Source organism: Schistosoma haematobium, chromosome 7, assembly GCF_000699445.3.
Source record: "Schistosoma haematobium chromosome 7, whole genome shotgun sequence".
In the NCBI taxonomy this organism is placed as follows: domain Eukaryota; kingdom Metazoa; phylum Platyhelminthes; class Trematoda; order Strigeidida; family Schistosomatidae; genus Schistosoma; species Schistosoma haematobium.
The window spans coordinates 7477821-7621999 of record NC_067202.1 but is presented as its reverse complement, the minus strand read 5'-3'; the positions used below and the strand labels follow the sequence as shown (position 1 = coordinate 7621999).

Below are 144179 nucleotides of genomic sequence, written 5' to 3'. Positions count from 1 at the left end.
TTTCTATTCAATCAAAAACTGACGAGGTCTTCTTGAATATTAACGCTGCACGTTACACTTAGAAAGTAGCTTAATGTGTTTTCTTACCGATTGGCTGAATTATAGTAACGCTATTTCTAACGCTAATATCTAAAAGTACCTATGATTTTCTGTACATTTTTAGTTCCTACCGAACAATCAGTTTTCCTGCTTCTTTTGTCTTCTGATCTGAGACTGCAGGACTTTACATACATTCGAGTACCATTGGTTATATATCGTATTATGCGTTAATCAGGTAGCGAACGTAACAAAGACATATGGCGTTTTTTTTGTCTGCGTTCAAATTTTTGGTTCTATCATTTGTCTCTCTAATCACCAAACATCGTAATATTATGAGTGTAATGTCAAGTTAACTGGAATAGTGTCCATGTCGCAACTAAATGAATTAGAATTAATCAGTCCTAAGAGCAAGACAACAGGATTGATAAGTTTATCAGTTTTTCTGCCTAAGGTTATTAGGAAAATTTTCTGAAAACAAGATTTAACAATATATACATTCACATCCTACATTTTATTTGATAAAAACAGTAGCCCATTCAAAATTGTTTCATGCGTACTTAGTACTGTTTGTGATGTGAATTCATTAGGTGAAAGTGAAATGTTTTCTACTTCTTAGATTTCAACTTGAATCCACGCAACATTATTTGAAACGAATTCACTATTGAGTTGACCAATGGTTGTGTTCTTTTGCAAAGTCGGGCTCAGTGATTTGCCTCCAAATGCCCTGGTATGGCTGAGAGTGTGGCGGGTCCGCCTTCCCTCTTGAAATACTGTCACACGACCACGCATATGCAGCCTCTGTCAGGGAAGTCCTACTCACTGCCTTCTCGCACGATGGGTGTTGTTTACGAAAATAAGACGTTGAAAAGCGAATGTCCGGCGCTTTAACTGGATCCTAAATCAGTAGTGAACACGGGCTCCAGTATCCTGCGAGAACAAATGGCGCATGGAACAATTGTTGGTCACCGGCTACCATGGGACTGCATCTCCTCACGATGCTCTACTGCCTTGTGGATCAAACCTTCAGGTCGAAGGCTCCGGGCGTGGCCCCCCAAGAAAACCACCTGCCTCGGTCTGGGCTCCCGGGCAGTATCTCAGCCTGCACACAAAAGCATGATAAAGTGTCTATTTATGATAAATATTCCTCTCGCTCCAAATAACAATCAAGTGACTAGCATTATTATTATTACTATTATTATTATTATTTACTGCGTCATTATTCACCCTCTTTTATTCCTACTGTGTCTACACTTATTTTTTCGACTTATACAGCAGCTCGTCTTTGGTGGAAATTCGACTGTATCTAAATGTTCTCGAGTCACTGTCCGGTTGAAAATTGTATGTTACCACCGAGTATGAGTTCTGAAGCAGTTTTTCTGAAACCACGTACACCATTCAAACTGGCTGCCTTCAACGTTCGCACACTTATGCAGGTTGGACAACAAATAGGACTGGCTATGTCTTTAGAAAGTCTTAATATTGATGTTTACTGTCAATCCGAGACCCGTATTTAAGACTCTGGTGAAGTACTACAAATTCGCTCTCCATTAGGCGTGATGATGTCACAGGTATTCAGTGTTTGACAACGCTTCTACCAGTAACACCTTCTAATATATTTCGTTCCCACCCAGAGAAATCAAAAGACAGAGTCAAGGAGATCGGAAGAGTATATTTGGAGATGACCAATATATCGGAATTCTCTGATCTAATCTGGCTAGCGATTGCGGTTGATGTTGAGCACGGCGTTACCACACGTGATCTGGTGCGGATGCCTGACCGAGCGCCTTCAGCTAGATGAGTCCACTAAAACATATGGTCAGCATCCAATGTCGAAAACTTACAGAGCTATTTATTTTGGGGATTTATTTACCGCTACAGATCACTCCCCCCTAGTGAGGCAGTGACGACCCTAAGACGTGGCCAGCCAGAAGTTTAAACCCAACGAGTTTGTCGTTGGTAAACACTCTTCTGATAGCTTACTAAGTGTAGCAGCGTCTGGTCGTCTTTCCTTACTATATGGGACCGAGGTACAACATAGTAAAAAAAAAATTACAACGAAAAATTTCGATTCCTCGTAAACGTCATCGTTCTTTTCCAGCCGTCCTGGAAAAGAAAAAAGAAAATGTAAGTGCATGTCGAAATACACTCGTATGTGCGTAAAAACACAATGTCGGCGGAAAAAAATGGAAAATAAACTCATGAACACGTAATAGCGTTAAAAAAATTTGTTTTTTTTGTTTTGTTTTTTTTAAATAGAAATAAAAATATATAAGCATATTAAAATTGTTTTTTTAAAAAAAATAATATAAAATGTCGAGAAGTGCCTTACGTGCAATAGTCGTTTAAATGTTCTGGAAATCTCACACTTCTTCCAGAACGCGTCGTTTTAAGTTTATTTTCGGATACTGTCGAAGTATCTTCATGTGTGTTGGTTGTCGGATGAGGTATTATAAGTGTCAGAGTCGTGTCGTTCGATTGTACCGAAGGAAAATCCACGTAGATAGGATTTCCTTCTAAATACGCTGCTTTTAAGCGATCGATGCTGATGCTATCGTTGGTCCCGTTCTTATCGACTATATAGTACTTAGATTCACGTTGAAGAACTTTGAAGGGTCCTTCGTATGCTGATTCGAATGGTCGTCGATGCGAGTCTCGACGAACGAAAACGTGTGTACTATATCGTAAGTCAGGTTGAACGAAAACATCAGTTGATTGAGGTCGAGTGAAAGCAGGTTTAACTGAACGCATTGCGTTTGTAAGCCTGTTCGTGTAGGAGGTTAGATCCATGTTCATTGAAGAGGATGAAGGATCCACGAATTCTCCTGGAAGTCGAAGTGTCGTTCCATAAACGAGTTGAGACGCAGTGTATCCAATGTCAGCTTTCACTGCATTGCGGATACCTAGTAAGACGAGTGGAAGAGCGTCGGTCCACTGTGAAACGTTTGCTGCTGATAGCGAAGCTTTCAGTTGTCGGTGAAAACGTTCTACCAACCCATTTGCTTGTGGATGGTAGGCGGTCGTTCGGAAGCGAGTGATTCCTAAAAGTGTGGTCAGACGACGGAAAAGATCGGATTCAAACTGACGTCCGCGGTCTGTAGTGATGGTTGAAGGGCAGCCGAAGTTTGTTACCCATCGTTCGACGAAGGTGCGGGCCACTGTTTCAGCAGTGATGTCCTTGATAGGTACTGCTTCTGGCCATCGAGTGAAACGGTCTACGCAGGTTAAGAGATAAGAGTATCCATTTGAATCTGGTAAAGGTCCTACCAAATCCAGATGGACATGGTCGAAACGGGCATCGGGAGTTTTAAACGAGCCTAAGGGACATTTATTGTGTCTGATAACCTTAGATTTTTGGCAGCTTACACAGGAGCGTGCCCACTCCCTCACGTCTTTATTCATTCCAGGCCAGCAAAACCTTTCTGCCATAAGCTTGATGGTTGCACGAACACCTGGATGCGAAAGTTTGTGCAATGTGTTGAAGACATTGCGTCGATAATGTTTCGGCACGATTGGGCGATCCCTACCTGTAGATGTGTCACAAAGTAGAATTTCTTTACCTGTTCCCATCTGTTTGATGCGTAGTTTAAGTGTTGTGGACGATAACTCGTGCTGAAGATCACTGTCTTCTTTTTGAAGCTCGGCGAGTTTAAGAAGGTCGATTCCTTGGAAACTGTTCAAATAAGTTATGCGAGATAAAGCTTCTGCAACTACATTGTTTGCTCCAGAGATGAGTTGAATGTCTGAAGTAAACTGCGAAATGTAGTCCAGTTGTCGTGACTCACGAGGAGAGTACTTGTCAGAAGGAGAGCTTAACGAGAAAGTGAGCGGTTTATGGTCCGTGAAAAGAGTGAATTCACGGCCTTCGATATAGTGTTGGAAATGCCGTACAGCACAATACATAGCTAGGAGTTCCCTACCGAATGTGCTGTATCTCGATTCGGTGCCTAGCAACCTTCTAGAGAAAAATGCCAAGGGTTGCCAGGAGTTGTTAACCCATTGTTGTAAGACTCCTCCGATTGCCGAGTCGGATGCGTCTACTGCGATGCTAATGGGTGCTTCGGTGTCCTGGTGTGCAAGCATTGTTGCTTTAGCGATCAGTTCCTTAACTGTGGAGAATGCTTTTCGTGCGGTGTCGTCTAAATTAATGGATTTCGCATTTCCACGAAGTTGGTCTGTCAGAGGTTTCATAAGTAATGCGCATTTCGGTATAAAACGTCTATAGAAACTTACGAGGCCGTTAAACGTGCGTAATTGCTTGACGGTGGTCGGTTCTGGGTAATCCAGAATGGCCGCCACTTTTGTTCTAAGGGATCGGATACCTTGAGCATCGATAGTGTGTCCCAGAAAGTCTAACGAGTCGGTTCCGAATTGGCATTTCTGAACGTTTACAGTTATGCCATGTTTTTGTAGTCGTTCGAAAACAAGATCCAGATGCTTGAGATGTGTTTCTCTGTCCGGACTTGCGATTAGACAGTCGTCAACATACGCATGTACGAAGTTGAGACCTCGAAAAACGTCGTCTATGAATCTTTGGAATGTTTGAGCAGCATTTCGTAGACCGAAAGGCATTCGCAAAAATTCATAGAGTCCGAAGGGAGTTATGATAGCTGTTTTCGGAATGTCGTCAGTAGCCATAGGTATTTGGTTATACGCTTTAACCAAGTCGATTTTCGAAAAAACAGTTGTACCTTTCAAGGTAGCTGTCAAATCGTGAATGTGAGGCAACGGGTAACGATCGGGAATGGTTTTCGCGTTCAATCGCCGATAGTCACCAGTTGGACGCCAATCGTTGCTGTCCTTTTTAGGGACCATGTGCAACGGAGATGCATATGGGCTACTTGACGGTCGTATGATTCCTAAGTCTATCATATGGTCGAATTCGTTTTTCGCTAACCTTAGCTTTTCAGGAGCTAGTCGTCGTGCTTTAGAGAATACAGGTGGTCCTGTAGTCGTGATGTGATGTGTAACATTGCTGGTTACACACGGTAATCTCGGTTGAGTTTGTTGTATCCCAGGGTACTTATCGAGTAGTGGTTGATAGAGTGGTTCGATCATATGCTTAACTGTGACTGGGGATAATCTGCAACCAGTAAAAGAAGTTACGCAAACGGACAAATTGGTGTTTCCGTCTACTAGCCTCCGTTTGCGCGTATCGATGATCAGATTATGGTGTTGTAGAAGATCCATACCAATGATTGGCATAGAAACATCAGCAACAACGAAGATCCAGTGAATGGGTTTGCGTAAACCCACGTTAAGGTAAACGTACCTTTTGCCATACGTAGCGATCGGTTTTCCGTTTGCCGCCTGTAAGTTTAGGGTCGATTCGTGTAGTCGGTCGTTAGGATTTGCTGGGAGAACGCTAACTTCTGCGCCAGTGTCGACGAGGTAGCGAACTCTCGTTGTCACATCTGTGACGAATAACAGACGGCTTTGTTCGCCGGCTACGGTTGCCGTTAACGCGTGCCGGCTTGGAAGTTTCCCGAGTTGTTTTTCGAGTCACTCGGTTTCGTGTTGGGAAAATTGCAGGGTTTTCTGCAATTTCTGGAAAACTTTCCATACTGATTATGATACCAGCACCAGTCAGGGTTATCTGTCTCTCGTGGTCTAGAGACAGATCGCTTACGAGAAATGCTTCTACGTGGTGTGCGCGATCTCTTACGGTCAGTACGAAGACTAAGATAACGCGTGAGTGTGTGGCATAAGTCGGTTATATCATTCTGAGTCGTGTGAGGCTTTTCTTTGACTGAAAATACCTCGGTAGTAGGTTTCGTAATTTCTAAAATGCGGTCGGCAGATGCAGCTAGCTCGTCTAAGGCGTTGTTCTGGAACGAGACCAGAACTGCTTGCACCTGTTGGGGAAGTTTTGACAAGAAGAGTTGTTTGAATAGACCTTCGTCGAAAGTTCTTAGGCCTATTACCTCTCTCATCCGTTGCAACATGTCCGTCGCAGAACCATGTTGCAGGTCGATGTTATTGAAGAGTTGATCTAACCTTTGTCGATCGGTTAGGTCTCCTCGTTTAAGAATCGAGCGTTTTAAGATTTCGTAAGGATCGGAAACATCACTAGTAAACATACTAGGTGTTACGTACCTGTTGAATTCGCGCGGTAGTGCCTTGACTGCTGCGAGGAATTGTGCACGTGTGTCGATCACGCCGTGCTCGGAGAAGTCGGCTTCTGCGTAGCAAAACCAGGCTTCGATGTTGTCGGGCCAGAAAGGCATCAGTTGAAACGAAGGCGGGGACAAAGTCTTAAGCTTGAGTACTTTAGGTGTCTGTTCAGTCATGATGAAGTATGAAGTACGATAATGAACGAGGGGAAAATATATATATATCCAAGAAAAAACACGAAAAAAAATCACAATGTTTAAAAAAAAATAAAAAATAAGGCAATGATATATAAAAATCCCAAAAAGGAACAGACTCACAGTTGCAATTAGGTGTACCAGATTACGTCGGTCTCACCAATGATGATGTCACAGGTATTCAGTGTTTGACAACGCTTCTACCAGTAACACCTTCTAATATATTTCGTTCCCACCCAGAGAAATCAAAAGACAGAGTCAAGGAGATCGGAAGAGTATATTTGGAGATGACCAATATATCGGAATTCTCTGATCTAATCTGGCTAGCGATTGCGGTTGATGTTGAGCACGGCGTTACCACACGTGATCTGGTGCGGATGCCTGACCGAGCGCCTTCAGCTAGATGAGTCCACTAAAACATATGGTCAGCATCCAATGTCGAAAACTTACAGAGCTATTTATTTTGGGGATTTATTTACCGCTACAGGCGCTTCGAAAAGCTTGTTTTATGTGCGCCTACCCGAGGGCCCTGTGGCATCTCCGTCTGGTCTTGCTGGCGTTGGTGTCGCACTAAGCGCTAGAGCTAAGGCAGCACTAATCGATTGGATCCCCATTAACAGCCGGTTATGTGCTGTTAGATTAGAGAGTTCCATCAAAGTGAGAAGAAGTCGGCGTGATTAACGATGTCTTTTCATCATCTACACATATGCTCTGACAAATTGCAGCCCGGATGCAATCGAAGATGAGTTTTACCACCAGTTATCTGTCCTTCTCCAGAGAGTGCGTTCGGCTGATGTTGTAGTACTAGCCGGAGACTTGAATGCTCAGGTCGGGCGTCCAGGCACAGAAGAGAGTCGTTTAGGTGGCCGATGGGGACTTTCTGACTAAGGAACTGACGACGTTATTCACAAAGGTCTAGGAGCTAGAAAGTGTACCAACGTCACGGGATGAATCGATAGTTTTCCCTATCTTTAAAAAGGGTTAACGTCTTTCTTGTAACAAATGTCGGGGGATACGTCTACTTCCGACTGCGTCCAAGCTATATTCTTCCGTCATACTTCGTAGGTTGTTCAAAACACGAGAAAGATTGCTGACATCCAGTGGCAACACCATGTTAGTAATGCAGAGGTTCCGCATCGTGTGTCCGGGCACAGAGACGATAATGTAATCTGTGTCACCATTTTGAGATTCAAACTAAGGTTTGGACTGATGAACAGCTGACCAGGTGGGTTAGATACGCGCCCTTGCCCGTTTGAAACCAAAACAAAGTAATTGGGTAAAATGACGGTTCTAAAATCCATCAGAAACTTAAATGTACATTATTGTATAAACAAATATGACCACTCAGTTATCCAATCAATAATTGTTCAATTGATCAAATCTAAATTACAATAAATAAGGAAATTAAAAAAGGATGCAAGAAAATTACCAATCACAACAAATAGATGTCATTCTAGCAGTGGAATTCAGGACGCGCGTTTCGTCCTACTTAGGACTCACCAGCTGGATGTACCTGCATCTCAGAGTTGTTGTTCACTCTGGGACTCAAACACATGCTTTCCGATGGTTTAATTCACCTAACAACCACCATGTGAAAAGTAAAGTTACACTGGTTCTAGCTTGTTATTTCTATTATAAATTTGTTTTCTAGCACAAATCTTATTCATTTTTAAAGTTAACCACTCAAAAAATAAGTGTAACTCACAAGATAACAAAGCAAGAAATTTATTAAAATCAATAGATTCAACACTGTCTAATTATCATTATCATCATCTTCGCGATCAATAATCCTGTTGTCTTGTAATATAATCCTTTTATTTACATAAAATGTTTGCTTGGTATTCCAAATTGAATGTAATTAGGTTAAATACATGCGTGTACACAAAAAGAGCCCCGGTTAAAGTAAGATCATTTTATCATTAGAAATATTTTATTATATCAGACAGGTTATTAACTTTAAAGAAGATCATTCTTGAAAATCAACGTTGTCTTTGTTGTTGTTCTTATTGGTAAGTTCGCTGCAAAATATTTTAAACACATAAACCTGATATCCATATTGTATCATCATAAATGTAGAAATTTTTACTTGAAATAAGGAACTTACTTACCTACTTACGACTGTTACTCCCAATGGAGAATAGGCCACCGACCAGCATTCTCCAACCCACTCTGTCCTGGGCCTTCCTTTCTAGATCAATACAATTTTTGTTCATTCTTCTCATGCATGTCTCTATTTCTCGGAGAAGAATAAACAGCAATTTGACAGAACTAGAAAGGAAGGCCCAGGACAGAGTGGGTTGGGGAATGCTGATCGGCGGCCTATTCTCCATTAGGAGTAACAGGTGTAAGTAGATAAGTAAGTAAGTTCATCATATTAACTCGCTAAAAAACGCTAACCAGAAAAAAATTACTCAAAATGAACTTATAATTTGATATTTAAGTTTGTTATATTATATCTAACTACTATCGCATAAAGTTAATTATATGAATGATCTGGTCTTAGATATAAATTGGTTTTACAAAAAATTAAAGTAGAAAATCACCAGTTTTCTGTTGGTTTTTCTTTTTGTGTTTAAACTATAAATAATGAACGAGTTTAAAACAACCGCGACAAATTTACGGCCAGTTTCTAGTTAATCAGAATTGATAGGTCCTGGGTTCGGATCTCGTGGGGGACTGGATCATGTGTACGCACTACTGAGGAGTTCCATGCTAGGACGAAACGGTCGCCCAGTTATTCCTGGTTTCCCATGGTGGTCAAGTTTCAATTGAATCATGATTTCAACTACTGAAATCAGAAAAAAACGTTTTTGTGAATAGTTTATGGATAAGAAAACAATCATCTTACAAAATGCATACAGATTTTACTTAATAGATCTATTGAAGGTTTCAATAGGTTACTTCAACTGTAAATTGGAAAAAAATAATAACAAATGAACCTCTTCAAACTTAAGTACGTGTTTAGGAGTACCTGTATTATTCTTGATTGAAGTTACAATCAAAGAATAAAAGTTTAAGTTTTCATCACAAAATGTCTACAACTATAACAAACAAAAATACTCTGTATCCATATAGACCACCTAATTTTGTACAAAACTTCAAGAGGTAATAGCTGATTAGTTTATTCATGAAATGTAATAGATTATATCTTATATCAGGATAAAAGTTTCAGGGATAGGATTGTCTAGTTTCGCTTGTCATATATAATCTACAGAGAAACATTCAAGTAACTGGTTCATTTAACACTATCAAAGAAATAGATTTTTTGTTATTTTCAGTCTATTGAATATTAAACAGAGATATTTCTACTGCTCATCATACATGATATTTGAATGCTGAGCAAAAACTGAAAGGTTTCTTTTTTTGACACTGTTTGTTGGGTACTTAGGTTATACTTTTACCCATTCCGTACTGAAATTGAATGTGTCAGTTGAAGTTAGACATTAACACCGTTGGATGCCGGCTCAGTGGTCTAGTGGTTAAGTGCTCGCGCGCGAAGCCAGTAGGTCCTGGGTTCGAGCCCCGCGTGGTGCGGGATCGTGGATGCGCACTGCTGAGGAGTCCCATGCTAGGACGAAACGGCCGTCCAGTGCTTCCAGGTTTTCAATGGTGGTCTAGCTTCAACTGACTCATGATTTCAATCTGTGAAATTTCTAAAATCTCCACAAAACCCATTCTGATAATATGCTTTGTAAGTAGATCTTTTAGTATAGTCTGGTGCATCTTTATTTTACCAGGGTAATTACGTAACAACCATTAAACTTTTTCATTGAGAAAAAAATCCACATTTTTTATGCCGGACAAACAGGTAAATTTGTAGGTTGTTAGCATGGTGATGAATCTACTTATTACTTGATTCTTTAGACAAATATTTTAGCTATAAGCAGTACCGTAAATACAAGATTTATAAGTGATTTCATAAATTATTTACTCAAATCATTATGATGAGCTGAAATAATTTGAAGAAACATTGTAAACATTGGAACATTGGATAAATGTTTCCACATAATTTGTGATTTCTCAGTAAAGCCAGTGACTGCAATCAATAGAGTTTATTTTGTGGAGGCCCGTGGATCTGACTCCCATTTAGATCGTACGAATGTTTGTTATCGCCTATTCTCGTATATAATCGTCGACTTAAATCGCGTTAGTCAATAACGGAATTAAATAAGTCGAATAACGAGAATTGATTTGTGAATGCATATATTTTGTATATGAAGCGAATGAAACAGCAAAGCAAAATGACACGCAGGGAAGAGGGCTCGGAAGCCAACTCCATTTTAGTCAGGCGTTACTCAATATTTATAGTCAGACAAAAATAAACTACAAACATGTGATGAGTCATGGGATATGAAGTGTACACACTTATATGCTCATATAAAAACAGTCAAGACTGATAAGCGAATGATTGACAAGGTCAAAATATGACTCATGTAGAATGAATAGAATGGGATATCCGAAAGCTAGAATAAGATATATGGGCTTAAAATAATGACTGACACTACAATTTCACTTTAGAAGTGAGATGATTGCTACCCTTAGTAGTGATGGGAATATACTAGTTTGCATAAGGTTGGAAATGTAGAGTAAGAAATCCATTGCAAGTCGTAATTTCCGTCTTTACTTCATGGAACGTTTTGTTCTGAAACGTAGTGTGACGTTAATAATACACAGGATATGGTAAAATGAGTTTCATAATGAATGAAAGTCAACTAAGCAACTCTGAATCTAATACAAATCTGTTTCTAAGTAAATTACTTGATATTCACTAAGATTATGTTATCAGGAGGCTAGTAGTTTGAATTGGTTTTAAATTATTTCCGCTTAGTCAAATAACATGATAGAACAGTTTGAGTAACTTGAGATTGCCAATAAGATGTATTTGACATAGTGATTTTAATTACTGATACACATGATCGTTTGATATTTAGAACCTTACAAAACACTGGTGTTGGAAACGTTATCATGAGCTGATAAGTAAGAAATTATCTCTGTATCAGAAGATGGAATCAAGGACAATTCGATTTTGAACTAGCTTTATGTATTAGAAGTGAAATAGGGAGTACTACTTTGAATTAATTTCTACATGATATAATTTGTCATCATATCACATTGCAAATTAGATCATAGATCTCATAAACAACGTGTACCCAATTCACTTGGTATTGTTTGCTTGTATTTTCCGATTGTTGTTTAGGACTAAAATTGTTCAGTCTCTTGTTGGCATATGTGCATCATGTGCAGATTGCCTCGATATTGCCTTAAGTCACAAGTATTATAAGCTAAGATGGATAGTGGCTAGTATTGGAATCTAGTTTGACGCGCGTTTTGTCCTATTTGGGATTCGTCAACTCTGAAATATAGGTACATCCAATTGACGAGTCCCATATAGGACGAGACGTGCGTTCTGGATTCCACTTCTGGCAACCATCTATCTTTCTATTTGTTTACGAAAATATTTGAATTCAAAGATTATTATCTGATTCTCTTGTTAGTGTTTCCTCAAGATGGGCTAAAATATTAGTCTCATTCTTCTGAAGATAGACATACGACTTTTATACTAGAATAATTTACTTCGTTTTCTTCCCTTTGTTTGGTGTTCGTTTTAGACTTTATTTACGATAGTGTTCATAAACGTTTTAAGTTCAATATTTAGAGGCAGTTTAAAGTAAATTTAGATATGTTCACTCTACTGAAATCTAGGTATCTGTTAGAAGCTATTGAAAAGAAATGCTAAATATCAGTTTCATAATAGATTGGAGTGAGTGAGAATGATAACTTCGTATTGAAGGATAAACACAATGTTAATATCATATAACATCCATATAGGAGGGGATTTTCCCACTCTCAAAGATACACACACTTACAAAATATAAACAAAAAATCTTACTTCGAGGACTAGATATACATGGTGCTGTGGTGTGTGCTAATGGTGTCGATAGATATAAGTAGTATGTATCATCAATCGGAAGTGAAATGTCTGGTGGCAGAAGATTAAGATCAAAGAAAAGAGAACGAGAACAAAGAATGTTTGGTATGGAAACGAAAGAACAATCAAGTCCAAGACGACTGATGGACATTTTGCAAATGAATTATTTACTGGATGGTTATTTTATTAAGAAATTCTTTAATTTCGTATTCAAATATATTTGGTTGTTCCCACTGATGTTCTCATTCACTAAAGTACCACTTCTTTTCTATGCTAGATCAATTCATACACAAATAAGCTATGAAATTGTGGTTTGTCTGATGTTCGACCAATCATTACAACGCAATTAAATTTTTTAGTTGAAATCATGAACCGGTTGATTTTAGACCACCGTTGAAAACCTGGAAGCACTGGACAGCCGTTTCGCGCGAGACTGAAGGCCCTGGGTTCGAATCCCTCGAGCGGGGTCGTGGATGTGCACTGCTGAGGAGTCACACAGTAGGGCGAAACGGCCATCCAGTGCTTCCAGGTTTTCGATGGTGGTCTAACATCAATCGGTCCATGATCTCAATCAAAAACTTAATCTCCACAACCCCTAAACTGACAATTAAATTTCCTAAATTTGGAAAGCTGAACGCTAAATTTTGACATTGGAATCAAGTGATTTTCATGGGGTTTATGTTCTAATATTGTAATATATAATACTTATATTTCATTATTACATTTGAGAAACTTTTCAAAATGTGTTTTATATTATTAGTTTCAGAATTATCTATCACCATGTTCGTTGCAAAAAGTCATACATTATTATTCACAGTAAACTTTATAACATCGGTGAGTATCAATTGTTGTCATTGTTTTTTTAAAAACATTTTTGCAGTGATCTTTCTAAAACATTTAAAGCAAAATTACATACCTACTTATGCTTGTTGCTCCACATGAAGGAGCATAGGCCGCTAACCAGCTTTCGCCATCCAACCCTGTCCTGGGCAATCCTTTCCAGCTCCTTCCAGTTATTGTTCATCCTTCTTATATCTGATTCTATTTCCCGACCTTTTGTGTCCTTTGGCCTTCCACTTTTCCGTTTCCTTTCAGGATTACAAGTAAGGGCTTGCCTTGTGATGCAGTCTGATGATTTGCGTAATATAAATACTATCCATTTCCATCATCTTTTCCTAATTTCTTCTTCAGCTCGAAGCTGGTTTGTCCTCTCCTACATTAGGTTGTTACTGATGGTATCCGGCCAATGGATGTTGAGTATCTTGCATAGACAACTATTTATAAATACTTGTACCTTCTTGATGACTGTTGTAGTAGTTCTTCAAGTTTTAGCTCCGTACAGTAGAACTGCCTTGACGTTCGTATTGAAGATTCTCACTTTGATATTGGTTGAAAGTTGTTTTGAGTTCCATATGTTCTTCGACTGTAGGAATGCGACCCTTGGTTTTCCAATCCTTGCCTTTACGTCTGCATCTGATCCTCCTTGCTCATCGATGATTGAACAATAAAAACCATCAAAACACAACTTTACAATTAAATTAACGATTTCAGATTCAATAGTTAAGATTATGTGTTAATTGAAGCTAGACCATCATGGAAAACCTGGAAGCACTGAATGACCGTTTCGTGCTAGTATGGGACTCTTCAGTAGAGCTCATCCACGATCCTGCCCCCGTGGGATTCGAGCTTAGGACCTATCTGTCTCACGAGCTAACGCTTAAATTCCAGACCACTGAGCCGGCATCCAACGATGTTGATGTCCAACTTCAAGCAATCCATTTTTGTAAATAAAAATTTATATTTATATGCAAACATGCGATATGTTTGTAGGTATCATTACCAAGGTTTGATTTGATAATTTCGAATAAATTGAGCATTGGGTTGATTGTTATAAATAAATAATATATTTGTAATATCCCAATGAGTGGAAAATCTAATTTTCCACTCATTGGGATATTACAAATATATTATTTATTTATGCGATATGTTTGTTAAATTCATTTCATGCCATAAGGTTACAAAGTAATACGGTCAAGTAACTCATGATTTCAATCAAAAACGTAACAATCTTCACAACCCTATACTGATAACTACCATCTGCTTACTAGTGACTAGCTTTGTCGGTGAATTCTCGGAATTCTAGTGAGAAACCGTGACCAGTGGAGCTAAACTGTGTCAGGTAGAGATAGGTGTCTACCTCAGACAATGGAAGATGGTTGCGCAACTTTATGAATTAGTTGAAGTTAGACATTAACACCACTGGAAGCCGGCTCAGTGGTTTAGTGGTTAAGCGTTCGCGCACGATACTGAGGGTCCTAAGTTCGACTCCCACCTGCAGGATCCTGAATGAGAACCATTGAGGAGTCCCATACTAGGACTGTTATGACCTTGAATCGCTTTACCCCGTGATACTTGTTATGACTTCACCTTGATCTGTCTAGTCTAAATTATAACCTTGACGCGTTAGGCTGAGCGGCTTAACCTTGAGTCTAATACGCGTGAGTTCGAGATGGGGTAGAGAGAACTATTCTACCACTTGATTGGTTGGCAAGCACGCAAGTGAAAGAAGACAAGACAGTTGGAACACTGAACTCTGGATTCTCTGAATTCGGATTAGTACAAAAATGCACATGAATAAATAAGTGAATATCTTGATCACGACGTACGATAATTTGGAAAAATGCAGTTATGCCCGAAACAGGGAATTAGGGTAGAAAATACAGTGCAAAATATTATGTTTAAATTACAATATTTTCGGAACAAAAAAGGGTATGCTAGTGAATGATACATAGAACGAAAGCTCGTGTTATGTAGAATAAGATAGGGACAAAAATAAATATAAGTATTTTACAGGGTTTGAATGAAATGCAATAACGTCCCAAGAAAATAGCTTTCGTAATTGTCTGGGCTTCTTAATTCCCCGTTCACAACAAGGACGAAACGATCATATAGTACTTCCAGGTTTTCAGTGGTGATTTATCATCGATTGATTCATGATCTTAATGTAGAATGAAATAAATTGAAGATTAGGTGTACTGATCGATAAGATGTAGAAAATAGCCTACATAGTAAATAATAAAATCATACAACTTTTATAATGCGTTTAGAATTTGAGTGAGTATGAAGATGAACATTTTGTAGAAAAATGTTTGTTTCCATGCTCGTTTGTCTAATAGTGTCTCTGAAATGTATATAAATTGATTTGACTGTAGTTTTCAAGTTATTTCAGTGATATATCTTGACAGATAAATGATGTGGGTTGTTTGTTTGAACGTTTACACTATCTACACCAAGTAAAATTACATTGTTCGACAAGTAATTTTCTTGATTCTTGTTTAAAGATTAACTATTAGATGTAGTAAGAAAAGATATACTGATTGTATTAAGATGAGTACTAGTGGGTTAACTATAGTTTACATTGTTAAATAATGTTTTGTGTTGATAGTTCATTTAAGCTTTCATTTCCAAATGAAATTAGTCAGTTTTATTATAAATATTACCCTAAAACTCTTCCACCTCTCATTGATCCAACTCTTATTTCATTCAAAGAAACCCTATTTTCTTTATAAATCGTTCCCGTAACCAAAGTAAGTTCATTCGATACATCAGTTATGTAACAAAACTTGAAACCCCTCAAAATGATGAAAAAATCGTATGCAAACGAAATTTTCTTGTCGTTGATGTTAATTTCTCAAGTCGCAGGTAATTTTTTACATATAGTAGTCCGTAGTAAAATAAAAGGAATTTCACTATATTATCAAAGATAGTCAGACTCAGTCAAGCATCAAATATGTATTCAAGTACATATTACATGTTAATTCATATTCATTGGTTAATTGAATCTTTTCATGGCTATTTGAAGCTGAGAATGATCAGTTTCATTGAGCATTTGTGCGTGCTGTTCAGATTGCCCTGATTTTCCCATCAATTAGCAAACATTATAGGCAGTCATGGATGATGGCTAGCAGTAGAGATCAGAACATGCATTTCCTCGTATTTCGTACTTGTCAGCTTAATATATCTGCATCCCAAAGTTGATATTCACCCTGTAACTCGAACCCGGTATTATAAATTCGATTCGTGAACAAACTTCATTATATTTTGCAAAACTGTAGTACTTCACTATCTTAATATAGACCAAAAGTCATAAAAATCTATCTGTACAGCTTAAGAAATTGCTAGGATCGAACAGAAAACTTTCTTCACTGCAACGTCTTCATCCTCTTTAACGAAGCAATATGTTTCTTTCATTGTACACAACGAAATTGCCAGGTCTTTCAATGAATATTCCGTGAAACTTACTTACTTACTTACTTACACCTGTTATCCCTCATGGAGGAACATAGGCTACCCATCAGGATTGTTCATCGAACTATGTTCTAGGCAATCCTTTCTTGTTGCTATTCATTCTTTTGATGTCTGCTTCAATTCCCGACGTGATATATTCTTCGCTACTCCTCTTTTACTTTTGGCTTCAAGATTCCGCGTTAAGGCTTGCCTCGTGGCGCGAAATTCACTCATCCACTTGGCTAAATAGAGTTTTGGCATTATAGCTGATGTTAGTTCGTGATGTAAACTCTAAATCTAATTCCTAACTTTAACCATCATCTGTAAATCCTAATTTTAATTCCTCACACAGGTTTATAAACCTCATTTGGTCTTAGTTTTTTAGGTGGACACCCTCAAGGTCACTTTAACGTCGCTCAATAGTCGTCCATAAATTATAGTCTCACCACTTAATAATATAACCGATCACTATGAACTATGTGAATCTTCAGAAGACATTACCTAGGAAGTGATAATTAAAATCTTTTGATAAACAAATCCAAATTTTATAACAGTGTAACAATTCGATAACTTTGTACTGAAGGAATGAGTTCACCATAGACAAGTGTCATTGTATCAGGGACAAGTTAATGATCATTTAATTTGATCATAAAAATTGTATTTCAGGCAAATTATTTCAACACATCACTGATTAGTTTATTTTATGTTTTGCACTACAAGATTATTTGCATATTAATAATATCTGGATCTGGATTGTTTATGTTGTCAGAAGAAGCCAATTTTATGATATTACGTAGAACAATAAAATTATTTGTAAAACATGTTGTTCCATCAAGTTCAAATTATGGTAATGGTGTTGGAAAGTTGATTATGACAATTACACGTAAGTTGATTTGTAATGAATAAAATTTCTTTACAAGCTATATTGATTTTAAGCTGACGAGACTATAATTTATGGACGAAACAATTAGATATAGAATAATAGGTCATGGATTTTGGCTTGGAATTCATCCATCCATTTCTTCAAATAGCGTTTTGGTATTTTAACTGATGTTAGTTCATGATGAAAACCATAAATCAGAAATCCTAACCCTTACCACCAACTGTAAATAATAATTCTTATTCTTCACACTGCTTTACAACACTGATTTAGCCCTAACAAGTAGGTGGACATTCTCAAGGTCACTTCGGCGTCGCTCAAAGGTTGCCCACAAATTATAGTCTTAACTTTGATCTTCATTAAGACTTGAGATCAGAAGAATATCCTTTCATATTTGTTACTTTTGGTGCAGTAAATAACAATATATATATGTATAGAATCATATGGTAATGTTTTATTCGACTAATGAATATGGTTAATTAGTGTACGGATATTGTATAGTCACCTTCCTGTTATTGTTGAGACTAGTCGATCTGGCAGCTAGATAATAGGGAACTATTTATTTTAGAGTCCGCTCATAGCCCAGTGACCTTCTCTATATCAAAAACCTATTGGCAGTATACAAAGTTCGAAGAAAATAAATAACTAATGGAACACAAAGATTTTATAACCTAATGCTCAATCGGAATATGAAATAAACAATCAGATATCTTCTCTACTGTCTTATTTTCATATCAACTTAAAAGGTTATATGATAATATTCATCAAATACTTGATCATGCAATAAGACAAAAAAGAAATCATAATCTGTACATGTATAAGCCATATGTGACATAAAGTCAAAAGATCTCGGGTCACACACATATTCTTTGTCATTAATGAATTACTTATACCACAAAGCATAGAAGTATACCTTATAATTAAAGATAGAAGATTTCATTTTGATGATAGTGTAGTGAACAAGAACACCAGTGTGGACAATCCAATGTATTTAACACAAAATTACAGGACTTGTTATTAAAATCTAACAATCATAAAGTAAATGTTCAATTTGCAAAATGTCCATCGATTGTCTCATAATGACTCAGACTTCATTGTTCTTGCATTTTCATACAAATTGCATTCTGTTCCCATTCTTTACTGTTCGATCCTCTTGTCTCTCTGCTGCCAGACTTTCTGTTCACGACTAACGTCATATACTACTTATGTCAATATAAGTAGCGCACACCACAATAGTAGTATCAAAAAGTATTCCTAAATTTCATAAGCTTTATTAAATTTATTCTCAATTCTTATTCATTATAAACTACTTTTAAATAAAACTAATATTCAAAGATTAGATTACAAAGCAAGAAACAATCATCACCACATTTAATACGTTTTTTAACATAGAGACATGTTCTTTGTTTGCCATTGTTTATTTACTATGGTTTTATTCTCTTTTTTTTCTTTTTAGAAAATTTATGTATTGCAGTATTTACATTCAGTTTAGGTAATTTATTAATTTGTATTATTGGATTCATTGCTGTATGGAACCAAAAATTTTCTTTGTTAAGGATGGTAAGTGTTATAATTATATTGACTGACAATTTACTTCTAAATATAAAATAGAACAATGATTAGAATTAAATTTATTTGGTATTGTTTACTTGGATCTACTCATTGATGTTTAAGTCTCCAATTGATCAGTCTCTTATTAACATATGTGCATCATGTGAGTATTGTCTTAATATTGCCTTAATCCACAAGTATTATGAGCAAAGATGGATGATGGTTAACAGTGGAATCCAGGATATGCGTTTTTTCCTATTTGAAGCTCTTCAGCTGGACGTGCCCGCATTCCAGAGTTGATGTTCATTCCAGGACTCAAACCCAGTACCGCCATTACGGTATCCACTTAGTCTCAGGGTAAACATCAGCTCTGAAATGCAAGTACATCCACCTTACTAGTCTTAAATAAAACGTAAAACGAGTCCTGGATTCCGCTGTTAACCATCATCCATCTTTGCCTATACAGCTTGTGACTTAAAGCAATATCGAGGCCATACACTGAGGATATATATATTTAAATAAAGCTAGAACAAATATTGATGCAGCATCAATATTTGTTCTTGCTTTATTTGGATATATATATGCTAACCAGAGACCGATGACTTGTAGTCGTGAATAACAATGTGAAGATACAAGTAAACAATACAAAGTGATTTGATACTTCATCCCATTGCACAAGCAAGTGGCTATCAGGACTCAGTAAATGATTGTAATATTTTGAGTATCTTAAATAAATAGTGCCATAAAAGTAGTCGATGAGTTTAAACCAATCTGTTGTTTTCACGTAAATCCATGTCATTTGAATATTTACAAATAGTGACTTGAAATATCAAACTCTTTCTCATAATATGGAATTACTGTTTGTAGAAAATATTATAATTTACCAAATAATCATTTATCTTGTAACTATACATTTCTAGTTGTTTTGAATCAAAACGTATGATTTTCAGAGAGAAAATCAATTAGATAACACCAATAGATAAGAACAATTTATAGTCTGAATGTCCCAGGTCCGGTTGCAATCTGCGGGATCATAGGTGAGTACTACTGTGGAATCCCATATTAGGACAGTGCTTTAAGGTTATCAATGACAGTCTACCATTGATCAGTTCATGATTTCAATGAAACACAACAACATCAACAACCCTATACAGATAATGTTTCTTAAAGTTTTACTAATGAAGTTAATTTTAAGGTCTTACTTACTTACTTACTTACGCCTGTTACTCCTCGTGAAGGAGCATAGGCCGCTCACCAGCATTCTCCATCCAACCCTGTCCCGGGCAATCCTTTCTGGCTCCGTCCAGTTGTAATTCATCCTTTTCATATCTGCTTCTATTATCCGACGCAATGTGTTCTTTGGCCTTCCTCTTTTCCGCTTCCCTTCAGGATTCCAAGTTAGGGCTTGCCTCGTGATGCAGTTTGACGATTTGCGTAATGTATGTCCTATCCATTTCCATCGTCTTTTCCTAATTTCTTCTTCAGCTGGAAGTTGGTTTGTCCTCTCCTACATTAGGTTGTTACTGATGGTATCCGGCCAATGGATGTTGAGTATCTTGCATAGACAACTATTTATAAATACTTGTACCTTCTTGATGACTGTTGTAGTAGTTCTTCAAGTTTTAGCTCCGTACAGTAGAACTGCCTTGACGTTCGTATTGAAGATTCTCACTTTGATATTGGTTGAAAGTTGTTTTGAGTTCCATATGTTCTTCAATTGTAGGAATGCGACCCTTGCTTTGCCGATCCTCGCCTTTACGTCTGCATCGGATCCTCCTTGTTCATCGATGATGCTTCCCAGGTATGTGAAGGACTCTACATCTTCCAGAATTTCGCCATCAAGTGTGATTGGATTGCTGTTCTCCGCTTTGAATTTGAGGACCTTAGTTTTCCCTTTGTGTATGCTGAGGCCTACTGATGCAGAGACTGCTGCTACACTGGCTGTCTTCATCTGCATCTGTTCGTGTGTACGTGATAGGAGGGCTAGGTCATCTGCGAAGTCCAAATCGTCTAATTGGTTCTGAGCTGTCCATTGTATTCCGTGTTTTCCTTCAGATGTCGAGATCTTCATAATCCAGTCGACCACCAGAAGAAAGAGGAAGGGAGAGAGTAAACAGCCTTGTCTGACTCCGGTCCTTACTTGGAATGCATCTGTCAGCTGTCCTCCATGCACTACTTTGCACTGTGGTCCGTCGTATGAGTTCCGGATAATATTGACAATCTTCTCAGGAACTCCGTAGTGTCGAAGAAGTTTCCATAATGTCCTCCTATCTACACTGTCGAATGCCTTTTCATAATGGATGAAGTTGATGTATAGTGATGAGTTCCACTCAACTGATTGTTCTACGATGATCCGTAGTGTTGCAATTTGGTCTGCGCACGACCGATCCTTACGGAATCCAGCTTGTTGGTCTCGAAGTTGGGCGTCTACTGCATCCTTCATCCGGTTCAGCAACACTCTGTTGAAGACTTTCCCTGGTATTGACAGTAGTGTAATGCCTCTGTAGTTTTCACATTTGCTCAGATCTCCTTTCTTTGGAATCTTGATGAGGTGTCCTTCTTTCCAGTCCATTGGCACTTGTTCCTCCTCCCAAATCTTTTTGAATAGAAGATAAAGCATGCTTGTGGTTGTTTCGATGTCTGATTTCAGTGCTTCAGCTGGTATGTTGTCGGGTCCCGCTGCTTTCCCGTTCTTGATTTGTCATTCAATGGATATTCCACTTGTTTAAAGTTCAGCAGTCCCGTACTCAGAAGTACTCAGCAAATCAATACTTTGTGCTCTACAGAGGCGGTAGTATAGAGGTATAGAGGTTAAGTGCTCACATGAGAGACTGGTAGGTCCTATGTTCGAATCTTGCGGGGCGGGTTCATGGATGCGCACTGCTGAGAAGTCCCACAATAGGACGAGACGGCCATCCAGTGCTTCTAGGTCTTCCACTGTGGTATAGCTTCAATTGACTCATGATATCAGCTATTGAAATAATTTCATTGTCAATAAATCCTAACAATGTTTTTAATTTAAATTATCCTATTGCTTCCTTGATCCATCGACCCTACTAATATACATGACAAAATTATCTCAGTCTAGATTAAGGCATTGACCCGATAAGCTAGGTTCACTTGAACAAAAAACTGCTCTCTCTTCATTTACCAAAATTTTTGACCAATGTTCTGTGTCTTGTTTTGGCTTAATTATTGAACTGAGCCAAACGAAAAAAAATTGAGGACTACTTTTTCCAAAATACAAAGGATAACCGTTTGTAAAACAGAATGCAGATAATATAGCCAAATTTCAATGAACAGTAGAAGTGAAGATGAACATAGATTGTTGAAATGTATCAACTATCAAAATACATTTTCGTCCTAGTTTTCAGTCTACACATATACTACTATATAACTTAAGTAATATTATTCAACTGGAAAAAATTTTTGTGTTTCTGTAATTATTTTCCATTTCATTGTACCTATTTTAAAGTATCAAATCATGCTAGGATTCCTTCTTCTTGGACATTTAATGCTAATCGTTGGATACTATTTCAGTAAACAAACTGTAAGTTAAGAATGATATGTGTAGAAAATGTAACGTAATTTTGCAAATCAGTAAATGTATTCTATATGTAAAAATTATATTTGAAATAATCTCAGAGTTTGAAGTTTAAATGATTCCAAAGTTTCGTCCAGCAATCTTTTCTGGACTTACTTACTAATACCCGTTAACCCTCTTAGAGAGAGCATTGGCTACCCAAAAGATTCACCATCGAACACTGTCCTCTACAATTCTTTGCAGTTTTTTCCAGTTTTTATTCATTCTTTTTATGTCCGCTTCCAACTCTCGACGTAGTGTGTTCTTCGGCCATCCACTTTTCTGTTTACTTTCTGGATTCCAAGTTAGGGCTTGTCTCGTGATGCAGTTTTATGATTCCCAAAATGTATGTACTATCCACTTTCAACGTCTTTTCCTAATTTCCTCTTCAGTTGGAATCTGGTTTATTTTCACCAACAGTAGGCTATTGTTCATGGTATCCACTTAACGGATGTTGAGTATCTTGTGTACACAATTGTTCACAAATACTTGTACATTTTTGGTGATGGTTGTGGCAATTCTCGACGTTTCAGCTCCGTACAATAGATCTGTCTTGACGTTCGTATTGAAGATTATGACTTTCATATTGGCTGACAGTTGTTTTGAGTTCCATATGTTCTTCAACTGTAGAAAAGCGGCCCTTACTTTGCCAATTGTCGCCTTTACATCTGCATTAGATCCTCCTTGTTGATCAATGATGCTGACCAGGTACGTGAAAGATTCCGCATCTCCCAGAGTTTCTCCATGAAGTGTGATTGGGTTGGTGTTCTTTATGTTGTATATGAGAATGTTGCTATTTACATTGTGTATGTTGAGGCCTACTAATGCAGAGGTTGTTGCTACATTGGTTGTTTTGACCTGTATTTGTTCGTGAGTGTGAGATGGAAGAGCTGGGTCATCTGTAAAGCCGAGATCGTCTAGTCGCACTCATACCGTTCATTGTATTTCGTGTTTTCCTTCAGATGTGAAGGTCTTCATAATTCACTTGATCACCAGACGAATTAGAAAAGGAGATAGTATGAAACCTTGCCTGACACTTGTCCTCAATTGAAATTCATAAGACAGCTGTTCTTCATGCACGACTTTTCAGTGTAAACCGTCGTATGAATTCCGTGTGATGTTGACGGTTTTCCGAGATACTCCATAGTGTCGAAGAAGTTTCCATAATGTTCTCCTATCCACTCTCTCAAACGTCTTCCCATAACCAAGGAAGTTGATGTTTAGTGACGAGTTCCATTCAATTGATTGTTCAGCAATGATTCGTAGTAATGCAATTTGGGCTTTGTTCGACCGATCCTTAGGGAATCTGCTCTGTCTATCTCAAAGTTGAGCGTCTACTGAATCCGGTTTAGCAACGCTGTGTTGAAAATTTTCCCTGGTATCGACAGCAGTGTGATTTCTCTGTAGTTCTCGCATTTGCTCAGACCTTCTTTCCTTGGTATCTTGATGAGGTATCCTTCTTTCCAGTTTGTTGGCACTTGTTCTTCCTGCCAAATCTTCCTGAATAGAACGTGGAACATTTTTGAAGTTATAATATACATCAGAAGAATTGTCCATCTGTTACTTTTAACACTCACTTTCACTCTGTGATGGTAAACAAATAACTAATCCTGAATACTGTATGTTATATGGCTGCGGATGAGTGCATTCATGGGAAGTCCAAAACTATGGGTATACAATGAACAATTACGATCTTGTTCATGTGATAAATATTACTTGGTGGATCAAGACAATTGTTCTATTGTCCACGATAATCAGACATTTTCTGAGATACAGTAAAAATGAAAGCTGTCATTTTATCGAACTATATACATCATCAGTTTACTTGAATGCTAATGATGTATTTATCAACCTATCTTTTGATAAATCAGGACGAATAACGTCATGACTAGAAAAATGGTGTAGTTGATAGAATATCTATGTTGCTCAAATAAGTGTGACAAATATAATTCTTCAATTCTGTAATATCAGACAATGGATAAGGCTTCACCATTTTATATAGTTATTGTTATATCTCATATTAATTATCTTTTTTTAAAAATAACATTTAGATTGAAGATCATTTGAAAGATTTTATGAGAGGTTTAATGACAGAATATGTATCACTGAGAAGTGGAACTCCGGCAAGCTTATTTACTGCCAGTATAATGGTTATGGTAAGTAGAAATAAAGTTTAATGACTGTTAAGATGAGATGAATAAGTATCAGTGACAAACTATGAAAGTTATTTTAGCGATCAACATTTGGATTTTTTTATAATGCGTCGTGTGTCTGTAATTCATACTTATAACCATGTGGGATTTTCAGGTTATCAATATAAGCACATCAGCTGCCTTTTCTCGTATTCTGATTGAGGATAGAAGATTTCTACTTTGATTAATAAGCGTTAAGATATTAGTTCATTTACTCGCGACATAAATACTGTTGGCTTAAGCATAGCTGAACAAGATAATATCAGTAACATTCATATTGATGATGCCTAAAATTTGGACATTTTCTTTGTTATTTATTTATTTATTAAAACACGTAAACATTGGTAGAAGGAGGCACCAAATAGATAAGCATCACATAAATCATTCGATTTATATGGGGGCTGGGATACTGCCTGGATGCCCAAACCGAAGCAGGTAAAATGACGGGATAGCGAAGGAGGTCCTTCCGGCCAACTGGTTAGGCAGGTCACCCATTGAAACATGCGTAATTTAATGTAACGAAGTAACCACCTCGACTGCCCGACATTTTTATTAAAGCGTTATAGTGTCAATATGATACATTAATCATAAAGATATTTAGTAATTTGAATACTAATTCTTGCTAAATGAAAAAATTCATTCACACTATTGCCTGATGATTTATCTGAAAATATAACCGAGATTCAAGATCTGATGAAATAGAGTGAATATATACGAGGTATTGTGGAAAATGCTGAATTATGCTACCCAAGATCTTCAACACCGCAGACCACAGTTATGCTGCAGACTACAACCAGGCAGTTTGTACCTACCAAGATAGCTCAAAACTATAGTTAAAAAATTCATGACATAAAAAAATAAGTCCACTTAAAAATTATAAATTCATCAAATAAGCTAGGCATAAATAAATCACGAACCTAACTTAACATCATTATTAGGAAGGGTTTATATTATCACATTGTTGGTATTCGTGACTGAAGTTTATTCAGTATTTGTTGGTATGCCGGTTAAAAACAAGTAAGTGGTTGTCTGGAGTCAGTAGTTCAGCGGATTATACATTAAGAGTTTAGAGAGAGATATTAAGTTAAAGCATTAACACTGGACATAGGTACTTTCAACTGATGAGTCTTAAGTATAATGAAACTTGCATCCTAGATTTCACTGCCAGGAACAATTCACTTGAAAAATAGCTTGTTTTTGTAAATATTTAAGATTGTTTATAATGGTAATGTATACTGAGATTAAATAGGATTACAAATATTCTTTACATTGTTTAATGTTTCAGTTAAATTGTTGTGGAGCTACATATCGTCAGTTTGGTTGGAGATATGCAAAGTTTGATCCAAATGATACTTACGATAACATACTTTATAAAGGTGAGAACAAATGAAATGTATTTTATACTTCAAACTAAATGATCACTGCATAATTACTCGATGTCAATATTGACTACCTTTTAAGTTCATCGACAAACTTACCATGTAGCTACCAGTTTAGATAAATAGATATCTTTGTTCACTCTGTCTGATGTTAGGTATTTTAAAGTAACCAGTAGGCAGTTTTGCACTTAGAATATATTTAAGCTAACGGTAGCTAACATGATATATATATATATTATTCAGTTGCGATTTTATCAAAAGTAAAGTGCATTGAAGCTTGATGAAAACTGATCGTTAAAAGGAAGTATACTAGCCGCAATGTTATAGTGATTCGAACTATCAAACTTAAGTACCGTAAATTTAACTTTCGGTATTTTCATTTAGATATTTTAAAATATTGTATTTTGATGTGTGATATTCTCTCATGAGGTTACCCAACATTAAATAAACGTTTTAAAAAAAGTTTAGTGAAGATTTGTAGCTCAGGTTGATGATTTTGATGGAGTTTTGTTCTCTGAGCTGGATGGTTTAGTCGTGAAGCTTTCTTCGTTCTTCTGAACAACATCATCAACACAAACTTCAGATAAAAGTCGTTCAGAAGAACGATGAAAGCTCAAAGATTAAACCATCCAGCTCAGAGATCAAAACTCCATCAAAAAAGTTATAGCTAAACATATAAGGTAAGCAATCAGATTTATGAGCATACTAGTAAACTAGTTAAGCCTAATGATATTTCACACACAAATCTAAAACTTTCTTTCATTTCAATAGAGCGATGAGAAGACAGAATCGATCTGAAAAATGCGATGCGTTTCCGCTATACATTTTGAACAATCAGATCAACTCTGTATTCACATTGCTCTGACGTGATTTATAAAAGGCACTAATTGCTTTCAATTTCTTTCATTTATCGATAAACATATTGTCCTATTACATTCAGTTTAATTTTTACAGTAATGTACTGTTAAGAGGAAAATAACATGGAATTCTCTTCGAAGATGAAAATATGATTATAATGCTTTTCTAACTTCGAACACATTGCTCACAACAAGCTCCCCTCCTTAAAAAAAATCATACAGACTTAGTTGACATTAAAGTCCCATAACTCAGAATTTATGGTGAGTTATTAAATATATGCTGCAGAATTTTACTTTTTTCCTTAATCAAATCAAATCGATCATCATCAGCTAACTTGCATGTCATTTTATCCCATATATATACATGAGAAGATTATGTGTCGCAACGTGTTCTCATTCAGTCAGCTAGAACGCAGGATCAAGTATATGTATGCATCGGCCCAAGTTGCCATACCTCATAAGCACAACAAGATGAACATCGAATTCGTAGAAGTAGTCAATTCAGTGGTGGTAATATATATACAACAACGTATTCTACAATAGAATTACTTTTGACAAAGGTAATATGGTAAACCTGTATTTCGTCCATTAGACTGATCATTTGCAGCCCTAAATAACGATGAGAAGATGCAAATAAAACAACACGAATTGAATTTAAACTTCACCCTATTACACAAGCAGGTGGCTATCAGGACACAGTAGCTCAGTGGATAACGCAATAGCCTTCGAAGCGAACGGTACGGGGTGAAAGTCCCGGAGTGAACGTCAACTCTGGGACTCAGGTACATCCAGCGGTGGAGTCCCAAATAGGACAAAACGCCAGTCAAACTGTATTCCACTTCTATCCACTATCCATCTTTGCTTAAAAAGTTTGTGAATTAAGGCTATATCGAGGCAATCGGCATACTATGCACATAGCCAACATGAGACTGATCAATTACAGTCCTAAATAACAATAGGATGATACAAATAAAATAACACCAGGTGAATGTAAATTTCAACAATTGTCCAATGATTTTCTGCACATTTATTCGATAAATGTTTTCATTCAATTTGGCACATAACCTCAGAATTGTTAATCATTATACTTATCAGTCACTCATTGTGTTCTCTCAAATTCTAATCTTCTGAATTCTTCATGTCCCTTGTTTTATCTTCCAAAATTTATTTTACTGGATTACACTCCTTGAATAATATTTTCAAACCTTAATCTTTCCGATTACTGCCTATGCTTTTACTACCTCTACCACTATGAGATTTGAATCGATAATTGTATCTCTATGCTAATATGATATGGCAACTTGAACTGATGTACGTATGTATGAAGTTCTACGTTGTTTCCCATTGACTATCAGTTAATAATTGGGTCTATTTCAATGTCTATTATCGATTTTTGAATGATTCAAGTGAGAAACGTCTAGAAATGTTCTGCTTTGTAAGATTTTAATATTTTTTCCAACTAGATTTGAGTCCTGAATTATATACGTTAATTAAAACGAATAAAGATGTTTTGTAATATACAACAGTTAGTTACTTTTCATGAAGATGAAGATTCAAGTGATTACACCATTGATTTTGTCAGTATAACAGATCAGACAGTATTTATATTTTATATGATAATAATATTCTTATAATTTTTTATTGAACTAATACAAGATATTTCAGTAGTTGAAATCATGCGTCAATTGAAGCTAGACCACCATGCAAAACCTGGATTGGTTGAAGTCAAACAATAACACCGTTGGATGCAGGCTCAGTGGTCTATTGGCTAAGCGCTCACGCCCGAGACTGATAGGTCCTGTGTTCGAATCTCGTAGAGGGCGGGATCGTGAATGCGCATAGCTGAGGAGCCTAATACTAGGACGAAGCGGCCATCCAGTGATTCCAGGTTTTCCATGATGGTCTAACTTCAAATGACTCATCATTTCAACCATTAAAATTTCTAAAATCTACACATAACCCCATCTGATGATAATACAAGATATGTTATTACCTAGTACTTTCTTCTTATTTTGTTTCTAAGGAATAAATCAACCTATACCATGTTGTAAAATGAATGATCAGTTAGAAATAATCGACACGACATGTCCATTTGAATATACAAAATACAATAGTAATATTGGAATTGGTTGTGATAAACCATTTGCAGAAGAAATATCATTACATTTGAATACAATAGTACTTGGAAGTATTTCAGTTTTATTAATTAATGTAAGTTTATTTAGTTTCCATTGTTATTCATTATTTCATAAATAATTTATGCATTTTGAGAATGATATAAAGGGATGAGAAGATGACATTATATAGGTCCATGTTTTATTGTGTCAATTCATTATGAACTTTGTTCTGTATGAAGAGTGTGAACTCACGTTCAGTATGACAATTTTGTTCTGTGTATTAACTCAGGTTAACTATATTTATTATGTGTGTTTTTACAGCAACTATATATATATATATATATATATATATATATATATATATATATATATATATATATATATATATATATATATTCCCTTTATATGATACTATTATGTGTATCTAAAATTTGGCGAATAAATGATTGTATTAGTGGTCTAAGTATGATCTGATTTTGGATGTGCTTTGAAATTTATTTGTCATCGTGTTTTAAAGTCATTTCAGTCTTAAGTAAGTCTTCAGTAATAAGGATAGGAGAACTATCAATCTATATTAATCCTTGCAGTTTGTAACACTGTGAAGGTCCAATCTCGTTTTGAATATATCAACAGAAGGTGCTGATATTACGCGTTCCCGTAGAGCATTCCAGTAATTCACTATTCTGTGCGAGATATGGAACTCCACTTATAAATGATTCCATCTCGTTTATTGAACTTTCTTAGAATGTCCTCTCAAATGATCAGTCCTAGGTGGAAGGAAAAGATAAGACAGATTAAAGCCAAGGTCATCGTTCAGTATACGATATGTGATTTGGTACTCACTTGTTATCGTGCTTTGAAGTCAATAAGTTTTCGTTGTATCACTCTTTTGTGTTCTCACTTTGCATCGTGAGAATTTTAATGGTTCACGTTTCATAGTATAAGAGGTGGGATAAAGCATTTTGCAATGGTTTCTGATTATAAAGTAGAGCCAGTGGTACGACGGACTCAACAGAGTTGATACGCACATGACAACGATGACTTCTCACATATAAAAGTTGCCTACCCAGTTACAACAGTGCCGATGAAGCCAGTTTTCCAGTTATAACAGAGACATACTTCGGTAACTTACTTTGATGATTCGCGTTTTTACAAATGAATATTAGAATTATCAATTGCTATATTTTGAAAGATTTTATGGCGAAATTATTTCACCTGATTAAAATGCTATTAACCAGTGATGATTGGACAGTGTGAGGCATTTAACCACCGAAGATAATGGAAGATGGTCACACAGTACCGTAGATTGGTTGAAGTTAGATATAAACACCGTTAGATGTCGGATTAGTAGTCTAAAACTTAAGCATTCCTAAGAGACCGAAGGTCTTGCATTTGAGTCCCATGCGAAGGATCGTAGATGCACACTGCTAAAGAGTCCAACATTAGAAAAAAACGGTCGTCTGTCACTCGTATATTCTCATTGGTGGTCTAATATTGTTCAGTTCATGATCCCAATTAAAACTAAACAAACTCCAAAACCCTATACTGATAATGATTGGACAGCTGATTCATTTTGAATTCAAACTTCACAATATCATATGCCCACAACATTACCTAGGAATGGACTTAAGATGTACAGGGCCATGGAAAGTGAATTATTGTTCATCAAAATGTTGAAATTCATTCTTCTTAAATTTTACACTTAATCAATTCATAACAAAATACGACTATAAATCAGAATTGTCAATAAAGCCTGTGTTATGTCTTACAAGATTAACTTCTACAAATTACACTGTCTCTAGGAAAAGTCAAAACGTACCTCAGTAATTATTAGTAGTTTGTACAATAATCTCTATAATTAACCAGTTAGACACTTATTTCATTTATTTACACAGATAACTTTGCAATCAGTTTTTAATCAAAAGAAAATATTAAAAAAGTTAACTAATGTATTTTTCTAATTACATTCATTACATAGGTAATCATGTTATGTATTGGAGTGAAAGCAATTAAAGATTTCAATCCTATTAACTTATAAAAGGTTAACATACCATTTAATACTTTTAATCCATCAATGATTACATTCTAACAAGAAATTAAATTCAATATAAATTAGAACAATCTATAGTAAAATGATTCAACTAATTGAATTGTTTCTTTTTTCATAATAAATTATTTGAGTTCATGTGCTTTGATTGCTTTGTTTTAAACATTACACATTTAAAGTAAAAAGGGTATAGAATACTTAAAGTATCCTCAGGATAATTTAGTATATTTCACTAGTTGAAATCATGATTAAATTGAAGTTAGACCATCATGGAAAGCCTGGAAGCACGGGACGGTCGTTTCGTTCTAGTATAAGGCTCCTCAGCTGTGCGCATCCACGATCCCACCCCCACGAGATTCGAACCCAAGACCTATCAGCCTCGTACGCGAGCGCCTAATCATGAGACCACTCGATGTGCACTGCTGAGTAGTCCCATACTGGGATTAAACTGCCGTTCAGTGCTTCCAGGTTTTCCATGGTGGTCTAGCTTCAACTAACTAATGATTTCAACTATTGAAAATTCTAAGACCTCCACAAAACCCCTTCTGATATTTTAATATATCCTTGTGCATTTTTTTAGAAGATTTCGACAACCCAGCTAAATTGTAAAGAGAAAAATAACATTAAAGTACACAAAAACAATTTTGATTACCACTCTGTATAATAAGTTACTATTACCATGGTAGTTTGAGTCTAAAGAAAAATTGTTTTAGAACGTATAAAGACCTAGCATTTCCAACAAATCAATGATATAGCTATGGGTAGACTTTTAGGACCGTTGCTGGCTGATGTGTCCATGGGATATGTTGAAAATCTAGCTGAAGAATCAATTCGAAAGATATATCTGTATAAACGGTACGTTGATGATATCATAATCATAAATGATAAAGGTGAAGATGTTAACCGCTTGTTAAAAGAACTCAATACAAGTCAAAAGTCAAAAGAAGAACAATCAACTTCATTTCTAGACATCCTGATTAGTAGGAAAGATGATGGTTTCATCCAACGTTCTATATATAGAAAGCCAACATGAACAGGGCAATATCCTAATTTCGATAGTCACTGCCCAAACGTGGATTAATAAAGGGCTTATTCAATAGAATCAATCGTATATGTACTAATGATACTACTGAAGTAGAGACGAAGCTCATGACTGATACGTTAAGAAATAATGGTTATTCATTGAAGTTCATAAACCGCTGGAAGGGTTGCAATACGACTAGACCTATGACGCTTCTGGCACCCAAAAAGCGAGTTTACATTATGTTATTATTTAGAGGCGACACAAATAGACTCATGATGAAACGGAGACATAAACTGACTAGCAACCAAACATTCTATGCAGCCCAGCTTGTTATTATTGAAAAGACAAGGTCTATGTTTCACCAAAGGCCCAAACAGCTCGTAAGCGATTGTATCACATCCCACTGTGTCTACCAATTTGCACGAATGTGCGGAAACACGTACATAGGGAGGAGCAATCGTGATTTGCAATTAGGGGTGGGTAAACACATGCAAAAATGGTTATAGAAACAAATGGATTCCGATGGTCAAATAAGATCACAGGATAAACAGACATCATCCTCCATTACGAAACACTTAATTGAGACGGGTCATAAGGTTGATATCAAATCAGCATTTGTAGTGTTATACAAAAGCCTTTCATGACGTATATTCAGATTTATTGAAGCCTTGGCTATACGGAAATTGAAACCCTCTGTATGCGTTCTAAAACAATTTGTCCTTACACTTAAATTACCCTGGTAACACTGATTTATTATCCAGAGTGGTTATTACATTGTTTTTGTGTACTTTTTTCTTTGTCACGGCTTACCGTTAACCTGTCTAGCTGACCTTGGAATTTTCACATAAAAATGTCTCAACAAGTATATGTATGTGATCAGATTGTTCGAAATGTATTGCGCAAATATATCACATAATTATGATAATCTTCGTCTTCTCATTGCATTATCGAAATTTATCGAAGGGACTAATTGTTTTAACTTGTAAAGATAATAGACAATATCGATCGATAGGCCAAATTACAAATGTCTATAAATGCACTAGTTAAGTGGCTGACCAAAAGAATATACATATCACGAAACACTACGTAATATTCATCTATAAATTCGTTGATTGCACGTGGTGTGTGGTGCATACTACTTATGCTGACAGATATAAGTAGTATGTATCAACTAACGAAAGTGTAATGCTTGGCAGCAGAAGATTCAGTAGATTGAATTGACGAAAACAGAGAGTGATTGTAATAAAAACAGAATTGAAATAATCATGAAGCGTTTAGGGATAACTGATGAAAGATATTCAAATGATGTATTTAATATGTAGTTCTCATTTTTTACAAAGGCACTCTGTAATCTTGCATTAATCAGTAAATTAGTTTTTCTTCACCACAGTTATCGTTCAATATACTAGCATTTAATTAGTAATATATATGAATTGACATAAGGGATTAAATTTTCACATTATAGACTCAATAGGTCGATGTTAATAATGGAGAAAAGTAGTGGTTTCTCCTTGAACTGATAATCAACTATTATCTTCCATTTGTACGTATACTTCATAATAAAATACGCATTCATTGTAAATCTGAGTGATATATAATAAAGAAAGAGATAATTCATGAAAAATTCACTATAGTGTGACCTATCTATTGAGTGTCTGATAATGATTGCAAATTCAAGACACCAGATTCCATTGTTCAATAAAACATAAATGATTATGGTGAAACTCAAAATGTTCAAGTAACTCAAAGTTAAGATATAACTCAAGAACTTTCTATTAGTTAAGACAATCAGGTATATTTGTATGCATCAAGTATTTATATTTACTAGTATAGGGGTTGTGGAGATTATTAAGTTTTTGATTGAGATCATGAACCGATTGATGTTAGACCACCACAATTGAAAACCTGGAAGCACTGGACGGCCGTTTCATCCTATTGTGGGACTCCTCAGCAGTGCGCATCCACGATCCCTCTCGCGAGATTTCAACCCAGGGCCTTCAGTCTCACGCGCGAACGCCTAACCTACTGGACCACTGAGGCGGCATCCAGTGGTGATAGTGTCTAACATCAACCAATCCACGAAGTTGCGCGACCAACTTCCATTGTACTGAGGTAGATACCTGTCTCTACCCGACATGGATTAGCTCCACTGGTCACGGCTTCTCACTAGAACTCCGAGAATTCCCTCACGAAGCTAGTCACTAGTGAGCACATGTTGGTTACTAGTATAGGGATTGTGGAGATTATTAAGTTTTTGATTGAGATCAGTGACCTCTGAATGCATGTTACGAATGATGATTTTTCGTCAGAATAGGATTTAAAATAAGAAAAAGGACCGGATATATGATTAGCGTTTCGATGAATATTCGACTAATATGGGCAAAGTCAATGCAGATATTTATATGATCAGTATTTAAAAGAAGGTTAATTGTTTTAGTTTTGAGAATTGATGAATAAAGTGGAACAGTATTAACTCGGTAAGATAATAATCAATATTTTCATATTTGAAACAAGTAGTACATTGAGTGTTGTGTAGTACAACTATATTCACTTGGGTTCTAATATCTTCGTATACCAAAAAATGTCAAACATATTAACATAAAAAGCAGAAATCCTGATTAAGATGTATCTTTTATGTACGAGACAATATACAGCATTCATCAGTAAAAGCATTTTTAAATATAAGAGACTTTCCATTTAGATTATCCATAACCACATATCACTTTGTCAGTGATTAATTCATAGCCTGGTACCAATAACGAGTCTTACATTTTAAGACCATATAATGAATAAAAAAAGTTCATCAATGAAGTTTTAATTTGTTTTTTTTAATGATTGTTTGAGCCTTCTTATTGATGTTTAGAGCTGTTATTGATCAGTCTCTTATTGGCATATATGTATTACACTGCTAGACACCATCCAGTTTTACTTATAATATAATTTACTTACTTACCTACATCTCTTACTGCAATTAAAGAATAGACTGCCGATAAGTATTCCCCAACCCATTCTGTCCTAGGCCTTCCTTTCTAGTTCTATCCAACTGTTGTTCATTCTTCTCATATCTGTCTGCATTACTCGGCGTGATGTATTCTTTGATCTTCCCTGATTTTAAACCAATCGTGCATATGAGCTTCAGGATCCTGATGTAACAAATGATGTATGAACCTATTGTTGGTCTCCGACTACCATGGGATTGGCTCTATTAACATTGCTTTACCTACCTAGTGGATTAGACCTTTAGGTCAAAGTCTTGGGTAGTGTTCCTCTAATAAAACCAACTGCTTTAGTTTGTGCATCCAATCAGTATTTCAACCTTCACACAAATTGACCGATCACATTACCGCATATCCATTTGGTATCTCCTTGTACCAATGTTTACGTGTTTTTAATAAATAAATAAATAATGAAATTTTAGATTTCTAAATACTCATTTTTAGCTAACTATGTATAATGAAAATTCAATTTTTTTGCCAAAAATCGATGATGTTGATCAAATTGTGATTAGTGATTGGAAATATAATGACAAGTCATTCAAACACAGTGATCGCAGAATGATAAGAAGTCTTTGGATCAACAATAGCCAACACTTAAGTCTACATTTAATTAGTTGTTGTTGTTTCTTTCTTTAAAAATAAACAAAACCTACACAAATTCACTCGGTGTTCTTTTACATGTATCTTCCCATTGTTATTTAGAACTGCAATTGATGATCAGTCTCATGTTGGTTTATGTGCATCCTGTGCAGATTGCCTCAATATAGCGTTAAGTCCCGGAGTGAACATCAACTCTGAGGACAAAACGCTGGTCAAACTGGATTCCACTGATAAACACTATCCATCTTTGCCTAAAAAAACCTTACAGAAGTTTCAAATATGAGAGAACAATCAATAATATCGATAATTATAAATCGATATGTTTTTCTTCTTGTTTGTTTTGGTTGATAAACAAAACAAAATGTTGGCAATGATCACATGTATAATGATCAGGTAATATTATTTTTGATCAACATTTTGATTCTGTCATTTATAATGTAAGAAATATGAATCGTTTCAGTATGTTGATGATATTGAATAGGCTTGTTTTATGTGAGATGTTACACACTGTATTTGTTTGATAGTACTAAATATGATTAATTCATTGTTTGCCAATCCATACTAATCGAAACCACTCTATCATGCGTTTAAACAATAATCTAATCTGAAATTCATGTAAATTGATACTTAGATAAATGTATTTCAATGGAGGTGACTGATGAATTTCTTGTATAGAAACCTATGGCAATTGATTTCTGCTATCAAATTCATCTGCATTTATAGGTCACATATATGATAACTCATTGTTTTCAAAAAGAATGATGATATGAAAATGTTTAGAAAGATTACCGTAACATTTTCGAACATTATAAGCAAAGATGGATAGCGGCTAGAAGGGGAACCTGTGACGCATATTTCGTCCTATTTAGGACTCGTCAGCTGGATGTACATGTATCCTAGAGGTGATGTTCATTCCGGGACTCGAACCCATTAATGTTCGCTTCAAACGCCATCGCGTTATCCACTTAGCTACTGAGTTCAGATAGCCATCTGCTTGTGCAATGGGGTGAAGTTTAAATTCATTTAGTATCGTTTGCTTGAATCTTCCCATTGATGTTTAGGATGTTCAAGATAACGCGATGGCAATTGAAGCAAACGGTACTGAGTTCGAGTCCCAAAATGAACATCAACGTGCGTCAAACTGGACTTCACTGCTAGCCACTATCCATCTTTGCTTGAAAAGTTTGTGAATTAAGGCTATATAGAGGCAATCGGCACATTATGCACATATTCCAATAAGAGACTGATCAATCGCAGTTCTAAATAACAATGAGAAGATCCAAGTAAACAATATCAAGTGAATTTTTGAACACTTTAAATGTAAAATAACATTTATTATTACAGCAAGTAACCGATATAAAACATGAAACTATTTTCAACCGAAATTTACCTTCTATTTCTTCTCTTTTGGTCAAGAATCTGCTCTTTATCCATTCCTTTGTCATATTCTAGCCGTTGATCAATATTAATTATTATCATTTGTATTGGTAAACTAAGAATAACAATCCCGATTGCCGGGCAGTCTTAAATACCCATTAGTTATGTGTCATACACAGCTTGTAGACTACACAAAACTTTCATAATTACGAAGCGTATATGATGTATACTATAATGAAGCTAATCAAAACCATGAGTATATTCTCATCGACTGTCGAAAAATAATTGAAACTTCACTAAATTCACACGGTTAATCATTTGGGTTTTAAAATAGCCTAGGGTCACTTAATAAAAACAGCCCATTAATCAATCTTAAAACTCTATATTACACATTGAAAGACTTCATCAAAGTTGATAATACCAATGTTTTATCTGTTCTCTATGAGCAGTCCCAAACTAGAATGAAACAGTCACCCAAAGCTTACAGGTTTTAATAATTGTCTAATTTAGATTGGTTCATCTACGGAACATCAATATGTTAATGAAACAATTTCCTCAGAGTGTAAAAACTGATTTACCAGGATCTTATTTTGTATGAATAACCGTTAATAAGTTGATTATAAATACTTCAATCATCCATACAGATCACAAAAAAGACATATTTTTCTACGTACATTTGGAATACTTATAGTTAATAAATATTGCTAGACATCCTAATATTTATAACTACATTTATCAGATAGAGGTCACCAGCAAGTATAGGAAGTCAGTTTTATTCTAGATATAACGTTTCTATAATGTATATTTGTGATTTTAAAGGAACAGATAATTGTCGTGAGATTCAAAATGATGTCCAATATTGATGTCTTGTCGATGGAACGCTATATACGATTCCTAAGCTATCTGGTAACCCGTAGACTAGAACTACACAGAAACTTGAACACCAGAGAGAAGATACAAGTATGAGAGAAAATACTTTATCCCAAGGTTCATTTTTGTACAGAAAATCAAGGGTATTTATAGATGTTGGCGTCTGTTAAATCAACATCATATTTCAGCCAATCCGTTAACGTCATATTATGCTACCGACCAATAGTAGCACGCCACGCTGGAATTCTCGAACGTTCTGCCGTACTCTGATTGGCTAGGATCCTTCGGCTCCTTTTGGGCCTCTGGAGGCTCCGTTGAAGTTCTCCGAAAGCTGACTCAACAAATATATACACATAATTTATTACCCTCTTTAGAATGACCTTATACTGCAGCACAACATTTATTTTAAAACTTAATGTATTTTGATCATGGTATTCATTAGTTGCCATATTAGATGAATGAAAGCTCACCATTATTAATCACTTTAATCCATATTTTATTTCAATGTGTTGAGGATGTTAGATCCCTAGGACTCACTTAGAAAGACCTAATTTTGTAATTTTATTTAGAAAATTTGAATTTCATTATTTTCGCGCCAAAAGCGCACTTTTCGCCTTCATGTCGTATTTCCCGTTTGGGAGAATCTTAAACGCTATTGGTCCAATGTGTCTTTTAGTATGCTATTTTGTAACCCTTCCCAAGGACGGTTTGGTGCTGTATATATATATATATATATGTTTTGATTTGTGTCTGTTGTAATCGCTCATGCTTCTGGCCTTTTGTAGAATAAACTTCCCCGTTCAGAATTCGACTTCTCTCTCTAGTTAGCGGGGCTGGGACACAACAGAATAGCTAGTTTATTGGTCGTTGGTCAGAAGTCTTTGTTCCGTTCACAGACTAAGTGAACTCTTATCCGCTTCAAACCTAGCACAAAGATAACACTTAATGAATTGATGTACTATACTTGAATAAGCCTAAATGAATTCATCTCCTTAATTGTCCAATTTTAGTTGAAATACTGTGGATATATAGATCTATCATCCGTCATTTTCAACTGTAGACATTTATGATGGGATGATATATGATGTTGAGTTGATTTCAAATAGGATAACATTTAATTTTAATATTCAAGATGTTTGAATTTAACTTAAAACAAAATATGAACATTATAAGCCAAAGGAGGAAAATTCAAATAATCCTATGATTTCCTTGTTACAATGTTAAATACCTGTTATGATAACTAAATTTATAAAGCTTTTCTTAAATAAACAAGAGATTATAAACGTTTAACAACATTTGAACAGTTATTTGACAAGATATACCAATTTTGTTTGGTCTAAATAACTTTAATGAACTGGTAGAGTTCAATTTCATCGATTGTGAGATAGGTAATGACAAATAGTAATGAATGATGGTGTGTGTTAGAACGCTACAATGTAGAGTTATTTGATATAAAGTTAATATCGTACTTTTAATACTTTATTTACAAAATATCCAACAATTGTCTTGCCGGCTCAGTGGTCCAGTAGGTTAGGCGTTCGCGCGCGAGACTGAAGCCCTTGGGTTCTAATTCCACGAGCTGGATCGTGGATGCTCACCGCTGAGGAGTCCCACAATAGGACGAAACGGCCGTTCAGTGCTTCCAGGTTTTCAATGGTGGTCTAACATCAATCGGTTCATGATCTCGATCAAAAAATTGTCTTACGGTTTGTTGTTTTTTCATTTCTGTACTAGTTACTTTCTATTCTCGTTCTCCTCTATTCGATTTTCTCAACCTTCTCACAGGCATTTCATTTTCGATTGGTGTTACATACTACTTATATCTGTCGAGATAATTACCACACACCATAATATTATTACAAAGAAATTTCGTTACCTACCATGGTCAATGAAGTTAGGCTCAAGATAAATTACGAAAGAAAATGAAACTACATATTTGACATCGTATTCAAGATTGACTAGTATTTATATTTTGAAGATGAAATCAATAAAACGTTGAGGTAGTGAAGTTATAAGCGATAAAAACAGATTGTTAATAAATGGGCAATAACCAAAGCACCTATTTAACATAAAACTAACGTAGTTATTGAATATCAGTGAGATTTTTTACTATAATTTACAGAAAGAAATGAAGAGATAATGTAACTGACAACTGTTAAATTGATATATCTATGTTAACGTGGTAACAAGAGGTTTAACCACACTTTCTTTCTGTAAATAAATGTTAGGTCGAAAGCTCTTGATAGCAATGACATCTGCAAAACGTACTCAAAATGACATTTGGAAAACCTGGAAGCACTGGACAGCCATTTTGTCCTAGAATGTAACTCATCAGCAGTACTTTCAGGTTTTCAACAGTGGTCTGGCATCGATGGATTCATGATCTCAATCAAATATTTAACAATCTACACAACCCTACACTGATAATTACTATGTGCTCACTAGTAACAGGCTTCGTGAGGGAATTCTCGAAGTTCTAGTTATAACCCGTGATCAGTGGACTTAATCTGTGTCGGTTAGAAACTAGTATCTACCTCAGACAATAGAAGATGGTGTTGCAATTTCGTGGATTGGTTGATGCCCGGCTCTGTGATCTTAAGGTTAAGCGTTCACACACGGAACTGAATGTCCTGGGTTCGAATCTCGTGTGAGGGATCATGGTTACGCAATATTGAGGAGTTCCATACTAAGACGAAACGACCATCCAGTGATTCCAGGTTTTCAGTGGTGGTATATTTCTTTTATTATTTGTTTTAACACATAGATATTGGTACAAGGAGGCATCAGATACATATGCGCCACACAAATCTCATTTGATATGTGTGAGGGCTGTGACACTGCACGGGTGCCAAAACCGAAGCAGATGGTTTCCTTAGGAGGCCACACCCAGAGCCTTCGATCTGAAGGCAGTAGAGCATCGTAAGGAGATGCAGTCCAATGGTAGCCGGTGACCAACGATTGGTTCATACGCCATTTGTTCCTTCAGGATCCTGGAGTCCATGTGCATTATTGGTTTGGAATGAGCGTTTTCCAACTTCCCTAGGTGGACTCTCCATGTCCAACAAGCCGGGTGAGGTGCCGGAAATTCTCTTTCCGTCCTCTCAATTTCGTGAACAACACCCACGGGGTGCGAGAATACAGTGAGTAGGACTTCCCTGGCAGAGGCTATATACGCGTCGCCATGTGAGAGCATTTCGAGAGGGTGAGCGGACTCTCTCCACTCTCGACCGTACGAGGGCATTTGGAGATATTGATCCATTCATGATTTCAATCAATAGCTTAATAATCTCCACAACACTATACTGATAACAGAAGAACTGAATCACAGCAGCCGATTTTGTGCTAATTTGGGGTAAAATTTACATTTATGAAGATTGAATTTTTAGTTATTGCTAAGTCAAGTACTGTTATGATTCAAATGTGAAATTCCTTTCTTAAAATATACATAAAACATAGTTTTATAATGTAGCTTGATAAGTTCCAAAGCAATTTGTTAGTCACATACTATGAACTCATATTGATAGTCATATTTTGTCTTTTTAACTTAAGCCTGTTCGCTTGTAAGATGAAACATTCTTACTTACAGATTGCTGTCTAACAAGTTACGTAATAACAAAACAATATTTTTGTATCTATGATATATAGTGGTTATTTTGAAAACATCAATCTATAGATTTGTAACTGTACAGCTTTTTGTTTTGTTTTACAGAATAGTAATTTTGAATCTTAAATTTACGTTAGATACACATTACATATACTTGTCATTCATAAAGCTATCATGAATAATTTATCACTATGCTATATACCTTTGGATATTGATCTCTATTTTTTTTAAAGAAACCTTTGAAACAGAAAGTGAATTAGTTACCAACATACCGATTTCTACAATATTTCGTTCCATTTTTAAATCTATCATTAATGCAATATAAATTTATAAAACAACGTAGAAGTTAATAAAAGGGTTAGTTCATTTTATCACTTAAAAATGAATATTAAGGAGAATATTGGAATGTTATTTTAACACAGACCATCTCGAATGATATATATATATATATATATATATATATATATATATATATATATATATATATATATATATATATATATATATATACCAAAAACATCTTCAACGTTTATGAATGACCGCCGATGCTGTGTTTTCTATGAAGATTCGATGACAATTGTGTATTATTAAAGGTATATCCATATTTCTCTCAATACCAGAACAACGCATATCACAAGTGCTATCTATAGAAAAGATGTTTAAAACAATAATACATTGTAATTTTAAATGTTGATAAAGAAACCAGACTAGATTAGTAACGTTTGTTTGTGAAAGGGTGATGTGGTTAACTGAGTTATAATAAGTCAACTGATGGATAAAATTACTACTTACTTACGCCTGTTACCCCTCCTAGAGGAGCATAGGCCGCCCATCAAAATTCTCTATCGAACTCTGCCCTGAGACAGTGTATAATACGATTACTGAAATAACCTGCAAGCTTTAACAGAATAAACTTAAACCTATGTAACTACAATCTTAATTTCTTGGTGTGCGATTAATAATGTATCGAGATAATTTAATATGGAAACTACTTAACGAAATTGGTAAAACAATGTGTTACATGTCAAATAATATACAAGCAATCAAATTAGAAATTATTAATCCTTTGCTAATGATGGATACTATAATGACAAAGTATTCCTTAGAATTTATCTGACGATTTTCAAGATGTAAGTGATCGGAGCGTATGAACAATCAATTAAAATCTTGTAGCAACCAAAATGTTGTGATGTTACTTGGGTACATATTTTTATTATTAATGACTATGTCTACTTAGACTATGTTAAAAATCAAAGACGCCACTTCGGTAACTAAGAGTAAAAGCTACCGAAAAATTCTGTACCAGAAATGAACGACTCAGTGATTACTCAAATTCATGATACTTTTGGCAAGAAACAAGCTACAATAACCCTATAAATTAACAAAATGGTAAGCGTATCGGCATCTGAAGTAAATTAAGATGCTCATGAAGTGTGTAAGAACATGTATAAGATGCATAATGACTTATTTGATACCGATAGTTAATCAAAACGATATCTGAATACACTCGTTTGTATGCGATGTATTCACACTGCTCAACAGTCAGGTTTATGGAAATTACATTAAATGCTACTTGACACCTTTTAATCACCGACTTAACGTATGAACACAAATTTAAACGCCTAAAAGTAATTTACTAAGTTATATTATTACTAATTAATGTATAGTTAAATGACTGTAATGTCAGTTAGTACGTTAAGTCCACACAGCTTATTCTAGCTTTCGGATAGATCAGTTTATTCATTTTTCTTGAGTCACGTTTTGTTGATTATTCACTTATCAACCTTGACTGATTTTATATGAAAGTACGTGTGCGTACACCTATCCTCTTCATCACATGTCTTTAGCTCATTTTTGTGTGACTATAAATACTGAGTTATGCTTGTTTAAATGGAGTTGGCTCACACGCCTACTCCGTCGCGTGCCATCTCGCTTCGATTCGTCCCTTTGATTGTCTGTCCGGATCAATGAGTGTACAAAATAGACATATTCAAGCATCCGTTCTCGTATTTGACTTATTTAATCCAGTCGTATCCACTAACGAGGATTAAGTCGATAATAGTATATGTGAATGGTTAGAATGTATATTTCGACAGCATTCATTCATACGATATAAATGGAGTCAGATATCGGGCCACTAAAAGACAACTTGAAAAATTCCATTTCACATTGCCACTCACACAGAAACCATTATATCACATATCAGTTAAGTCAGGTATATGCTATGTTTGATTAATAATCTTTGATAACATACATTTTATAGATATGGACTATTAGCAATAATGTTTCAGGCTAAAACAAATCAATTTAGAGATTGAATCATATCTATTTCATTTAAGGATGAACTATTCTTTTAAAGCTGAATAGTTTTCATCATATTAAAACATAAACAATGAATAAAGACTATTCATTTCAATAAATTCTCTTCAGTTTCTACAAGTATGTGCTCAAATTCATAATCCCCAAAGTACCTCGGTTTAAGGCAAAAATGCATATTTTAAGATTATATAGATATATGTATATAATGTTTTCAAAACAATATGACATTGTGAGTAGTTAACTAACTATTAACTTATGTTAGCTTGAATAACTACGACAGAGCCTTCAGAGGCTCTAGAACGGCTGAAGAGTTCCATCTAATAAGAATGCAGTGGAGCTTTCTAGAATATCGACGTAGCATGCTACTATTGGTCAGTAGCATAACATAATTGAATTATAATTTTGATTTGACAAAAGCTAATATCTGTAAATATCAATGATTTTCTGTACATTTTGATTCTTGCCCAACAAGCACTTTCTTTATTCTTCTGTCTTCTTATTTGCGACTTGGAAGGTTCTAGCGTTCGAATGCTCAAGTTATACACGGTACATTAAGAATCTAAGCTCTAGATATAACAGTTTGTATGATAAATGAAATTGTAAGGTCAATGAACAGAATAAACAATAACTACTATAAAGTGAGAGAGTATAATAACAATACAAATTACGTAACAGATAGAAAAATAAAAATTAGGTAAAAATCGGTAAATAGGGCTGGTTGGCAACCGAATTTCTTAAACCCTTAACAAACAATACAATAATAATAGTAAGATATTATGAATAAAACAAATCTGAGCTATGAAAATACAAAAAGGAAAGCTGTTTGTACATTAGTCATATCGTGTAATTAAAATGTATGTTAACTAATCAGGTCAATGTTATAAAAGCTTGACGGAAAGCTCCAGTATTTCGTTACGAATAGCTATTGCTTCATCTATTTGAAGGATTCGTAGTTTTGATGAATTTAGCCAATAAACTATTACCACGAGATATTAGTGTAAAAGAATTACTCCATATTGGTTAAATGACCTATTGGTACTAAATTCACTAAGGTTAACTTTATTTTTAATCATACATATCAAGAACTACTGTAAAAATTAATAGGAAGTCTTTCTTTTGTCAACTTTAATTTGTCCTTACCTACAAATACTGATGATTTGATAAACTAGAATTTCGAGTTGACGATATGAATTCTGTGCATTATATTGACTTTATTGACCCCGTACTTATTAAACGAAAAAGAAATCTACATAAGATTTCTACCTGAGAAATAATTATATGAGAAATATGATCATGCATTTATTTTAGGTTTAAATAGCCAGATTACAATATACTCAACCTCAAACATAATAAAATTCATTCAATTGGATGATAGAACTCCGCCTGTAGTCCTTTCGGGGGCTACTGCCGGTCCCAAGTCCGGATAAAGGAGGAGGGTTGGGCATGGGGTTTGCGAGTTAAGTCCTGGAGTGAACATCAACCCTGCAATGCAGGTACATCCAGCTGACGAGTCCCAAATAGGACGGAACAGGCGTCAAACTGGATTCAACTGCTAGCCACTATCTATCTTTGCTTAAAACGTTTGCGACTTGAGGCTATATCGAGGCGATCCGAACAAGATGGATAAATACCGACATGAGAATGATCATCAATTGCAGTTCTAAATAATAATGGAAAGATACAAGTAAAACAACACCAAATGAATTCATTCACCAATATATATATATATATATATATATATATATATATATATATATATATATATATATATATATATTACTTACATTGATCGCAATCAAAGTTATTGATAAATAAGCAATGTATGCTATGAGACTAAATGCTTTACGACCGAATACTTGTTTACAGCCTTGACTGTGATGTTTGTGATCGTTTTCTGATATGTAATGGAATCTTGGACAATTTACATCAATCAACTTCAAGTCTTTATCCATCAAACAGCATGGTACAGGTAATACTAAGTCTGAAAGAAAATATATGATATAAATGATGTTTAATTATTACTATGACGTAACAGCTCCGGTGATAATGAATAACGATACAGTTATATCCGGACGAGAATAAATGGATAGTAGTCGTTAGAAATTATCTATGGACTAATATTATACGTATATTCTTATTGTATGAGTTGTAACATACATACTCTACAAAGTATTTCTAACTCAATTCTTGTTTAAGGTGGCTAGTGATGTAAACGATATTAAGAAAAACCTTTATTTATTCACTGAACCCATCCTCAGTTGTGTGATGAATAACATTGCCCTTTTATGATAAACTTCTATACCTGGAAGTTTGATCCATGAGCTTTTGTGAAACTATTATCATTTTATGGACAGAAATAGTAATTTTCAGAAAGAGTTTTGTGGAGATTCTAGAAATTTCAATAGTTGAAATCATGAGTCAATTGAAGCTAGATCATCATGGAAAACCTGGAAGCACTGGACGACCGTTTATTCCTATTGTGGGACTCCTCAGCAGTGCGTATCCACGATCCCGCACCCCGCAAGATTCGAACCCAGGTTTTCCATGGTGGTCTAGCTTCAAATGACTCATGATTTCAAACAGTGAAATAGTAATTTTCTTGAGGATATTGACATCGTTAAATGCAGAATCAGTGATCTATACGTCCGCGTGCGAGACGGTAGGTCTTGGTTTTGATTCTCTGTTATAGAAAAGAGGGTGTGTATTGCTAGTAAGTCCCATACTAGGACTAAATGACCGTCCAATGCTTTCAAGTTTTGAATAGTGTTCTAGCTAAAATCGGTTTGTGATCTCAATTGTAAAAATTCACATTTGTTTTGTGATTGCAGAAATCAGCATTTTATAATATTAGGTATTTTATCAAAGGAATTTAGTTATCATTAACGTGTTGTGGAAGTTATTGGATTTCACAATATACACTATGAACTCATCTTACTTAGACCACAAGTAAAAACCAGAAAACATTGAATAACTATTTTGTCCTACCATTTGACTTAACAGTGTCAATCTATGATCTGACCGGTAGTCGAATCTAGGAATTTGAGATCTCGAGCCTAGAGTTTATATTTTAGTCCATTGAACTATCATACAATAAATCACATGTTCTATTTCAATAAATTCATAATATCTTTTTAATAGTACAGGTCCATAAGCCTTTGATTTCTACATTCAAATACGTTTTATCATACAAGATGCTTTAGGGCTGGAATTTATTGCTTTTTTTCAAACCTTGTAAGATAAAAAGCTAATGATTCGGATAATGAATCATAGTCATTATTATAAAGTGAAAACAAGTAGTTGATCAGTCAGTTAGCTACAACATAGAACCAGGCACATATATGTATCGGTCCAAGTTGCCATACCGCATTAGCACAGCAAGATGAACACTTCATTCCCTTTCTTTAAGTCAGGTGCTGACGGAGACGATATTTGTGTAGAAAAACAAATATTTTTGCTTACCATCATAAGTATGACCATCATATTCATCGGTAATTTCTACTCTGTCCTCGTCAAAATCAAAAGGATTCATGTAACCACAGCATTTTAACTGTTTAGATATTAAAAAAAATGAGACAGTAAAACATTTAGGCTTTATTATGAATAAATGTTATTTCCTATTTTATGGTGTGATGCGGTCTGTTTGGTTGTTATATAAGCCCAGTATGTTTGAAATAAACGATTCGCATAGTGGAAGCTGTTATTGTCGTTCTGAACTGAACTGGACGGGCTAGGCAAACAAAAGATCAATGAGGACTCTAGTCTGTTCATTCCTGTCGAACGTCATTGGTTTAGCATAGTACAAGAGTGAAATAGTCGTATTTCCATGAGCGAATAAATTACGTGATAACTAGCCGGTCTTAAAGTCACAACATTACCAATCTAAGCAAAAAACGTGTATTAAAATTTACGTCAGATGTTAAAATATTAGTGGGAAATCAAATGCAGAATATCTATTTAAATGTCATGTGAATTTCGGAGCGTCATATTTCACTGATAACACGCTAACACATGTTATGTCATTATTACATGACTTAATGATTGTTCCAAAATTTATCGTGGACAGTATGTAAACAATTAATATCAGAAGGGGTTTTGTGGATATTAAAGTAATTTCAATAGTTTAGATCATGAGTCAACTGAAGCTAGACCACCTGGAAGCACTGGACGGCTGTTTTCTCTTGTTGTGAGACTCCTCAGTAGTGCTCATTCACGATTCCGCGCCTCTGTTGTTTAGTTGGTTAAGCGCTTGGCGTGGGACTGATAGGTCCGGGGTTCGAATCTCGAGGGGTGCGGGATCGCAGATGTGAAACGGTCGTCCAGTGCTTCCATGTTTTCCATGATGATCTAGCTTCAATGGACTCATGATTTCAATCAATAAAACACTTAAGTTCAAACTTTTATTACAACGTAAACTATGTAAAATATGTACAACTTATTTACTAAGAATAAGTTGATATAATAATCTTTATGTCATACATTATACAACATCAATATAAGTAAATTTTAGATAACTGAAGTCGATTTTAAAACCTTGAGTGTTTGATAATTAAAAGCCTATTATATTATTACTTCGAATCGCACATCGGATGTTTTACTCCACTTAGTAAGAAATCGTACTCTTGGACTTGAGACATACTTAGTATAAGATTTATAAACACCACTAAATTGCTCAAAATGAAATAGCTGAAGCTCAGTTCAAATTTGTTACTAAGCAATTCAATAACAAATAGCCTAATTGTTAAATCTACACGGATTTCAATAGTTGCCATAGTATAAGAAAATGCTACTTGCTAACCAACGAAACTTAGTTTTTTTTAGGGCACGTTATCCTATTGCACTTGGGTCCCTGTATTGATTTGTATACTGAAACCTAAACCTTGCATTTGTAAATTTAACCGTGCTACTGAGCCTGGATCCCACTAGCTTATGTAATAAATATGAATCTTATTCATAAAATGTTTAATTTCCCATTGTTGATATTAAGGATTATAACTGAACTGTCACTTCTATAACAGATGCATCCTAAGAGGAACCCAATACTTTTCTATTCCCCGAATACAAGTTCAACCAGTTGATGAGTGTTACATAAAACTAAACAGGCATCTCCGACTTAACTCCAACACATCAATCAACTTTAATAAACCCCTGTGGTTGAATAAATCTTCAAATACAATTTGCTCAAGTGAATATATCGGAAAGAAAGAGAATAATCAATTTACGGTCCTTAATGATAACATAGAAATACTTATAAATGGAATCAAATTTACTACAATCTCAACAGAAACTGCTAATCTAGTTCCAATATCCTGTATCACATTAAGACTATAATAATAAAGAAAACTATCATTTCTTTTTCTATCATGATAGCATACAATTTATAATTTCATCTTACTTCTATCATTACGACAGCCGCAAATAAACTTGCTCCATCATGACTCTTCATTGATCGATAGAGATAAAATTTTTTTGCAAAAAGTTTTTCCATCATTTTTTCTGTCTAACAAATAAAAAAGAGAAAATATTATTCGTATGTTTGTTTAAGTTTAAGAAAATAGTAGCCAATAATTACTAAAATGATAAGTTTATATCGTCTGGACACATAATGAGTTAGGAGTCATCGTTAGCCAAGACTTAAAGACTATTGCGCACTGCCGTGCAATAGCCGCCAAAGGTTTTAGAACCTCATGATCAATACGTAGGGCTTTTGGTCATGTCGACGCTAAAACGTCTTTGATTTTGTATACAGGGGTCGGACGTCCTAAACTTGAGTACTGCATACAAGCGGCTAGCCCCTGCCTAAGAAAAGACAGCGAGCTTCTGGAAAAAGGCTCAGAGAACAGCAGCTAAGCTGATTCCCGGAATAGCGAAGCTTCCGTATGATGCTCGACTGGCCAAGTTAAACCTTTTCCCGTTGTCATATCGTAGAACTAGAGGCAACTTGATTACAGTTTTCAAATCTCTTAGAGATAAATTTGAACCTGATATGCCCTCATTTTTCTTGTCTTCCAAAACAAAGAATTTCCGAGGACACTCTGAAAAAATTCACAAGCCCGGAACAAATTACTTATCAGCTGACTATCAAATTTCCCATCGAATCATCAATGAGTGGAATTCATTACCTCAGCACGTGGTTGAGGCTCCATCCATCGACTCTTTCAAAAGAAAGTCGGATCAACTGAGAGACCACTATTACCAGGACTAACACAGGCTATCAAACCTCCTGTCCTTTCCAAACTGAAACTGGAACTGAAATCATCAATTATCATTTTAAGAGTTTTGGATATTAATTGTACGATATTGTAAATTGATGAACGTTTGATGTGAACAACAATAGACTGAATTTTATAGATCTAGATGTTAACTGTTCATGTGTAAAACTGAAGGTTCTGTGACCAGGTATTTGTGAGGTCATGAATGTATATCTTTGAAAAGTTCCATACTAGAATGAAACATCAGTCTAGAGACTGAATAAAAATGATGATTTATTTAGGAAATATTTAAGGTGTCAATAGTTAGATTCTAATCAATCGAAAAATTCGCACGTTTGTTTATAAAATCCTTAACAAATCTATCACGTTTTCTTCGTGTTCTACTCCTTAAAAAAAACACAGTATATTTGTAGTGAACTAGAACACAAGGGTGAATAGACGAATATATTTGAACACACAAATTACAGAATACTTAATTTGCAAAATATCAATTGATCGTCTTTCGTTTCTATACCATTTTCTGTTCTCGTTTTCTTTACTTCGATCATCTGAACCTTGTGACACTAGGCACTTCACTTTTGATTGATATCAGTAGCACACACCCTAAATACTCTTGCTATTCATGAAATGAAACCTTAACTTTGAATACAAACAAACTATGTCTTATTTTGATTATAGTTTTAAACTAATATTACAATTATAATTACTTAAAATATCATTTCATTTCACTTGATAATCAATCAGTCTATAAAGAATCGTACTTGATTCGTGGATTGTTTGAAGTTGGACATTACCACAGTTGAGTGTCGGCTCAGTAGTCTAACGGTTAAGCGCTGATAGGTCATGAGTTCTAGTCTCGTGGGGGGCGGGATCGTGAATTCACACTGCTGAGGAGTCCCATCCTGGGACGAAACGGCTATTCAGTGCTTCCAGATTTTCCATGATGATCTAGCCTTAATTGACTCATGATATTAACTATTAAAATTACTAAAATCTCCACAAAACCACTTTTGTTAATCATCATACTTGAATTTATTATAAAACTTCATTAAAACATTGAAAGACTAAATGATTAACATACTGTTTCTGGATTTTTTAACACAATAGTTATCATAACTATATGCACAATTATACAAACTGTTAAAGTAACTTCATACTGAAAAAGAAATTCAATGAAAACTTGTCTTATACAAGAAAAAATTTGTATTTTATGGAAATACTAAAAAAATCATGCAACTTTTATAAATAAATAAATGGAAAAAAACATGATACTATAGTATAGCCATAGCAACTATTTTACAACCAATTTCGATTATGGTTAATTTTGGTTAAGAGCTTTTATTAACTTACTTAATAGACAATGTTATTTGAATAGTAACAATCTGCATAGTTCTTTGTGCTGTTATGATCATTAGAGCATATGACGGACTCTAGCTAAAATATGTTGATTGCTTAAATATCACTCGACCATTCATCCTTCTTCCCATGTATGTGTGTACTTAAATCCTATTAATAAGTTTTGCTTTGCCTTACTGTGGCCTTATGAAATTTGACTATAAATTTCCCTATGTATTTGATCGTATATACATATTCGCCTGTCTGCATCAAATAAGCTTGATGTGTTTATAGCTTTGTGATCTGCGCTATCTGCTATGGAACTGTAGTTACAGTTTCTCATCGCCATCTGAATCAAACACCGTTGAAATTTATATGATAACGGTTACAAGGGTGATTGATTAACCAAGAAAAGCCACTACATATCAGTGAATTATACTAAAACCTATCTTTAACAATATGACAAGCTTTATAATAGACGAGGCTTTACAACATATCTTTTTTAAGCAAAGATGGATAGTGGCTAGCAGTGGAATACATGACACGCGTTTCTTCGTAGTTCGGACTCTTCAGCTGGATGTACTTTCATCCCAGAGTTGACGTTCACTCCGGGACTCGAACCAAGTATTTTTTGCTTAAAACGCCATTGCGTTATCTACTTAGCTATTGAATCCTGATAGCCACTCGCCTGTGAAATCGGATGAAGTTTAAACTCACTTAGTGTTGTTTTTTCCTTTATAAAGTAGTTTTAAAATAATACTAATATATTTAACTGACCCTAAGTATTAAATAATTTTGTATATTACATTTCTAGAGTGTTCATATGCTATTTACTTGTGATACAACCGTTGTACCTAACAAAACAGTATTCATATTTCGTTTTGTAAACCAGTGTCGGTTTCTCCATGAATTCTGATTGGCATATTGAAAATTAGCTCACTCGAATATCTCACCACTGTCAACTCAGATTCAACTCAGAATCTTTATGTTTCCCTTAAATAATTAGGGCCTGTTACCCCTCGTTGACCAAAGATCGAGCTCTACTTTCTAGTAGTTGCCAGGTCATATTCATTCCTTCCATTTATTCCTCTTTTCACATTGCCTTGAAGTTCGCAAGTTAGGGCTTCCTTTGTGATGCACTGTGATAGTTTTTATTTAAAGTATGATGAATTCATCTTCAGCATCTTTTCTTAATTTCCTCATCAAATAGAAACTGGTTTGTTCTCTTCCATAGTAGCCTATTGCTGACTGTATCGGCTTAAAGGATACTGAGTATCTTGTGTAGAAAATTGTTCAGAAATACGTGTACATTTTGATGATGGCTGTATTAATTCTCCAAGTTTCAGCCCCGTATACTAGAACTGTCTTGACGTTCGTATCGAAGATTATGACTTTGATGTTAGTTCATAGTTTTTTCGAGTTCTATATGTTCCTCAGTTTTAGAAATGCTGTCCTTGCTCTGCCAATCTCTATCATTACGTCTGCATCAGAACTCTCTTGTTTATCAAGGATACTGCCTACGTCAGTAAGAGTTCACAATGAGTGTTTAACCATTTAGCAACTGAGCTCTCATTTAACAGTTGCCATCATCAACTTCACTCAGTTTTTGATAACATCGTTGTTTGTGACCATCGCCTCACTCTTAAAATCTAAGATATCCATTATACCAAGATTCAAACCAGTACCACAAGAACGCATTTCAAAACAAATAATCAGTACAGATATAATTATCTTGTTATTGAGATCTTATTCTCACTTAAATATAACATAACCATATTCGTAAGCAATGATGTATAGTTTTTGGTGGAGTTTCGTTCTCTGAGCTGAGAGAACAACCTGCATCTCAGAGTTGATGTACACTCTGGGACTCGAACCCAGTACTATTCGCTTCAAACGCCATCGTGTTATCCACTCAGCTACTGAGTACTGATAGCCACTTGCTTGTGCAACCATATTCGTTTATCATTATTGTAATTATATTTAAATATTTTGCACTTCATTATTTCCATATTTTTATTGATACTCTTGATCAGGAGTCATCCAATAGTTAGAAATATAAGTAAAAATGTTTGTTCTATTACTATGGATTTAAAGACGATATTCAAAAACAACTTTATTTGATCCGAATATATGTTAAAGTTTGTGGGAACCTACCATAAGAAAAAATGTACTGCTTCGATTAAAAGCGATTATTGCCCCAAAGAAATAAATACAAGCAAATACAAGTGATATCGCCATCAATGGTAAAATTACCGGACCTTAAATAAATCAAGCAAAAAACACCATGAATGTATAGTGATATGAACAGAGAAAAAGACTTGACAAACTACGGAAGATATTTTCGGGGACATTCTTTCATTTAATTCACAACTTGTAAAACAGTAACATTTATTTCTGTCCGTAGTCTATTCTACAGATCATGTGCTTTGGTTTGATGTATGATTCATTAGCATAGCCCATTTTGTCCTAAAGCTATTGTAATTTAGACGTGTTATTTTGTACTCTATTTCCAATTCTAATCTCCAGTTTTGGACATAATTGTATTTTCCTAATTATTGTACGTTGTGGTCAGTTTAGTCATCTATTTATTCATGTATCTTTTTACACCGATCTGAAATCGGGAGTCAGATCGGGATCGGGAATAGATCGAATAGTGTTCCGGTTGACTTGTCTCACTCGCGTGCTTGTCAGCCAGTCAGGTGATACAATCGTTTTCGTCTCTCTACCCCACTCCGAACTCATGCATACTAGCTTCAAGGTTAAGCCGGACAACCTATCGCGTCAAGGTCTTAATCTAGATTAGATAAGTATTCTCTGCATATAAGTGGGTAGACGAATTAAGGACGTACCATGTAGTATATTGGTAAATATTACAGTGTGTTATTTCTCGAAATAAAACCTAATAAAAGTAATTTATATGCACATCTATTTCACAGATAAGGTCGACTGTGTTGGAGAAGACCAAGTATAAATTTTGGTTAAATCACTACATTGAGAGTAGTGTTGTGATCTTCATGACTAATCCATCAATATTAAAATAGGACTGGCTAATATTTAGTTCAATCTCTGTTATGTTGAGTATTAAAATCTCAAAGACTCAACTGCTTATTCAGAGTTAACAGTTAGCTCATTTCTATGATTCATTATTCTTGATGACTGTCCCTTTTTCTTAACTGCATCATGATTTATTGCTAAACATAGATGACTTCAATTGCACTATATTGCTCAGAACTCTTGAGGCTGCAAGTAAAGTTAGTCCTCATTCTATAATGATTCTAGTTAAAAGAAGGTTACTTAAAACATTTTTCATAACTAGCAGCTGTTATTTGTCTATATACCAATCAGCCATCTGACCAATAAATTTCTATTTTCATACTTCACATCATGGAAAGATTTTAGCTAGACAATTACTGAGAACCAGGAAGCTATGGACAGTTATTTCGTGCTAGTATGGGACCCCTCAATAGGTAGAAAATATGTAACTTATCTAACTTCAATGGAACCACAATTGTGTGGGAACATCCCCCATTACTTTTGTTAGATAACGGTCTCTCACTTAACACGTTTGAACTCAACTGGTCTCACAAAAACCCACTGAGTTGTCTTTTAAAAGTAGTACCTGTATATGATTATTGTTACTGGCTTAGTGGTGAGCGAATCTAGCGCTTGTTGCGAGACTTAAAAGCCCTTGGTTCGATCTCCTAAGTTGAAACAACGGCCTACAGTTGAAGAGTCCCATTCTAGTATAAAACAGCTGTCCACTGCTTCCTAGTATTCAACAGTTCTCTGACTAAGATTAGTTTGTGATCCATTCTTTAAAAACTAAACCATCTCTACATGCTTTCTTAGACGTTTTCAGCTTATCTGTTATCAGACAGAACAAGAAATAAATACTATGCTAACCACAAACCCATCTATTCTATAAATACTTTATTATTTCTGCTTAAAAGAACAAATACACAAGAACTTATTTAGAACACATAACATATGACAAAAATCATTGTTTCTGCATTACGTAAGAATATCTTCTCTATTAGGTTCATGAATGTTTACATGCAAACATTTTACAATGAAAGTAAATTATCAGTATAGGGTTGTGAAGATTATAATTCTCAGAGTCCTAGTGAAAAGCCATGAATAGTGGAGTTCAAGTGAGTCAGTTGCGAGGTATTTACCCACCTAGAAGATCGTCTTGCAATATCGCGGATTGGTTGAATTCAGACATTAACACCGTTGGATGCCAGCTCGGTGGTCTAGAGGTGAAGCGTTCGTTCACGAGACTGAAGATCCTGATTCCGAGTCCCGTGACAGGTGTCGTTGGTCTGCACTATTGAGGAGTCCTAGATTAAGATGAGATGGCCGTCCAGTACTCCCAGGTTCTTTCAATAATGGTCTAACATTGATCGGTTCATGATCTCAATTAGAAGTAAATTAGTCATTTGTAAACTTATATATTTAGCGCATAGAATCCCTTACTGTGCTTCAGCCTATCTGTTAACAAATAACCTCAGATTGATGCACACTATTCACTTGAATCTTATTTAACTTATTCATAAACTTATCAAACATTAAACTGTTACTAACCTTACCTGATTGCTTAGAACTACTGTTTTTTTTTCTAAAAAGTTGCAGAGAACTCGTTCATGTGGGAAGCCGTTACCAGTGGAGTACAACCAGGTCTGTTGTGAGATATCAGCTCACTGAAGACAATGGTATATGGTGGCGCAACTTCGTGGATTGGTTGAAGTTAGACATTAACACCGTTGGATGTCGGCTCAGTGGTCTAATGGTTAAGTGCTCGCGCGCGAAGCCAGTAGGTCCTGGGTTCGAGCCCCGCGTGGTGCGGGATCGTGGATGCGCACTGCTGAGGAGTCCCATACTAGGACGAAACGGCCGTCCAGTGCTTCCAGGTTTTCCATGGTGGTCTAGCTTCAACTGGCTCATGATTTCAATCTGTGAAAATGTCTAAAAATCTCCACAAACCCCTTCTGATAAATTGGTTTTAATTAAACAAGCATTTAGATAAAAAAAAATATGCGATAAACAGCCTACAACACAGCCCTATAATGTAAAAGATAAAAGAAACTATCATAATGGTTGGTGAATTCATCATGTTTTTTCTATGTTACGTAAAATACCATCAGATATACAATTAAAATGGTTGATATATAGTAACACTCCTACGATTAATTTCGATTATGGTTAATTTTGTCAAGCTCTTATATGAACTTATATAACAATGTCATTCGAACAGTAGTAATCCGTCTATTTCTTTGTATTATTATGATCATTTTCATGCCTGTATAAAATGTACGCTCGATCACATGTGACAGCCTACGCACATATCTCTCTAACTTAAATGCCAGTCGCCTAAAAAACGAAGCTTAGCCACTACAGATACAAGCATATAAGATTAAATAAGGTTATTATTATTATTATCAGAAGGGGTTTCGTGGATGTGCACCATTGAGGATTCCCATACTAGTACGAAACGGTCATCTGGTGCTTCCAGGTTTTCCTTGGTGGTCTAGCTTCAACTGGCTCATGATCTTAACTATTGAAATTATTATAAACTTACGTGTAAAAGTTCGTACAACACTATTCACTCCATCGATTACGGTTCGATTATTTACACCATCTATTCGTAATTTATTCAATGTTGGCTCAACAATTTTAACAGAGAGTTTCGTCCAAAATGTAATGACAAAAAAGACAAATGCTAATAATAAAATGGACTGAAAAATAAAGTCGAAAGTTAGTTTAAATTTATAGAGTGATAAAAAGCATATCCAACGATATACTGTCATTGATTTTGATGGAGTTTTGTTCTCTGAGCTGGATGGTTTGGTCGTAGAGCTTTCATTGTTCTTCTAAATGGCATCATCAGCAGAAACTTCAGGTAGAAGTAAAGTGTTCAAATTTCTCCATATGTGGTTCACAGCTTGTCTGATGATTTTGTGTAGAAGAACGATGAAAGCTCTCAGACCAAACTATCCAGCTCAGAGAACAAAACTCCATTAAAATCATCCACCTGAGCTACAAATCTTCCCCATCATACTGTCATTAAGGAAGGTGACGGATGATAATTTTGCTATACTGTTAAATTTCTAAGTGTAAAAATGTATTATGCTAATAGAAGCCAACTTGATTATTTAAATTTTATTTGCTTACTAGGAAACCTGAACTTCCTGGATTTGATCCATATCAAGAACATTTATGTGTGAACTGCTGCTTAGCGTAAACTATCTTTAAAATGAACAGTCTTAATAAAATATTAAATATAGTAACTGTTTATTTAAGGATTTATGAATGTGTCCTAAATTTTATCGTGAATATCATCTTATCATTAATTTTATTATCAGTATGTGGAGTTTATTGAGTTTGGATTGATATCACGGATTCGAGTCCCGAGGGCGGGATCGTGAATGTTCACTATTGAGGAGTCCCATACTAGTACGAAACGGCCGTCCAGTACTTTCAGGTTTGCAATGGTGGTCTAACATGAATCGCCTCATGATCTCAATCAAAACTCAACAATCTCCACAATCCCATATTGATAGCTAAATGTTTTTATAAATTGTGAGTGTTTGAAAAGAACTCATAATATTTCTTCATACATACAATACAAATTGTGATTTAACATTGATCTATCAATGACATCAATCTAAACTAGTTCTATTCTTAGTACTTTTGATCATGGTTACCGTATTATTTAACAAACAAGATTGGTGATAATATGATTTATGAACGACCTTTGAGCAAAGTAAAGTGACCTTGAGAGTGTTTACAAAATTATTACAGGTTAAAATAGGGTTATAAATTAATGTAATGAGTTAGAATTCGGATTTACAGTTGGATCTTAAAGTTGTAAGTTAGTGGTAGAATTATCATCACGAACTGACATTATCTATAACATCAAAATGCTGTTTAGCCATATGGATGAATGAATTTCGCGCCAAAATCCAAGACTCGTTATCTTAAATCGGAGCATTTCGTCCATATCTCATAGACTTACGATAAAGTCAATCTGATAAAATGAACTGAATTTAATCACTGAACTATCTATATCTTTTTTTGTAGAGCACAACAATGAAGTTACATTAAAAACATAAATTACACTAATCATTTTATTTCTTTGATTATCATGTGACTTATTGATCAAAATGACAGCATTCAATCACTATCAACACGCATGATTAAATTTAATATTTTGAATGTAGATTTCTTTCCATTTTAATGGTTGAATTCATGATTCGATGTAAGATGGACTATCATTGAAAACCTGGAAGCATCGGACGGCCGTTTCGTTCTAGTATGGGACTCCTCAACAATGCGCATCCACGACTCCGTATGCAAGACTCGAACCAAGGACTTTCAGTCTCGTACGTGAGCACTTAGCTGGTATCCACCTTTAATCGTCCCATGATCTTGCACAACCTTTCATTCGTTCTTTACATTTGATTAGATTTAATTTATTCAGTTGTTAGCATATTTCATTGACTTATGTCCCATTGTTTACAATCCCATTCATGTTTAAGCCATCACCCTATCGCTTTTTTTAACGACAAACAATTATTTAAAAAGTTAATGATTTGATTGTTTACTGATATTTGTTAAAGTTTTATGACTTTACTCTGACAGATAAAAAGCTCATTTCTACAGAGCACCATTTTGAAAATAATATGAACATGTATGAGTAGTCTCCATAACAATGTGAATTGCTTATATGTGAAATTTTGAGAGCTTATATGGTCACTTTGAACAACATATGAAAACGATTGATAAGTTATAATAGGAAATTTCAAGAGTTATCGACTAACACTTATTGCACAGTTAAATGCAAATCTTTCCGACTTACAGATTAAGTAATAGACTTTATAGCATATCAATAATGCATAAAAATAGATTATCGCTTCGTCCATCTACGTGGGTGAAACGAACATGACATGCTCAAAGTCCTAAAGGACCTTCATCACCAGTTAATATCGTAATGAATGAGAAACGCAATGATAACTTTTTATATGTTTTGTTGATGATAAGTTCTAATTCATGTGCCTGATATCATCATAATAGTAAAATAAATCTGGTTAAATACCTTCTCTAAAGACTTTAAACTATGCACTCCGTTAAACACCATCAAAAGCGCACTACAATCTACTCAAGAATTGTTGAGTAAACATATGTCAAAACTTAATAACGAAAATAAAATCACTACCGCGACTTAAAAAATTGTTGTGTCTAACTAACTACTGCGTAAAACTAACATTGTCAGCGAAAAATCTTTGCTTCGTCTACGAAATACACTGAGAAGGGAATTCATTAGTCAACCAATTATGATTAGCAAGTTTAGAATGTGGTTAAGCATAAGCATGAGAAGAAAAAGTAAGAAGTCTTTTCTGAGCTCACTAAGTAGGTACAAGATACGGCCATCTTCAATTGTTGAGTACTACTTCTTGACTAATATATTATCATACCGTGGCTCAGTTGTTAGAATTAAGTCAGTTCACCACTCTCTTGGACAATTAATCAGTTTCATATAATTATCAGTCGATACTGTAAACTTTATGCAAACCGAATAATCTATATTAACCTTTACAATTACAGTTAGCATGAAAAATTACACTACAGATAGTAGTCACTTTACCTATAACTAATGAAAGCATAACAGTAAGATATATAGTTATTCTGAATTATTATGAAAATCTCACTTGAAAAATCTTTCTATACAATATAGCCTAAATATGAGAGTCCATGTAAAACTTGATCTGGATGACAGTTTAGTTGTTTTTAAACTAACATAATTAGTATGTGAACAAATAGTTTACATCAAAAAAATGATTATTCACTTACTAAACAGATTAGGTTTAAAATATGAAATACACTGCGTACTGTAGAATGCATTTCTAAAATTTAATTAAATACAAAAATAATGTAATTAAAATTAGTGAGCTCTACGAAAAATTAATAATCAGTCAGTCAGGCAGTCAGCTACAACGTAGGACCAGGTGCATACATGCATTGGTCCAAGTTGTCATACCTCATTAACACAACAAGGTGATCACCAAAGTCATAGAAGTAGTTACTTCAATGGTAGTAATATCTAAAAGAAAGATTGCATATAAGGATATAGTACAGGAAGGAATTAGTTCGTAGAAAGAAAGGTATATAGTAATTCTAATCTCACAGTTTAAGGACAGACAAAGAGCGTATACACCGACTCTAATAAGATCGATTGTGAACCATGTCACCAACACTCTCCAACCATTGGTTACGATAGTCACGCGTACTCCAACCAAGTAGTCTGTATCTACCAACATGGCTAAGGCTAGAGGTTAGTGACTTCAAGCACTGATGCCACGTATCGGTTGGGTTGATCAGACTTCTAACATAAGTGAATTTATCGACGTGTTCGACTAATTCACTCTCTTTCCTTAATACAGGTATTGAAGGAGGTCAATCCAGATGTGACAATTTGCATTTAGAGAAAGAAAAACGCATTCCAAACATCCTATCATTGCTGCTCAGTGTTACCAAAAGACTCTACATTTTATTGGCGTTTTCACCAAACAAAACTATGTCATCCGAGTATTCTATGTCGATAAGTCGATCACCTGGAAGAAGATCGATTCCCGAAAATTCAGTCGACGAAATCGTTATTTCCTGCAGTCGGTTCTATAGTAAATATCCTTAGATAGTTAACATTAGATCAAAAACAGTCAAATAAATTTGATGTTATGTTTAAGATAGGAAACCAAAGTGGGGAATCAACTTGTGAGTTTATGAACAAACATAAAGTTTAATGGCTCTCAATAAGTAATACATGTTAACGACATTCTCCACCTTGACAAGAAACGGCGGCTAGTATGATCACTAATGATTTCAAGATATACAATTACTGACGTTGACTTTCAGTTATGTCAAATGGCCTAAACTTTCTTATTAAGGTCTGTGAAATAATTGTTATCTATGAATGAAAATCTAAGTTGAAATAGCTTGAAATCGATTACTCTAGTGAAATTAAGTTCATTTTTATATCTTTTATTATATAATGTTTCTTATACATTCATGTCATCATTTTTCCAACCGTATATTTTATGTTGTGTTTTATACTATTACATATGTAATCATTTTGATTCTTTTAACTCCGGTTTTTTCCTAAATGTCTTGTCCATATATTAATGTGAAGAGCTACAATCTATCCATTACTTACTTGTGTTAGTTTCTATGTTGCTTAGGATTGATTGAATGAATGGATTTAAAAGTTAGAACCTTCAGCTAACTCTGCTGAAATTAGGTTATCATTATATCTGGCCACCGGTTTTATCATGTTATACATTGTCATTTGATTATAGGCGGCCTGCTTAAGCATCTGGGCTACCTGTTGCTGCCATCTAGACATTTCAACAAGTTATCTATTTTTGTTTGTTTTAATATATCATTATGTCTATTAATCGCATAACCTATCCTGGTGCATTTGTGAAAAGTGTACAACCTTTCGTTGTCAAAGTTACAAAAAACTCAATAAGAGACAATGTGGTTGCTAGCAATATACAACGAAGAGAATGCACATTATTCAGATGTTCATTTACTGGACTGCTAACATCTAACTGGCGATCACTCAATATTTATCGCCAGGACCGACCAAGAAGAAAGAAACGGAAACTTGTTGAAATACTTTGCGCTGAGAATTCTATATTGTACCAAAAATATAATATTGAATAAAGCTAATAATATCAATAATAATAATATATGTGAAAATTATATTTGAAATATTCTCAGCGATTGAAATTTAACTAATTCCAACGTTTCGTCCAGCTAACTTGTCTGGATTTCTTCAGGGTAATAATCAAAATCAAAAAACAACATATATTTCTTTGATGTTTTTGATTTTGATTACTACCCTGAAGAAATCCAGACAAGTTAGCTGGACGAAACGTTGGAATTAGTTAAATTTCAATCGCTGAGAATATTTCAAATATAATTTTCACATATAATGACTTCTCTGTACTCGGCGCTCAATTACTGTCAAACTATTCGTTCTAATCTTGACAAATATTCGAATAATAATAATAATAAAAGATAACTAATTCCTGTTCAAATCAATAATAAATGTCTTTTTTATTGATATTATTCACTAAACTGAATAAAGATTTTAAGGTTATCCACCATATTCCATTAAATTTGCCACATAGTTTACGAGTTCATCTTTTGCACATTACTGAAGCCATTGCAGTCTATGTTCACAAGCCTAACCTTTACATAAAAGAAGTTTGTACAACCACTCTTACTACCTTGGCCATCGGTATAGAGAAGTTTGTAGCAGAAATTTGATAAACTGTTTTCATATTTCTTCCACTTTTATGTATTTTTTTGTATTTTACTTATTCTCAACATTCGTCTCTTGATTCTCACATAACTGCTATACTACTGACAACTCATCAAAATATTCTGTTATTTTCTTCACTTCTTCAAATATTATGCAACGTAGCAACTGCTTGATTCTCGAATAATTACTTTGATTATTGCCAGAAGGGGTTTTGTGGAGATTGTAGTAATTTCAGTAGTTGACATCATGAGTCAATTGAAGCTAGACCACCATTGAAAACCTGGAAGCACCAGACGGCCGTTTCGTCTTTATATATATATATATATATATTGAAAAAATTCTCCACTCCATTGGTCTCTTCTTTTTTAACACCATTGGATACCTGCCGGCTCAGTGGTCTTGTGGTTAAGCGCTCTCGCGCGAGACTGGTAGGTCCTGTGTTCGAATCTCGTGGGGGCGGGATCGTGGATGCGCACTGCTGAGGAGTCCCATGCTAGGACGAAACGGCCGTCCAGTGCTTCCAGGTTTTCCATGATGATTTAGCCTTAATTGACTCATGATTTCAACCAGTGAAATGAAGTATATTATGCATTATGTTAATATGTTTCATTACATAACTTACATTTATTGACAAAGTTCCACCGATTATAAGGACATCAATTTTACATTTACATTTTCTCATAGAAAATTCGAAAAGTCATTTAAGTCCATTCACAGTAAAAGCACTAATAAATTAAATCAAATGTCAATAATGTAATAAGAAGACAAAGATTATCAGAACTATGTGATGATATATTAGCGCAATATATTTCGAACAATCTGACTTGTTAAAAACATTTATATACAAAAAAATAAAAGGTCAACTAGACTGGGAACGGGATAAGTGGAGACAACGATAATAATAAGAGTAATGTGAACACAATTCGAAACCTAATCACTCTAGATTATAAGCCAATATTACCAGAGTAGGTTTAAGGTGAGAATTAATAAGCATATAAGGCATTTTTAGATACAAATCAATTAAAGTAATGAAGTTTGCTCGTATTTAAACTTGAGATTGATAAATAAACATTCAGAAATCAATGGTTCTCTCATCCTTATAGTTCCCTTGATTAATTTGAAGCAAGAGGAAGAATGAAAGTTTGGGTAGAATAACAAGAGTACTTGTTAAAGATGTAGTTAATAGATGGCTTAATATTATATTAATCAGAATCGCTATCTTTCATGTTATCAACAAATGTCCCTGAAACATTCCGTCCAGCCTCATTGAGTCACAATTGAAATGAGTTGCTAAATTGTTTTTTTTTTTTAATTTAGTCGAAATAGCCTTCAGTTTACAGTAACATTGATACTTGGTATACTGTGAACTGTTAACTAAAGCTTTAAAAGTAATAGTGACTTTGACGTATATTTTGTTTGGTGTATTCGTTCCTATTCATGTTTACTCAATACTTCATGAGTAAGTTGTAATGCGCTTTTGCTGGTGTTAACGGAGTGTATAATTTAAAGTCTTTGAAGAAAGTATTTAAACTGATTTCTTTTACCATAGGAAATACCAGAATAGATCCAATGAAAGCAAAACAACCTTGTTACATAGTATCTTCAATATTGAAATGTATATTCTATGATACATTTCAGCAAATCATTTTTATACCGCCTATTGTTCGAAACGTGGATCAATCAATAAGTTTCCACAGTGTATTAAAAAGAATTTTAACTTAAGATATAGTTAAGATTGATCCTTAGGCTATATATTACTGAATTATATCTTCAGTTTTATAGTTAATGGGGAGTAGTTAAATCTGATGTTTTGTATATGTCACAAATTGATATCAGCTAGAAAATCGTTATATAGTTTAATGAAGCATTGAACATCTGTATTATTTTAAAATTTACTACTACTGATAATAATCATAAATGCAACGCTCATTGAAATCGTTAGTAGCTATCAAGACCCACTAGTTCGTTGATTGATATCATATACTTTTAAAGTGAATGTTATTAAGATTGAGTCTGAATGTGGACATTACCACTGAGATGCAGGTACATTCAAATGAAGAGTTACAAATAAGATAAAACGCTTGTCCAGTACTAATTACAATCTACCTTTTCTATGAAATCCATTTTACCCTTAGTTTAGAAATTTATAAATGACATACGTAATATCACATGAAAGTGTTATATTATTGACCTACTATAGTGGAAAATGTGAGTGATTGATCTGTAAATGAATGAATGTGTAATATTTATGACTTATAAACCAATATCATTCAAACTTTGATGACTTGGATTTACAAAACGGTTACATAACTGACCATTGCTACAACATGGTGTTTCTCTGTCATTAAAACTTGATAGTTCAAAGCAGTCTTTTATTTTATTTATTTACGTAATCCATTCTTACAATCATCAGTTACTGCAGTACGAAAATTCCAATAACAATGAATTTATAATTCTATGTTGTCAGAAATCTAATGGGTGAGACTATAATTTATGGACGACCTTTGAGCGACACTAAAATGACTTTGAGAGTGTCCACCTAATAACTAAGACCGAACGAGGGTTGATGGTTAGGGTTAGGAATTAGATTTAGGGTTTTCATCACGAATTAACATCAGCTATAATGCCAAAGCCCTATTTAACCAAATGGATGAGTGAATTTCAAGCCAAAATCTAAGACCTGTTATCCTATATTTAACTAGTTCCTCCATAAATTATAGTCTCGCCACCATATTTCAGAGATTGACTACCTTTCTTCAATTATCTGTCAACTTCTGTGAAGCAATTCAAGCATCATAAATTAAAACTATAAACAACTGTATAGTTCTGTAAAGATATGTCAACTGATTATTGATGATAAACAATAATCTCTGATCCAGATCTTATATCAGACGTTATTTATCAAATAAAAGCTTTAAAACAATCTTATTAGAAGTGAGTTTACAGTAAAATTCAAAACTGATCAGTCAGTCAGTAACAACGTAGAACTTCATACGTACGTACATCAGTTCGAGCTGTCATACCACATTAGCACAGAGATACAATTGTCAACTCGAATCCCATAGTGGTAGAGGTAGTAAAAGTATAAACAGTAATCGGAAACATTAGGGTTTGGAGATGTTATTCAAAGAGTATAACTTAGTAAGATAAATTTGGAAAGAGAAAAAAGGGACATGAAGAATTCAGAAGATTAGAATTTGAGAGAACACAAAGAGTGGATGCACCTGCGCCATTGCAAACGATTTTGAGCCATATCATTCAGGGTCTCTAACCATCGGTCGCTGTCATCTCGAGGTTCCCAACCAGGCAGTCTACACCTACCAACAAGGCTCAGTCCACTTGTCAGTGACTTCATGGACTTGTGCCATGTTTTGTTCTGGCCTCCCCTAGCTTTCTTCCAATCTACTCCTATACAACAAAACATCGCTCGTCGGGGCAGTCGGTTGTTGGGCATACGTAACACATGTCCCAGCCATCTCAACGGATGAAGTTTCACTACGTCATCAATTGATTTGCCATCCTTACCTAGTACCCGTTTCCTAACAACTGCATTACTTATCCGGTGGTCCCGGTCATGTTTCACTGCCATAAAGTAGGACGGAACGAACTGCTGCACAGTAAACTCGTCCTTTGGTTGGTAGACGGATATCTTGCCTACTCCATAAATGACGCAAGTTAGCAAATGCTAGTCGAGCCTTCTGTATCTGTGCCGATCATATTACAACTTGACTATATATTCAATCTGACCCAAGAATGTCGATAATCATGACAGTAATATACTATTCAACAATCAAACAATATCACAATAATCCCACAGAACTTACTTTCTTCCAGAAAAAAAAATTAAATAAAATTCCTTATACTAAGAAATCATTGGTAATTATCAATAATTTATAATCTAAATCACATTTTGATTAAAGAATTACGCCTACTATTAATGTATTAAACTATTAACTAACTCATCCAATTAGTTGTCAATCAATGAATATACCTTTTTCATTAAATGAATATGACAATTATGTATTTGAAAGTTAATAGATGTATAAAGAATATGAAATTAGTTGTGTATTTCATTTCTTTGTGTTTTGATTGATTGATTTTGATAATATTATAAATAAAAAAACAACTCACAATAAACATGTATACAGATTCCAATAATTGAGATCATAAATCGATTAAAACTAGACCATCATCAAAAACCTGGAAGCATTGGACAGCCGTTTCATCCTATTTTAAGACTTCTCAGCAGTGCCCATTCATGATCCCGCCTAGCGAGATTCAAACCCAGGACATATTGGTCTTGCGCACGTGCCGTCATCCAATGGTGTTAATGTTTAACTTCAAAACTCCGGGTAGGTATATTATATTAACTAGCTAATAAGTCAATAGAAATACTCTATGTTTGCGATCATGTCATAGATTTGCACAGAGTCGTTGTTACTGGTTTACCAAAAGAACTTGGATATGTTATATGACAATTAACGTTTTTTAAACCATAGTTCTCAAATTATGCGACCAGTATGAAGTGGTAATTGAAGAGTGATAAAGTAGGTTCTTCCGTTCTGTAATATCAAGTACAGTACCATGAAATTTCTATAAAATTAGTGGACCGGTGGAGCTAATCCGTGGTCAGGTAGATAGGTATCTACCCCAGTATAATGGGAGATGGTCACGCAATTTTGGTTAAAGTTAGACATTAACACAGTTGGATGCCGGCTCAGTGGTATAGATGTTAAGCGTTTGCGTGCAAAACCGAAGGCCCTGAGTTCTAATTGAGAATGTGGGGTCGTGGATCCGCACTGTTGAAGAGTCGCACAATAAGACGAAACGGTCGCTCAGTGCTTACAAGTTTTCAATGATGTTCTAACATGAATAGGTTCATGAACTCAAACAAAAACGTAATAATCTACACAACCCCATACTGATAATCATAGAATTGTTTCTTTTTAGTCAACAGGAAAAAAATCTATGTTGTTCAGATACAGTAGAATGTTTTAATCTTGTAAATCTTAAAGCCAAACTATTAATCTGTCGAGAATATGCAGTTTTATTGATGAATCATATTTCTTAGTCATGTCAATTAATTTATTGATCTACCAAAACTATATACACATGCAGCCTTCAGTAATAAGGATAGTCGGTTTGTGAATCTGTGTTAATCCTGACAGATTGCCTTCCAGTAAAGCTTCAACTTCTCCTTGAAAATATTCACTGATGAAACTGATACCACTTGTTCGGGTAAGTTGTGGAGATATGACTGACAAGCTTATTTTTTAGATAGTTTTTAATATTATTTGTATTTATTTTGTCAATATTTCACTGTATATATATTTATCACTAAATGACTGTAACTGTTGTTTTAGTGAATGACCTTGAACACATTTTCCGTTGTGATACTGACATAGCGTGACATACTCTTGCTGACTAACAAATACACTACTACTCACACATTCCTCGTTCTATCTTCGTTTGTGATTGAATTAACTGAAGTCTAAATCAAATACTATCTACATTTATAGACTGTAATTGGAATATATAACATCCTACGTTGGATTATATTACTGGAGAGTTCGTCAAACAGGTTGGAATTACCAAGCATTTATAATTGTGGTTTCTTAGTACCAGACCAAAGCCGAATACGCAGCAATTTGGTGAACTTGAGTAAAGTCCCAACTTTCTATTGTATTTGTAATAATTAACGTATATATATTAATATTTCTATTGATCTTTGTTAACTTTGTTGATACTTTTTGCGTTTATATATCACGTCGGGCTCACCAAATAATTGTGGTGGACCAGACGAGGCATTGACTACTCAACGACAAAAAACGGGACCCAACTTTAAGTTTATTAGATCACGGTTTGTGAACCTTCTTGCTATGACACACGTTAGATTATTGATTAAATATTGATTCAGTTCATTCAAATTTATTGATTATTCAAAGTTTAAAATGATAGATAATTTATTCTAAATTTCTTAATGATAGAATGATTGCTGAATAAATCAGTCTTCTTCCATTTCTTTACATCGACAAAACAATCTCATTCCGTTGCAATGAATAACAGGTTGAATTTATTTCTCAGTCATAACCAACAACTGTACCAGTGTAGTGAACAAGAACATCAGTGGGGACAATCGAACGTGTTTAACACAGAGTTACAGGACTTGTTAATAAAATTTAACAATCCTAAGGAAAATGCTTAATTTGTAAAATGTCCACCAATCGTCTCAAAATGACTCAGACTTCATTGTTCTTGCATTTTCGTACAAATTGCATTCTGTTTCCATTCTTTACTGTTCGATCCTCCTGTCTCTCTGCTGCTAGACATTCTGTTTACGACTAACATCATATACTACTTATGTCAATATAAGTAGCACATACCAGTAGCAGTAATCAGTACTTATTTGAAATCACCATTTTATCAAATCAATCATGTTTTTTAAGACAAATTGTTCTGGTATACACATAAATAGAGTTAATACAAAACTTCAGTTCAATTATGGTATATACTACTTATATTAACAGACATAAGTAGCATGTAACATAAATTGGTAATGGAATGCTTGGTAGCAGAAGACTAAAAATATCAAGTTGAAGAAAATAGAAAAGAATTGTGAATTGAAAGAATTATACAGAATATGAAGGATAATTGATGGAAGATATACAGATGAAATGTTTAAAGTATGGTTCTGATGTTTTAGGAAGATAATTCTGTAATTTTCTATTAAATAGTAAATTGATTGTCTCCAATTGAATGCTCATTCACTTCATTATGTTCTCATACAATTCATACATGTCAGTCAGTCAATCAATTAAAACGTAGGACCAAGCACATATATGCATCGACCCAAGTTGCCACACCTCATTAACACAGCAAGACGAACAACGAATTCATAGAAGCAGTTAACTCAATGATGAAATAAATAAAGATTTTATGTAAGGATATAGTACAGAAAGAAAGAGTTAGTTCGTTGAAAGAAAGATATAAAATGATTTTAATCTCATAGTTTAAGGGAAGACAAAAAGTGTATGCACCTACGCCATTGTGATCAATTCTGAGCCATGTCACCCAGAGTTTTCGACCATATATGTACTAATAATAAAATGACTTTAATTATCGTTTATGAAATTTTCTAATCACTAATAAACATGAAATTATTAAATTAAATCAATCAAATATTATTATGTCCTATACATGAATACAATTGAATATTGGACTGTTTCCAAGTAGTCCTACCGGTTGGCAGCGACACAAAATGTAATGAACAAGTAGACAAGTGAGGCAATTGAATGTATTTGATTACGAAGTTACAGAATATCTGACTAAAATCTGAGAACCATACAGTATATAGTTAATTTGCAAAATATCAACCCATTGACTCAAACGTGACTATCTTTTTTGTAAATATCAATCCAGTCTCAGATTTCATTGTCCGTGCATTTTCATACCAATTGCTTTCCGTTCTCGTTCTTCCCGTCTAAAACTTCTACAGAAATACATTCCCTTCTTCACTATCTTTATATACTGCTTACGTGGATTTAAGTAGCTCACACAACAAGTGGACCAAAACCCCATCAACTGATTTACCATCATTCTCTAAGACCATGCGTCTAACCTCACTATTACTTGCCCAGTGGACCCAGAAGATACGAGCAATATTTCTAAGGCATCTGTGATCAATTACTAGTAACTTACGAGTATCTTCTACACTTAATAGCCACGTTTCTCAGCCGTAAAGTAGAACAGGACGAACTGTCAAGTAGTATGCTCGTCCCCTAATCAATAGACGGTTATCTCGCCTTCACCATAGGTGACGTAGGTTGGCAAAAGCCAAACGAGCCTTCTCAATGCGTGCTGAGATTTCGTCAGACACCAACACTTTTGGGCTGATCAGTCTCCCATCATAAGTGAATTTGTCGACGTGTTCGACTACTTCACTCTCTTTCCTTAGTACAGCTATTGCAGCAGGTCAATCCAGATGTGACAATTTGCATTCCAAACATCCTATCATTGCTGCTCAGTGTTACCAAAAGGCTCTGCATTTTATTGGCGTTTTCACCAAACAAAACTATGTCATCCGAGTATTCTATGTCGATAAGTCGATCACCTGGAAGAAGATCGATTCCCGAAAATTCAGTCGACGAAATCGTTATTTCCTGCAGTCGGTTCTATAGTAAATATCCTTAGATAGTTAACATTAGATCAAAAACAGTCAAGTAAAGTTGATGTGATGTTTAAGATGTGAAACAAAAACAGAAAATCAACTTGTGAGTTTATGAACAAACATAAAGTTTAATGGCTCTCAATAAGTAATACATGTTAACGACATTCTCCACCTTGACAAGAAACGGCGGCTAGTATGATCACTAATGATTTCAAGATATACAATTACTGACTTTCACTTGAAGTCAATCACTAACAAACATGGAAATAATAAATTAAATCAACTAAAAATACCATTCATATCCTATACATGAATACAATTGAATATTGAACTGTTCAAATAGTTCCTAATGCATATATGGGCTTTTATTGTTTCATTTGTTTTTTATTGTTTAAAATAACCTAAAATGAAGGTCAATTTGTGTGTAAAAATATGAAATGAGGTCAATGAAAGAAACAAAAATAAAATAGAGTAAAGACAATGATTGATTTGAGATTTTTAGCATTTAAGTTGTGTGTTTGTTAGTCTGTTTTTCTTTCTTTTTGTGAGATTAAGAAGAACCAAATTGTTGTTGCCATTCTAAATATTTTCCTGCTAATTGTCTAGCTGATGGCATTGTAGACGATATAGCCGCTTTAACATCATCTGTAGTAATTGGATCAAAATGAATTTGTGTTTGAGGTAAATCTATTTAAATAATTTGAAAAAATAAACAAACATGAAAGTTGTAGATTCGAAAATTATGAATGATAATATAATAAAATACACTGAAATATCTACAAGTCACTGCTTCCCACTAGAACTACAGGATATACCTCTTGAAGCCAGTTACTAGTGAGCATATGTTGATTGATATCAGAAGGGGTTTTGTGGATATTATAATAATTTTAATGGTTGACATCATTAGTCCATTGAAGCTAGACCACCATGGAAAACCTGGAAGCACTAGACGGCAGTTTCGCATCCACGAATCCGCCTCACAGGATTCGAACCCAGGACATATCGGTCTTGCGGGCGAACGCTTAACCCGTAGACCACTGAGCCGGCATCCAATAGTGTTAATGTCTAACTTCAACTAATCCACGAAATTAAGCGGCACATCCACATTCAATTGACTCATGATTTCAACCATTAAAATTATTATAATATCCATAAAACTTCTGATACTGAAATATGAACTTAATATACAATGTTATACAATTTGAACCAGTAGATTAGTTTTATACTCCGTTTACTTGTAGTTGATTGATTATTAGAAACAATAAAATGTAATTAGGGAAACAAATAGATGCCCGTTTTTAATCATCTCTACTGAGAGAATAATTGGAGATATACTGAACATTTTCGGTGAAAGCAAACAAATTTGTAAAAAATGAGTTTATCTTTTCCAAATGTCTCATGTGTGAAAAGCTCCATACAGTGAAATCAAACAATTGAATTGTCACAGGTTTTGTTAGCTACCAAACATTAAATTTTATAATTATTATGTCTGGATGAGAATAATGAGTGGTAACTGTTGGACTAACACTATACGTATATTTTTACCGTATAATTGTTATGTAACTAAATCATTCGTATTTGTGTTCCTCTTATCATAAGCTTTATTTTGACCTATGCACTATTACTATACGATTTATCATTCTTGAATTATGCCCTGTCTACCAATTACTATCTCGCACATTCACAGCCACATTTGGCTGAATCTTGTGCAAATGTTGTTTCCTTTTTTTGGTACGGCGTGGTCTGTTTGGTTGGTATATAAACCCATTATGTTTGAAATAAATGATTCATATCTCAGAGGCTGAGATTAGTGTTCTGAACTTAACAGGCAAGGCTAAGCAGGAAGCAGGACCGATAAGGACTCTAGACTACTCATACGGGTTTTATGTGTCATTGATTCGGTCGATTAATCACTGTGCCCTAATCGGCAGTATCAATACGTTATATATTGATGAGGGCTCAAAACCACAAGTTATAACAATAATTTAGTATAAAACCATTATAGTTGAACTAGTAAGATTATAGCATGATTTAGCTGTTCAAGATAACAGTACGTAGTTGAGCAGCTTTGAAATTTTCACCTCAAGATACTGTGTATGGTCTTAGCTGCATATCTGGAAACACTTAAAATAATAAAGGGAAAATATTTCCATGATAAGTATTGATGATCAAAACCTGATTTTACAATTGTTTATGCAATCACAGCTGTGTCTCTCTAACATTCTAGTGTGTTCCTATTACAAATCCAGAGACATTTCATAGGATAAACCTCTATTTACAGTGTCGTGTAAATTGTACAGATTATAATATTGATCTAAGAGATAAGAAATTACGTTAGTAATTCATCAATAACAAAAGAAAACAAAATTGTACAGAACTTCTTACATTCAATAGAAGAATTTTCTAAAATATCAAATATTTTTCTAACAACACGCATAGCTGCTTCTTTACACACTAGACGTATATCTGAGCCAGAGTAACCTTCAGTTAACTGAAATAGAAATAGGATTCAGAAACTGAGAAATCTTGAAATGTGTATGACATAATCATATAAATAAAGGTAGTTAGTATTATGAATTGATCAGCTAGTTAACCATTTCAAAATCTTGAAACAGTGAAAAACGGCTTCATTTTAGTGTAAAACTCTCCAGCAATTCTCATTTCGATCTCAATAAGAATCAAATTTGAGACTTTTAACTACAGTACATATTACCTTAGTATTAGACCACTGATATGGCGTCTAATAATTCAGTCAGTAAGTGATATAGCGTCATCCTCAACAACTATAATATACCATACCTTTTTCTCTCTAAATACAGTTTCGTATTAAGACTTTGAGAATTTTTATCAAATGAATTCACTAGTTAACAAAAAATTATTATAGTCATTTCAATGATTGAGATCATGAGTCAATTGAAGCTAGACCACCATGGTAAACCTAGTAGGTTCTGGGTTGGAATCTCGTGAGGCAAGGTCGTGGATGCGCACTGCTGAGGAGTCCCACAATAGGACGAAACGGCCGTCCAATGCTTCCAGGTTTTCTATGATGGTCTTGCTTCAATTGACTCATGATCCCAACAATTAATGCATAAATGTCAACAAGATTTATAGACAACTACATTAACTTGGTATTACACAAACTTCAATTTGCATTTAATATCAGTGTTCGTTTCGACCTTTTTCAAAATAATAAATGAAAATGAAAACTTGAATCCAATATCCAGTGGACAATCTTTCTTCGTCATCTTGATAACAGTTTACTACAGTTACAAACTACTTAAAAAGAACATGATGGATGATAGCATCAACTGACTTTAGTTACTATAGGATTGATGAAATTTGACTAGCACTGGAATGGAGTGAATGAACGTTTCGCCCTACTTGAGAGTTGCCAGCTGCATATACTTGCATCCAAGCTGGTGTTCACGCAGAGACGCCATGCCATTGGAACCATTTTATCCAATTTACACTTCGCGACTTGTCGATTAATAGTATAAACTATAACTATATCATCACGGTTCTTGTAAATGATAACAATTGTTCCTTGCCACCATCCAACCATCATCAATGTCATGATTAGCTAAACCTTCAGGTTAACTGACAAATAGTTATAAAACTAACAGTTACTTTGAAGAATAACGACAAAGTGACATTCGGTACACATACACATGTGATCCATGAAGTAAGCATAATTTAATTATGTACAAAGCCGTAGTCTATGTTTTCTATTAGCTAATGACAAGTTACCATTGTTATTCTACAAAGATGTTATAAGCTGTTCGCAAAATATTCACTGCATCAAATTATGAAAAGTATGGAGACTTCTAGGAACATTTAACTACAAAATAGATGAGAGAAAAATTACACCATTTGAAGTATAATGATGAATCAACTTGTGAAGTTATGATTGTTAAAAAATATGAAGAAAAAAAGCCGGACTTACTTCCGCAGCTACATCATAATCTAAATAACATTTTAATTGTAATCCACCTGATGTACCTTGTCCAATAACTGGTGGAAGAAATGATTCAAACATATGTATTCTTGCCTCTTTATTTGGTAAGTCCACTAGAATCCGTTTTTCTAACCGACGAAGCATTGCATGATCTAATTCCCTGTATATTTAGAAGGAATAGTAGAGGTGACGTATAATGTAGAATAATATTAGTTCAGACAGTCAATGAAACATTGTTTTTTTCTGAGGAATACTAGCTTGATTTATATGTTGTAGTATCCATAGACTGTCATCATTCAGAGTGCTATTTAGAACCAATGGGTATTAAACAGATGTTTTGTCTTAGTAAAGCGCTTCTCAGTATCTGGTTAAAGTAGGGCGATTTCACCGATTGTACCTCAAGTGTGCGGTCAAAACATAAGGCACTCATATTCATTTTTATAGCGAGGTCGGATTTGAACTTCGGTATAAAACCTTACGCTTGGAAACACTACCATCCAGTCCTGGTTGGTTTCTATCAGTTGCCTCACCAAAATTAACCCATAACTAACACTAACTATGAAATGATTTTTTAAATCAGTTTTAATTCAGAATTTTTGTGAATATTAAGATATCACAAATGAAATTCAATAGACTGTAAAACGAATTCATCATCAATTTATGTAATGCTGAAGATATATATTCACATTATCGGAAGTTCTATCAATGATATTGTCTATACTAACAATGGGAGCTTCAGAGTTGAGTGACACAGCCGTAAAAATACAAATCTATCCAAATAATTTTGTTCTGCTTTTATACTTCTAATAATGGAAGACGTGAAAGTTACACGACTTCTAAAAGGCTACTTATAAGTAGTATAAAACAAATAAAGTAACTTTATATGCAAAAACAATCGCAGTATTTTAACATGGTACATTAATATTTTGAATCAAATATTCATAACATTTAATTTAACTATACCATGGCAGATTGGAAGCAGCCAGCAAAAAGACAAGATCATCAGATTTTGCTAGACCATCCATTTGCATTAGCAATTCAGTTTTCATTCTACGTGATCCTTCATGTTCATTTCCAACTGATATATTTGAATTTCCTCCACCGGAAGAACCATATCCAGATAGTGAACCTCTTTGTGACATTAAAGAGTCTAACTCATCTAAGAATATGGTTGAAGGAGCATGAAATCTAGCCAATTCAAAAAGTACCTGTAATTTGAAAGTGGTTCATAAATGCATATTTGAATTAAGCAAATGAGAACTAAAAGTGTTATATACAAATATAATTAAATTAATATCTGCTAAGTTCACTTGATATTAGTGTCTTGTTTTCGATATTATTGAACTTCGATAATCAAAGCTTCTCAATTAATCTCTGATAGGGTCAACACTATGTACTGGTTTCAAGTCCAGATGAAAGAGTTATTCAATACTTTTTGGTTATGAGGAAAACTAACATTCATGAACAGTCACTATGGATCCCCTTACTATTAAATATTTATATTTTACAGTCAACCAATGAATTGAAACTGTTTATTTTAAAAATAAATCACAACCGGCTGATTTTATTAGGCGATGGGAAATAAATTTGTTATTAAACTTATGGTTACATGGAGGTTTAATGTAACTACTATAACACGAATAAAATCAATGAAGAAACTTACACGAACTAATTTCTCTGAATCACCTCTCCATTTACTAACAATAGTCGATGCAGAAATATTAAAAAATGTTGTTTTGCATTCAGTAGCAACAGCTTTAGCGAGAAGAGTCTTTCCTGTTCCTAAATTAAAAAAAAACAATACCTTGTTTAACGTATAGGAAAAAAGATAACATGCAATAATCTCTTAATGTTTATGTATAGATATATTTTGTCTAAAATGTATATAAGGCTATCAGTATGAAGTTTTGGAAATTGTTGAATTCTATTGAAATCATGAACTAATCAAAATTAGACAACCACTGGGAACCTGGGAGTACTGAATGGCATTTTATTCCTAGTATGTAACTCTTCAGTAGTCAGCACACACTACTTCTCAGCTGGGGGTCGAACCCAAGGTCTTTGGTCTCGCACACGTACATCTAACCTCTAGACAACTGGACCTGTATCCAATTGTTTCCAAGTTTAAATTCAATCATTCCATGATATTGAGCGACCATCTTCCATTGTGTTCATTGAACACCTTCATCACGCCTGATACCTTTGAACTTCACTGGACTGTTACCTCCACTAGAAATTAACAACATAATGTAATAATTGATATCTTCTGAAACAAAGCACTATAGATTGATCTGACTGAAGTTTATTTATGGACAGGAATGTTTTGTTACACGGTAATAATAAGATGTAGTTATAATAGTTATATAATATACCCTTGTGGGCCAGGGTAATTTTACATTCTTTTTCAGGAGAACCAGACACCATCCAGACTTTCACATGACAACCCAAACAGTACAGCTCAACTCCGTTTAACAGGAGAGCCGGAAACCACCCAGGCTTAGATTTTACAACCCGAACAGTACAGCTCAATCCCGCTTCACAAGAGAACCAGACACCGTATAGGCTTTAACTCTACAATCTGAATAGTACAGCTCAATCCTGTAGCGCAACCACACAGGTACCAAGCACCCTGGTGGACCATTCGCACCATTCATATACACATTTACATCACATGTATAGTTATTCCGATCAATGATCGCGTGAATCAATTATGCACAGCACGAACAGGCCAAAGTTGACCTATTCCGCTTACACGACAATCAAACTCATTTATGTTAGCAATAGCGACATGTCTTACAATGTCCCAATGACAATGGCCCTTGAGAACACTGAAAAGCAAGCACCAATATGAATCAAATCGGTTAACCAGAAAACCAATTTTGTGCATGAACAGTCAGCAAAACTTGCCAAAGCAATCCAGAACCATCCACAATACCAATGGCGAACCTGCAGTCTCATATGAGACCTTCAGCTCTACATAGCCATATAGCTTATACTGCATACAACACATATGTAGCGTAGTAAGCGAAATAGCCCAGCCTGAAGCGTTAGGGCTTAAATATTGCTTAAAACTCATTATCTGGTGTCGGAATACTATAACTAGACCACCAAGATCATTTTTAATAATAAGATATAGCCACCCTGTTATTACAATGAACAACATAAATAACATTGAAAAAAATTAAGCGAACTAAGTTTAATTGATGGATGTAACCGATTACTTTAAAACCCTCTTAGCTATATTATACTGAGCAGACGAGATTCCGTCAATATGTTATATACAAACAATTCTTGAGTATATTGCGTCGTAATGTATGTTCATACAACGTACTGAATGTGATTTGTCGATAACCAATTTTTGTAAACGGATTGACCATAAACTTTATTCACATTTTAACAATTTCACTGATAAATTTTCTCTTTATCATCATGAGATATGTAAGTTACAACATTTCATGTATACATGTAGCTCACCAACAAGTACTGAAGTCTTGGAGGAACTGTTGTTTCCAGTTTGATTTAAATTGATGTCATCAACCTGAACACTCTGAGACGTTACGTAATTAATACCAAAAGATATTTAAACTGAGTAGCAACTAGTCAGTGAACAGTATTCTGTTTATTCATTTTTTTGTGCTAATCAAGTTCTATTGATCTGATTACAATATATATACTAGTCTAAGTGACTCAACATCTTCTGGACTATATTTCAATAATAGATAGTTGTATGTAGTCGGACAACTGGTCGCATTTCATTTCTTTTTAAAGGCTAAAATTCTAGGGTATGAATATCTAATAAATGTAGATCCAGCTATTATTGAATTTTATTGTGTGATAGATATAAAGAATAAATTCTGATGTGATTTTTATTTCTAGTAGTTACTGAAGTTATGCAAACTTTATGTAAATTACCTGGAGGTCCATATAGTAGCAATCCCTTCCAGGGTGATAATATTCCTGCAAACAATTGAGGGTACTGTAATATTAAAATAAACATGCAATGTTAATTGATGACAGTCAACATTTAAAGACTGTTGGCGTCAAAACTGAAATGTAAGTATATTTAGTGGCGAAGTTGAAAATCAGGATGAAATACCAGTCCTATGTTAAACTGTTCATTGATGCTCAGGACACAACGAACTCGTGTTTGCAAACGATATTAACTCACGCCTTTAAGAAGCCCATACGCTAACGGTGACCAATCAATTCTGAATTTCAATGAGAAGTCAGTACCGACTTGCACAAATAATAAACCAATAGTAAGTAAATTCAAGATAACTCTCAACAACAGATTCCAAGCCTTATATGATTTACTCAAAGAAGAGGAAACTGCTATGGAAAACAACTGGAAAGAAATTAAAGATGTATAAACTTTAAAGTTTCAGGATGAGTGAGGTTCAAGAAGCATAATCATGGGGAATGCATCTCTGTCGAAAGCCTGGGCAAAACTCAAAAAATGAAGGACAATAAAACAGCAATTAACAACAGTCGAACAAGAGTGGGGAAAGTTAAGGTGCAAACGAAATACACAAAAGCAAACAAGCGAGTGAAGAGAAGTATTGGGGACGACAAATTAAATTACGTAGAATAACTAGTAGTGATAGAGGAAATCTGAGACAACTATATGACGCAACGAAGAAACTTGTACGAAACAAAGTAAACTAGAGAGACCAGTCAAGGACAAAGAAGGCAAGCTACTCACCTAGTTTCCAGAACAGAGGAACAGGTGAGTGGAGCACTTCGACGAACTTTTGAATAGACCAGACCCACTGAACCCATCAGAAATTCCCTAAGCTGTCACTCCACCAAAGATCGAAGAAATTAGCGTGGTTATCAGACAAATCAAGAGTGAGAAATCAGAAGAACCTGAAAATATACTAGCTGAAGCACCGAAGTCAGACAAAGAAGCGGCTGAAAACATGTTCCACGTTCTATTCAGGAAGAACAAGTACCGACAGACTGGAAAGGAGGACATTTCATCCAGATACCAAAGAAAGGAGTTCTGAGAAGATGTTACTGAACCGGATGAAGAAATCAGTATACCTCAGCTTCGAGATTAACAGGTCGGATTCCGTAAGGGTCAGTCATGCACAGACCAAATCGCAAATAGACGATTTGAACTTTGCAGATGACCCGGTCCTTCTATCCCATACACATGAACAAATGCAGGTCAAAACAGCCATTGTAGCAGAAGCCTCTGCATCATTTGGCCTCAACATACACAAGGGAAAAAGCAACACCCTCAAATACGATACAGAGAACACCGAACCAGTCACACTTGACGAAGAAGCTCCGGAAGAGGTGGGATCTTCCACATACCTGGTTAACATCATCAATGAGCAAGGATGATCTGATGCAGACGTAAAGGCGAGGATTGGCGAAGCAAGGGCAGCATTTCTACAATCGATGAACATATGGAACTAAAAACTGTCAGATTACATCAGAGTCACAGTTCTCAGGACGATCGTCAAAACTGTTCTACTGTACGGAGCTGCAACTTCGATGACTACTACAGCCACCATCAAAATGTACAAGTATTTCTACACAGTTGTCTAGGCAAGATATTCAGTGTTTGTTAAGCGGATACCATCAGCAACAGCCTGCTGTAGGAGTGAACAAGTCAGCTTTCAGCTGGGGAGGAAATTAGGAAAAAATGTTGAAAGTGAATAGGACATACACTACGGAAACCACCAGACTACATCACAAAGCAAGCGCTATCTTAAAATTCTGAATAAAAGAAAAAGAGGAATACTGAAAAACACAGTGCGTCGCGATTTGGAGGCAGATATCTATAGAATGAATGACAGTTGGAAAAAGACCAGGACAAAGCTAAATGGAGAATCTTGGTGGGCAGCCGATGCTCCACGAGGGGGAACATGCTTAAAAAAGTAATTTACCTAAAGTAAAACTGTTATACGACTGCCCAAAATAAGGTAGATGAAGCTGGGTTTGAATTTTCTAGTTAAAGCTGGCACTCTTTTATCAATAAGCCAGAATAGTATACAAGACTTGATGACTAATTCAAATGAGCTTACCTTTATTGGGTAAACAACTGCTTCTTTTACAAGACGTTTAGCAGAGCTTAGACCGATTATATCATCCCATCGAACATTTGGATTTTGAAGGAATATATCCTAAAATTTTATTTAAAATACACTGCGATGAAAACCCCGAGGATTCTCAATATAACACTGTTTTAAATAGATAAATCACTTCAGTTGACAAATAGATATTAGGAAACATGGCAAATAACAGTAAAGAATGAAAAGATATGGACATTGCAATAAGATGCTGAGAAGTTGAAGGAAGACAACTCATGGATGTAACTGTCTTCAAACCATAAGATTTATACCATGTAACCGTATACTTCTGGCCTTTAAACTATTCATGTAAGGTGGCCTGCAGTTGACGATACACTTTCATCACAGTTACTCCCTTCAATAGTTAGTACTCTATATTCATTTAAATATAACGACGATATGTGTAGAAACTACATGTGTAATCGCGATTTTGGATAGACAATAATCTAAATTGTGGAACCTTAACTGAAATCATTTCAAATGATCCACATTCGTAATCAACTCCGTCTGGAGTCCCTCCGGGGGCTACTGACGGCCTCAAGCCCGGATAAAGGAGGAGGGTTGGGCATGGGGTTAGCGTCCCCATCCCGTATAAAACTAACTCGCTGAAAAAACGCTAACCAGAAAAAATTATTCAAACCTTTTAAACTCTGCCCTGGGAGTCAGAAGGTCTTCATTTAGAAGAACTATGACGCCTCATGATGAAAGCCGAATTCCTTCGGAAGTTACGAGACCGATGCCCCTTCTGACAACCAGAGCAACCATTTATTTAGATCCATGGAATGTTCGTACAGTGTGGGACACCGGGAGAGCCTTCCAAATTGCTGCAGAAATGAAAAGATACAACCTAGAGGTGCTTGGGATCAGTGAAACACATTGGACGCAAGTTGCACCACAACGACTAACTTCAGGAGAGTTCCTGTTGTACTCCGGCCATGAAGAAGAAAATGCCCCACATACACAAGGAGTTGCATTGATGCTGTCCAAACAAGCACAAAATGCACTTATAGGATGGGAATCTCATGGACCAAGGATCATCAAAGCCTTTTTCAAAACAAAGAAAAAGGGCATTTCAATGAACATCATCCAATGCTATGAGCCTACCAACGACTACATGAAGACTTCAGCTAATCAACGAAACTGAGCGACACATCCACTATTGTCTTCAGTGAGTCATTATCTCACAACAGACCCGGTTGGACTCTACTGATCACTACTTCTCAATGGAACTCCAGAAAATACCTCTTGAGGCTAGTCACTAGTGAGCATATGCTGATTAGTATCAGAATGGGCTTTTGTGGATACTATAGTAATTTCAGTAGTTGAGATCATGTGTCAATAGTGGTTTAGCTTCGATTGACTTATGATCTCAACCACTGAAATTACTAAAATATCCACGAAAACCCCTTCTGAACAATATTCTCAAAGAAATTCAACTTATCATAATGACTTATCAAGATCGTCTATTTCAAAACATCACAATGACTCTTAAATCAAAGAAACATTATTCGTTGCCCATAAAATCGTAGGAATTAGAATAAAGTATCGATTTATAGAAGTTTTTTTAATTTTTGGAGTCTAAACATAAGATATAATTAGGAAAACTATATGATAGTAAATGGGACTTACACGTGATATTGTTAGAGCCAAACTTCTCCATTCACCTGTGTAGCCTAAATAACTACCTAGCGGCTTCAATAAACGTTCCTGCGAAATAATTTTTCAGAGACAGAGGATTCACTAGGTTATTAATTTTTTGATTTAGGAAAAAGTTAAATTATTTGTCTTGTAAAAATGGTGCTTAATCTGACTAGATTATACTCTATCCGTGTAATAATGGGTAGCAGTTAATTTTAAAACCTGTGTCTTATCCTCTGTGGAACTCAACAGCTAATCCACCTGCAATTTAGTGTTGATGTTCATGGTATAACCAAGATGATCGGCATCTTTTGTTTTATACGTGGAAGTGTTATTCACTAAGTTGACGAGTTAATGTAGTCACTGACTTATCCACAGATATTATGTTCACTGTTATTTCCAAAGGTTGTCATTTATGGATAATAATAGCATTATCAATGAATGATGCCTTGCAGTGGAATGATTTTAAAAATTAAAATTCACCCCATTCGTTGAGCCAATGACTATCTGTATTCAGTAGCTAGGTTGATAATGCGACGGTGATTAAAGCAAAATGTTATGAGACTGAGTCTCGAAGTGAAAATCAATTCTGAGATGCGGTCACACACAGTTGGCGGGTCCCAAGTAGAATGAAACGTGCCTCCTGAACTTCGTTGCTAGCCACAACCCACACCTGCTCGAAATACTGGTGGCTTACTGGCATTATCAAGCCAATCTGCGCAAGATGCATATATTTTAAGCGAGGTTGAACGATTGCAGTCTTAAACATAAATGGGAAGATCCGTAAAACCGACGTATATGAACTAAAAAATCACGAAGGCTTTTCTACGTTTTGAAGGTGTATCAAAATATTTAAAATCATAGTTGGGTGTGGAGTATGAAATATTGTATTTATTTTTTGATAAGCATTGTAAAATGAACGAAACAGTTTGCTTTTTCGTTTAGTTTTCACGAGGCAGTAACAGTGTTATCCAGTGATGTTTAATTGAGTCCATTAAACATTTTTATACAATTGATATGGCTTCGTATAACACAGTTTGCTTAAAATTGCCTTAATATTTGATGTAAATTAAAAACTATCATTATTATCCATGACTGGATAATAAAAATTGCAGTTTACTTCTCATTAAATATCACTCAGTATCAAAGATACTTGCGAGTCCTTTTAATTCAGTTTTTCAGTAAGAATTCTATCTTAACGAGTAAAGCTGACTTAAGTGCACTCTACAACGCAAGGACTAAAATTGATTCTTGTTCTCGTTAATTTTTATAACATTTATAAATAGTGGAGTGATCACATTAACAAACAATTGGTCACTGAATTTAGATGATACGCTTCTGGCTGATATACAAAAATTAGCTTATGAGATCAAACGACAAAAATAATGCCTGTCTAATAAATAGGGGTACCGTTAGCTGTTAAGAGATTGCGCAAAATAAACTACATTCCGTCACTTTCTAACCAAACATAACAATCAATGGTTACTTTATAAGAATTTTATGTTATATCAACTTCTTTTCAAACGATTTTATTTGGCATCACTTGATGGAAATCTTATCATCTAAAAATGTGTAAAAAACAACAAGCGTTAAACATTTGAGCGTCCGATTTTTTTGATGAAATACCTTATTAGATAATGGTTTTCTGTTTTAAAAACTCCGAAGCAGTTCATACATTTTGATAGTAATATTTTCAACTGCATGAATAAATTATACGTCTTGAAAGTTTAAAAAATTTACGCATCATTTTAGAACAAGAACTGTGTCCTGTGGACGTTTTCAGTCAAACATGAGCTTCAAACAAGATGACGTACTTTGATAAGGCTCAACTATTTAACCTCAAAAATGGTTAGAGCTTAGATTACATCTATCAACTGACAAAACGTGATACATCTCCTCTAAATGTCACTATTATGTATTTACTTATAGTCTGAATACATACTTGGGGATCTTCTGAAAGTTGGTTTTCTTCTAACGGCAAACGGGTTTCTTGGTTAATAATCGCTCTGTAGTCAGTAATTTGACGCGGAAAATTCTGTCTTGTTGAAGAAGATAAAAAGGAGTTCTGAGTTGGGTCCAGATGGTTCAAAGATGTGACTGAAGAACCGTTTGGAACATTTGGTGAAATGCCACTCTTTACTATGCGCCCTGAAGTTTGTACGAGGGGGTCTTGTCTTCCTTGTACAGCTAGTCCATTACAAGCTCTATTCTATATAGATACAATTTTATGTGAAGAAATTAATATCTAACTTTCAAGACGTGAAATAAAATGAACACGTAAAATACATACTTATAATATGATTTATACTTTCAGGAAATATTTACAGTATTCAGACATCTTTTGACTTAAATTTCACTATATATTGTATGAAATAGTAAACTACTGAAACTTATGTTGTCGGAGCGCAATTTTTGATTTAAAAGCATCTGTAAATCTAGTTAAATGTCACTGAACCCTAGTCAAATCATCTAGAAGTCGAATCACTGAATGTCGAACAGTTCACCGGCCTTTGTCAAGGTTAACGACGACCAATTCGCATCAGTTAATTGCACGTCATGGACTGTCTTGGACAGCAGTAGTCACACTCTGTACCTTGTATCCGCTTTTACTAATATATTTCAGTAATAACGTCGTCTATGATGTACGGTCATCAAAGTAGACATAGTACCTGGATACGACAAAAGGACAACCGGTGTTGTGTATTAACAGAGAGGTTTGACATTACGCGGTTGGTCTCACCATTGCCGTCTAACCAGAGTAGGCCTCCGATCACTCGACAGAGCTCACCTGCATTAGTTATCTACACATCTTTCAACAAGCGTTTTATTTTACGTCATACCTAACACTAATTTATCGTTGTTTGAATCTAACTGACTAGATTGCTAGAAATTACAATACTTACAGGATAAAAGATAGCACAGTCCATTGAATTAGGATGCCTTGGAATAGCCAAGCTTGATATATTTCACGAAAATATGAAACAGAATAATGTCTGAAACTGAAGTGTCATCAGCAGGATAGATTGACTGATTTTTGAACAACAGTTCTTAAGTATTCATCAACACGAACATTGCAATGTAGCCGAATTTTCCACGACAAAGAATATTAAACATACTAGTGCAAGTATGTAAATGTGAAAACAGTGACGTGATGTTTGAATCAGTTACGGAAAGAGCTCATATTTATGCCTCAAGAAAGTGTAATAAAAAACGTTAGGACAGGGAGATTTTTTAAAATGGTTTTCATATAAAAGATTACGTGAATAAAAGTATTAAAAGCCAAAAGATAAAAAGCTATTTACCTCCTTACCTTGGTTACACTAGAATTTTCTTCAGAATTCAAAATGTTTGATGAATGGTTCTGTTCAAAGTCATGGATAGAATTTCCTCGGTTTAAAAGTCGAGGAAGTGAGGATCGTCTACATAAACTAATACAGGACAAAATAAAAAATTACTTTGTTTTTATTGAACTTCCTCCGTGTCGCTTTTTTTCACACTGCAAGAGCTTGTCTGAAATGACATCGATTATATAAAAAATGTAAGAAACCTGATAATCTTTTGGTAATTCTAGGATATTTCTGGAATTTTATGTAGTAATAACTTTCATATTCTAACAAAACTGTTTCTAAATCCACATTATCGCACACTTCATACTTTTTAAAATCTAAATTTGTTTCCTTGGAGAGAGACATCGCTGATTCAACATACCTTTGAAAATATAATTAAACTAGAAATTTACCCTTCTTCACTTAAATAATGCATTACTAATATCAACAAATTTTTCTTTCTAGCTGTGGACCGTTGTTCTTCCTTTGTTTTCATCAACAATAAAAATATACCTTACAGATTCTCTTGCCTGATTTGCTGACCTCATCATACAGTAACTAAGTTCTGCCATGTCAGTGAGTAAATTGTAATAATTAAATTGATCAGCTGACTAGTATTGATTTGAGGATAAACAACCACTTGAATACTAATATGTGGAATCTGACGTACAAACTAAGCTTAGAAAGCGAGGGGAGTGGTGTCTATGAGAAATCCTGTATAAGAGGAAGAATCAAGAAATATACCGATTATTCAGTGAGCACATCGGATAGACCTCAAGTTACAAAGGAAATTAACCGGAAACAGCAAAATTACAATATGGAGAACTAAAGCAAACTGACATTTGAAACTAAAAGTAAGTACAGCTAAATTCTAGATAGATGATAAATCCATTTTTAATCTACGATATAAAACTCTATGACAATAAATGTTTTGTAGCACAGTTAAACAAGAATCCTCCCACAGAGTTTTCTCATTGTTCGATAGAATTAAATAATTCATCGTTTCTTTTGGGAAACAGCATTTCACTCAAATTAATTGAGTCTGAATTAGTTATTGTGATTTTGAAGTCATGGGAATTTATGAAGGTTCTCTAAGAGAAAGAACCAGGCCAAAATACAGAGTCAACAAACCGCCTGCTCACCGTGGACTTCGATCAAGACGATGTGCTTAAGGCACCCCAGACATGGAAAAGTCAACGGGACCGGATAAATTACATCCTAAAATCTTGAGACATATTGCGCAATATATCGCGGCTCCACTGACTGTGATATTCTATATGTCACCTGGCCAAGGTGTTTTACCTATGGACTGGAAAGACGCAATCGTCACTTCCATACATAAAACAGGATCAAGACAACTTCCATCGAACTACAGACCTGTAAGCCTCACCAGTGTTGTAGTTAAAATATTGGACCATAGTGGCATTCATGGAAACAAACAACTTGTTAAACAGAGAACTACATGGTTTCAGAAAGGGTTTATCTTGTACAGCGAACCTCTTCATAGCAGCGAAATTTAGGGTAAAGGCTCTGGACAACGGAAACTCAATGTATGTTGTCTACATAGACTTCAGTAAGGCCTTTGAAAATCTGCCAACTAATAGACTGCTGTTGAAGTTATAAAACCTTGGTATTGCCGGACCTCATTTAAAATGGCTTAAGGACTTCCTAGTAGGTCGTAGACAGAAAGTAAGAACAAATTCCGAGTGCTCCATCTAGAGATCAGTACTTATCGGATTACCTCAGGGTTCCGTCCCAGGTCCTATACTTTTTTTAAAGTATGTTAATGTTCTTCCAAGTATAGTACAGTCTCCAATGTTATTATACTCTGACGATGTAAAGATCTGGCGAGTAATAACTGGAGACACAGATGCACGGCTCTTCAGGCAGACTCAAATAATATGATTCACTGGTCTAAAGAGTGGCTGGTGCATATAAACGTGGCAAAGTTTGTCTACATGCAATTTGGGGGTCCAAAAGTCAATGGGTACAACATAGGGGAAGTTCCATTATCCGTGGTCCGGTCTCATAAGGATCTAGGGTTGACAGCGAGTCACGACCTCAAGACGACGGCCAATTGTCGGGAAGTTGCAGCCAAGGGGTTTAGAACCCTCTGGGCTTTAAAACGGACATTCTTACTTACTTACTTACTGACATACGCCTGTTACTCCTCGTGAAGGAACATAGGCCGCTCACCAGCATTCGCCATCCAACCCTGTTCTGGGCACAAAACGGACATTCACTAAGTTAGACTCTACCATGTTCACCACAGTATACACAACCTTAGTGAGAACTAAGCTTGAGAACTGAGTTCAGGCTGCAAGCCCCTGTTAAAAGGTGGCTCCTAGAAAAAGTACAAAAGACAGCTACCCGTGCAATTCCAAAACTCCGGAGTTTACCATATAACGAGAGGCTTGAAAAGCTGGACCTCTTTGCTCTGTCCTATCGCAGACTAAGGGGAGATCTAATTTTGATCTACAGAATACTGAGAAATGATTTCGAACCTAACTTATTCTCTCTTTTTCTTCTCACTAGATCAGGACACCTCAGATCACAAAGCAGGCAAGTAGAAAGGCCAAGAGCGGACAAACTACCCGTGGCATACAGGTTTTCACGCCGAGTCACCAATATTTCGAACCTGATGCTCGAAGCAGTGGTGCCGCACGTACAAGTGACTCTTTCAAGAGAAGACTGGACACTCACAGAAGCGTACTAGAAAACAAAAAAAGGCCGTAGGCCTTCTCTCTTTCCACATAAATCTGAATCTGAATAAATTGAGTTCAACTGGATCACTGCTTAATAAATTTTTTTATTGTTCGACATAGTGTTTTATCCCATTATCGTGAAGATACTGATTAGGCCGAAAGATAAGACGATACATTTTTAAGTCATCGAGAAGGACATTCTCATTAGTAATGTTAACCGTGTTGTCACGACATAGCCATTCCTCGTAGATTTCATTTTGAAAAATTTGTTTCTGGTTTAGGCACCTCCAATTAAATTCTGCGTTTGGCCTTCCTATTTTTATGCAACTTTAGTTGACAAATCTGATGTTAGTTGAATAGAGTAAGCTTGTAGCACCCAAATTAAACAAACCATTATTCTGAAATTTGCTCCACATAACTGAACTTTAACATACTTGTTTTACTGATTTTGACATAAGTGTATTTACCTCCTTGACTTTGAACCCTTAAATGAACGCGAACGGATGCGGTAAAGGGTACTTAGTGTGATCTCTCACTACTGAAAACACGGCAAATCCATCAATCAGATACCCCGATTTCTAAGACTCCATATCTCTGAATTGGCTAATTACATGCACTAGTAACCTTGATTCAACCTCTAAATACCTACTGGCATACGACTACTCCGTAGCTTCACTTTCTGCACTGCCTTTGAGTCCTGAATCTGTAGTCAGCCTAAGCAAATATAGTATTTCATGAAAATATAGTTTATGTACAGGGATATCCGACTAACATCAGAAAGTGTTAAGGAACAGTTGAACATGAACCAGGCAAAAATTGGCTGTAAGCCTGAAAGACTGTGAATGATAGACTGAGAACTGATGAGGAATAGAGAACCGTACAGCAGCAGTTAAGAGGTCGGTCGAAAGGGAATTTATAAACACATTGATCTAGAAGATAGCACAAAATTTCATGGTTTTAAAACACCACTCAGAGCAGAAGTTAGGCGTGGATAAGTTTGAAAATATATTTGGAAGGCTATCGATATGTTTGGTCTAAACTTGTCAGTAGTTGCAAGCGATGTGTAGCACGATGTGCTGTGGTATTTGTACGAACTAGTGATTCATTTGCATTTGATTCTCACCGATTTCGAATTCCGTATATAATATATAAATATGTAATCATCATATTGGCGTCGCGATGGAGCCTGTGATCGAATACCTGGATATATATTCAAATTCTGAAGCTTTCGAAGATTACATGGGAAGTTTTGAAAGCTGAATTATAACCTGGGATGATGGTAAGGCTGATAAAATTGTGGCTTATTTCCTTACTTTTATCGAAAAACGATGTCCACAGCTCACTGAATACTTTGACATGGAGAGATAAGCCTATTTCACTTCCCTACACAAAGCTCCAAGAACTACTACTAAATAGTGTAAACTGTACTAATTTCGTATACCATGATAAAGCGAAAATTCATAAAATGATTCGCAAGGACATCAAGAATTCTACTACATTAATCAGTTATCATACAAGGTCTACATCCAGTACAAAGTCGGACAGGCAAACGATGAACCTTAGTGGAAGTACAATGGATTAAACAGATTTGAATTCGCATTTAAGCTGCGTTGCATGCGGTATTTGTACGAACTTATGTTTCTTTTGTACTTGAACAATCACCGACTTGGGATTCCAAATACAATGCGCTTGTTTGTGCCCATCTAATTTTACTTGATGTAAATCGCACTACTCCGGGAATTCCTAGATAATATAGAATTCCATATACTTCTAGTTATCATATGCACTCACTCCTGGTGAGGATGTGTGACCGAGAGCCTTCAGTTGAAGTGTGTTCAGCAAAACGAATGAGGTCGACATCAATGTTGAGGACTTACAAGGCTAATTACTTTGAGGATTTATTTACTGCTACAATCAAGTAACCCAGTGATTATGCTCATTATAAACTGAAAAAAACAAGTGTCCAACCCTTACGATATCCGACTCGTCATAACGACAATCATTGCCAGATAAATTCAAATGAGGAAATATTGGTCCTATAATTCATGAACGAACCAATCAGATTTGCGTTAGCACCCGTCAGGTTTTTGAACATACCCCTAACCCCCAATCTTCATTTCTCACACTGAAACATAATGCTGTCATAAATTAAGTTAGTAGGTTTCCCAATAAATTATCCCCAGGGAAACATGAGCACTGGAAATTAACTGATAATGTGAAATTTGACGGACTGTCAGTTGTACAAGCACGTCACAGATGAAAACAAATAGAAAATAACGCTTGAGCGTGTACCAATCATTAATCCTCAACGATAAAATAAGGTCTTGAGAAATAACAAATGGCAAATAATGGTTAAAAAAAACTGTACGATTTGATGAACTGAAAGAATGGTCTTATAACGAGCACAACTGAAAAACTAGAAAAGCCAGATAACTGACCAACTAGTCGGCACCATATTATTGTTACTAATTTGTGGAATCGCACAGCTAGTGACATTTGATTTCTTTTGGAGCCAGATAGAGTTGACAAAAGCTCCTTTTAGGGATCATGGGTTCACAGAAAATAAGACTATAGATGTTTTTCGCATATTTATAAGTGAATAAAACTGTTTAGCCTGAATGTATTGGCAGAAACTTATTCTTATTTTTAAAATATAGTGGTTCCAACTAAACACTCATATCAGTGACTGTATCAAAAAATCTATTTGAAGTTAAACTAAATAGTTATTAATCCAAATATATGGTGGAATATCACTGCCTTTTCAAAATACAACACTCCAATGAATAAATTCCTATATTACCTGATAGGGAATAAAAATAATGACGTCAAGTTCAGTCAAAAAAGTGTGGAACGAGTTTTGTTTCCTAGTTCAATGGATTTTATTACAATCACCAACATAGTAAGATTTACTTCACACCCCCCCCTCAATAATAACGAACTGATATCCGATTGTAAATAACAACTCAATTTCTATTCATGAGTGCGGGATCGTGGATGCGCACTGCTGAGAAACCCGATTCTAAGACGAAACGGCCATTCAGTGCCTCCAGTTTTTCAATAGTGGTCTGATTTATATCGGTTCATGATTTAAATAAGACTCAACGACCTCCGTAAACCCATACTGAAGAATTTGAATTGCTTAGATAACGTATATACCATTAGCTTACTTAAAAATAAACATCACTTTCTTATTTATAAATCAAACGTGAGAAGAGAATATGAGATATTGAAAACAACCGAAAACCTCAGACCCAATCCACTGAATTTTTTAAATTTATTTTGAATTGATTATTGATGAAAGCTTCAATCAACCTGGAAGAAGTGGTTAAAGAGAAACCGACAACATGTTGCATACAATTTGTCAATATCGTAACAATTCAAATGTAATAACCAACTCCAAGAATGATTACTTATTCGTATATTGAACAGCCTATTTCGGAAACAGCCAAGTCAGCTGTCTGTAAATAATGTCAATTTATATTATTATTTTTGGACTGCAATTACAACATTAAGCGTCGTTTAAAATGTTGAAGTATGTTTGAATTTTATGCAAAAGCAATAAGCTTGATAACTAAGTATTCATTTCATCAATGAATAAGTAACCAACACAATGAATATCTTCTACATGTTTATTTGTTAAGTCACACCTCATCATGATTACTTTTATGTTTAATAGTTTGTATATAAGCATGTTATTTTATCAAAAAGAAAACCTATTCTGCTAAACAGAAGTTTTTCTCTTTGAAATCAATTCATTCGGAAGATTGAGGCAATAACTTAGTCTTGTGAGTAAATATCACTAAGTCACTTCGTACTACTATGTATAATGAATCGACTAGCACTCTATTCGTTCATATTAACAATTCGAAACATGTTCAATATCAAAATCTGCTTCTTCATGAAAACTTCTATGACTCAAATCAGACTGCATCAAACATATTTGTACACATTCTATTGAATAGAGATTAAGGCGAATCACCCCGTCTTGCTACTTGATTGTCTCAACAATAAGATGTTACCAAACAGAACAAGTCTTTGTAAGTGGCTTAGATAATTGTTTATGATGGTACCTCCAGTATTATTAGGATTTTTTAAAAATATACTAATCATTCAGACACAATCAACTCAGGAGCTATCACAGATGTGCGTCAGTCAGAGTTATAATACCACAACGACAACATGGATAATAAACAAGTTGGAGTAATAATAATAACAGTTAAGAAAAAAGAATTAAACGTTGAAGATGTAGTTAGAAAAAGAATGAACCTGAGTAAAAAATAGTAAGACTTGAGATTTAGAAAATTAGAAATAAATGTATTCAATCCCATTACTACCTTAATTTAAGCCATGTTAACCAAAGCCGTTAAATAATGGGCGTAGATAATAAGGTTGTCTGTAATTATGAATGCGATATACAACATTAATCCAATAATTCATTCAGTGTTGTTTTACTTGTATCTTCCCATTGTTATTTAGGACTGCAATTATTCAGTCTCATGTTGGGATATATGCATTCCTGTGATGATTGCCTCGATATAGCCTTAATTCACAATCTTTTTAAGCAAAGATGGATAGTGGCTAGCAGTGGAATCCAGTTAGACACGCATTTCGTCCTATTTGGGACTTCTCAGCTGGATATACGTTCATCCCATTGCACAAGTAGGTGGCTATCGGGACTCAGTACTTAAGTGGATAACGTGGTGGCGTTTGAAGCGAACAGTACTGGGTTCAAGTCCCAGAGTGAATATCAACTCTGGAATGCAGATACATCCAGATGACGAGTCCCAAATAGGACGAAACGTGCGTCCTGGACTCCATCGCTAGCCAATATACATCTTTGATCAATCGAAAAGCTTTAACAAAAAAATACACACTTCGTTTTACAATTTATTTATATGATCTACATATTTTTTATATACAAAATAATTCATTCAACATAGTACCTGAATTTCATATAAAAAGTAAGCAAAAAGAAGCCTACTTTTAGAAATAAATATACAAAGTGTTTTTCACTGGTCAATATCCTGAAGAGAAATGGAAAAGAGGAAGGCCAAAGAACACATTACGTCGAGAAATAGAAGCAGATATGAAAAGGATGAATAGGAACTGGAAGGAGCTTAAAAGAATTGCCCAGGACAGGGTTGGATGGAGAATACTGGTGAGTGGCCTATGCTCCTTCACAAGGAGTAACAGGCGTAAGTAAGTAAGTAATTAAAACAAATGATATACTAAAAATGGCACCATAATTGAAATAATTAAATTTTTATCCCAATATAATCGATATCCTGATAACTAAAATAACAAAAAGTAAACAGAAATCCCATGAATAGTATAAAGAATTATCCAACCATATACTATTATGATTATAAATCTTATACAATTGAATTATCCTTATAAATATGATCAAGTCGATTGAAGCATATATTTAAGAACAAGTAGTTTAATGACATTTCCTAAAGAATAGATAGATAGTAGCTAGTAGTAAAATTCATGATATACGCTTTGTTCTGTCTTGAACTACTTAATTGGATGTACCAACATTTCAGTGTTGATGTTTAACCTAGAACTCTAATCTAACACTAAATTTCAATACTAATCACAATCTATCTATATTTTTTTAAAAGATAGTTTGTAATAAAATGAAGAAATTGAAGCAATGAGTGATTTATGTTATGCGTGTGAAAAATAGATTCGATTGTCAGAAATCACAGCGGTTAAGTCTCTATAGAAATTCAAACAGGTTCTTTATGAAAGAGAAAAACCGAGAGGATTACAATCTCATAAATAAAAGTGGTTACATTTAAATAGTTATGTACAGTAAGAGTTATTTTAGTATTTGTGAATAACTGGTTGTGTAAGTTTATCATCACTGATATCTGTATAAGAGGATCATTGAATCAATAAGTGATCAATCAGTAAGTAACATCAGTTGCCGATTGTATAGTTGTTCCGTTCTAGAATGAAACTTTTTAGTGGTGTATATCTACAACAAAACGAGGAGTCAAATGAAGGGACTCCAGGTATAACAGAAAATACTCACTCACTGTAACCACCAGACCAGTGTCCGGTTTCGCAATTCCGACCTTAGTCGATTTATAATGCAATATGACAATAATTCTGTGCCACCGATGAAAACAATTTCACTCCTAAAAACTCCAAAAGTCACGACTTCTCAGTGGAAGTTTACGAATAATTCGAAGTTTTTAGTGACCTAAGCCTTCGACTACCTGGCCTCGATCTCTAGTGAGATTGTAAGTGTTATGGTGTGTGCTACTTATGTTAACAGAAATAAGTAGTATGTATCATCAGTCGAAAGTGAAATTTCTAGAGGCAGAAGGTTGAGAAGATCGAAGAAAAGAGAACGAAAACAGAGAGTGATTGGTGTGGAAACGAAAGAATAGTTAAGTTTGATACAATTGATCGACATTTTTAAGATGTAGAATTTACTGTATGGTTCTCAGATTTCACTAAAAGGTTCTATAATTTTGTGTTCAAATACATTTGGTTGTCCCTGCTTGTGTTCGCATTCACAACAGTGTGAACTGCTGAGGAGCCCTGTACTACGACAAAACACCTATCAACTGCTCCTTGATTTTTAATGATAGCCTACATATGATGGTATGCGACAAATGCTGCATAAAACTCAAGCCAAGTTATAAAACACCCATTCAAATAGTCAGTCAACTAGACGGCGTTGTGACTTAAATACGAGTTTTTGTAATATCATTAAAAATGTTGTATGTAAGGAATCAGTTTCTACAGTACCAAATCGTAGAATAGTTTAGAATTGATAATCAACTCTGACACTAGTGACACGCTTGAATTCATTGATCATGGTATTCAATACACTTTAGTAGTCATTGAAAATATAGTTGCACACTAAATATTGCAATGGTTTTGTCTTTTGAACTCTGTTCACTTAAAATTCCGGAGTCAGTTTAGTAAATACGTTATCAACCCGACCGATTTACACACTACCGTAAGTGTTTCTGTCAGTTGCATCTTTATAGCAATCTGCATGACCTTTAGAATGATCTTTATTTCGTTAAGTGACTAGTTAGCTAGGAAACGACCGAAAACTGATATGTGTATGGCTGGAGAATGTGTACAACTCTCAAGAGTAAGAAATTGTGATAAAAACTTTTTTCTGGTGTTTACTGACTTAAAACACTTTATGCTGCGCATTACACCTTTTCATGAATGAACAACTGCATTTACAATATTTGATGACTAAATTTAGATTATAAACCATCAGACGATTGATTGCAGATGTAATATTAGGTGAAGTGAGCAACAGTAGGTAGTCGTGTTAAGATATCTGTGACACCAACATTGCAAATTAATCTGCAGAACTCGTTAAGCACTCATAACTACATAAAAGTCAGTCAACGCCTGATTAGCCTAGTGACGACGTCCCACATTGTGAAGCTAGCTGACCCATGTTTGGATTATACAGTGAACATCACCTCCCTCAAGCTTCCTGATGCGGTCAGCTGATAATAAACAATGAGCATGGAGGCAAGATCCAGAGTTTACTGCTGACCACCTCCGGTCACTTAATACTTGAAAAAATCGTTTGACATTTTTAAAAAAAGTTTTCAGTAATGTAACCATGCAATTAAGATACCTCCAATTCAAGATGTTCTTTATTGACATGATACTCAAACTCATTATTCAATATTTTGGAGACAAAATAAATGTCTTCACAAGCCGGATAATAGTTATAAGTGTTAGCCAAAAGATATAATATTTATGTTTTTGTTACACATACATAACTCCAATCAACCTAAAAATAGTTTGGATTACCTCTCAGTCAACATGATTTTATTTGTAACAGAGAATACATGATGACTGAAATCCTATTTCAAACATCCATATCGTTTTTACTGTATATCAATACATTTGATATTTGTCTTTAATTCCAAACTATGTATTTTAGAGAAAAAGCTTTTAGTCCTCGTTCAAGATGTTTAGTACCCTGATTATCGAGTTTCACAACTTCTTTTAACTCATAAAGCTGAGTGGCCGAATACAGAAATCACAAACCCTAAGGGTTGAGTAAACAATTATCCTTAAAATTACAGTGACAAAACTTTCCTAGTATCATTTATGAACCGCTGAGATTTAATAATACTAATTCTTTAACATGAAACCAAACACCAGTTTTGCATTAAATCATACATTAGTCCAACTGATAGTGATATGTCTAATAATTCAATTTAGGAACCACGTGCACCCAAATAAGACGAAACACATGTCCTGAGTTTCACTGCTAGCCACATTTTATTTGTTCCATGTTTGAAATATTCACTCAAGGTTACACCGTCCAACCAAGATCCTCAAACACCCTGATAAGTAATTAATTAGTTTTTCAAATGAAATCAATCACACAGTTTAGTTGAAGATTAAGACAATATGTGAGTAATATTTAGATTAATTTAAAGTTATTCCCACTTAGAAAACATCCAACGATCCGTACAAATTATGCTTGCTTTATTGGTACAAATTTTAAAAGTTGACTTACCGTTGCGTAATAATTACACAATTCACCTTGACAACATTCCACACATCTCCAGTCCATATACCATTCACGTTGACAAGTCTTACCAGCAATTTCTTTTTGACGCTCACATTCTTCTGTAGAAATACAAGCTTTCCATAAAAAATGAGTTCGTTCTCCCATCGGCGACCAATAGGGAGGAACTAAAAGGAAAATGATTTTGTGAGAAAATAATACTGGCTAAATGTATGAGTCAAATCTTCACAGTGCTATTTTATCACACAATTTTGATTTGCATAAGCATATACATGTGCCAGCCATAATCATTAGTACAAATCTTCACACAACATCAACAAGACGAAATAAAATTAAGATAAAAGGCAAAGGAGTTAAAACTATTGAATGACAATGAGAAATACTAAAAAAGAGAATAAAAAGACATTTATAAAAGAATACTGGGATCCACAATCAAAAAGATAGGAACTGAATGCATCTGCACTATTGCAAGCGGTTTGGAGCCATATTACCTAACTTTTCAAACCACTGATCGAAGTTATCCACCGGAATCTACCAAAACTACTCAGATCAACGGTAAATGATGTTACGTAACTTCAGGTATGTAGTTTGTAAATAAGCCAAACTAATTTAATCAGTCATTCAGCTGTCAATAACGTAGGATCTGACGCAAATGTGTGTCAGTTCAAGTGGGCACAGCACTAATGCATCCAGAGTAACCTGAAATGATACGAACCTAAAATATTGAAATAACATTGGTGTTGTGTCTTTATGTTCGGCTTTTTATCACGTAGTTTATCCGCCAATCAAAATACGACCTATACAATCTTAGCACTGTACCAAATCAGTGACGTTCGACCGGTATGAGCAGCCTAGAGTCCTTATTGGTCCTATGTCCGCCTAGCCCTTTCACTTGAGTCCAGAACACCAATACCAGCCCTCACTATGCGAACCATATAGCTCAAACATACTGGTTTTATATATCAAACAAGTAGACCGCAACGCACCATAAAATAGGAAATAAAATTTGTACACAATAAAGCCAAAAAGTGGCTGTGAACATGGGAGGCAGTAGTCAATAAACTGAACATAGCTTAAGAACAGTAGATCATACAATAATAAATTATAGGTCAAAATGAAGCTTATAACAAAAGAAATATAGATATACATAATCTAGTTACTGAATGTTGATACCATGAGAATATATAAATAATATTAGTTCATTATTATGTCTTAGACGTTACTCGTAATGTAATCTTCACCAGGATACAACACTTAGGTTCAGTGATCGCAAATAATTAGGTACAGAAAGTATATTTATGGAAATTGTTATATCCCGACAGGAATAACGAATGGTAACTGTTGGGATCTATTTGTGGACAAATACTATACATTTATTTTTATTGCATAATTGTTAAATGACCAAACTACGTATATTCATATTCTTCTTATTACAAGGTTTATTTTTACATATAGACTATTACAATATGCTTTATCATTCGTAAGTTATGCCCAGTTAATTATTTTAGGTCTCCTACATTCACAATCACTTTTGGCTAGGTCCTGTACAAATATTACTTTTTATTCTATGGTGTGATGTGGTCTGTTTGGCTTGTATATAAACCTAGTACGTTTGAAATATATGATTCATATTGCGGAGGCTGGGATTCGTGTTCTAGACTCAACAGACAGGGCTAGACAGAAAGAAGAATTGATAAGGACTCAAGACTGTTCGTACTGGTTTATAAGTCATTGGTCGGTAAATCACTGTTCTCTAATTGACGGTATCATTTCGTCATATGTTAACAGACCACAAGTTATAAAAAAAGTTAAGTAAGATTGATGCATGAACAGTAAACTCCATCAATGAAATTGAAATTTTTTAAGGAAACAAAGAATAAACACGGCTACATCATTGCAACCAATGTTGAGCCATGGTTATCTCACGGATGTCAACTGGTTGATACAGATGCATCCAAAGAAGTAGGAACAACTGTCATGATTTCATTGAATTATATTAGATCTAGCTTTCCAATGACCCACTACTATTCATTGCGCATCGAGACAAGCAGTGTTGTAACACATCTGCAAGCTAAAACGATGGAGCTGTGGGGTTTAGTGGTTAAGGTATTTGGTCAAAAAGCCCCAAGTTTGAATTCTGCCCCAATTCTGTTTGGGTAGTTGAGTATTATTATCAGCCCATCACATCAAGAGTGTGGCTCATGTTTAAGAAGCCGGTGGATGAGTTCAATGTAAGTTGACTATAAGTTAAATGACAGAAGTTAACATGTGCAACAAGCAAATCGAACAAATACAAGAAATATGACTGAACTTCATTAATACTTTACGTTTAAAGTTACGTTATAATAATTGTTACATTAGGTAACAATAAAGATAATAAGCAGGGTATTTTAAGAACAAAAACTGTAGATGAATGATTTCTTTAGATTGATCACAATTGCTCATACTTAAAATTAACAAAAGCAACATGTTAGACATAGCTTTAAAATTTATTTATACATTTAAAGGACAAACCGTTGTTATTTTAACCATAAAAACTTAAGCCTACGCGTGAAATGGTTCAGCATTACTTAAAAACATGAGGATAAGATGTGAACGGTGTAGTAAACTTAAAAATATCACGCAATAGGTTATTCACTAAATGTAACATCTTTAGTAATCAACTTATGAAGTGGCTTACATCAACTCTCAAGTGATTTATAATTAATCATGGTTCAGCTTATCGCCAATTGTTTTTTGCCTGCATGTAAATTAGGTTTGAAATCAAAATACTATTTTCACTAGTATTTTAGTTTTTTTAAATATAGTTCGTTTTGATTCAACTGGAAGAAAATAACACACACTTGAACTAATTGTTAGGCTAAAGCAATATGTACAGATATCAGGTCTTATTATGATAGTGGTGTTTGTATGTTTACGCGTTCAGAACTTTGATTTTTTATTGAACGATATCTCGACATTTTTAAATTTTGTGAGATTCGTAAATGGTATACCCTTATAAAGAATGTTTTCTGGCCTACTGGTAGACCATGATTCGTCTCAATAAACCTGATGATTAGTCGGTGATATTTTCTAAATGGTTAGTTTTACATGTAAGCAAACATTTCAGTGCCTTGAGTTTTTGGAAAGGCCTGACTATGATCATCGTAGCATAAGAGAATTTTCACATTACTAGATAATATCTGTAATATGAAACAACTTTCGAAATTTTTGAGATCTGTCTAGTTTATGTGATTGCTGGTTTATCATAAGGACATACAGGTAGACCAGTTAAAAGAGGATTCACAATTATCTGTGGAACAGATTAGCTCTGATTGAAAAACTATATAATTATAAGTAGATCTTGAGGTGAAAATTAGGCATGAAGAAAAGCCTATTACCAAGAACTATCAGTACTACAATGTAGAGAACAATAATTTGATTTTGGAAACGCTATATATCCATCAAATTGAATTAAGATGTCTACATCTATTTCTTAGTACACTATATCAGGTAACAAAGTAAGAATCAGAAAAGTGAAAACTTTTGGTAGAATCTCATATTATGACATCAACGGGCAATATAGAGCTCAAGAAGCAACATCCGCCTAATTTCCTCGTACATTTTTCCTACGTCATTCACTTCTCTCCATCAACATTTTTATGACTGTTTTTCTACTTGCAGTTATGTTGCTCAATAGATAGGTATGCTAGTATTTGTTTTATTCGTAGTTGTAACTTATGATCTCCGAGACTCAATCACTAAGCAGACACATAGTAGTCCGCGTTCAAGTAACCAAGTACTTGGGAAGAATAGTAAAAAGTCAAATAGCAAATAATCAATCAGATGAAGGCTAGTCTTATACAAAAAAAATCATTGATTCATGTTCCATGCCATCCCAGTTTTCAAACTTAATATACATGAAAAGTGTCAAGATACTTGGTTCAAATATGACATTGGCACAAACATCTAGTTTGCTGTCAATTAAGATTATTGTGACTCAAAACTAAAACAATAACAAACTGTGTTGTAAATTTTAGGTAGAAAATGATACACATAAGCACCTTAGTTCATGAAGAGAGGACAAAATTTAGTGTCCAACAAATTAATCAAAAAGATCATATCACTAAAATTTGACGGGATTTGTGATTACCAGTAAGTGTTGTCTACGTGTTTAGAAAACTATGCAGAGTTTTGCCCATATTTAAAGACTTCATGACTTTGGAAATAAGTTCCAAGCCCACATTTTAGAGGAGTTAGTAGGTCTTCCAAGAGAGCAACCTTCAGGGAAGATGAGATCCCAACACCTTATATATCTTCAGCATTTCTAACAAAAGAAATTGCACGGAATATGAGATGAAATAATTTCGGTATTACAGGTCAGCAGCAACAAGCTCTCATCTCGGCCAGTATTATTAGTGCTAAAAACCCATAACACCATTTAAGTGGAAAATAAGTGACCTATCTTTAATGTTAATAAAATTAAAATGCAATCAGCTTACTTGTATATGAAATATTGGTTATACAAGAGTGTTCATCTTCTAGACATTGCATTGTAGTTTTGATGCACTTATCTTTATTTCCTTCCTGATTCCTGCACACATAGCACTCCATGGATAATACTTTAAAAATTAGGTCATAAGCAACATACATTCTTTGAAAATTCCAAAAATGAATAATAGGACAACTGAAGTTACCATTTCCTCGAAACCTTCAAAGACGAAAATGAGGGCAAACAAAGATAAATAATAAAAGATGTATTTAAACAAATTGTAGCCGCAGATACACACTTTGCAGGGTATTTCAAGGAAAAAACTGTTTTTCCACCAATTCTAATCACAGTCCATACATGATACTTTTAATTGACACGCTGCTTGGTGAATGTTATTTCTAGAAAGACTGGATAATGACTCTCTTCCTCTTGATATACTATTTAAGGTCTCCAGCTGAACTTTCAGGATCATTTCTATTTTAGCACTTATCTGGATATTTGCTGACTTTAGAACAATAAGGATACACAATCTTCAGCTAAAATCCTCTTTGCTCCATCGAAATAGGTTAAAGAGACCACATTTATTCGGTTTCTCATAACGCATTTACACGTAACACCTTTGCAATAAGTGTAAACCAACCTGGTCAAAATATTGAGTCAGAGCCCAGTGTCCAGTGAAGCTGATGAGGTGCACGTCGACGTGGGAGATTAACGAAACCAAGTGTTTCGAGGATTTATTTACTGCTTCAGTTTACTCCTCTCATAGTGAGGTGATGATGACCATAATACGTGGCCGGCTAGAAGTTGAATCCCAAAGAGCCCACGGTGGATATACACTTTCTGATAGCTTGCTATGTTCAGCAGCCTCTGGTTGTCTTTCCATAATATGAGGTCATGTGGCACAATACAACAATGAACGAAATTACACAATGAATACTCCTATTCATCGTATTTTTCGACGTGACTTCATCATTTCAAGCCGTCTAGGAGAAAAAACAAAATTGAAGGTGTATGTCGAAATACACACGTACGTGCTTGACGAACCGGAACGTGCAACGAAATCGACTTACATGCGATATCAGAACATATTTCACACGATGAAAGTATTGGATTTTTTTGGGAAAACAAAAAATGTACACAACTGTAAGAATATCAGAAAGCAAAGCACTGTTTACGAGGAAACTTAACATATTTTTAAGGGCTAATGACAGTATCTCGCTATGATTTACAAACGTTTTTTTCTTTTTCCTCTTTTACTAATAATATATTGAAGATGCCACAGGTATTCGGCGTGTGACAGCACTTTGACCAGTAACACCTGATATGAATCGTTCCCACCAAGTTAAATCAAGAGACAGAAGCGAGGAGGTTCGAAGATATAATTGATAGGCTATCAACACGTCGAGGATCGTCCGATCTAATCTGGCTAGCGATTGCAGGGATTGTTAAGCGCGGCGTTCTCACTCGTGATCTGGTGCGAATGCATGACCGAGCACCTTCAGCTATGTGAGTCCAATAAAACTAATGTGGTTAACATCCGATGTCGAAAACTTATAGAACTATTTATTTTGGGGATTTACTTAACACTCTAATACCTAAGTTCCTGCCTAGAGGTATTGGTAATCTACCGCCATTAGATACGAAAGCTCGTTAGGCGAAAGCTTCTTCTCTTCCATCCAAAAGCATTTGAACCATTTGAACGGACTCATTTCAATCATATTAAGCTTTTAAGATCATGGTTAAGAGGCATGGTTGGACAGGTGGTCACTAGATGTGAATCCTGATAAGAGTGCAGTGATGCAAATAAATATGATGAATCGTATCACTACACAATATGTGAATTCGTGCTACCCAAAGTAACAAGCCATAAAGACTTAGGAATCATATTAAGCAGTGATTTCAAAACCACTAGTCACTGTGAGGCTGCTGCTGCGAAAGGTTATAGGGCATTATGGTCTATTCGTAGGTCTTTTCAGTATTTAGATGATGAGATGTTTAGATTATTATTCCGATTTGTGTGCGACCACATTTAAAATATGGGATTAAAGTAGCGACTCCTTGTTTCAAGTATGGAGCAGAGATGCTGGAAAGAGTCCAACAACGAGGTACTAAGATTGTACAAGGTCTATCTGGCCTATCTTATGAAGACAGACCGAGACACCTTAACTTATTTCCGTTATCTTATCGTAGAGTACGGGGTGATCTAATGTTGGCTTATCGTATACTGAACGGTAATCTTGGTATTACTATGTTCTGTCTTTTACTTCCGTCTAGGACTGATAATTTGAGAGGACTGTAAATCACCAGCGTAGATGATCTATGTCGAAATGATTGGAGGCCTACTCGAGTTAGACGTGAATGGTGTGATAAAGTAGCTAACGTTGAAGTCACACCTCGTGGTCAGCACCTTACGTGGACTACCCCATTGACGTATCAAGGTACCATAGATACTTTGAAGACTGTACAACACAGAGGACGTTATTACAGAAATATATTAGTTAAGGTAGATACAGGCGAAAGTAAGACCACTGCCGCATGGGCCAGTCCATGGCATATGATTAACTAATGCGCGTTGCTTGTACATGACCTTGGCAGGGAGCGATGATCTGTTCGACATTCAGTGATCCAACTGCCGGATGATTTGGCTAGGGCTCAGTGACATTTCACTGGCCCTACAATACTCCCCCACCAGATTCAATGGCCGTTTGAATCGGTACCAAACATGTTGGGAGCAGTCGCGCGCCAGAGAGTGCCAAACGAATATTATAAATCCTCCAGGTATTGCTTATCTGTAAAAGAAATGGAAAGGAGGCGGCAGAAACTGGTCGGGAAACAGCGAGTCATAATATGTTAGTAGGACGTTGGTTAAACGTAAAGCGATTAATCATAGAAATAATGAAAAGAACAAAGCGTTTAATTGTTCTATCAAGTCGCGCTGAAATATATAGCTTTGACAAGCAATTCAGTTCCTCCGATGACAAACGTTAAGTCCGTCGCAAGAGTAATGATGCTATAGCGATAGTAGGATAAGTGTATTATCAATCGATGTCCTTGTTTGTACTGTCATTAGTTTAAAGTTGTAAGTCGGACAGTGTCGTTGACAGCTATTAATTAGTGTCAAATTCTAGTTATATCTATATCTAACAGACTAACCGTAAGTACAGAAGTATAACCGTGAAGAGTGGTCGTGATTTCATTGTGCGAATCTATTGACCAACTTGTAGTCACAGTTTGAAAAGTCGATGACTGCTGCTACAGTTAGTAAGGGTTGAAGGCTACAAATCGACAGCAAAGGTGGCACGATGAAGTCTCTAAAAGATGATAAACGGTGAGTGCTGCGTGTTTGTTCGGTTAGTAAACAGAAAAATATCGAAAAGAACATAAGAAAACAAAAGTGTCACTCTGGACTCATGTCAATGATACCCTTGAAAAACGCTGTCAGTGTTGGGATAGAGGCGACAATATCGTTTTCAGTTTGCAGGAGATTCGCTCGACTGCATAAACTGATGATTCGCGCGAATGATAATGTCGTCAGACCACCAATTGAACTGGACAGGTTGTAAATCGTCGAGTAGTTGAACAACCGATTGATGTACCGAAATCATCGGTGAGATAACAGCCACGAGGAAACAATACTTCATAAAATAAAGTACGACGTCGAAGTAGAATAACTACAATAGTTCTGATGTATTATAAAGTCAAGTTTAAATAACATCGTTCTTACGTATACTAACAATTGCACTGAACGGTCGTTTAGGTATTATTAGCGTAACAGTTGGATGTGTGAATAAAAACATATACGAAAACTATGGTTGGGTTCGTGGAGAATTTTCGAGGACGTTTAGATATTTTCCAAACCCGTATTGTATACAAATATACCGAAAATGGAATTGGAATGACTGTTGTGTAATAAGGAAATGGAGCCATGATTTACCGTGTGAAATAATGGCAAATACAAGGGGTATAGTAAACATTAATTAAAATGGTAACCACCAATGTAACTAAGGTTTAGAGGATCCAAGTAACGTGGCCATTTCGTAAAAGGCTGATACAAAGAGCTTATTACCTAGCGTTAAGTGACATATTAAGTACGACAACGTGTGCACTTGGGACACGGACTAAGCGTGCTCGTGTACATGCAATATGTTTTACCACAGTATGTCGACTAACGAGTCATAAATGTACATGATTTCGACTAAAACTTGACGGCAGTGACAGAATATATGACTAGTTTACGTGAAAGCAACTACGAAATGTTATCACGCATCATAAATATAGTACGAAATAATCTAATGAAATTATGAAACTCGCCTGGGTTACTCTTGCCTTTAAGTAATGAAGTAGGCAATAGTTTGAATCTGGATTATGTACGAGGTACTGTTGATTAAATTTTTCGATTAACACAGCGTTGTAGACTGACGAACAGTCTAAACGAGATCTAAGATCGCAGGAAATTTATAGTTCAAACTCACCGTGAATTTCTAGCATTCATATCCTCTGTTTGGCCATGGAACTCAGCAATTGGAAATTAGGCAGGCAGTGGTAAAAAAAGCAGAACATTCTAGTGGATAGTGGTTAAGCAGAAAGATGAATTTATAGTCGATAGTTAATCTTGTCTTATTTATACCGGTGGATAAGGTACAAAGAGATATGCGTTCGTGTTGCCTTGTGGCTATACTCACGAGTGGTTGATATTTTAAAAGACATATTACACAGGAGCATTTACATGCTGCTAATGCTTGTTAAAGAACCATGATAGCCAATTGTAATCGTAGTTGATTGGTTAGTTCTGTCGATTGAACTAAGTATCTAAGTTTAAATACTAATCAACATTGACATGAAGCAACGAAAGTTCACAGTAACAGATTAACATAGGCGATGATAAAAATGAAAAAGAATAAGTATAGAATGCAAAAATAAAGATCATAGTGATAGACTGCGTTATTCGAAGTCTTGCTCACCAGTGTAGATCACCAACGTAGATGATCTATGTCGAAATGATTGGAGGCCTACTCGAGTTAGACGTGAATGGTGTGATAAAGTAGCTAACGTTGAAGTCACACCTCGTGGTCAGCACCTTACGTGGACTACCCCATTGACGTATCAAGGTACCATAGATACTTTGAAGACTGTACAACACAGAGGACGTTATTACAGAAATATATTAGTTAAGGTAGATACATGCGAAAGTAAGACCACTGCCGCATGGGCCAGTCCATGGCATATGATTAACTAATGCGCGTTGCTTGTACATGACCTTGGCAGGGAGCGATGATCTGTTCGACATTCAGTGATCCAACTGCCGGATGATTTGGCTAGGGCTCAGTGACATTTCACTGGCCCTACAGGACATTCGAAGAAAGTTCAAAAACCGAGATCAAATCGTTTACGTCTGGAGTTTCGTTTCTCGCACCGAGTAGTGAATTACTGGAATTCTCTACCAGAACACGTAATATCAGCATCTTCTGTTAGTATATTCAAACTGAGATTGGGCCTCTACAGTATTACAAACTGCAATGATTTATATAGGTCGATAAACCTCCTATCCTTAATACTGAAGACTGAAGTTCGAAACAAGTAATAGATGGGTACACTGCTTAATCTCCAAAAACATTTCTTCACATTCTGTCATCAGGTTCTGAGATATTCTGATAGATAAATTTGGTATTTTCTTTTCGACGAAATGTATTGGAAAAAATAGTGTCATAGCAACATATTACGATATTGACAAGGTTGTATTTGTTCATTTGGCGGAACACTGAAAGTCCGAAATCATGGTTGTGGATGTTTATATATCGTCGACCTCAGGAAATACAAAAGTAATTTTTTCAAAAATATCTTATCAAATTATTGTAGGTCAAAAGTAGACAACAATATATTATAAACATACTTAGTGCAGCTAAGATACCCTTTGAAGTAAAAGATATATCATCCTCAGAGACTGACAAACAATTCATGTTCAAGGCTCTCGAAGAAAATGGGAAAACAATAATAGCTCCTCAGCTATTCCTTGGGTCGGAATATCTAGGGGTATGTCAGGGAAGATCATTTTGAATAATTTTTTATGATGAAGTATGTCCACTAGTAAACTAGTAGCTGTCATATTTTGGATACAACAAAACTTTAACACATGTATTTACTTTACTCTGCTCCTAGCAGAACTGTGTGTTCTGTTCATGATGCTGGTTTTCTGCTTGCTGCATTGCCAGAAATTGCTTCGAGGTATATTTTATTGTAGGCTTTTTATGCTTGTAGAGGTATACAAAAACGTGATATGCACATGGGTTACCTGTTGTAGATATTTAGATGAATCAGGGCTTCACTCTTGTTTCATCACCTAACATTTCTCTCAATCGTCCGTCTTAAAATTAACTATCATGGTTCTTGTTGAAGATCTTTTGGTTTGATCTGACTCCAAAGCTGTTACTTAGGCTAAAACTGTAAAACGAAGGAAGTGCTCGTTTACGCCTCAACAACAGTTTTTACATGAGATAGCCGCATAATATGAATACTGCGTACATCTAAAGCGTCTGTTGATCCCTGGTTGTTGATACTAAAAGTGCATAGTACGAGTATAGCAACCACCAACCCATCATACAGCACTGGAGATCCAGAGGTAGCCCTTTCAGATTACCATATGCCGGAACATTTCCACTTAGCTGAGATTCTGGAAATCAAATATGATTCATAATGAGACCTAATGGCGAGCTGAGTGCGGTTGTGATGTTCTTAAACGCTAAGAAATATTTTGAGATGTAGGGTTTGTCTATTCAGTGTTTTCATTTAAATTGTATTCTCAAATGTTTGTATCATTCTTATTACTCAATGTTTCCCTTTCATTCGTTCACCTACAGAAATATGATCTCTTCTTGCCTGGTATATTTCTTGGTATCATAAATGTGAGTTAGTTTGTAGGACTAGTATATCAAGGCTCTATCTTGTCAACAAAAACATTATGGTAAATGAGTACACAAAGCAGTCTAAGCTTCCAGTAACCCAAGGTAATACGCGAACCTTATATGCTTACAATAAGCCGAATCTTTGTAGAACTACCTACTATGCAGTGGTATTGTAGCTACGGATAATGAAAACCGTCTGTTAGTTGCCTAACCATTTGTGAGTTTTAGCTGTGCTTCTTTATACGCACTATTAGGTTGCTCAAAAATTTAAAACTTAATGCTTGGAGTATCAACAAACTGTAGAAAACCTGTTTATGTTTCTGATCTATTTAGTATTTGGATAGAGTTAACTACTTTCTGCTAGTTGTAGTGATTGTCACTGAGCGCATTCTGTCCTGTTATTTGATTGAAATCATTTCACAAACATGTTACACTTTAATAAGCAACTAGCTGGGGCTTCCAAAAATCTAATTCTCACGTTTGACTTAGTACTATTTAGAATGACGATGATTAAGATAATCATTTAATCTTCTGAAATGTAGCTTCCGACATTATTCATGAGGTTTGGTGACAGCTCGTGACCTCCAACTTTCTGCAGATATTCTTATGTGCTTCCATGTGTTGTAAAAGTTCCATAATAATCATAGAAAACCCGATAGCAGTGTCTGGCATCTTGAATCTTCAACGACTGAGAGGATTAGGACATGTATTACGTATGCGCTTCCACCGACTACGTCAACACGCTGTTGTAGAAATAGGTTTCAAGAAAGTTATGACGAGGACATAGGGTCAGTTGATGAAGACATTGACTATTGGACTGAACCATGTAGGTAAGTGTAGAATGCCTGGTTGGGGTTTGCGTGATTATCGTAATCACTGGTTAAAGATTGAGTAACATGTCTCAGAATCGTTCTGAGTAGCACAAATGCATTCACTCATTGTTTTCTCTTAGATCATAAGTTGATAAATTACTTAGTAATTTTCTTGTTCCACTAATGTATGTTTCCTTGGGTTGTATCTTCAACGCTTAGTCATTTTCATCCCCATTAATGTCCTTACTATTCTGGTGTTTATCTTGACACTTTTATCTCGCTGTGCTAATGGGGTGACTGCTTGAACTTGATATATCAGGACGAAAATTGAAGAAGTAGCTACACCCAGGGCTAGTTTACGGAATACTTGTATATATATTCTTCTTGTTTAACTATTAGGTAGCTAGATTACTTTGTCTACACATTCCATTTATCATAAGCTTTCGGTCGACCCATTAACTACTGTCATACGATTTACCGTTTCTTATTTGCTGCCAGTCGATCATTTACAGTCTCTTTTATTCACAGCCGCTTTCTGGCTTTTTCATGTATAAATGTTGTGTTTTTTTCGTTTTATTTCCAGATCATGGTTTATAGGGTGGTCTGAGCCCCTTTAGACAAGCCTCATGTCAATCATATCATACCATGATATGGCTATTTCTTAGCCTTGTCGTTTAGTCTCTGTTGAGAGAGGCATGGTAGTATAGGGAAAACTTAAATACAGGAAACAATATTTCCTTAAAAATATCTCTAGTATCTTGTCATAGAGCCTTTTATTTTCATTGGTGATAACAGTTACTAGTTCTGGTAAAATTACATATCATAGTAACGACCATTAGTGATATTGTTAAGGCGATTTACAATTTGGTACATCTTGCGTACTAAAAGGTGGATTACAAAACCATGCGACATAAGTGTGGTATCTATCTAAACAAAAAAAACAAATCAATTTCCATAAAGAGGCAGTTAGTCTTTGAAAATGTTCTACTGGCTATCACTCAAATTTGATTTTTTCTTGCAAGAAATTACAATGTGTGCATTGCTCCACTGTCACGTGATTCTCTGAGCTCCATGTAATAAATCTTACTGGAATAATAACTGTTAATCCACAAAACTATCCATCTTGTAATTGTAGGCCATTAACTGATTGTATTATTGTTGTAATTGTTTTCTAGCTAGCCAACTATTGCAAAGTACAGTCTTGTGAAACAAAAGGAATTATGTCTAATACTGAAAAATACAGTGTTTGTTTTCTTATATTACTGAATTCATTTATTTAAAAGGGTGGGGGTATAGTGATTGTTCTCTTGACTTAAATCAGCTGGCTTTACGCCTAACTTATAATTACTCCAATGAAGCAACTGAATCAGCAACCTCCAACGAAACTGGTCTTTGTCTCAGTAAAGTGTTCTTTTTGTTCTAACCATTGTTTATTGATAAGTGATAGGGGATTCTGTGACTATCTAACAGTATGTGGGATGAATTACGAACAATAATGCGTTTTAAGTCTCAAGAGAACAAATTCGTTTGCGAAATCGATCTGATTTGTTTTTAAACATCAAATATCCACGAACATGTTTATCCTAACAGTAAAAATTTTTCGAAGTATTGGATGATCTTATGTTCAGTGAATGTGAGTGTGCATTCTCGTACAATCATTTTCGCATTTCCGTTGTCAAGATTTTAGAAAAATCGTTTCACGCATTCAGTTTTCTTCCATTAGTTTGTAAGGGTTTGTATTTTCCTTTTGTTGATAAAAAACGCAATTAATCTGTCTTTATTTGTATATATACATCTTGAGCGGATTATCTGGATATTGCCATTTGGTCAAAAGTTTTTAGTAAAATTAGCTATCTGGATTTAGTAGTACAGTAGATACAGCGTTATGGTTTAAAGTGAGAAGGAGCAGGTTCGAGTCCCATTGTACACACTAACATCAGGATGCAGACACATGCGACTGATAGGTCGAAATGTAGCATAATGAGCATCTTGGATTTTACTGCTAGGCTTGGTATACTCATGTAGTTACAAAGTAATTCTGTTTCCTTCACAATTGTAATTGAGGCTACGTGTAACATCCTAAGAAGAATTTCTTTTGTTATTTCTAATGCATTTTTAGGAGATTACAATCTCATGTTTAGTTCATTTTACGACTTTTCTAATCATACGCCATAATGAGTGGATATGAAATCCATCATTATTTTAACGGATGATTTACTATCTGATGAACCATGCTTAATCTTTTGATACGTGAATTATCTTATAATTCGAATGCACACGTAGTAATACTTAAACTTATATTTTGAATCTTCTTACGATTTTGTGTTCTTGCAGCTTGTTTATTTTGATATGATGTCAGTAGGATATCTGAAATATATCTGGCCCTATATATCGAGTTATTTCTGACTTACTTAAGTACACAACTAAGCAACTAGTGGGTTACCAGGACTACGTCAATCATCATCCTTCGTTCTAAATATCTGAGTCACATCTTTGCTCCCCGTCCTCTACATACAATAAGATAGCTTTACACTAAATATTCAGAAGACTCCATGATTTAGTCATTAATTTATAAGAATTCATAAGAATTAATTCATAAGTGATCTGGCATAAATCGATAAAATTGATTAGTTGCCGACAGTTCTCTTCAATATAAATTTAGTGATAGAAATAAAAACTTGATGAAGTGTCATTTATGACATCAATTCTTACTGTCAAAGTAAATATAACAGGTCTTTAAAGAAAGACAATTAAAATCAGTGTATAGAAAGTCAGTCATAATGAATGTTAGAGCCTGATACAATTGTGTCTTAGTCTAGCTTGTAAATCTTCATCTACTGAGATGGTTGGGCCACGTGTTACGTATGCCTGAACACCGATTACCACGATGTGCAATGCTGATTAGTGTTGGGGATGGTCGGATGAAAGTTAAAAGTGGCCAAAGCAAAACGTGACATCAGTTCATAAAGTCAATAACTTCAAGTCTGAGCCATGTTGGTAGATACAGACTAATTGGTTGGAGTCCACGCCACTATCGAAACCAATGGTTGGAGGCTCTGAGTCAAATGTTTCAGAATCGATCACAATCAAATAAATGTATACACCTTCTATCTTCTCTTAAACCGTGAGATTAAAATAGCTTTAAACCTTTCTTTTTACGAACTAATTCTTCCTGTATTATATCCTTATACACAACCTTTCATTTATATATTACTACCATTGAAGTAACTACTTCTATGAATTTGGTGTTCATCTTGTTGTGCTAATGAAATTTGGCAACTTGGATCGATGCATACATATATATGTCTGGTTCTACATTGTATGTGACTGACTAAACTGAATTATTAATGAATTAACTAAGTATCACATTTATTAAATTACTCACTCATTTCCCTGATTCACATGAATGAACCTTTTCACCCATATGTATCCTTTTTTTATATTTCAATAGGATTATGATGAATTTATTCAAGCTAATGAAAATGAAATGTTATTAGAATTTCTAAAAGTCACTAATTCATCACGGGTATCAAGTTTGGAAACTGAATCATAATTTTATAGACTGTTTTCTATCTACCTTATTCAAAAAATCAATCAATCAAATCAAATGTAACATTCCCTGTTGTTGTTGTTGTTGTTGTCCTTAATTTTTACCCCTTTAAAGGTCTCTTTTGTATCCCATTTATGTGTGATAGAATGTGTATGTATGTATGTATGTATGTATGTATGTATGTATGTATGTATGTATGTATGTATGTGCGTATGTGTATATTTATCTAATTGAAATAATTTGTAATTTTTCATATGTGGATTTTCCTACTCTCCTTGTTATCTTACCACATCGTTTTTCATTGCCAGTTTTGATGTTTATTTTCAATTATCTTAACAGTATTATAATCTTGTAAGTGAACTTGATGTGATTATGATTTTTCTTGATGCAATATGAACAACCTATTCGCTTGGCAATATTTTCTCTCGCTTAATCATCTCTCAGTACTTTAATCAATGTACCTACCTGTGTGTGTGTTGTGTTTGCGCACTTGTTTCTTCTTTTTTTTCCTTCTTCCATTTTCAAACAGCTTTTCAAGTATAAACGTACTAATTGTGCCAACAATATTTATTTATATTGTTGAATGGGTTGTGTGTTTTTGTGTTAAAAATAGGTTTTCTTTTTCTCTTTTTATCTATTCAGAATCATGTGTAAATTAATTTGTATCAGTAAATAAAGTGATGTTAATTCATTAAACTATTTTACAACAGGATCTTTGGATGAGTTTAATAGAATTATTAGGCCGATTAGATTCATCGTTCATAGTGATCTGTGATATGGTTACTTTTACTATTACTTCTACTCTAAGATTTGTCTTAATAGTTTCATATCTTTATGTTAATGTGTTGTGAGAAATTGAATCAGGTTCTACGTTGAATATAACTGAATGACAATTGAAGATTAATCGAGAGGAATGCACCCAAATGCCTTGGTACGGCCGAGAGTGGGGTGAGTCAACTCCCTCTCTCTCGAAATGCTCTCACATGGCCACGCGTATATAGCCTTTGCCAGGGAAGTCTTACTCACTGCCTTCTCGCACCACGGGTGTTGTTTACGAAATTGATAGGACAAAAAGCGAATATCCAGCGCTTTGCCCGGGTTGAGGGTTATGGAGGATTTACCTAGGGGGGTTGGAAAACCCTGACTTCAAACCAATGGTGCACATGGGCTCCAGGATCCTGAGGGGACAAATGGCGTATGAACCAATTGTTGGTCATCGGCTACCATGGGACAGCGTCTCGACGTTGCCCCACTGCCTTGTGGATTAGACTTTTAGGTGAAAGGATCGGGGTGTGACCCCCTAAGAAAACCGCCTTCGGTTAGGGCACCCGGACAATATCCCAGCCCTCACACAAAACGAATGATTTATGTGGCGCATATCTATTTGGTGCCTTTTTGTACCAATGTTTATGTGTTTAAATAAATAAAATAGGGAAGCATAGAATTTAAGTTTGACTTAGGAAGTTTTCAATTTTGATTGAATATCTTCGCTGTATAATTACTTTAAAACACTTCAAAAAACAATGAAATATTAAAAATTTTGTTACAGTGGTTTCCAAAGTGAATCGTTTTTAATGAAGTTTATGCTTAATTAGATCATTAAACATTAGTGTAAGTACTACTCAGATCGGTCAGTCAGCAACGACGTAGAACTTTGTACGTACGTAAATCAGTTCAAATTGCCATACTGTAGTGAACAAGAACACGATTGAAGACAGTCAAATGTAACTGACATGAAATTACAGAGCATCTCACTAAAATCTGAGAACCAAAATTTTCAGTCCATCGTCTCAAACTTCACTGTTCCTGTTGCAAACATCAATCCATTGTCTCAGATTTCATTATTCATGACTTTTCATACCAACTGCGTTCCGTTTCCGTTCTTTCCTTCTCCATCTTCTACTGAAATACATTCTATGCCTGACCACCGTTATATACTACTTATGTGGATATAAGTAACCCACACCACAATACTGCATTAGCAGCACAGAGATACAGTTGTCGATTCAAATCCCATAGTGGTAGAAGTAGTAAAAGTATAAGCAGTAATCGAAAAGATTAGGATTTGAAGTTGTTTTCACTTCAACCCTTTACTTTTAATTCATGAAATGTTTGTTTGAAAATATTTGAGAACGAATTTTCGGAAAAGGATATTGGCAAGCAAATATTGTATTTCGATCAAATATACTGATTATATAATACTTTTTGAATAATAAAGTTGTTGAAATGGAATTTTGTGAATTAATTTTACTGTAATTTATTTACTAGGCCTGTAGATGTTTGATGCACTGTCTGCTGAATCATTAAAATTTTGTTGATGGTTGTATTTTGACAAGTTAAAGCTGTGGCGCTGAGGTATTGGAATACTTTTATTAATCCATAGCTTGTAAAGTCAACTTTGGCAAGAAAACAACACAAATCCAATGATCATATAGACATGGTATATTTTAAATTGAGTAAAGCTGATGTTTTAGATCATTCCATTTCGACTTAATGTTCTGAAAAGTATCATACTCTCTTTAAGACGTAAAAGTCTTTGATTCCATCTCTTTTGTTGAGTTGATTTCTAGGATAGAATAAGGAAAGTGTCCAGTACTTTTTGATTCCTAAGGATTATCCAACTTCTACCATTTTCTGGATTTTATGTTCTCTGAAATTTCGGTTCCTTAATCACGGAAATTACTTTACCATTCTAGGCAGCATTTTCATCATCAGCGCTTACGTCATGTATTCAATCAGCTCTTGACGAAACCTGTCTACTAAATAAGGACCATTAAATACAAGTTATAAAGAATAAATCCACAACTAATATATGCATTAATATGCAAATTATATTTTCATTACAGACAAATGATCATGAGTTTTCTTATTATTGTTTATCAATTTTCCGATATATTTTATTCTGATAATTGGAAAACAAAATCTAAGATGGCGCTTACATCTAGATCATTAGGGAGTGGTAATGATGGCTATAATTAAAAACAAAATTATGCAAGTCTTTATATAAACATTGGAGTCTGTTTTTATTCCAGGAATTATATGTGAAATATAGGAATAATCTTTTCATATGCATAAACCAATATGATGAATCATCCTAATTGTATGGAGACACGTAAACAAATTCTGGCCCATATATATATATATATATATATATATATATATATATATATATATATATATATATTGAGATCATGAACCGATTGATGTTAAACCACCATTGAAAATCTGGAAGCACTGGACGGCCATTTCGTCCTACTGTGGGACTCCTCAGCAGTGCGCATCCACGATCCCGCTCGCGGGACTCGAACCCAGGGCCTTCGGTCGCGCCTAACCTACTGGACCGTGGATACGCACTGCTGAGGAGTCCCACAATATGACGAAACGGCGGTTCAGTGCTTCCAGGTTTTCAATGGTGGTCTAACATCAATCGGTTCATGATCTCAATCAAAAACTTAATAATCTCCACAACCCCTGTACTAGTAATTCAGAGTTTTGTTTATTCGATACGAAACTGGCGAAATAGAATATACTGATTATGGCTAGCAGTAGAATTTAGCCTACGTATTTAATCGTACTTGGGACTCGATAGCTGGATATACATGCATCTCAATGTTGATGTTTGCACTGACACTTGGGCTCACTACCTTTCACTTTAAACAATTACTGCATTATTCACTGAACTGTTGAGTCCAGATAACTGTTAGCTTGTGTAACTGGTATGAAGTTCTACATTTTTGAGATTTTCATTAATAATGTATGATAAGAAGCTGTCATGTTAAAAGTAATAATTAGATATTTATTGAAATGGGACGCATCAAATTTAAGCATATAGTGTAGTAAACGAGAATACAATTAGGGATAATCGAGTGTATTTAAACACAAAGTTACAGAATATTTGAGAACCATACAGTAAATATTTCATTCGCAAAATGTCAATCAGTTGTCTCAGACTTGATCGTCTCTTCGTTTCCACACCAATCATTATCTGTTCTCTTTCACTTTTATTCGATCTTCTTAACCTTCTGCCTCTAGACATTTCACTTTCGATTAATGATACATACTACTTATATCTGTCAACATTAGTAACACACACCACAATAGTATTATTGTTTATTTGTCAAGTTCTCATATTATCACTGAACTAACTGATATAACATGCAAAGGATTAAGCTTATTAAGTGAATGATTCAGTAATGATAATCGTTCTGTTCAAGATTTGATTATTTTTCATATCTTAAGTTGTTAAACATTACAATAAGTTATCCAATCGTTCCGTAATAATTTCTGCGATATATTTATTTCAGAAGGGGTTTTGTGGATATTATAGTAATTTCAATGGTTGAGATCATAAGTCGGTTGAAGCTAGACCATCATGGAAAACCTGCAGGAGTCCGACATGAGGACGAAACAGCCGTCCAGTGCTTCCAGGTATTCCATGGTGGTCTAGCTTCAACTGACTCATGATCTCAACCATTGAAATATATTTATTTAGTTTGAACATTTGTTCGACATAAACTTCGTTTTAAGTTTTATCGATATAATTAAAACTCATTAAAATGAAAAATCCTATAAAAAGAGTGAGATTTATGCCCTCCCCCCTCAAAGTATATTTCATTACAGTCATATTCTAGGGTTTGTCTTCTTGATAGTTGAGGTCTAGGTTGGGAGTAGGATGTGCATAAAAATGGTACTCTGTGTTAATTAAACATTAACTGGAGATGATGAAAGACATGCATTAGTGGTATGTAAATATATATTTACGAATAAACTATCTATGCACATATTGTAGATTAGAATACTTCCTTCTCATTGTTGGTCCTGAAGGATACATAATTAAATGAGAATCGTTTTATTCTTTATTCAATATAAACTTGCAACCATTACATTTCATTATGAATGCACTGAATAATAGGCACTTTTGCATTATGCAAATGGTTGCTGAGACAAAAACGTTCAATTTTTTTTTCTGGTTTTTATTTTGGGTTATCATAAAGTTGTTGAAAAAGACTATCGAATAATCAAAACATAAACTATTTACTCAAAATTATTTATATATATACGTGGATTACATTCCCTCGATTTTAAAGGTCTGTTAATTTATCAGCTAATAAGAAGTATAAAACACTAAGGTCATTCACATGGTTACTCAAGGTCATCGCTATAGCTTCACTTACCGAAAATTACACAGATTGTTGTTATACATTCAATGTTCTGTTTATTAATTCATTAAATCAACTATGCTATTGGCTGATAGGATTTGTTGTCATTCAGATTTATTATGAACTTGAGATTTTACTCATGTGGTTTTGATAAAAGTGTAAATTACTATTAATTATGTATAGTTATAGACAAATTGTATATAAATTTCTATGTTGAATACAAACTGTTCATGTCCCAAACTGAAATCAGTTCAAAAGCTTTTGGAATAGTTACAATTAAAACAATAAATTGTTGTCAGTATAAGGTTGGGAAGATTAGACCACCATTGGAAATCTGGAAGCACTGGACAACATTTTCGTCCTAGTATGGGACTCCTCATTAGTACGCATTCACTAACCTGCACTCGGGACTCAAACCCTAGGACCTTCGGTCTCGTGCGCCAACGCCTAACCTCTATACCATTGAGCTGGGGTCCAACAGTGTTAATGTCTAACTTCGACCAATCGACGGCATTGCGCGACGATCTTCCATTGTCTTCAATGAGTAACTGCCCAACCCCTGAGACGATTGGACTCCACTGGTCACTAATAATATTGTATGAAGGTTAAATTATATGATGATTTGTCAGAAATTGAAAATATTAAAATTTACGTTCTGACTCAGTAGTATCATTATATCCATCTGATCATAAGATCAGATTATCGTGGATTCTATCTTATGTAGAATATGCGATTTCTCAAACGATAACGAAATAGATGTCTAGTGTTGTTTGTCTTTCGACATTCCTGATGTATCGCATGATAGTGAGCGAAGATTGAAATATCCAGCTATGGGAATATCAGTGGATATTTCACATATACAACTCTCGAACTTCATTCTGTGTTTTGTTATTGAACAACTATTCTTAACGATAAATGGTTCTTAATCACTGGTCGTATATTATATGACTGTACATGTCACGTGGTCAGTTCTGATGATCTATCCAGTGTATCGATCGAGCGCCCAGTCTATTATCGAGTCTGATGATCTAATGTCAAATCTTATTGATCCTTTATTAGTTGTATATACAGCGCTGATAAATGATTGAGTTTATTGCACTATAAAATTCCTCCAGTTGATATCGAGCAACCTAACTTGAAACGCTGCAATTCTCCATGAGACATCTACACATAAATCGAGTTAGTTAGCTGTTTTTGTTCTATATGTAGCGTTTACTACTTTATGGTTTTCAAGTGATCAATGAACGATACAGGATCATAGTTTACGTTTTCAGTGATGCTTACGTAACAAAAAATATTGATGAATTATCGATTAATAATTATGACTGAATTGTAAACATAATTTGTTGACATAATGAAATTAAAATGTTAGAATTTTTCAACACGAATGAATAAATGTACCGAACTAGCCAGGATTGTCAAAGTGTTATAAAATGTGTTAACAGATTGTACCACTGATGATCATCTTCTTATTCATTATGAGTTAGGGATGAATTGAGAAAAAATCGATTGAAAATTAATCTGGAAAATTTCCAGGTTTTAATAATGAATTAATTGCTTACTAACTTACGCCTGTTACTCCTAATGGAGCATAGGCCGCCGACCAGCATTCTCTAACCCACTCTGTTCTGGGCTTTCTGTTCTAGTTCCATCCAATTCTTGTTCATTTTTCTCATGTCTATCTCCATTTCCTGGCGTAATGTGTTCTTTGGTCTTCCTTTTCTCCTTTGGCCTTCAGGATTCCATGTGAGGGCTTTTCTTGTGACGAAGTTCGGTGCTTTCCTCAATGTGTGTCCTATCCAATTCCAGCGCTTCTTCCTGATTTCTTCCTCCTCTGGGATCTGGTTTGTTCTCTCCCACAGTAGGTTGTTGCTAATAGTGTCCGGCCAACGGATCCGAAGTATTTTACGTAGACAACTGTTAATAAACACTTGTATCTTCTGGATGACGGCTTTCGTAGTTCTCCAGGTTTCTGCCCCATACAGCAGAACTGTCTTGACATTTGTATTGAAAATCCTGACCTTGGTGTTGATTGACAGTTGCTTTAGTTTCAGATGTTCTTCAGTTTTAAATATGCTGCTCTTGCTTTGCCGATCCGCGCTTTCACATCTGCATCAGATCCTCTGTGTTCATCAATGATGCTGCCCAGATATGTAAAGGTTTTTACATCTTCCAAATCTTCTCCGTCAATTGTGACTGGATTGGTGAATGCTGTGTTGTATCGGAGAATCTTGTTTTTCCCTTTGTGTATACTGAGACTGAAATAATGAATTAATAACTACACATAATTGCTTTAATTATATATTTAAAATGAACGGTTAGATAGTTTACTTGAGTTAAAGGATCACTGTCATTTAGGAATTACCGACATGGTCTGAATGATAGTGTTGAGGACGTTAGATCCTCAGAACTCACTTGGGAAAGGACCTTATTTTGTCATTTTATTTAGGAAATTTGAGTTTCTTTGTTTTCGCGCCAAACGCGCTCTTGTCATCTTCATGTCGTATTTCCCACTGGGAAATATCTTGAATGCTATTGGTCCGTTGCATCTTTTAGTATGCTATTTGGTAACTCTCTCCAAGGACGGTTTTGTACTGTATATATAAGTTTTGAATTGTGTTTGTTGTTATCGCTCGTTTCTGGCTGTTTGGAGAATATACTTTCTCATTCCACGCTTGGGCTTCTCCCTCTAGTTAGCGGGGCTGAGACGCATCGAATAGCTAGCTTACTGGTCTTGGTCACTGAGTCTTTGTTCTCATTCGCAGATCAAGTGAACTCATCTTAGCTTCAAACCTAAGGGATAATGATTTTGTTCCACCATTGACTGAATGTTTGTTTTCAAATAGTAAAGCGAGAATATTTCTGGACATTGTTAATTCTTATAAGATACTTGTAAATAATTTATAACTCATAGATACTAAAGTATTGATTCAGTGTCCTTACAAAGTACCTGAAACAAGTAGAATAAATACCTTAATATGGATATAGTACAAAATTCTATTACAATAAACTATACAGCATCTTTACGTATTCTGTTAACTAAATACGTTTTCATGGAATTCTTACATATTTTAAAGTTCACATTTAGTTTTGTCTACTGCCATATATATTAATGCTGAATTTTGTATAAGAAGTTAATTAAGAATAAAGAAAGATAAAATTAATGAAGCTTGGAAATAAGGAATGAGTAAATGTCACAGCTAATATCAGTTCATGATCTAAACTATTTCAATGTATGTTTCGTGATCAGAAAATCATGGATCTAGGTTTCTAGTTATTCGTCACTTGTTTGTATGACATACTTGTAATCTTGAAGTAAAAGTTTCTCTCTGGGTTAGTTTGATCCTATCACACCCAGCTTAACAGTATTAAAATTTATCATTGAGATATTCGGTCTGTGATTGACTGTCTGAGGCTGGGATAGTTTCAAATGAATGATGATGAATTAGTGACTAATATCTTCTCTGACTATTCCTTTCAGTGCTGATCTCAATAAAAAACTTAATAATCCTCACAACCCCTATACTGACAATTACCATGTTCTTACTAGTGACTAGCTTCGTGGGGGAATTCTCGGGGTTCTAGTGAGAAGCCATGACCAGTGGAGCTAAACTGTGTCGGCTAGAGACATGTATCCATTTCAGTAGAATGGAAAATGGTCACGCAATTTTGTGGATTGGTTGAGATTAAACATTAACACCGTTGGATGCTGGCTCAGTGGTCCATTAGGTTAAGCGTTCACGCGCGAGACTGAAGACCCTGGGTTCGAATCCCGCGAGCGGGATCATGGGTACGCACTGCTAAGAAGTCCCACAATAGGACGAAACGGCCGTCCAGTACTTTTAGGTTTTCAATGGTGGTCTAACATCAATCGGTTCATGATCTCAATCACAAACATCTTTCTAAAATTTTGTGTATAACGCATTTATAGTTATAAGAATATCAGCGATATATTATATACATACAGTTGAATACTCAGGATTCTATCAAATATTTATATGACTTATATTAAATAACCGTTAGATGTTTTGTAGTTTGAAGGTAGAGTAGCAATTTGTCTTTAAGATTTCATTGAGAAATATATGAACTTAGCTACTATAGTCATTTATCTGTTGAAAATGATTTGGATGAATCTCTCAAGGAATTCATTACTTTATGGGAATGGGAACATTCTTACTTTTTAAACCATTAATTATGAAGTTTACTGATTTTTTTTAGATAGAAAAAGTAATCTATAGTCTTTTACATGATTAAGTGAAATGTATCATTAAATATAACTCCGCCTGGAGTCCCTCCGGGGGCTACTGCCGGTCCCAAGCCCGGATAAAGGAGGATGGTTGGACATGGGGTTAGCGACCCCATCCCGAAGAAAACTAACTCGCTGAAAAAACGCTAACCAGAAAAAATTATTCAATCATTCAATATCTCATTAGAATTAGTTTCGTTTTTAAACTGAACTAAACACAATCTGTATTTTGAATAAGGTGTTTAACATTAAACCCTTCACATATACAATAATCACAAATTTATAGATTAAACTAATTAACTAAGAACCTGACTGAAAGAACGGTATTAATTAAATCTTAAAAAGATGTGATTAGATTTACAAAGAATGTAGAATCATTATAGGAATTTGTGAAGATTGTAGTGTTTTCATAGTTGAATTCAGCAGTCGATATAAGCTAAACCACCATTGAAAATCTGGAAGCACTGGATTATTGTTACTTCCTAGTATTGGATTCCATAGCAGTGCACATCCACTCTCCTGCACGTTGGACTCGAACCCAGAACCTTCGGTTTCGCTTAAAAATGCTTAACCTCTAAACTACTGAGCGGGCATTCAAAGGTGTTAAAGTTTAAATTTAATCGAAGTTTTTACGAAATGCTGTGATCAATGAAGTTCAATACGTATCGGTTTTAAGACAGTTATTCACCTCAGTTAAATGAATGAATGGTTACACAAGATCATGGATCGATTGAAATGAAAATGATATTTATAAGGATTGACAATTAATTGGTTTAAAGGCTGGTTAGTTATTACTTGGATCTATTGATTTGTATGATATTCATTCTACTTGCCAGTTGAATTATTTCTTAAATTATTTATATATGATCTGAACGACAAATATTTGAACTGATTTCAAACTTACAGTCTAGACTATGAATGATACCATAGTTGAATTCATAGTACGGAACAATAGACTGATTTTATGGTTATACATACATTTTATTATGAATTTTAATAAACAATTATTTTACAGTTATGTAATTTACATATTTCAATATAAAATGTAAATATCAGTTTAGGGGTTGTGGAGACTGTTAAGTTTTTGATTGAGATCATGAACCGATTGATGGTCGCGCAACATCGTAGATTGATTGAGGCTAGACATTAACACCATTGGATGCTGGCTCAGTGATCCAGTAGGTTAAGCGTTAACGCGCGAGACTGAAGGGCCTAGGTTCGAATCGCTTGAGCGGGATCGTGGATGCGCACTTCTGAGGAGTCTCACAATAGAACGAATCAGCCATCCAATACTTCCAGGTTTTCATTGGTGGTCTAATATCAATCGGTTCATGATCTCAATAAAATGTAAACATATAACAGATTTAAACATAGTAATGGATGAGATTAGTCAGTGAATTGTTATTGATCCCATCGACTAAACGTTCAATATTGAATAGTTAGTAAGTTTCTTTTATGCCGGATAGATATGTTGCTATGGTGATAGTATGAATTAAAATATACTGTAGATAATTACAGTCTAAGTAACCAGTGACAAGATATGGATGGGTAAAAATGTAAACAAAAAAACAACTTAATCAATGATATTTTCAACAATGAATTCATTAGACAAAACACAATTGACTGCAGTTGAGATTGAATCTGTGAAGATCATACAAATCATTATAAAGAAAAAAGAGAATTGTGAAAATTTTGAGGGATTTACACAATTCAATGATAAGTTGATGTTTTATATTATTATCATCAACTGTAGATAATTGAAATCTTCAACCTGTTATAGACGTGATCTATTGATGAATATTCAATAGGTTAAGAAGTATATTTATGAATGCTCCACATTTGTACCTTTTTGTGCTAACAAAGTGTGTTGACAATAAGGGTTTTTAAATCTTCTAGACTTAAAGTTTTAACTGTAATATTTATGTAATGAACGCAAACACTCATGTGGGGAAAACTAATGTTTTTTTTTAACATCTTACAATGTTCTTTGGAAAGATGTGAAAACTTAGGTTCAATACTTTATGAATTGTCTTAAACTTCATCGTTCCTCTATTTCCGTAACAATTACTCTTTGTTCCTGTTCTATTCAATTTGATCTTCTCAACCTTCTGTTGTTAGGCATTCCATTCCTGATTGGTGTTATATACTACTTATGTCAACATAAGTAGCACACACCATATTAATAAATGATGTTTGTATTCCATCTTATTAGTGAAAGATGTACTTTGAAATTTCCAAATTCCTATTTTCGAACACCCAGCTTTTATATAGGAAAATCTTTAGATTAGTATTTGCTTCCAGGTTTTCCATGATGGACTAGTATTAATCAGTTCATGAATTTAACCACTAAGTCGCTACATTCTCTACAAACCCCCATTCTGATAATAATCATTATGTGCTCACTAGTGACTGGTTTCAATATGTATTTCCTGGAGTTCTAATCAAAAGCTGTGACCAGTGGAGTTTAACCGTGTCTGTTGTAAGGCAGTGACTCATTGAAGACAATAATAGATGGTCGTGCAATATCGTAGATTAGTTGAAGGTAGACATTAACACCGTTGGATATCAGATTAGTGATCTAGATGTTAGGCATTCGTGAGTGAAAATGAAGGTTCTGGTATCGAGTCCTGTGTACGGGAGTGTGGATGCGCACTGTTACGGAGTTCCATACTAGAAACGGAACGGTCATCTAATGCTTCCGGGTTTCTCATAATAGTCTAGCTTTAACCGACTGATGATATAATTACATTTATAATGTTGGAACTCTAAATCAAATTCATTATACGTATTTTAATTCTTGTCTATTCATGATTAACATTTAAGCGTAATAATGTAGAATTTACATAGATTTTTGTTGTTGTTGTTGTTGCAATTTTCAATGTTTATAATCACTGAACTTCACATAATTCAATATGCATTTGGTGATAAAGTCACATTTTGAAGAAAAAAAGTGTGGGAATAATAAATGAACCAAAGTGTTTAATTTAAATTTTAAATAAGTTCAAGGTCATTCAATAATCAATACTTTTTAAACGTCAAGGTAACTATAACTGACCATATTTTTTTTATAATTCAATCAAACTATCTAAATATTGATGATGAATATAATTGAATTCATAAGATTTCCAATGTCATTTGATCAATAATGATCATTAGAAAGAGTTTACCATCAGAAAAAAAATAGCAGTTTCGAATCCTTCCTTCTCTAAGTGATTATTGAAAGTTTTCTTTTTTTGGTGTCGTTGATATTTCTAAAAAAAAACAACCGGTACTTGAGAATGTCATGGAACTCATGGATTGTGAATACGCACTGTTGAAGATTCTTAAAATAGGACGAAACGGCTTGTCCAGTGTTTTCATGTTTTGAATAATCATCTCGTCTCAATTGACTCATGATTTCAACCATTGAAATTAATATAATATCCCTTAAAAACCATTCTGATATAAATAACTAACAATTAAGTAATTTCTCTAAATATGTCAGTTGTAGAATCTAGAAGGATAATTTCGCCTCTTTAGTTTGTTCGTTAGCTGTATGAAATTTCAGTGTCTTGGTTGAAATTCACTTTAAAAACTCGTTTTCCATCTTGTTAAATTTGTGTTATAATGTATTATACTTCTTGTGATTATCAACTATATTTTGTAATTTATGACGACGGACCACGGGTGAACGCGAGGAAGCCGTAATAGGCTCAGAAGGAGCCGAAGATGTTTCATCCAATCACCTTTCGGAAGAATATTCTAGAATTCCTACGTGTAGCTTCCCGATTGGACAATGCTGATAGCCCCTGTATGCGGATTGGAGGACTGTAATGATGATTTCGTTCTTACTAAAAACTAGAAATACCTGACAATTTTGTACTATAATTGACACTGTTTGGAATAATATTCGTTTCACTAGTCTTCTGTCTTCTTATTGCGACTTGGAAAGGTTTTGGTGTTCTAGTGCTCTGTTATCCGCGGTATATCGAGAAATCAACATTCAAGATATAACATAATTATCCTAATCTAACACTATTCAGTCAGTGATTTTTGATCGTTGTATAAGGTTTCAGAAAAATATACGAGGACAACAATGCATCAATGTTTGTTATTGTATCATTGATAAATCGTTTGTCTGTTGTGATTTGCGTTGTCCAAAATCTGATATTGATACCTTATATGCTACGTGCTAATCCTCTATCTGACTACATGAGAGAGAAAGTGTATTGGACTGTCGAATGAAATGCACAAATAATCATTCATATATATCCGACTCTATCCTTTGGAAATTGACCCATTGGTCCCGCTTGACCTTGATATCACTTCTGATTGCGATTGATTGATCTTTTCATTAGGCTACTTCTGATTGGCACTTCATATTAGTGACAATTAAGCGAAAATTGTTGCTTAATAAACTGTAAAACCATTCTGAAATTCAAGGGTGGAAATTATTGTCAAGTTAGAAGAATCACTTCTACACTAACGATTGTTTGTAAGTAATACAATTATGAATTTTTAAATAGGTTTAGTGAATTTTACATTTCAAGAGAAGTTAGTGGTATCGTTAATTGCTTCTGTGGAAGCTGATGTTTATCTCAGGTAGTGGAGGAAACAATTGGATGAAGATCTTGAGTCTAAATTTCATTGTAGGTGGTAAATGTCAGTAATGTATATCTAGTTAATTGAAGAAAGTGATATCCATTGTAAGATTGAAACCTTCATCATCCACTAAGCCACTCCGGGATGCTAATATTAAGTTAACCGGATAGCGATTAACTTTTTGTAGAACTGAATTACCTACGCTGATTCGTCACTTAGTATTTAGTTATGAGTGTGATGTTTGTTTAATCTCATGTGATGATCCAGTTCTATTGATTTGTATCTAATTTATAACCATATTTGCTTCGTTCCAGTAAACAAAATTCACTTGTGATTACACACTTCTGAAATGATATGTCGCTTTACTAAACACTTTCAGCACTTATGATCAGAATGGGGATTTGTGAAGATTGTAGTAATTTTAATAGTTGAATTCGTGAGTCAATTTAAGCTTTTAGTAGCCCGGAATCTGACTCCAAGTAGATCGTATCAATGATTGTTATTGAAATACATATGTCGCCTATCATCATATCTAATCATCTAATTAAATCACGTTAGTCAATAACGCAATTAAATTAGTCAAATAACGAGAATGCATTTCAAATACATATATTTTCTATATGAAGCGAATGGAATAGAGCGAAGCGAAACGACGCGCAGTCGAGATGGCAGGTAAGTCAACTCCATTTAGGTAAGCGTTAATCAATATTTATAGTCATACAAAAATAAGTTACAGATATGTGATGAATAGGATTGGAAATGTACACACACATGCGTTCATATAAAAACAATGAAGGTTGATAAGCGAATAATTAATAATAAGGTCAGAATGTGACTCAAGTAGAATGAATAGATTGGGTTGTCCGAAAGCTAGAGTGAGGTATATGGGTTTAACATAATAACCGACACTACAAGCTAAACCACCATTGAAAATCTGGAAGCACTGGACCGTCATAACGTCCTATTACAGGACTCGTCAGTAGTGTGCGTCCACGACCCTGCAGGTGAGACTCGAACTGAAGACCTTTGGCTTCGCTCATGAACGCTTAACCTCTAGACCACTGGGCCTGCATCTAAAGGTTCAATCTATGTCGGATAGCGACAGCTATCTGCCTCAGGCAATCGATGAATGGTTGGATAGCCAATCAGGGATCGATTGAAGTTAGGTATTAACACCATCGAATGCTGACTCAGTGATCAAATGCCGGAGGTCCCGGATGCTAGACCGCTGAGGAATCTCATACTAGGAAGACACAATTTTCAAATGCTTCCAGGTTTTCAATGGTGGTCCAGCTTAAATCGAATCACGAATTCAACTGTTAAAATTAATTTTAGAAGTGTTGTATTCGTAATTGTATACAAATTACCGTGGTCCCGTTTGCTGTACGAATAATACTGTTGTTAATAATAACTGTTGTTAATCTCTTCATCAAACAATTCATAAGCTTTGTAAATGCGATATTCTGAAACCTCCATTCAGAATACCTGGAAGTCAGCTGAGTAATTACATGTACTTTATATGATTTAGACTTATAAATCATATGATTATGTCATCATATTAGGCGACTAGAACTTTTGATGATAATCTATAAATCTGGAAAAAAATATACAGAATTAGGACAATTTTGAAACTAAGCTGAATAACTAGGTTTGATTTTAATGATTTTTCCCTTTGAACAGTATATAATCTAACAGTAATTGATGAGCCTGAATACTGATTACAGTTGTAGTTCATTTGATCTGTTTATATTGTCTTTACGTTGTCTGAATCTTAGTAGTCTAATTCTGTTATACTTTTGGATATTTAATTGAACTCCAGAACAATGTACTCTTTGATTGGTCGCTACGTGAATGAATACATATACACATCCTTCTTCGTTTGTACGTTACTCGGTCATTTCTACCCACTTATGTTCGTTGGTTTATGTGAGTTAGGCTGTTCTATCAGTTAACATATTTGATTCATAGTTTGGCACTGTTTTTCGTTAGATGTATTAGAAGTGTTCTATTTTGTAATAAGTATGAAGTAATGTTAGACAGTTTTGTTTTGGAATCAAACATAGTGGAAAGATTCTACCAACAAAATGAGGATTATACATAACTATTCAAAATCAACCTTCTGGCAAATATCTATTTAAAAAACCCTTATTCATCGAAAATTGGCTACAAAGCTTTAATATTTCACCTTTTCTGCTCTATTTCAATCTCTGGGGAGATTCTAGAAGAGTAATACTAAGAAGTCTCATACTGGACATCATACTACTTCCCATTATATAACAATCGAAACATTATTTTTGAATCATCTTAGAGACTGATATTCCTATATGAGAGTTGGTACTGGCTACTGAAGGTGATTGCTATTCTTGAAATGTTCATGACTACCTAAGACATATTTAGAATAATGCGTCGTGTTTAGCACTCTTCTTATACATACAATTTGGTATAAATATTATTCATTTCCTAAACGTGATCTCTTTTCAACCATGCTGGATAATTTCGAATAAATTGAGCATTGGGTAGATTGTAATAAATAAATAAATATGTAATATATTAGTAATACCCCAAAGTGGCTTACACTAAGTCACCAAACATCAGAAAATCTAATTTTTCTATTCGTTGGGATATTATAAATATGTTCTTGAAATTCGACGCTAAGAAACCTCGTGTTAAGAAATATAACTTCTAATGGATTACATCTGACGGACAACAAACAATTAAAGAAAAAATGAAGTAGTCGAACTCATCGACAATTTCACTTATCTTGGATGTCCGATCAGCCATAATGGGTTGGTGTCCGACGTAATCTCAGCAAGGATCCAAAAAACTTGTTTGGCCTTTGCCAAATCACTTCACATATGGTGAAGGCTAGATATCCGTCTATCAATTAAAGGACAACTATGATGTGAGATAGTTCGTCCTGTTCTACTTTACGGCTGAGAAACATGGGCACTTAGGGTAAAAGATACTCGCAAATTACTAGTATTTGACCACAGATCCCTTAGAAATATTGCTCGTATCTAGTGGAATAACCGGGTAAGTAATAGTGAAGTTAGACGCAGGGTATTAGGGAATGATGGTAAATCAATCGACGAGGTTGTGAATTTCCATCAACTGAGATGGTTGGGCCACGTGGTGCGTATGCCTGAACACAGATTACCACGACGTGCAATGCTGATTAGTGTTGGGTATGTTTGGAAGAAAGTTAGAGGTGGTCAAACCAAAACGTGACATCAGTTCATAACGTCACTAACTTCTTGTCTGAGCGATTTTGGTAGATGCAGACTACTTAGTTGGGGTCCATTTCACTATCGAAACTAATGTTTGGAGATTCGGTGTGACATGTTTCAGAATCGATCACAATAGATTAAATGTATATACCTATCTTCTTTTTACGAACTAATTCTTTCTTCCTGTATTATATCCTAATACACAATCTCTCTTTTATATATCACTACTATTGAAGTAACTACTTTTTTGAATTTGGTGATCATCTTGTTGTGTTAATGAGGCATGACAACTTGGACCAATGGATATATGTGCCTGGTCCTATATTGTAACTGACTGACTAAACGAAATAAAAATAAAAAACCTATTTCTCCGTTTTGTTTGTCTTTTTCTGAATGTCTTTATGGTAATTTTTTTCAGCTCATCAATTAGATCACACATAGAAATGAATCACTAAAGTAGCCATACGATAAATAATAAATTAGAATGTAGATGTGTATGATGAGTTTTAATGATTTTATGATTTCGTCTTCTAATCAAGATTACCACCCACATATGCATGTGATGATGTCAGTTTTTTATTTATAAACTTTTAGTGGCCCAAAATCTGACTCCATTTGGATCGTTTCTAATCGCTATTGTGATATACAGGTCACCAATTCTCGTATATAATTATCGACTTAATCTGCATTAGTGTATAATGGAAGTAAATAAGTCAATTAAGAGAATGGATATTGAATATGTATATTTCATGCACTCATTGATTTGGACAGATAATCAGGAAGGCGAAACAAAGAGGGTAGAGCGAAGCAGATTGGAAAGGGCTAGTGAATCAACTCTATCGAAGACAAAAGTTCTTACTATCGGAAGTATGACTCTAAACGTATGTCAGTGATAGAGTTATTAACCGTTGTCAGCATTGGGTAGTCACGACCATCCCATTATCATAGACATTTAGAAAAGGCCATATAAAACGTAGAAACAGATTCCTTATTTATCTTTCATTCAGTCAGTCAGTTACAATGTAGGACCAGGCACATATATCCATTGGTTTAAGTTGTCACATCTCATTAACACAACGATATGATCACCGAATTCATAGATGTAGTTACTTCAGTGGTAGTAATATATAAAAGAAAGATTATGTATAAGGATATAATACAGGAAGAAAAAATTAGTTCATAGAAAGAAAGGTATAAAGCAATCCTTATCTCATGGTTTAAGGGAGGAAAAAGTGTGTATACACCTACTCCGTTATGATCGATTGTGAGCCAGATAGATCAGTGGGCAGAAGTGATAATACAAATTGAACATTTTCATGTCGTGCTGCACAGACTTCGCTGAATACTTTGGATTAAAGATTGGGCTGTTTGAGTTGTTCGTCGACCAAGTTGGGCACTTAGTTCGTTTATCGGATGAGATTTACAATTTACATGTGGTATTTTTCTCACAAGTCTTGGATAAAGAAAAGCAATATGCATTAGAGTGGAAATACTTTATGGGTAAATATTCACTAATTATTTAAAATAGAAGTCAATAATCGTTACGTTATTTAGCCGTTCGATTTAACTACTGATATACATGCATCTTATTGTATACCCAAACCAGCTACTTGAGTGGGAATACTAAGTGAGAAAGAAAGTTTATCACAAAGACTTTAATCAAGAACATATATACTGTTGTTCATAAATTTATATCTCTCTTCTTTAGGAAATAAATTCGCGCTTTCAACCAATTGCCTTTCCTTCCTTAGAAAATGAATCTAAATTTTGGCCAGTGGATTTCGCTTACCTTCTGGTCTATGTTTAATTAACTAAATGTATCAACTGTATGTTACTGAATGAAATTGTGAATTATGAAAATAACATTTCAAGAAGAAAAAACCCTTGAAAATAAAATTCATACACGTTGCATAGGTTTCTGACTATCTACATTCAACAGTCTAATGAATTGCCCATCGGCGTTTGAATATATTAAAGTCTCAATTCAAACACAAACAGTGAGTTGTTGCTAGATCCGAATGACAAGTTTTAGGTAGGATGAAAAGCCCTTCTGGAATCCCATTTCTAAGCATCATCATCATCCAAGTTTGTAGACTTATAATATTATTAGTATAGGGGTTGTGGAGATCATTAAGTTTTTGATTGAGATCATGAACCGATTGATGTTAGACCACTACCTTTGGAAACCTGGAAGCACTGGACGGCCGTTTCGTCCTATTGTGGGACTCCTCTGCAATGTGGGATCGTGGATGCGCACTGCTAAGGAGTCCCACAATAGGACGAAACGGCCGTCCAGTGCTTCCAGGTTTCCAAAGGTAGTGGTCTAACATCAATCGGTTCATGATCTCAATCAAAAATTTATAATATTATACTTTCTACTTATAAAGGATATTTAAAATATTTTATTTCACTCTCTCACGTATATGACATTAATACGTTGATTGGATTAATCACGTTATATCAGAACCAGGATTCATAACCAAAATTAGATAATCAGATTAACACTAGATAACACTTTATTCAATATAATTACAAGTAGTCACATTCAATGAGTCCTGAGTAAAAATCAATGACAGGAAAGGAAATCACATATTCATTAGTCCGTAGGCTATGACTGTTTGTCCACGCTCAACGACTAACCATATTTTACTCCCACTATCACAAATCGATAATTCGGACAAAGTTACTAAGATTTCATTTTGTAGTTATCGTAGCTAACAGGTATTAGATACTAATTTCTGGCTGCTCGAGTAGCTCATTAGTAATGTATTCAATTCAGTACTGCTACAAAGATAAGATTGTTCCTTGAAGACAATATCAAATCATTTTAATTCATGATAGCTGACTGTTAGTGAGGTGTTTTTTTAATTATCTGAAAGAAATTGTTTTTATATTCCATTGAATTTGTGAATTTGATTGAGCTATTATATTGATTACATTTGAGTTTCGAAAGCTGTTTCGTCAAAGTAAGAGGATCTGTGACTACATCATCTGTGATCGAACCTAGGAAAATTCGGTCTTGCACATGAAAGCTTAACTTTTAGACCACTGGGCCTGTATTCGAACGTTTACATATTTAACTGTAGTCATTTCGTCGTGTTGTGCAAACATCTTCCAATGTACTTCGTGAACAACTGATTCACATTCAAAATCGCTGAACCATGAGACATCAGACTAAACGATTTGAGTTTATTCTCAGATAGTGGAATCATGAATGCTTGCTCTAGAGGAGTCTTGTACGAAGCAGCTGTAGTGTCGAATAATATGTTAAGCGTTCACGAGAGAAGCCAAAGGTCTTCAGTTCGAGTCTCACCTGCAGGGTCGTGGACACGCACTGCTGACGAGTCCTGTAATAGGACGTTATGACGGTCCAGTGCTTCCAGATTTTCAATGGTGGTTTAGCTTGTAGTGTCGGTTATTATGTTAAACCCATATACCTCACTCTAGCTTTCGGACAACCCAATCTATTCATTCTACTTGAGTCACATTCTGACCTTATTATTAATTATTCGCTTATCAACCTTCATTGTTTTTATATGAACGCATGTGTGTGTACATTTCCAATCCTATTCATCACATATCTGTAACTTATTTTTGTATGACTATAAATATTGATTAACGCTTACCTAAATGGAGTTGACTTACCTGCCATCTCGACTGCGCGTCGTTTCGCTTCGCTCTATTCCATTCGCTTCATATAGAAAATATATGTATTTGAAATGCATTCTCGTTATTTGACTAATTTAATTGCGTTATTGACTAACGTGATTTAATTAGATGATTAGATATGAGGATAGGCGACCATTTTGTGTCGTAGATATGTTGTGGTGTGAGCTACTTATATAAGTAGTATATAACGTGCGTTAAAAGAACGTAATGTCCGGCAGCAGAAGATGGCGAAGATCAAGAAAGGAAGAGCAAGAGCACAATGGAATTGTAAGAAAACGTATGTACAATGGAATGGGAGACAATGGATTAGTGTTTGCAACGGGAACAGTACAGTTTGATTTAATGGAATAATATTTTGCAAATTGACGATTGACTTTATGGTATTCCCATTTTATTGAGATAGTCTGTAATTTTTGAGCTAAATACAGTCTATTGTCCCCACCCGTGTTCTTGTTCACTACAATGTCACAAATCAGTTCTTTACAACTGGAGCATTGGTGTATGGAATAGAAAACTAACATATTTGATCACTGTACCAGTTGCTTCAGCTTAGATAACCTATTGGTTATTCCATTAACAGCATTATTCATATACAAGCTAAAATACAAGGATCACTAGTTCCGTTTCGTGAATATCATAGACCGTGATAGATATGGTAACATTTACAACGAAATTAATCATGCTAGTTCTGTTGTCTGTAATTTAGAAGATAGGTTTAATGATTTTCTAATTACTATATTTTTCAAAGCAAGAAGCACTTGTGTGTAACACCTCGTATAATCTGAACTGTACCTAATATTCGTGTTTAATTTTTGTCGATTTCATTTTGTTTTATCATCTGACTACTTAAATTAATATTTAAGTAGTTAAACTATTTTTGCAAATTATTCGGGAGTAAATCGGCTGTGTTAATACAATATTAGGTACTGAATAATGAAATAAGAATGATATAATTTTCACTATCAATTATTAACAAATGAACTGAAAATGGTCATATATTTTGTATTTCAAATTGTTCTACTCCTTTTAATGGAAAATTTTCCCCAAAGGTTTTAAGGAAACATGAACTAATAGTAAGTCTCCTGACAGTTTTATGCATATACTCTGTAGATTGTAATTTTATATTTTAATATAGAATGAAGCGAAAGAAGATTTACTTTGAATTACTTAATTCGAATCTAGACCAATATTTTTATAGTGTCGCCTATTTTATTTTTATTATTATTGTCACGTCTTCTAAATTCTGTCTCATTATATAACGTTGGTCTCAATGGAGAATTAGGTTTTTAGTAAATCAAAGACAATGCATATATATTATATGCTTTTTGAATACATTTAAAATTGTCGCCTGCATTCAGTTCAATCATAAATTGGATTATAATGAATGTATATAAATATGTATATATGTATTGTTCGAATGAAATTATATATATATTTTTCTTTTTCAAATGATCATATCGGTAATAGTAAGGAAAATGTATTCGTATTTAAAGCTTGTTCCTTTTATGGTCAAGCTAAAGAAAATTCTTATTTATATAGTGTATACTAGTTGAACCTTGACAAGGTTTTATGGTATAATTAAAGTGATGATTTTATAGATGTTCAATTAGTTGAAATTCACAGTAAAAGAGATCCAAAGTGTATATTTCACAAACAAATCCTCCCCCTAAAGTTATTTGAAGTAAAGTAACTTTTGATTACTAGTATAGGAGTTGTGAAGATTATTAAGTTTTTGATTGAGATTGAGGAGTCACACAATAGGTCGAAACGACCGTCAAGTGCTTTCAGGTTTCCAAAGGTGGTCTAACATCGATCGGTTCATGATCTCAATCAAAAACTTAATAATCTCCACAACCCCTATACTAGTAATTAACATGTTTTTACTAGTGACTAGCTTCGTGAATTTTAGAAGTTCTAGTGAGAAGCCGTGACCCGTGGAGCTAATCTATGTCGAGTAGAGACTGGTATCCATTTCAGTAGAATGGTAAATGGTCACGCAATTTCGTGGATTTGTTGATGTTAACCACCATCACCATAAGATGCCAGCTCAGTGCTCCATTAGGTTAAGCGTTCAAGCGCGAGACCGAAGGCCCTTGGTTCGAATCCCCTGGGCTGGATCGTGGATGCGCACTTCTGAGGAGTCCCGTACTAGGACGAAGTGGCCGTCCAGTTCTTCTAGGTTTTTAATGGTGTTCTAACATCAATCAGTTCATGGTCTCAATCAATAACTTTTGATTAGTTCATACACTTAATAAGTTTGAATATGAAATCATACAAGAATAAATTACGTTTTTCATTTTGGCGGTAACAACTTTTATCATTCAAAGTAGTTGTTGAATTATTGGTATATCCACCATGCAAGTAAGTCATCTGTTGATATGTAGACGGCACATGATTTATCGTCATAAATGAAAGAGTTGGAAAACAGCATCTTTGATGACATAAGATTCAGAATACAAAAGGAGTCGAATAATACACTACCATTCTTCGATATATGAATCACCAGAAATGACAATGGAAAACTGGAGACTCACAAATATCGGAAGTTGACCAACACCGATCCAGTTCTCAATTACAGTAGCGACAACCCATGAACTCACAAAATCAACTGCCTACAAACCTGATTCTAAAGGGAAAGAACACATTGCAGCACACTTTTAGAGCGGAAAGATAAAGAAACATATCTAATGACAACCCTGCAAAAGAATGGCTACTTCATCAAAAAATATCGACCCAAATCATCAGCAGGAACAAAATGGACCGTTCCACACTATATAAAAGTGATGTGTGGGCAAGAATGACAATGATTGGTTGTCTGCTTAATCAGACATGTAGGTAGTCTGACAGGTGTAAGATGAGTTAAATATCCCTTTATCCTTATTATCACTTATTATTGATTGTTCATTGTTTTTGGATTGTGTCAGGTTTTGGTGTGGAAATATATTTACGTTGTGGTCAGGCTAATCACGTGTTCTTGATCGAAGTTGTGTTGAATTTCTGTAGAATAGACACTGGGACGGGATCTATTGTAGATATTTGTCTAAGGTAAATTAAAGTCCCATGCGCGTAAACGTGGAAAACCAACCATTATAACAAAAAGACATCATAACTTACAATGAGATTATTGAAACCGTTTGAAATAAGTATGACATAAAAATCAATAAAATCACTCCAATTAATCCTATACAGACCAAAGAACGAAAACCGAACATCATCAACAAAATAAACTGTTTCGAGTATGAAAAACAATCCACCGTACAAAATGGACACCCCTTCACCTTCGCTTATACGAACAACAGTTAGTGGGGAAACGCCATCACACATCTTCACTGATATCAATACACATGGACAACTGTGGACACACATACGACTGGGAAAATGTTTAGATCTTGGATAGAGGGAATAGTGAGTGCACCAGAGAATTTTTAGAAGCTTAACACACAGGTCAATCAGCAATCAACAAACACGAGTTTCGAACACAGGAGATGTCGGTCTCGTGCGCGAAAGCGTAACCTCTAAATCACTGATCCGCATTCAACAGTGTTAATGTCTAATTTCAAATAATCCACGAAATTGGCCGACACATCTACCATTGTCTTCAGTGAGTCACTATTTCACAACAGACCCGGTTCAAATCCACTGGTCACTGCTTCTCACTGGAACTCCAGCAAATACCTCTTGAAGCCAGTCAATAATGAGCATATATTGATTAATATCAGAGGGGGATTTTGTGGATCATAGATTGAACGCTCGTCGCTAAACCTGAAGTCCCTGAATCCGAGTCCCAGTGTGATAAACGGTAGCTATTGCTGAGTGATCCCAAGCTAAAATGAAATATATGTCTAATGTCTTGTAGTTTTTAAATGGTTATTCAACCCAAAACAGTCCTTTAATATTTACTGTACAAAATTATTCACTGTAAATCTATATATACTCATACTGAAATATTTTGAGTCGAAATCTCCTTCTACACAGAAACCTTATACACAGTATAAACTTAGTCATATAACGATATATATATCGTGGATTGGTTGAATTTAAACATTAACACCGTTAGATGCCGGTTCAGTGGTCTACAAGTTAAATGTTCGCGCTTGAGACCGGTTGGCCCTGGGTTCGAATCTCGTGAGCTGGGATCGTCAATACACACTTCTGAGGAGTCCCACAATAGGATGAAACAGTTATCCTTTACTTCCATGATGATCTAGCTTCAATTGACTCATCATCTCAACTAATGAAACTTACTAATAATATCTAAAAGAAACCTTTTGTAATTTCAGAAATTGTTATAAATCACATTTTACATTGAATTGATGAGGTATATTGGTGTTATGTATTATTAAATACTTTAATAAAAACGTGTTAATTACCACCAGAACAATCCATTTAAATGAAAGTAAATACATAATTCATAAATTAATTATGAAAAATAAATCAAATCTAGGAAAAACAAACAAACAAACAATCAAACATACACACACATATATACACATACACACATACATACAAATAGGTTAAACAATATCTCCCAGGTACAACAACTATGTAAGTGTTTAATTGAAAGTTTTTGTTTTGTTTTGAAGTAATTCTCATAGATTTGCAAGAAGAAAATAAGAAAAGAAAAGAGAAAAAGAAAAGAGAGAAAATAAAAGAAAAAAAGAATAATTATTAAAGTTTGTTATTCATAGATATATAGTGAATGAAAACTTAAATTTTCTTCTTCTTTTTTTTTCTTTTTTTTGATTTAAAGGAAAACAATTAACTTGATACAATGATGAAATTTACTTAGTGACCAGTGTTAATTAATTTTACTAATGATGAAGTTTTCTTTAGAATAATAATATAATGATAACATTAATAAATTGTTTGAATATATAATTATGAATTGATGTGGGTGAGTAAACAATTTAAAACTAGAAAGTCAATCAGTGATCTTGAATACTGTGAGAGAAATGATGATGGTTATCACTTCTCGGTTGCATATATCATGGAAGGGTTCTTTTGGAGGTACCTGAAAAGGAAATTAGATTAGGAGTAGTTGTTATTTCTAGAGTTTTTGCTTTTGATATACCGAGTATAACTTAAACACTAGAACGCTAGAACTTTTCCAAGTTGCAATGAGAGGACAGAAGACTAGTGAAAGGAATGCTATTCTAGACAGTGTTGACGACAACCTAAGTCGAAAATACACTCATTTATATATTGATTGTACACACACTTTGATTAATAATTAGGATGAAATTACATATATGAAAAATACTTCGAGTTACATCAAATCACATATAGAGCATAGTTCATGTCATACGAGAAAAGAAAACAAATACTACACTGAATGATCATCACATTGAATCAGAAAGGAAGTAATGTTGAACAAAACTCATAATTATCAAATCAATCGAATTTTGATTTTTTTCATTCCATCTTATCAGTAGCCTTGGTGACCTGAGAGCGTGACCGCAGTGCTCAAGGGGCATCTGCTTAAAGTCGGTCACACACAACATTTTTGTAAGTAATTCTCGTGTTAGCACCGTACTTCTTGAGACCTTAGCGCCGGAGACGGATATTCGTGGGGTAAGGTGAAGTGTGCACGTTTAGGCTAGATATTTTCTAACTCCACTCTTTCCTGTGGGAAGACAGCATCACTGGTATGCTGGTTGCCGTCACACTTCTGTACAGTTAGCGGTACGACTTCGCCATGGGACCTTGGGTTTCCTGCTTTTACTCCTAACGGTCTTCAACTGACCTGTCTGGTATAGTAGAACCTTGAGGAACGATTGTCCCAACCAGTAGAGAACGATCGGTTCATCACGATAGACAAGCACGACCACCACGTCAAAGTAGCAGGGACGGTGGTTCTATCGGAAAATTCCTCAAACAGGACCCATCTTTGATTATATTACGGATTAAACAGTGAACTTTCAACTTCCACTGTGAGTGTTTAACATTTAGACCGCCGAATTATAGATATGATGGTTTGAATTTTTAATCTCAATTGATTGTAATATTATGTGGTCATTTTTTTCAATCCTGATGAGGCGTAACACAATCTTATAGGTGCTGGTACGATGTCAAGCCATCATAAGTTATTCTAGCCTCTGAACTGATCAATCTATTCATTCTTCTCAAGCCACATTTTTACCACGTTACCTATTCTCTTAATAATCCTAACTGTTTTTTATATGATTGTATGTATGTTGGTCATCATGTGTTTTTAACTTATCTTTGTTTATCTATAAATAGCGATTTATGTTTGATTCAACTGAGTTGCCTAACACACCTATTCCATCGCAGATCATGCCGTTTTGCTTCGATCTCTCTTCTTCTTTTCCTTTGCTTTTTGTTTCCCTGATTGACTTTTCAGATCAACAATTATGTAAAATATATGTATTCGAAATTCATTCTCATATTTGATTTATTTAATTCCGTTATTAACTAACACGAGTTAAGTCAATGATTATATGCCAGGGTACCTGCGATGTATATTTCAATAACACTTGTTCATACGATCAAACGAGTTTATTGCGACTGTTCGTTTTGTTCTAATTCACGGCTGAGAAACATGGGCACTTAGGGTAAAAGATACTTGTAAATTACTAGTATCTGATCACAGATGCTTTAGAAATATTGCTCGCATCTGCTGGGATCACCGGGTAAGTAATAGTGAGGATAGACTCAGGGTATTAGGGCATGATGGTAAATCAATTGATGAGGTTGTGAATCTCCATCGACTGAGATGGTTGAGCCACGTGGTGCGTATGCCTGAACACAGGTAACCACGATATGCAATGCTGACAATGTCGGGGATTATTGGAAGAAAGTTAGAAGTGGCCAAAAGAAAACGTGACATCAGTTCATAAGGTCATTAACTTCTAGTCTGAGCCATGTTGGTAGATGCAGACTACTTAGTTGGGGTCCACTTCACTATCAAAACTAATGTTTAGAGATTCTGAGTGACATGGTTTAGAATCGTACACAATCGAATAAATGTATACACCCTCTATCTTCTCTTAACTCGTGAGATTAAAATAGCTTTAAACCTTTCTTTTTGCGAACTAATTCTTTCTTCCTGTATTATATCCTTATACAAAATCTTTCTTTTCTATATTACTACCATTGAAGTACTACTTCTATGAATTTGGTGTTCAACTAATGAGGAATGACAACTTGGACCGATGCATATATATGCCTGGTCCTACGTTGTAGGTGACTGACTGACTGGATTCAGATACAAGCTAATAAAAGTAATGAGCCTGTCGATAGCCTCATCGTTCGATCTAATTGACATCAAAATACAAAGTCACTTAAACATAATATCTAAAATATTGAATTATTTATAGTCAAATCATCATCCAATTGAAACTTAATAGCAAAGCGTATTTACATCTTTAAAGTTAAAAGATGATCTCTAGGACGTTTAAACTTGAATCTGGTTAATGGACTTCTGATTATACCACGTTAATGAAGTTAAAATATGCACATATTTATATGTATTTGTGTGTACGAATGAGAAGTAGGTCTACGTATATTGTTACCTAGGAATTCATTAAAAAAAAACTGTTAAATTTCTTAAACTGTCATGAGGTGGTAAGGGAATATAACTCAACCTTTAGGACAAAATATAAGCAACAAAAGCAAATGATTTGTATATTGAAATATTAAAACGGAAAATTGAAAAACACACTTGAATTCTAAATAAATTTCCCATTTATATAAGTGGTATTTCATTGAGGCATCTATCAAATAATAAGAAAGTGATGTATAGTAGAGATGAGATACAACTTTAGTTTATACTTTCAACAGTGATAGGTGCTCTAAACTAGATCGTATAAGTATGGAGCTTTCCTCTGTCAACATTGTTGACTAAATAGACAACGCTAGATATGGATTCAAACCTGAAAAATGTCGAAGTTTTGTATCAAGGGAATTCCATGAAGGCTATTGAATTTTCGGAAGTAATACATTATGATACATGACCAATTGATAGACATATCAAGATAAACGGGATCATTTGATTCATATTAAAATGGACACATAACCATATGGTCATAGAACAATGAAACATGGCAGTCATTAATAAATACAAGATCGAATAAACAAAATAAAGACTACAAAGACAACCATTAACACATTAGGGCGTCAGAAAAAACTAGCTTGACGCTTGTGTAATAAATAAGAAGCACATTTCTATACGAAATAAACTTGAATATTGTTATTCAGGGCGATGATGAAGTTCACGTAATCAAACTGTCTGGCGTGGAAACCTCAGTAACACAAATTGTGTATGCTATTGCTTTTTGACAGTTCTAAGTTACATCTAAAATCAATATAAAAAAGGAGATAGAAAGTTAAGAAAATCGATGAGAAGAGAACAAGTACAGAGAGTGATTGATATAGAAACGAAAGAACAATAAAATGTGAAACAATGGATGAACATTTTGGAAATGAAGTATAGAACGTATTGTTTTCATATTTTATGAAGTAATTCTGTAATATTTCGTTAAGATATATTTGGTCATCTTCAATTGTCTTTACATTCATTACAATGTATGCAGTTCATTTATTTAATTATATAACCATAGACTAAAATTATTGCATTATTCATCTGTGTACTTTTATATTTAAGATTATTTTCTTTTTTTTAAAAAAAGGATTATCTATATATCCAAGTATATCTACTGATGTTGACACTGTCAGCTGTAGTATAATGAAAGTACATAGTTGTTTTTAACTAGAAAATCATTGATTATTATATCTATGTATTAAAACAAGTTAATTTGTACTTTCGTAAATCAAAGTACATAAATGCAGAACTCAATTATAAGTAAAAATGGTATAGCAATTCATGTGTAATTGAGTTTGTTCACATTAATTCGGTTAAGTTATTTTCTGAACTTATTAACGAACTGAGTTATCAGTACAACAACAACAACAACAACAACAACAACAACGACAACAACTTATCTATATCATTGTATCTTTATTATAGTTGCGAATGTATGAATATGTATGCTTGAGCATTGCTTACTGCCTACTCATATATTATCTCTGCTAGCTTAACTAGTAGTCGCTTAATTGATTCAATGATTCATTCTTTTCACTATGCATATGTATGTCCATTTTATTCACGTTCATTGCTCTCTCGCTTATTAGTATTCGCTTACCCGTACTCGTATTCCCTGACTGACTCACTCGCTCGCTCGATTGCCTGCCTGCTTTTGGGCACAACTCTTTCATGCTTGCTTAACGCACTTGTGATTTTGGATATCTGTCTGTGGTCCCATAATAAACGTAATCAACACTTCGTATTCGGCTTATAATTAATATACTATTGGGGCGTTATCTATTGACGGTTATCAAGACGAACTGTATACGAAGTTTAAGGATTATATTGAATACCGACCATCACATTGGATAATGGCTAGCAGTTGAGTTCAATTTGACGCGCGTTTTGTCCTATTTGGAACTCGTCAGCAGGATGTACCTCCATCTCAAAGTTGATGTTCACACTGGGACTCGAACTTAGTGGCGTTCGCTTCAAATGCCATCGCTTTATCTAATTGGCTACCGAGTATTGATAGCCGACTGCTTATGCAATGAAGTGAAGTTACGTTCACTTGGTTTTATTTACTTTCATCTTACCACTGTTATTTAGGACTGAAATTGATCAGTCTCTTGTTGACATATATGCATTCTGTGAGGATTCCATTGCTAACCACTATCCATCTTTGTTTATAAAGCTTGTAACTTCAAGAAGTATCGAGGCAGTCAGCACAGGATGTACATATGCCAACAAGAGACTGATCAATTGCAGTCCTAAATAACAATAAGAAGATGCATGTAAACAACACTAAGTGAAAGCAGAACTCAATTGTTTACACAACGATAATAGAAGCAATCATATAAGGGCAATTTAAACAGAGAAATGTCCATCTGGTCTTATGTCAAAACGACTAATAAATTTTCATTAGAAATGTTTAGACGGTATTTTTTAATCAATGAAATCATATAAAACGTTGGTAATCTGTAATTATTAAAAAAAATTATATTGTGGTGCATGCTACTGATTTCAATAGATATAAGTAGAATGTATCACCAATCGAAAGTGAAATACCTGACAGCAGAAGGTTAGGATGATCGAAAAGAACGAGAACAGAGAATGATTGGTGTACAAATGAAGGAATAATGAAGTCTGAGACGATTGACTGACATTTTTCAAATTAAGTATTTACTGTATGGTTCTCTGATTTTGCTAAGTTATTCTGTGATTTGTGTGTTCAGTTACATCCGATTGTCCCCACTCGTGTTCTCGTTCACTACAAACTATAGTTATTG

At 34.9% G+C, this 144179-nt stretch overlaps 5 protein-coding genes across 6 annotated transcripts; 2 read left to right on the top strand and 3 right to left on the bottom strand.

The window, feature by feature from the left end:
- Positions 1-8085: 8085 nt before the first annotated feature.
- Positions 8086-31303, top strand: MS3_00009524 (uncharacterized protein). Its single transcript, XM_051217903.1, has 10 exons — positions 8086-8246; positions 8287-8353; positions 13034-13107; positions 17281-17443; positions 18897-19000; positions 22467-22541; positions 24626-24730; positions 26052-26142; positions 29026-29213; positions 31098-31303. The coding sequence occupies exons 3-10, from the start codon at positions 13054-13056 to the stop codon at positions 31155-31157; spliced, it is 840 nt and encodes a 279-aa protein (XP_051064336.1). The 5' UTR covers positions 8086-8246; positions 8287-8353; positions 13034-13053; the 3' UTR covers positions 31158-31303.
- A 10356-nt stretch (positions 31304-41659) lies between these two features.
- TSP66E_4 (Tetraspanin) lies at positions 41660-66746 on the bottom strand. Of its 2 annotated transcripts, XM_051217901.1 has the most exons (10): positions 66651-66746; positions 63449-63551; positions 60351-60403; positions 57079-57235; positions 53655-53758; positions 51247-51321; positions 49349-49453; positions 47416-47503; positions 45741-45937; positions 41660-42281 (listed from the first exon to the last, which is right to left on the bottom strand). In XM_051217901.1, exons 3-10 carry the CDS (start codon positions 60399-60401, stop codon positions 42225-42227), a joined length of 834 nt encoding a protein of 277 aa, XP_051064334.1. In that variant the 5' UTR covers positions 60402-60403; positions 63449-63551; positions 66651-66746; the 3' UTR covers positions 41660-42224. The 2 variants fall into 2 exon arrangements, with proteins under 2 accessions (XP_051064334.1, XP_051064335.1); XM_051217902.1 differs by lacking the exons at positions 60351-60403; positions 63449-63551; positions 66651-66746 and having other exon boundaries at positions 41660-44522; positions 57079-60118.
- A 3268-nt stretch (positions 66747-70014) lies between these two features.
- Positions 70015-86905, bottom strand: KATNAL2 (Katanin p60 ATPase-containing subunit A-like 2). The gene is made up of 15 exons (XM_012939521.3): positions 86737-86905; positions 86511-86694; positions 86406-86476; positions 86214-86374; positions 86122-86176; positions 85977-86085; positions 84609-84875; positions 82658-82735; positions 80984-81082; positions 78861-78924; positions 76612-76730; positions 75912-76156; positions 74937-75108; positions 73379-73484; positions 70015-71680 (listed from the first exon to the last, which is right to left on the bottom strand). The coding sequence occupies exons 2-15, from the start codon at positions 86562-86564 to the stop codon at positions 71544-71546; spliced, it is 1737 nt and encodes a 578-aa protein (XP_012794975.3). The 5' UTR covers positions 86565-86694; positions 86737-86905; the 3' UTR covers positions 70015-71543.
- Positions 86906-93570: 6665 nt separating this feature from the next.
- On the bottom strand, positions 93571-101939 carry MS3_00011174 (uncharacterized protein). Its single transcript, XM_051219580.1, has 4 exons — positions 101910-101939; positions 101715-101866; positions 97222-97400; positions 93571-93989 (listed from the first exon to the last, which is right to left on the bottom strand). Exons 2-4 carry the CDS (start codon positions 101863-101865, stop codon positions 93909-93911), a joined length of 411 nt encoding a protein of 136 aa, XP_051064333.1. The 5' UTR covers position 101866; positions 101910-101939; the 3' UTR covers positions 93571-93908.
- Positions 101940-107342: 5403 nt separating this feature from the next.
- On the top strand, positions 107343-113884 carry SH3BGRL (SH3 domain binding glutamic acid-rich protein-like). Its single transcript, XM_051217900.1, has 3 exons — positions 107343-107523; positions 107561-107734; positions 112867-113884. The coding sequence occupies exons 1-3, from the start codon at positions 107479-107481 to the stop codon at positions 112966-112968; spliced, it is 321 nt and encodes a 106-aa protein (XP_051064332.1). The 5' UTR covers positions 107343-107478; the 3' UTR covers positions 112969-113884.
- Positions 113885-144179: the final 30295 nt, after the last annotated feature.

What these genes read in the sequence shown, in the direction of transcription:
- MS3_00009524 (XM_051217903.1), top strand. Translation starts at nt 13,054, where the DNA reads ATGTTCGTTGCAAAAAGTCATACATTATTATTCACAGTAAACTTTATA. An exon ending in ACTATTTCAGTAAACAAACT is followed by an intron (nt 22,542 to 24,625) that starts GTAAGTTAAGAA and finishes AATAACATTTAG; the next exon opens with ATTGAAGATCATTTGAAAGA. An exon ending in TTTCAGTTTTATTAATTAAT is followed by an intron (nt 29,214 to 31,097) that starts GTAAGTTTATTT and finishes TTCATTACATAG; the next exon opens with GTAATCATGTTATGTATTGG.
- TSP66E_4 (XM_051217901.1), bottom strand. Translation starts at nt 60,401, where the DNA reads ATGCATTCTACAGTACGCAGTGTATTTCATATTTTAAACCTAATCTGT. An exon ending in TGTTGTACGAACTTTTACAC is followed by an intron (nt 53,759 to 57,078) that starts GTAAGTTTATAA and finishes GATTTATTTAAG; the next exon opens with GTCCGGTAATTTTACCATTG. An exon ending in CGGCTGTCGTAATGATAGAA is followed by an intron (nt 47,504 to 49,348) that starts GTAAGATGAAAT and finishes ATATCTAAACAG; the next exon opens with TTAAAATGCTGTGGTTACAT.
- KATNAL2 (XM_012939521.3), bottom strand. Translation starts at nt 86,564, where the DNA reads ATGGCAGAACTTAGTTACTGTATGATGAGGTCAGCAAATCAGGCAAGA. An exon ending in CAAATCAGGCAAGAGAATCT is followed by an intron (nt 86,477 to 86,510) that starts GTAAGGTATATT and finishes ATGAAAACAAAG; the next exon opens with GAAGAACAACGGTCCACAGC. An exon ending in ATTATGATGTAGCTGCGGAA is followed by an intron (nt 73,485 to 74,936) that starts GTAAGTCCGGCT and finishes TTTCTATTTCAG; the next exon opens with TTAACTGAAGGTTACTCTGG.
- MS3_00011174 (XM_051219580.1), bottom strand. Translation starts at nt 101,865, where the DNA reads ATGTATGTTGCTTATGACCTAATTTTTAAAGTATTATCCATGGAGTGC. An exon ending in AACCAATATTTCATATACAA is followed by an intron (nt 97,401 to 101,714) that starts GTAAGCTGATTG and finishes TTTTCCTTTTAG; the next exon opens with TTCCTCCCTATTGGTCGCCG. An exon ending in TGTGTAATTATTACGCAACG is followed by an intron (nt 93,990 to 97,221) that starts GTAAGTCAACTT and finishes TTGTTATTTTAG; the next exon opens with TTATCAGGATATCGATTATA.
- SH3BGRL (XM_051217900.1), top strand. Translation starts at nt 107,479, where the DNA reads ATGGTTGTGGATGTTTATATATCGTCGACCTCAGGAAATACAAAA. An exon ending in CGACCTCAGGAAATACAAAA is followed by an intron (nt 107,524 to 107,560) that starts GTAATTTTTTCA and finishes AAATTATTGTAG; the next exon opens with GTCAAAAGTAGACAACAATA. An exon ending in TTGGGTCGGAATATCTAGGG is followed by an intron (nt 107,735 to 112,866) that starts GTATGTCAGGGA and finishes ATATTTCAATAG; the next exon opens with GATTATGATGAATTTATTCA.